The 143,343-nt window shown below is 42.7% G+C and overlaps 6 protein-coding genes, 1 long non-coding RNA gene and 1 pseudogene across 10 annotated transcripts; 5 read left to right on the top strand and 3 right to left on the bottom strand.

Moving 5' to 3' along the window:
• Positions 1-29,043: 29,043 nt before the first annotated feature.
• Positions 29,044-32,079, bottom strand: LOC127770768 (uncharacterized). The gene is made up of 5 exons (XM_052296574.1): positions 31,689-32,079; positions 31,345-31,589; positions 30,421-31,230; positions 30,169-30,222; positions 29,044-30,057 (listed from the first exon to the last, which is right to left on the bottom strand). The coding sequence occupies exons 1-5, from the start codon at positions 32,077-32,079 to the stop codon at positions 29,044-29,046; spliced, it is 2,514 nt and encodes an 837-aa protein (XP_052152534.1).
• A 14,203-nt stretch (positions 32,080-46,282) lies between these two features.
• On the top strand, positions 46,283-47,460 carry LOC127769263 (probable ribose-5-phosphate isomerase 1). Its single transcript, XM_052294797.1, has one exon. It carries the CDS (start codon positions 46,366-46,368, stop codon positions 47,191-47,193), a length of 828 nt encoding a protein of 275 aa, XP_052150757.1. The 5' UTR covers positions 46,283-46,365; the 3' UTR covers positions 47,194-47,460.
• Positions 47,461-56,436: 8,976 nt separating this feature from the next.
• LOC127769695 (preprotein translocase subunit SECE1) lies at positions 56,437-59,307 on the bottom strand. Of its 4 annotated transcripts, none has more exons than XR_008016834.1 (3): positions 58,653-59,307; positions 58,059-58,136; positions 57,625-57,965 (listed from the first exon to the last, which is right to left on the bottom strand). XR_008016834.1 is itself a non-coding variant. In XM_052295312.1 (2 exons), exon 1 carries the CDS (start codon positions 59,246-59,248, stop codon positions 58,655-58,657), a length of 594 nt encoding a protein of 197 aa, XP_052151272.1. In that variant the 5' UTR covers positions 59,249-59,305; the 3' UTR covers positions 56,437-56,694; positions 58,653-58,654. The 4 variants fall into 4 exon arrangements, 2 of the variants coding, with proteins under 2 accessions (XP_052151272.1, XP_052151273.1); XR_008016833.1 differs by having other exon boundaries at positions 58,059-58,160; positions 58,653-59,306; XM_052295312.1 differs by lacking the exons at positions 57,625-57,965; positions 58,059-58,136 and adding an exon at positions 56,437-56,694 and having other exon boundaries at positions 58,653-59,305.
• An 808-nt stretch (positions 59,308-60,115) lies between these two features.
• Positions 60,116-68,842, bottom strand: LOC127771124 (uncharacterized). Its single transcript, XM_052296952.1, has 11 exons — positions 68,566-68,842; positions 66,768-66,868; positions 66,537-66,678; positions 65,997-66,158; positions 65,828-65,912; positions 63,781-64,505; positions 63,576-63,684; positions 61,659-61,714; positions 61,358-61,464; positions 61,183-61,270; positions 60,116-60,787 (listed from the first exon to the last, which is right to left on the bottom strand). The coding sequence occupies exons 1-11, from the start codon at positions 68,746-68,748 to the stop codon at positions 60,596-60,598; spliced, it is 1,950 nt and encodes a 649-aa protein (XP_052152912.1). The 5' UTR covers positions 68,749-68,842; the 3' UTR covers positions 60,116-60,595.
• A 4,875-nt stretch (positions 68,843-73,717) lies between these two features.
• LOC127771015 (dnaJ protein ERDJ2) lies at positions 73,718-79,955 on the top strand. The gene is made up of 11 exons (XM_052296814.1): positions 73,718-73,875; positions 73,973-74,220; positions 74,353-74,448; positions 75,168-75,288; positions 75,383-75,489; positions 75,598-75,815; positions 76,470-76,647; positions 76,738-76,857; positions 77,938-78,024; positions 78,738-78,848; positions 78,959-79,955. The coding sequence occupies exons 2-11, from the start codon at positions 74,035-74,037 to the stop codon at positions 79,778-79,780; spliced, it is 2,046 nt and encodes a 681-aa protein (XP_052152774.1). The 5' UTR covers positions 73,718-73,875; positions 73,973-74,034; the 3' UTR covers positions 79,781-79,955.
• Positions 79,956-84,258: 4,303 nt separating this feature from the next.
• On the top strand, positions 84,259-94,167 carry LOC127772308 (uncharacterized). The gene is made up of 3 exons (XR_008017353.1): positions 84,259-84,387; positions 93,057-93,567; positions 93,665-94,167. It is a non-coding gene; the product is annotated as an uncharacterized LOC127772308 (long non-coding RNA).
• A 9,711-nt stretch (positions 94,168-103,878) lies between these two features.
• Positions 103,879-108,389, top strand: LOC127772237 (wall-associated receptor kinase 1-like; annotated as a pseudogene).
• A 10,633-nt stretch (positions 108,390-119,022) lies between these two features.
• LOC127772238 (wall-associated receptor kinase 1-like) lies at positions 119,023-124,332 on the top strand. Its single transcript, XM_052298249.1, has 6 exons — positions 119,023-119,404; positions 119,868-120,452; positions 121,283-121,753; positions 122,021-122,170; positions 122,255-123,500; positions 123,755-124,332. The coding sequence occupies exons 1-6, from the start codon at positions 119,125-119,127 to the stop codon at positions 123,783-123,785; spliced, it is 2,763 nt and encodes a 920-aa protein (XP_052154209.1). The 5' UTR covers positions 119,023-119,124; the 3' UTR covers positions 123,786-124,332.
• The last annotated feature ends 19,011 nt before the right edge of the window (positions 124,333-143,343 follow it).

Here is a 143,343-nt window from a genome sequence, read left to right on the forward strand (position 1 = left end):
GGACTACGAGTGCATGTTGCATGTATCTAGAACAAAATCCAACTTGAAGGTATGATCCTTGTGCTTGAGCTCGTAAGCCCCTGAGCATATAGCTTATCCTTTTGGAGTAGTTGAAATTGTCCATCGGTGATAGCTGATGCAATCGGCATGGAAGCGAAGAAACCAGTCGGCAGCAGTCAGATCAACTAGCAGTGAAGACGAAGGCACCCAGCAATAGCGATAGAGTTTTGTTGCCATGGTGACGAAATAATCAGTTGGAGACAGACGAGACAGCTGGTGAAGAAGATGAAAATGCCCATTAGCGGCGACATAATAAGCCAGCCGTGAAGGCGACAATATCAGTCGGTGGCGATGAAAACAAGCCAACGATGAAGACGTAGACGCGCATCAACGACGATGGCGAAATCCTCCAATCATGAAAATGCAGGAAATAGTCGACGACGACAAATGCAACCGATGGTAATGACGATTGGCAGTAATAGAGATGATCAAATATGATGACGAAGTTGCCCATCAATATCAGTAGAGTAGGGGGAGGCAAAGACGTAGTCACCCATTAGCAACGGCGGAAACATCAGGGCTGATGAAGTAGATATGCTGATGATGTCAGCAATGATAATCCATCAAACTGTTGAGAAGATACCGAAGCTCGAGTAGTTTTCTTGATGCGAGTGTGTGCATAACGAAGATTGATGCAACGCCCCTTGATTTATAAAGATGGCAGTAGAACTTGGTGTTATAGCTGTTGCAGATGCTTCACTTGGAGGAAAGTAGAAATTGTTGTCCAACTCGTCGAATTTGAGTTGATTGGTTGATAACTCCAAACTCCATAGGCCCAAACTCGGGAAGTCCAAAAGCCAAAATTGCTAGTGAAATAAGTTGAATTGCTGAAGTAGAGCACTTGCTCTGAAGCAAAGAGAAAACTTATGACTCCCGAAGTAGATTCCATAGAACTCGTTGGCAGATTAGTTGATTGCCTCATCTTGACATAAAGCTTGTCGAATTTTGAGCCATGTATTTGTGTAGCCCCCGACTCTTTGGTTAGTTGGAAAACAACTGAACATAGAGTCAAAGACTGTAGCTTGTCATCAGGTAGCTGTCACTTGAGTGAAGATATGCGCTGAGGATGTCTGAGTAGAAATATTGAAGATTGGAACACCACTTGTTGTAATAAAATAACACGGCATCATATTTGATAACGAATGCCGAGATGTCGAGGTTCTTGTAGACGTCGAGATTGCAGAAGTAGCAAATCTTGCGAAGTAGCGGCAATAGAGTTCGCCGGTGCCGAAGATAATAAAGATGAAGTCGCTCCACCATGGTAACAAAGTTGCATAGCCGTGATGAAGTGAACATGAGTCGACAGCAACTGAAGCAAACCGGTAGTGAAGACGCGTAGTTATGAAGATAAAAACACCAGTCGGCGGCGGCATAACCAGTCGGCGACAGAAGAAGTAGAATGATGACAAAAACGAAGACGTCCTTGAACGGCGGCGAAATAGGCCAGCTGTGAAAGTGAAGACACCATGGACGGCGGCGAAGGCAAACCAGCGATGATGATAACGCCAGTCAATGATGACGAAGACACGCAGCCGTGGAGGCGAATAATCCAGTCGGTGTCAGACAAGGTGGCTAGCAATGAAGACGATGACGTCCATCAGTAGTGGTAGCAGCATAAACCAGTTGTAGAGGCGAGGGCACTAGTCAGCAGCAGACGAGACGACCGCCGGTGAAGACGATAAGGCCAATCAACAATGGCAGAAACATGCAGCCATGGAACGTGAAGAAACCAATCGGCAGCAGACGTAGACGCCCAACAACGGCGGCATAATAGGCCATCCGTGTTGGCAGAGGCACCAGTCGGCGGTAGACGAGGCGGCCGGTCGGTGAAGACGTAGACGCCCTACAACGGCGGCATAATAAGCCAGTCGTGCAGGCGAAAACACCATTCGTCGGTGGACGACGCATCCGGTCGGTGAAGACGTAGATGCCCAACAACGGTGGTGCGACCAACCAACTATATAGGCGAGGGCACTAGTCAGCGCTGACGAAGGCAGCCGGTCGGTGTAGACGTAGATGCCCATCAACGGCGGCATAATAGGCCAGCCCTGCAGGCGGAAACATCAGTCGGCGGCGGCGGAAGCAAGCCGGTGGTGTAGATGACGAGGCCCATCAATGGCGGCGGAGTCCGCCAACCGTATAGGCGAGGACACCAGTCGACAGCGACGAACGCGGGCCAGCGATAAAGTCGTAGACGCCCAACAACGGCGGCATAATAGGCCAGCCGTGTAGGAGGAGACACTAGTCAGTGAAGACGTGGACGCCTATGAACGGTGGTGTGACCGACCAACTGTATAGGCGAGGACACCAGTCGACGGCGACGGAGGCAGGCCGGCAATGAAGTCGTAGATGCCCAACAACAGCGGCATAATAGGCCAGCCGTGTAGGTAGAGACACCAGTCGGCGGCAGCGAAGGCAAACCGGTCGGTGAAGATGTGGACGCCCATGAACGGTGGTGTGACCGACCAACCGTATAGGCAAGGACACCAGTCAGCGGCGACGGAGGCAGGACGGCGGTGAAGTCGTAGATGCCCAACAATAACGGCATAATAGGCCAGCCGTGTAGGTAGAGACACCAGTCGGCGGCGACGAAGGCAAGCAGGCCGGTGAAGATGTAGACGCCCAACAACGGCGGCATAATAGGCCAGCCGTGCAGGCGGAGACACTAGTCGGCGGCGACGAAGGCAAGCAGGCTGGTGAAGACGTAGACGCCCAAAAACGGCGGCATAATAGGCCAGCCGTGCAGGCGGAGACACCAGTCGGCGGGGAAGAAGGCAAGCCGGCGGTGAAGATGTAGATGCCCAACAATGGTGGTGTGACCAACCAACCGTATAGGCGATGACAATCGGTGGCGGACGAAGCGGCCGGTCGGTGAAGACAACGACGCCCAAAAACGGCGGTGTGACCACCCAACCGTATAGGCGAGGACACCAGTCGGCGGTGGCGACGGCAAGCCAATAGTGATGTTCTGACTGATCCATTCCTGGAGCGTAGGAGATAAGCTTAAAGCCATGAATCCCTTTTATATATATCTGGATCTGGATCCTGCAGAACAAACATATAGGATGAGTAGTATCTGATGTAAATATAATACTCGAGGAAAATTCAAGTATTTTAAAATGTTTATAAATATGTATTTGTCCTCTTTTCAATTTTGATTTCCCCGAGCATATGACTCCATACGTTTAAACACTCTGTCCGACTAGTCATAGTCCCCTAGCATCGGGAGTCGGCCTAGGCACTTCCCAAACATGCATATGAGTGACATGAGTTTGTCATTAATGGAACAAAGTTTCACGAATCAGAATCGACTACTCGGGTACTATTGCAATTGTAAAGAGCAGAAAATAAATTTATCTTATCTCTATGCTTTTGATTTATTCCGAATAATACTTAGCACCTTGGGTTACTCGGTCCATCCAACGAGCCCCAGGGTGCTAGGAATCGGGCCAAAGGCAACTATCCATCGACAAACCAAACGGAAAGCATAGGAAGATAGAACTCCATAACTCGATAGGCACTTTTGTACTCAGATTATGTCGCAAGCAATCAAGATAAATATTATCAAAATTGTTTAAAAAATATGATATAACATCTGTAGCCCCCTACTCACTAGTCAACGGCGAACCAGTTGACATAGTAAGGCAGAGGAAAAGGAAAATATCATATAAAGAAAAAAAATAATGACTTAGCTTTGTAATATTTCTCTTGATGATGGCAGAGGTGGCTGATGTGCGAACAAAGTCGTCCATCAATGGAAATGAAAACAGCTGTCGGCGGCGGCGGAAGCAAGCCGGTGGTGTAGATGACGAGGCCAATCAACGGTGGCGGAGTCCGCCAACCATATAGGCGAGGACACCAGTTGGTGGCGACGAAGGCAGGCCAGCGGTTAAGTCGTAAACGCCCAACAACGGCGGCATAATAGGCCAGCCGTGTAGGCGGAGACACCAGTCGGCGGCGGCGAAGGCAAGCCGATCGGTGAAGACGCGGACGACCATGAACGGCGGTGTGACCAACCAACCGTATAGGCGAGGACACCAGTCGGCGGCAACGGAGGCAGGCCGACATTGAAGTCGTAGACGCCCAACAACGGCGGCATAATAGGCCAGTCGTGTAGGCAGAGACACCAGTCGGTGGCAGCAAAGGCAAGCCGGTCGGTGAAGACGTGGACGCCCATGAACGGCGGTGTGACCAACCAACTGTATAGGCGAGGACACCCGGCGGTGGCGACGGAGGCAGGCCGACGGTGAAGACGTAGACGCCCAACAAAGACGGCATAATACGCCAGCCGTGTACGCAGAGGCACTAGTCAGCGGCGGCGAGGCAGCCGATTGGTGAAAACGAGAACGCCTAACGATGATGGCATAATAGGCCGACCATTAAGACGAGAACACCAGTCGGTGACATCGAAGATAGCCGGTGGTGAAGACATTGCCATCAGCATTGGCAGTGGCGAAGGCGAGCCGGCCAAGTAGACTCACGGCCGATTGACCACAAAGCGAGACGCCTCGAGTTCATGACCAGCATCGATCGCCATAGTAGTGCCGCGTAATTATATGCGAATAACAACAAAAAATGGCAAGAGATTAATCTGTTATTAGAGATCAATCAAATAAACACAATAAGTTGGAAGGGAAAAAACCCGATGAATTGATTGTCACACCCTAAAAATCTCAAATATATAAATTGTTGTTTAATTGGAATTATTAGAATTGATTTTAAAAGTCTAGAAGAAAAGATCTAATTTTAAATAATAAATTCCAATATAAAAGTGGGCCAGATAAAATTTTATTAAATACTTCACTTGACTCTATAATTCTTAGATTTTTCTGGGACTTATTTGGGCCAAGGAAGTATTTTTAATAAATGAAATTGCATTTCATGAATAATTTAAATTGGAAAAGTTTTAAAAAGTCTTCTTTTGGCGTTGGGCCGAAAGTCGGCCCAAATCTCTCTCTCTCCCTCGGCCCAATCTGGCCCGCAGCCGAGCCGCTCGCGCGCGCGCTCCCGCTCGCTGACAGGTGGGGCCCACCTGTCGGACCCGTCGTCTTCGTCGCGCCGCTGCCGCGTCCGAACCCTAGCCGAGCGCGCCGCCGCCACCTTTCCAAATTCGGCCGCGCCTTTCCTTTTCTGGAGAAATCAATAGAGGGAAAATGATCTCCGGGATCTCCTCTATCTTTTTCCTTTTGGAATCGATCGCTAATTCGGTTTGGAAATCCGTGGATTCGAGTTCGATTCGGATCGATCTCTCTCCTCCGAACCCTAGACCTTCCTTCGCGTCGCCGGTCGCCGTGGGCCTTCGCCGCCTCCTCCTAGCCCTTATAAAAGGACCCCCAAGCCCGCCGCTACCCGTCGCCACCCTCGCCTTCGCCTCTCGTCGCTGGTAGAGCCCTAGCGCCGTGTAGCCTAGCGCCGCCGTCGCCGCCGTAGCTCCAGCCGTGCGCCGCCGTCGCTCCGGTTGTCGTCGTCGCTCGGGAAAGCCACTGTTGGGTTCGCTAAGTCGTCGCCGTCCTCGTCCCGTCCCCCGTTTTAGCCGAAGACCGTCGGAACACCGCCGTCGTCGTCAAGCCGAAGGTCGTCGCCGCTTCTTCCTCGTCGCCGTCGCCGTCCGCTGATCTTCCGCCGTTGTTTTGGTCACCGGTGAGTTCGCCGCGTCGCCCTCTACGTGTCGGTTCCCTCCGTTCGCGCTGTCGTGCCGTCGTTCGTCGGCGAGCATGCACGCCCGAGCCGCCGCCGGTGGTGACGTCACCGCTGACGTCATCGTCGTCGTTCCCCGTGGCCCGGTCATGGACCGATGGATCTTGGCCGTCCGTTTTGGATGAATCGATCTTGGCCGTTCGTTTCCGTGAGCCGCCGCCGTGCACCCGGTTCACCGCGAACCCTAGCCACTGACGTAATAAACCCCTTTTTCCTTTTCAAAAATAATTCATTATTGCGTCATAATTCAATTAAAATCTAAATGAATGATTTAATCCGATTTAACCTTTAAAAATTCATAACTAATTCATCTTAGCTCGGATTTAGTTGGTTCAAGTCTCTAAATTTTTCTAAAATTGAGATCTACATGTTAAAAATATCCACATGTACTGTTCATGCTTGTTTATGTGCTGTTTTGGTGTTTTTGCTCTTTTCTCTTTAGATCCCGACGTTTCCGGAGAGTCTGAGTTTGCAGGAGAAGAATTTGAAGAGTTCCAAGGCCAGCAAGGCAAGTCACACAGATCCCAAACAACCCTTTGAGCATGTTGAACCCGTTTAAAGCTATTGTTTCTATTCAACTATTGCATTTATTTTCGAATGTCATTGGGTGGATTTAACCTATTGTTTGTTATAGCACTTTTGTTCTTGATTACTTTATTCCTTGATACCTTGGGTTATTGTAACTTGACTAATTGAGCTTTATATATTGGTTCAGCTAGATAGTAGATATGATTGCTTAGCCATGCTTAGAAACATTAGCACACTATTGGGATAACTTATGATTCACTATTATTTAATGATGGCTTAATGATAGTTCACGATGGTCAATCGTGATTGGTTAATTAATTAAATTGCCAACTAAAACTTGATAATGGTGGATTGTGAGCACATGGTTTTGATAGTCGTGCTCATGACAATTAAGGAAAGACCGGTTCACGAGTTTCGGTTGTGAAACATTAACCGTGCCAACCACAAGCCAGCGTGGGCAACGGCTTTACCTTTTGTATAGCATGGTTCATTGCGGAGCACCAGACTGAGAAGTGGCAAAGATAAGCCCACGGAGGTCGCTGGGGAGTCCATGCCTTGTTTATAAGGTGGTGATTATGATCCAGGAACGGTGCGCTGTGGTGGATTGTGTTGTGTGAGGGGTACTGTCACAGCTCCTTTTCGAGGTACCATGGTGGTATTGAGGCGCATGGTGACATGTCGTGGGGCTGTGTCTTGTGGGTACAGTGGTACACCTCTGGCCAGAGTAAAACTATTCGAATAGCTGTGCCCGCGGTTATGGGCGAGTCTAACAATGTCTTTCGTGATTAATCTCACACTTCTCATCATAATAAATGATGCTATAACTGGTAATAACTTGTTTAGCTCCTGGTTTGGAATGGTATATTCCTGGTTTGGAGATAGAACTGTGCAGCCGGGATTGGTTGTTCAGAATGGTTGGGCCTATGCAACAGGGTATGTTGTATAGCGTTGGATTAATATTGTTTAATTAAATACTTTACTGTTTTATGAAATTCTGAAATGTTTATTAAATGCTATTTATGCAAATGAAACCATATTATGCCATCCTTTGTTATCCTGTGCACTTGCATATTTGCTGCGTGGCTTGTTGAGTATGTCGTATACTCACCTTGCAATCATTCATCAGAGGAGGAGTTCTACAGTGATGCTGATGGTGTGGAGGATTAGGTATAGCCCTGGTCAAGCTGCCTGTGGAGTGGAGCCGTCTGCGCCGTTTATCTTTTTTTTTCCGCTGCTTAGATCTTTATTGATTGAGAGGAACTATCTACCTCTGTAATGACATTTATTCGCTTATTAATTAGAGTAATAATTGTACTCTATTATCAATTTGTTATTATGTGCCTCGGCTGATTTTTGGACGAGGGTTCACACACATATAAGCATTTGGAATTTTGGATAGAAATTTCGGGCGTGACATTGATGGTGCCAGTTGCGGCCATGACAATTTTTGCCATGTGGTCACCACTCAAAAAGGAATCGTAGGTGGCTGCTCCCATGTGTGGCTGGTGGTGAAGACAACGTCACCCAGCAATAGCGGCAAAATTGCTTGACCGGCTAGCTTGATCAAAACGATCTCGGAGCCATAGCATGCATATGTGGCGATGATACGTTGATGCATGCTATCAACACAGCTAATCCGAAGTCCCCGATACATCGCCGACTCGTATCTGCACATTTAGATCACGCATGTGCGTGTACGGCTCGGACAGAGGTGGATTGATCGGTACCATCGGGTGATTGAATCACCGTACGTACATGCAAAACAAAGTAATCATAGTGCAAACCAATCTGTTAGTAAATAGAGAAAATTAATTAGATGTATATGCATGCATGATTACGTAGATCGTGCATGTATGCTGATCTGTTGAATCAACTCATGCATGCATGAAATATCTCCTGGGAAGTTATAGGCGGCTGCTCCCATGTGCTCATGGTGACCGCAAGGCATCCGACAGCGCTGCTCCTGGCTGGACCGCGCAAGAATAAAACCTCTATGTACGACGGTGCCGCCAACAGCTCCGTTTCAATCTCAGCCGACCAGCACATGAAAAGCAAGAACATACTAGAAGAGCAAATCGCAATTAGAAATTAATCTAATGAAAATTAATTGAGAACGACAAACCAGGATCAGAGATTTGAGCCATTGAACAAATCGAGATTGATCTCAACATTTGTCTTGTAGTTGTTTTCCATCACACTTTTCGACGGGTAATTCGACGCACCCCTACCTGGCGCGCCAACTGTCGAAACATGAATTTGGCAATAATAAAAGGGGTAGCGCATGAGACCTAAAAGTGGATGGATGCGGAGACAATGGATTTAGACAGGTTCAGGCCCTCTCAATGAGAGGTAATACCCTACTCCTGTTTGGGGATTTGAATCCGCTGGGTATATTATAGATCTGATGATCTAGTTGTGTCTCATGCCCTCTAGAGGGCCTCCTGCCCACCTTATATAGAATGGGGGGCAGGATTACAAGATAGAAACCTTAACCAATATGGTATCGATTTCCTAAATCTACTTTACAATATTATCAAATCAGGACTTTAGGCCGTTCCATAATATAAAGGAAACGTAATACCTAAGTCATGATCCATTACATATCCTATAAATATAAGTTATCCCCTATAACCAGTCGGATAACCATGCCGTGTGGGTATGGGGTACCCATAATCTCCACAATCTTGAACTAGAGCTGTCCAATAAAATAATTTTTCATTGCACTCCACAGCAAATTCTTTATTAGCACCAGGATGCACATGATGCAAACCATCAACAGCCGCAGGTTTGTCTGGAAACATCATGGCATTGTCATTCCCAGCTGAGAGCAGTGAACAACCCAAACTCTCCAAAATTCTTTTCACATGAATAGCATGATCAAGAAGTTCACTTGTTCTAGATACTATAATTCTTCCCAAGTTTCGAGCCCATGTATCTATTTTGATAACTTGTTGACCATTGATCAGGAGCAACATACAATAGGAGCTCAATATCCTTTTCCAATTCTCTTGCAAATGCCCCTTGGCTTGCAACATATGACCCCTAAGACTGATATATGCTCTCATTGTGGTGACAAGTGAACTGTGATACTTGATGTATGCACGTTGTATCTCAATCAAATTGTCGTTAAGTTCAGTCCCACAATCTGGCCATGGATTTAATCCATTCAATCCCATAGACAGCCATATATTTTTCATACCCCAAGAAATCATAACGATACCATAACAACCATATGGACTGTTAGCTCCATAATCTTCTCCACCAAATGGGTTATCCATCATTCCCCATATATTGATAGCAAAGTGTAATGGTGGTCCAGAAATTTTTAGCTCCCTACAAGTCTGCACTTCATGCAAATTTTCACCACTACACAAAACCATGTGCTCCTTCACAAAGAATTTGCAATAATTCTACACTAACACAGCAGTATTACCATAGATGAGCAGGCCTTCACAGAACCACATATCCAGTATTGGCCATAGTGTTGATAAATGGAGCGTAGGCATGCAACTGTCACCAAATGACAAGCAAAGGGATGACCAAGGTAAAGCTTGCACACAGTACACTCTGCCTTGATTGCACAAGAAAGATGGCCATAGCTCTAGCTGCTTATGTTGATGGGAATTCCAGAAAGTACTAGAGAGGTGCAGCTTACAACATATACACAATCTCAGAACCAGATTTTGCAACAAGCCCTCAATGGAATTAAATGCCATGAACTGTGAGAAGCAATAGTTTAAAGAGACTTCATGAGACTCACCATGTAAATTCAGTGCTTCCATTTCAGCTTGAACACTTGCTTTAATAGGTGGCGGCCAGGGTTGTAAGAGTTCTACCACCACGCCTCCGCTACCTTGACAAGGCCTTGGATTTGGCCAAGGTTCCAGATACACCTTGTGAATAAAGCTTGACATGTCCTGATCAGCAAACAAGTCAAGAATGGAAACATCAACTTTTGGGCTCATGCAAAAAGTCAAGTGTTCTCCAAAACTTGGTCCCACTGCAGTCTTCTCCACACAATCCTCTTCCCTGGCCAAGTCGTCACCATCACCCTCATCAGCATCAATTTCTTGACTGACCTCCAATGCAATGGGAACTGAATTAGTAACAGAGCATGGCACTACTGCTACTACGGTAGAATCATTGCCCACGATTGGTTCCACTTTACTGTTGCAGTGTGTCTCAAGCATTTGATTGATCATGTCCTTTATCTCTACACACAAATCATGGAAGGTCTTCTCTGATTTGTCCTGAACTTTGTCCATGTCAGCCTCAACCTCCTTGGTCTCATTGAAAGGAACCGGTGTCACCATGGCCGCTGATGAAATTGAGGGTACATATGAAGCTGTAGTAGCAGGGAACACGTGTTCTGGTGCAGCTGGCATGCTATCAGCCCCTGGCTTGGTGGTGGTGCAGCCTGGTCCATACGTCGAGCACATGGTGTGCGTCACCTCTGCGCCATACCTAAGGCAAGGTTGCGATTGTTGGGCATCCAGTAGGCAACCCCCATCGTAGATGTTGCGACCATGGGAGGCGGCCCGAGCCCTCTCCACATCACAGCTAGCTAGGAACCAAACAACCGCCTCCGCATGCCATGTGTCCGTCACTAGTATATGTACTTCCAGCGCACCATAGGGGTCATAGACTTGGTGCAGTACCTCGCCGGTCACCGGGTAGATGAGGTGGCTCAATTGGACATGAAGAGCAGTGGTTGCATCACCTCCCAGCTTGCTCGGCATTTCATCGAACAACTGGTGAGCGCATCCAGCACCAACTCCTCCATGGCACAATCCCTGCCACAAGAAGTCACCACTGCCACCGTGTGTCACCCACCTTGTCTCCTAGCTCGGAATCCCACGAACCGACGGCTTTGATACCATATTGTCACGATCCCGCATCATCCTCAACAAATCAACACCAAAAGGAGAAACACCAATGACCAATTCAGAGAGTAAAGCTCAAGTATTGGATACAATTAAGGGGAACAAGCAAGTAGATTGAGAAGAGAAACAGGGGACTAGGAAATTAGAGAATAGAATTGGATAGAGAAGAAATCAGCATGAGGAAGAGGTTGCAGGAGGAAGAAGGAGGCAGCAGCCTTCTGTTTGTTAAATTCATCGATCCCCTTCTCTGACTACAAATGTTAGTATTTGTACTGCTTGGTTGCTTGCTCCTTTGGCATGTGAACTGGGCCAAGCCCATTCCTCCTGCAACCCATGCAGCCCCACCAGATACATGACAGGCAAGAACGAGCAAACCAAGAGAGAAAACACGTTGATTTGTTTCCCGAAGTTCGGATCCACGGATCCTACGTCTCCATTGAGGGGCCACAAGGCCGGGTCTATTTCAACCTTTTCCTCACGAGGTTGCACAAATGCACTCATCGGTTTCACTCATGATTTCTTCTCTTGCGGAGGCGAAATCGAAGTTCACACCCTTGGGTGCTCACCGGCGATGCCTAGCCGTCTAGGAGACCTTAGTCCCCAAGAGAAACAAACACAATCGAAGATTTGCTTGCTATGAACTCGAGTGCTCAAAGTATGGAGTGAAGCTCACTAGCTCTCAACTTCACAATCTCTCAATCCAACTCTCTCCCCTTCTCAAATCCCTCTCACAAAGAGGCACCACAAAGGATGGAATGAAGCTCACTAGCTCTCAACTCCTCACTCTCTCAATCTAACTCTCTTCCCTTCTCAAATCCCCCTCACAAAGAGGCACCACAAAGGATGGGAAATGGGGATGGCTATTTGGGTTTGGATGTATCTAATATTGCCCAAGAACAGCAGCCCCTCACAGAAGGGGTGGAGGGGTTTATATACCGGAGCCCCTCAAAAACTAGCCGTTGGAGGCCAATACTGCAATTTTCGGTAGTTCCGAAAAGCATTTTCAGATATGTCCGAAAATTTACAAAATCCAATCTCAGATTCACAGCCATTTTCGGAATTTCCGATAATTTTTTGATATTTCCGAAATTTCGGAGTTTCCGGTAACTTTTTGGAATTTCTGAAAAGCATATAGTAAAACGACTACAACTTTTCGCTCGGGAGTCCGTTTTTTATGATCTTGGACTCTATGGAAAGCTCACTCAGAGGACTACCCAACTCAACCAAAAACAAGGCCTAAAGCCACTCAAAGGATAGGTTAAAGCTTGGGTTTCTCTCAAGGTAGCACTATGATAGATCACTTTGAGTACCGAGACATACACAAACACCTCGACGTTGCATCCCTCTTAATAGTACGGCATTCCTAAACTCAAATGTAAATAGGAAGATAATTATACCAATAGGAATGCCTTCTTTCTATCTTTCTTTCATTGTCTTAAGGGACGCCAATGCCGAAACCGTTTCACCATATATTCTTCAAATGATTGATGAGGTTACTTGTAACTTGAAATGGCCTTGCACGGTCCATCATGAAAAAGCCATCACTCGCCCTTCACCACCGAATTTGGTTCTTCGGTGCCAAGCCCCTTGCTTGCCCTTCACCGCCGCATGGTCCATCGCGACCGAGCATCTCTTGCCCTTCACCGTCTTGCCATAGTAGCCATCTCGTATCCCACATCTTCAGTATCTCCACTTTGTTATTCTTTGTATTTTAGGTGTAATCATATCGCTTGTGTGTCAACACCTTTTCAATCCTTGGAACCTATTTTTCTCATTCAACTCAATGAAATTATTAGTCTCAATGATCCGGTTGTCAACCTCCACATGTTGACCAACCGATCGCATGTATAAAAGGATATAAATAAATGATGAATATTGATCAACACCACAAGTGTCATATACTCAAATATATGCTCAAATGTAAAGATCCCAATTAAGTGAAAGTGAATAACTTGGATCGATTACATGCATAACTAAAGTATAGGATTTGCTCCCCCTAAATGTATGCATACAAAATGTTTGTGTGAAGCAAGAGTATGCATAAATAGAGATGAAACGTTGGGAGCTTATCCTATACAAAAATAGAAGGCATTTATCAAATATAGATATTAAAATAAATGCTACCTTCATCATTTCCACGTCCTCAACGTAAATAGACTAAACAAGCGAAAACACTCAAACAAAACATTAGTCTCACATGCATATGTCAATCACATGAAAATATTATATATGAATATATCAATATGTGCATGGAGAGAAAGAGTGACACATATAGCTCGATCTCCATGCATTTCATCCGTGTGATTTGGGTCCACCATCAATGAGCATTTATATCTCAACTCATATGAAGTCCGGGAATCACCTCTCACATATTCCACTTTCATATCCACATGAGACTAGGCAAAAAAATACTTATAAAAACAATAGTCTCATATAACTGAATTTGTCATTAATCGCCAAAACCAAATTGATGGCACTTGAACTTTCAGTCGGCTATTGCGATGTAGAAGTGTTGGTCGGTTCGACGACATAACCACGGCGAGGTGGTATGGTGTCGAGAGAAGATCTTTATGCACACAATCTGGATGATGGGGGGTGGCAACAATGGATGAGGAGCCCATTGAAGATCAGGGTGCAGAATCAGAGAAAGAGGGAGATGAGGATGCATAGTGATCGACTTTGAAGATGCTATGAAACAGATTGAGAAAAAAAATGTGGTATTCGAGGGGAGACAGAAATTCAAATAAAAGGATTATCAAAGATAAGCCCTCTCTTATACAAATCTTGGAGCCAAATCAGACGGTCCAAAAGACAAATGTTGCATATTTTTTAGCACATCGAGAGCAATTTTATCTCTATTTTGGAGAGCAGAGTATTCTTTCTTTTTTCTTATTTGTTTAGTGTCTGAACTCAGGAGTTGTGATCACTTCCCAATATTATGGCAAATATATTTTGGATTATTATGGCACGCTTTTCAAACTACTAAACAATGTGTTCCGTGTGAAAACTTTCTATATGAAAGTTGTTCTAAAGTATCAGATTAGTCCATTTTTGAAGTTTGTAATAATTAAAACTTAATTAATCACATATTATTACCACCTCGTTTTGTGTGAAACACTTAATTTTTATCTTTATCTTTATTTTTAGGAGATTCAAACACCACCATAGACTTGCAGCCTCGCATAGAACAATGTAATACCCCGTACATTAAAAGATATTTAGTTTTTTTAGTTTGGGTTGACTCGTTAAAATAAAGATGTTAACAGAAATAAATAAAAGAAAAATACCTTAGGAGTAGGCCAAGCCAACCTGGGCCAAAGCCCATCAACCCAATATCTCCTACCCCACCTAAAACCCTAGTGGAGGGAGATCGAACCCGTCTCCCTGACCGGCCTCCAACGGCGCCCCCTCCTCCCCTCCTCTTGTGTTCGCATCTCTCTCTCCCCTTTACAGCAAATTGCTCTCCTTAGATCTCCACCTTCATACCTTGGATCAAGAAGCGAAGTAGAAAATTGGAACGAGGAGGAGAGGAGTAAAAGGAGGGGTAGATTGGAGTTTCCCCTACTGTCTCCTCACAAGTTCTCTAAAGAAACCCTAGGTAAGGCTTATCCCCTTGTTGTATCAGTTGTTCTAGCATGACTTTAGTGCTTTAATTCGTGGCTAGGGAAGGTTAGAGAAGGAGCTTGTTTTGTTGCGGTTCGGTTTGTTGCAGTCCTCCATGTGGGCAGATTTGTAGTGCTTCAGTTTTTCGATATTTCGGGGCTCTAAATATTATTTTCTGTAAACGTGTATAACTAGGAAGTTGTAGATAATGTTTTGATCTATCTTCTGACCAAAGGGCGCGATTTTATCTCAAGTGGTTTAGGAGATATAATTTTTTAGTATGACTGTTGTTTTTACGTCATAATCTGGATAGTAGTAGATTAAACTGTTTTTGGAGGGGCTAAACAGCGGAATCAGTTAGGCCGCCTATAGACAAAGTTGTAGAGTTTCTCCAAGCTTTCCATATTGGTAAAATACACTGTGATCAGATGAGTAGAACTCCAGATACAGTTGTTTTTGTTTGTACCCTCTGAAATTCTGGATAGATTCTGAAGCCTGCTTTCAAGCGTAAATTAGACTATCTGAATGGTAGAATAAAAATATGATTTCTACATAAAAGTTGTAAGTATTGTTTTGTAGATTTTCAAAATGTATATATTTTCAGCCATAGCCTTTTCATATTTCAAGATATAAAGGTTTGAAGCAGCAGTCTTGTGTATAGTCTAAGCGGCATTCCTTGTTTTTGCGTTTTGACGGGATGGGGCAGTAGGTTCACCTTTTTCATTGTTTTATATGCATGTTTGAATGTGTTTGCTGACGTTTTGTTTGTGGCTAAGTTGGGGTCCGTCAAATCGTGTATGATACCAACCCTTTATTAGAGGCAAGTGCATAATGAACTAATTGTGCGACCCATAGATTGTTTGCTCTATCTATCTATTTCCGTTATGTTTCTATGTGATATGTGACTGAACAGCTTATGTTCAGACCATTGTTCACGTCATTTAGATTTCAAATGTATCTTATGTTTACGACGTTATTCTTGTTTCAATATTACGAATTCTGGTTCTATGTAAATAATTCAAGTTCCATGCTTGCCATGGATGTGCAATATAGTTTCAATTTGGTTCTTTGTTTCTGGTTTGAATTATTCATGTTCATGCGAGTCATGGATGTGCTATCTAGTTTTTATTTATGTTCCTGTGGGTAAGCGCTGATCACGCTTACTCGGCTTTGCTGGCAAATGCTAGGATGTATTCACTATTGTTCGGGGTGGAAACTACTATTTCAATTCATGCCTGCCTAGGATGAAAACTACTATTTTCTTCAACTTGGTATTTGAAAATGTGTTTCTTATTAAAGAAAGAAAGTTTTCTGTTCATGCTTTATTGCCAATGATGTGTATATGTGTGTTCTAGTTCTATAATTTACTTGCTAAGTATTTTTTATACTCACTCTTGTGTTTGGTTTTAGGTACACATTGAGATCGGCATGCATGGACGGGTATACATCTATCTGCACACTATCAAACTATTTTGCTTAGATTCATAATGACACTTAAACTATATCCTGGTTTGGTCTTGTAATAATCCTTTAGATACCTATTAGTTTCTTTACATGGGTTATATAGATGGATCACACTGGGAATAATATTATTAATAGTTCAATTTATAACTGTTAGTCGTGAATGTTCACATTTACGAGGGAGACTCTGCTGAAATTTTTAATAATTTTAAGAGTTAGTGGTTTTGAATATATTTTACTGTGGTATTTTAGGTACGTGGTTACCTAGAGTGTCATAGGAAGAAACCATTAGACCATTTAGTCACATGCCGTGTGTGGCGGGCGATGGGGTGCTGAGGCATGTATATGCACACGTGTTCTTCTATTTCCTTGATCACTCAAACGAGGTGTGTCTATGGGAGGGAGGGTGTAACGCCACCACTGATGGGGATTGGAAGTAGTGCCATTACAGTCATCGTTGTTGCAAGTGCATGCCCCCAGAGGACAGGTGTCACTGCTACAGACTAACGGAGAGATGCCCCTGCTATTTCTTTTCTGCAGACACCTCATGTGGAGAATAGATGAAGGAGATACACCATCACCAAATGTGAAATGATGGGTCGTCATCACAGCCAATCGAGCCACCAGCAAGGTGATATAGGGCTGTGTTTGGAACCAGTCCTCCCGACCCGCAAAACGAAGCTCATATTATTACATAATAAATTAAGTATTAACTTGTTTTAAAAAAAGAATTAGATTAATATGATTCTTAAAACAACTTTTATATAAAAAGTTTTTGTGTAAATCATGCCATTTAACAGTTTGAAAAGTGTGTGCACGGAAAACGAGAGAGGTGAGTTGAGAAAATGGAAGAAGAACACGGCCCTATTATCTATTGCACAATCCCCAACATGAGAGAATTGAGAAATAAAAAAGCAAAAAGAGGAAGGCATCATGATCTTGGCATTGAGAGATTTTTGGACCGGTGGACAGTTAATCGTTTAGTGGCTATTAGAGCGAGTATAATAAGGTGACATAAGCGGGCTATACAAGCTGCTACATCAGATTCGTGCTTATGTGGAAGAGAGATGAGATGAAAGAGAACAAAAGCGGGCTACAGATTTGTAGCCAGCTGCAACACGAGCTCTAATAAACTACAATAAACTATGTGAGAGAGATAGGTGGATTATGCATTAATCATGCAGTATATTCCTATAGCTAACTATTGTATAAGTGAGCTATTAGATTGACTATAGATGATGTTTTAAATTTTGGAGTAAGTAGCGGGTTATATTATTGAACTTGCTATTATGCATCTTGAAGAAAAGTTCCAAAAACTGTAGACCTTTGAACCAAAATTTCACGGCCAATAGAGTAGCCCGCCATTCTCTAAAATCCTCATATTGATCATAGATTTCTTTTAACACAAGAAATCAATAAAATTTCTCAGTTGATGGTAGAGATGTGCATGGTTACTTTAGGACAATTAGCACTTAGGGCATCAGCATAAATGACATCCTATACTCTTAGTGCTGCCAGTAAAGATGGGAATCTCATCCATTAATGCCCCCTATTTTTGGGGTGGTGAGTTCGGCATCTGATGTTTGTGGTCACCTATTATCTGGTGCTTTGGTGCGGCGAGGAATCATCCACTGTTGCAACAGAGTAATTTTCTAGTAGTGTGACCTGTGGGCCCAGGTGGATGTACGGCACTTTTATTAGACCAGGGCTGATTTGTTGCATGTGTGTACTCGCTCTGTCCGCTCTCATGTTCGATTCGTTAGTTAAAAAGAGGTCACATTTTTTTTTAGGTTGTATTTTTTAATAGATAAAGTACATATCTAAGTGCTGATTAATTGGCACGTTCAGAATATACACACCTAAAAAGAATTGTTGATATATGTGCCAGCCGTATTCTCCCATTTTACTTCAGATAATAAGTGCTTAATTGACCTTGTTCTCTTCATGTGTGCGTGTCTAAACCATTTCATTTCATATAAAAAATGTACAAAATCTCATCTAACAACATTTAGGTTTTTACTTTGCTGCTTAAAAATACCCATTAATCATTAGCAAGATTTTTGGCCATTTTACTTTGGGAAAAAGTATGAATTACCCCTCCACCCCCCCCCCCAACTGAACTATCGTGGTCGACCGAATTACCTCCTGAACCATAAACCAAGACATTGTTCACAATATTAGACGAATTACCCCCCACGACCCAATCTAGAGCGGTTTATCCTACATGGCGTACATGTAGCAGGTCCAATCAACATTTCTTTTTTATAAAATGGTGGGGCCCACCTGTCATCCTCCTCTTTCTCCTCTTCCCCTCTCTCTCTCCCTCTCTCTCTCAAGCGTGGGCACAGGTCACGCGGCGGCAAGCATTCGGCACGTGCGGTCGGCGCCAGTGCGGGAAACGGAGACGGGAGCGGCGAACTCCAGGAGGGAGTCGGAGTTGTGGGCAGAGTACCTGAACCGCGGCATCGAGTCGGCATAGACAACGAGCAGCGCCTCTTCAGCGTGTCGACAGTGAACCCCAGCGCGACCCTCCCAGCGACGTTGGAGCTCGGACACGCCGGACACAACCCGCTCCTCCTCCTTCTCCTTCCCCGCTGTCCCGGCGGCGCGGAGCTTGGACATGCCGACACCGAGGAAATTTGACATGAGCAGCTGCCGGCCCGCAGCGTCCCAATTGGCGCACTGGTGAATCTACCCGTCCCCAACATAGGACACCCCACCGGTGGTGCCCTTCATGACGGTGAACACCGCGGTGGCCACGAGCGCCACGAAGGGGGAAGAGGATGGGATGATGGAGGCAGGGGCCCACCACTTCGGCTCCCTCCCGGAGTTCTCCGATTCCGCTGCCGCGTCCCGTGCCGTCACCCACCACCCGCCCCTGCGCGCTGCTGTGCGCGTCGACCGCCCGCCGCCGCTCAACCTGCGCCCACACCTGACGAGGCTCGAGAGAGAGGGGGGAAGAGGGGAAGAGGACAAAGAGGGCTCCTGCCTCCTCGTCCCGCGCCGGCGCCGACCTCCCGCCCCTGCCCGCCACCGCGCACGCCAAACGCTTGCCGTTGCGCGACCTGTGCCCATGCCCGAGAGAGACTGAGAGAGAAAGAGGGGAAGAGGAGAAAGATGAGGGTGACAGGTGGGCCCCACCATTTAAAAAAAGAAAATAGTTATTGGACCTACCATGCGTATGCCACGTAGGACAAAACCGCTCTGGATTGGGTTGAGGGGGGTAATTCGTCTGGTATTGAAAATTCAGGGTGAGCGATATCTGGTTTTCAGGTTCAGGGGATAATTCGATCGACCGCGATAGTTCGAGGGGGTTATTCGTACTTTTTCCTTTTACTTTGCTAATTATTTTTTGCCACAATTGAACAATCTAGCGACATACTATATGCATCAACTATGCATAGTTATATTTTCTTCTTGTATCTATGTCATACATCCCACTAGCATGATTGCAGGTAACAAAATGCGTCAATGTGAACCAATTAGAAGGAGGGTTAGGTTGTTGATACAAATAAAACATAAAAACATATGTATTAGCAATAATATCCTTTTAGGTTTTGTTAAAAGAGAGACCCTAAACATTCAATTAAAAAAAGGAAAATCATAATTTACACATAATTTGTTATAAATGTTTTCTAAACAAATAATTGAACATAGGGATGAACTAAAGATTATATTGTATAAAGCTAACAAATAGCATGGAAAATTTATCAAAGCAATACCAATGAAAAAAATTTGTTAAGAAATATTATTTTTAATGCGTGGAAGACGCCATACGGTTGATATTCTACTATTAAAAATTTGTCAATGTAGCCTAAGATACATTTCCGCGCGAATGCGCGGGCTACCTTCCTAGTTTATCCACGTAAGTTTATTTCACAACAGGAAAAGGGTAAAGATTTTCAACACTATATTTTAAGAAGAACAAATTCGATGCAGAGTGTTTGGTTTCCTAGGATTTGAATCTTTTTGGCACAATACGGAGTAGGCTTTTGTTTCATCATTGTGACAATTGTAGCATTTTGCAATAATTGTCACCCAACAGGCAATTAAATAGGGAAAAAGTATACTTTGACTCCCTCAACCTATGACCCGAGTATGATTCATGACCTCCAACCACAAAACCAGGTATATCGACTCCTCCAACTATCAAAACCGTGCAAACTATATCCCTGGGTGGTTTTGGAAGCGGTTTTGGCTGACATGGCGCCCACGTGGCGGTGTTGACCCGGTCTTCGTCGCGCGTGTCGTCAACGTGTCGCTTATGTGGCATTAGAGTAAAAAAAATTGTGGGACCGACATATCATTCACACAAAAAAAAATAGTAGAACCCACCCACATGTGGGCCCCACATTTCATCCTCACCTCCCACCCTCTCATTTTTTCCTCTCTCACCTTCCATCAGCCGGCAGATGCAGGAAGCACAAGCTCCTCCCCGGAGCCGCAGTCAGGGGAGGGAGGAGGAAGAAGGCGGCAGCGCGTGGACGGCCGGCGAGCTACTTAGCTTATCTGAAACCATATCCAGAACAGTGAAAGCATATGCATCGATCGATCGATATATACGTTTGCCCAAATTAAAGCACGGCTAGCTCCTCCCCCGGCAGGCGAACGGCCGGCGAGCTCCTCCCCAGGCGCGCGGACGGCCGGCGAGCTCCACCCCTGAGCGCAGACGCCGGCGAGCTCCTCCCCCGGCGCGCGGACGGCAGGCGAGCTCCACACCTGCGCGCCGACGCTGGCGAGCTCCTCCCCCTGCGCGCAGACGGCAGGCGAGCTCCTCCCCCGTGCGCGGACCGCCGGCGAGCTCGCGGGACGGCCAGCGTGCTCCTCACCCGGCAGGCGGACGGCTGGCGAGCTCCTCCCCCGCGCACGGACGCCCGCGAGCTCCTCATCGGGCAGGCGGACGGCCAGCGGGCTCCTCCCCCGCGTGCGAACGCCGGCGAGCTCCTCCCCCTGCGCACGGACGGCCGACGAGCTCGTGGGACGGCCGCGGCGGGATCCTCCCCCGAGCGTGGACGGCTGGCGAGCTCCTCCCCCGTGCGTCGTCGCCGTCGTCGCCGCGCCACTTCTACTGTTGGAAGGTGGGAGGAGTGGAAAAGATGAGAGAGAGGGGGGGAGAGGTGATGATGACATGTGGGCCCACATGTCCGTGGGTCCCATTATTTTCTTTTTTTTTGTGTGAATGACATGTTGGTCCCACAATTTTTTTTATTACATGTGCCAGATAAGCGACACGTCGACGACACGCGGGACGAAGACTGGGTCAACACCGCCACGTGGGTGCCACGTCAGCCAAAACCGCTTTCAAAACCACCCAAGGATATAGTTTGCATCTGTTTTGATAGTTGCAGGAGTCAATATTCCTAGTTTTGTGGTTGGAGGTCATGAATCATACTCGGACTATAGTTGAGGGAGTCAAAGTATACTTTTTCCGGCATCCTGGCTTATGGGCCTGATCTGGCCAGAGGCCATAGGCCCGGCCACATCCATTTCTGCTCCAGCGAGCATGTGACATGCAGGCCTCATTGCTAGGCCATTCAATTTCAGTTTCAGCTTAGGATTTCTGTAAGCCACACCTTACCTAATTTTTCTAGGTCAAACTAACTTTGCCAAATCGCATCTTATAGTTTATAAGAATGCGTTTGCTAAGAAAATTTAAGTAAAAATATTGAACCTGACACATACTCTCTCAGATGTCATACTAGGTTTATTTATTTTATTTGAGAACGAAGAGAACAGTACCTTTGTGTCTGAATCATGTGGCATATAATACGAAGTACGCTCATTATTAACTAATTAAGTAATAGCTATTTTCTTAAAAAAATTAATATGATTTTCTAAAACAACTTTCTAATATAACTTTTTTTAAAAATAAACACACCATTTAACAGTTTGGGAAATGTGCACGTGAAAAATGAGGAAGGTGAAGTTGGGAACCTCGGTATATGAGCCTAAAAGACTACTACTCCTAATTATAGGAAGACATAACTTTTTTGTTAACGGAAGTCGTTACAAAACTAAAAAGGTGACAAATCTGAGAGATATCGAACCAACGACCCTCTAAACGATTTGGATTCTGGTGAAACCCATGGACTTTGCTTCGAGACCAGAGGGATTTTCGTAAATTCCCACTGATGATGAAACCGTTTGTAGTCTCAGTTCGTAACCCTTTTAATCCCGGTTGTCCAACCCAGGAGGCCTGACAAGTCCTGACAGCATTTGAACCGGGACTAAAGATCACCAACCGGGACTAAAGATCAAATATGCCCGTTACCCTTTTTAACCGGGACTGAAGATCATCTTACTCCCGGTTTTAATTGCAACCGAGACTATTGTGGAATTCGGCCGATCGACGAAAGATGGTTTCTCCACCAGTGCCCCGAGGCATATGATTCTGTTTCATGTCAAATTTCTCTGCGCAGGCAAAATTATGTACTAGCCAAGGGAATAAAGCGAACTTGCAGCACAAAAGTTCTCCAAATTCACTCAAATGTGGCCAGGAATACCTTCAAAGTTTGTCTGATCGACTCGAACAGAAAAAAAAAAAAGAAACCCTTTATCCAATTTCTTGTTGCCGTCCCTAAATAAATCCTAGTGCTCTTGAATACTCAGTCGTAGAGAATTCTTACCAAATTAACGTATACAGTACAAAAGAATATGCTCGATCGGTGCTTAAAATTACAAAGTCTAATCGTCAAATCCATGCGGTGTCAACAAATTTCTTGCAAGAAAATGGGAAGTCCAGCAGAAGCGACACTTTTCAAATGATTATTTAGTCAGACAGATCAGGACGGATATTCAAAGTAATATTCTGGTCAAAGCTTTGGTCTTGAGTGTTGACGATTTTCTCAATTCATAAATTAATCCTCAATCTTATAGAGCAATAAAACACACTATCAAGGATTTATTTATTTTTTATTTTTAAGAATAGAGAGTACAATTATAGACGCACTCCTGCACACAGTCAACCATGCCACACCACCACATAAACAGGAGAGAAACACATGCGGTTGGCTGGCCCGCATGCGCGAAATGGTCTGCAAAGATCACCATTTGCGCATGCGGCCGTCGCAGCCGTATGCGAAGATCGATCTTCACATGCGGTCACTTAATACGGCCGCATGCGAAAATAGATCTTCGCATGCGGTCCATCTAAGAAGCCGCATGCGAAGATATATTTTCCCATGCGGTTGACTTAACAAGACCGCATGCGAACATCTATTTTCGCATGCGGGCGTCTTAAGTAGACCGCATGCGAAATTCAATTTCTGAATAGCTAAAATAATATTTATTCTAGCCTTTTGGTGAGATGTGTCTCGTACTTAATATAAAATTATGGAGGGATTTATTATCGTATTTCGGAATAGTAAGCATATAAGATAAGACAAGTGCCGCAGTAACAAACATGTAATACATAACCATTAATTTAATCGTAATTTACATACGAAATATATAATACAAGTGGCACAGTTTTTTCATCATATGTATAAGTAGTGTACATGTTATTGCATATGTTCTTTCTCCCACTCTCTGAGAGGTTTAAATTTGTCGTCCATTGCGAGTTCACTCTGGTTGTCGTAGAAGAGACCTCTTGCGTTGCAGACATCGCGACGGATGAATCGGCAGAGGTCAGCGGCCACGTTCAAGATAGTAGTGTCGTTGAAACGTTGTGCAATATATGGGATTTCGGGGATCTGCGCACAGAAAGAAAAATAAAATGGTACTCAGTGAGAAGTGTGTGCGAGATGGGTTTCTTTGTAGAGAAGAGTTCGATGACTTACTCGGTTACTGGTTGTTTTGTACCTCCCATTTACTTTGAGCATCTCGCACACGTAATAACCGCACAAGTTGGTTCTTGGTGGTTGTTTGTAGCACTGCGCTATAATTATGGGGACCGATCTCAGTAGATATATTTAGTATATATGTACTGTTCGATAATTAGTTGTATTGGTATAAATTTGATAGTACCGGCCAGCCAGTCCTGACGGATAACTTCTTCTGGGATGGAATATGTACTGGTCCACCTCTTTTGCGGTAGTACTTGTGTGCTCTGTTTGAAGGAAACAATTGTTTTATTAGTAGTTAGAAGACTGGTGATCGACCTAAACAATTTATAGTAATGAAATGTTTATCACATACAAATTCAAAATAGTGAGGAATTCCATAAATGTCTCCATGTCATAGTGTGAGGGGTCCAATGATATGATCAATTGGCCTTTCGGATATACAAGGAATAATATGTAGTGGTCTCTACATATAAGATAGGCTTATTGGAGACAGAAAATTCCGAAGAAGATAAGTTAAATAAACAAAAAGAAGAGAGAGCTTACGTGAACTGGTAGGGGACCATTAAGACATCTTTGTTGGCGTGCGCCAACATTGCTATTGCCAAGTATGTTGCTACTTCTAGCTTCTTCCTCTTGTGCAATGTCTTCACATATTCTTCCTTTTCTTCAGAGGTCTTGCCAACCAATTGCTCGCAATCCTCTCTCAGCTCTACGGTGTGTTGTGTTTTGCATATTCTTGTTGGATCGACATATCCAACCTTTGCTCCAGTTCTATCAGCTTCATGGAATTGCATACTGTACAATGAATAAAGAAGAAATGAGATTTGGTTTATTTGTTTGGAATGAAACGTGCAACATGTAATAAAGAGTTCAGACATACAGACAGAAAGCCGCAACGAGATTAACGTCCATTTTATCTAGCTTGTAGAGGGCGTAAAGGTCTCGGAAAGAGATAAAAAATATCCCATTAGGACCACTCATGAAAGTGCCTTCCGGAACGGCAACGCTTATGAAACCGAGACCTTTCCTAGATGCCTTCATATACCATTCGTGCATTACCCTCATTTCCCATGGTAGCTTGTTCATAAGATAAGTTGGCAAGAATGGCTTGCCATACTCATAAGTTTCAGGCACATCAGCAGATAACCAGGATTGCACTTCATCTTGGGCCGCTAGTACTGACTTCTGGGAGTCTGACAAGACGTGAGCAAGTTCTTTTCTCTTCTCAGAATTCCTGAAAGCTGAAAACATGAACTTCTCCTTATCCTTGTCAATCTCCTTTGGGTCGTATGTCGATATCAACTTTGGAATTATACGACGAGGTTCCAAAGGATTAGACTTCGGTTCGGATGTAGTACCATCTGGTATGTGCACTTGTTCTACCAGAGCAGATTGGGGTGTAGGTGGAGAGGTTTGAACTGAGGGCGGAGCCGGGGGAGCATGCTGTTTAGCTGGGGAGGTGGGAGAGGCTTGAACTGGTTGCGGGGCCGGGAGAGGCGGCTGTTGGGAAGGGGAGGGTGGTGGTGTAGGTTGGCGAGGCGGTGACCTAAGCGGTGGTGGTGACGACGGATGTCGAGGTGACGGTGGTTCAGGAGGCGACGGTGGTGTAGGAGCGGCAGCTGTCATTGCCTGCGATGAGGATGGGGTTGAAGATCCTGCTGCAGGAATGGCCGCGGTCAGGATTATGTCTCTACGGTGCCACAAGATAAACTGATTCACTGCATCACCGAGAAGTTCAATCCCCTCAGGTGCAGGTATGTCTAGTTCCAAGGAAACGTGGTCGCTATGGACCTTGGCGACCTGTACCCTTGCGTAATCCTCAGGGATTGCCGTGTTGTGGAATTGACGTCCGGGTATCGCTAAACCCATTGCAACCTCCTTAGTCTTTCCAGCGCGGCCGATTGGTATGACGAGACTACACGGAGTTGGTCCAGTTATACTATCCACAGGGAAGGGAGTTGTCTGCACTGAGCCTACACTGCTGGGTACATTAGCTGTTTGCTGTGCGGATTGTGTGGGTTGCTGGCCATCAGGGAATAACCTTGGAAAGGCTGTTGGGTTTTCAGCTGCCAACGAGTAGAAGTGTTCCTTCACTTGCGCATAGATCTTGTCCGATAGTTGTTCTTTGTATTTGTCTCTCTTCTTATAACTTGGTGCGTCTTGTGGAAACCCGACCTTCCAACTTGTCTTTGAGGACAAACCCCTTACACGTCCAGAGTGTTCAGCCGTCCCCAACGCTGCAGTAAGCTGATCTCGCTCCCTCCGTGGGACGAACTGTCCTGATCTTTCTTTCTCGACTATCTGCTGCAAATTAGTAGTCACTTCTTCTATGTCTGGAGTCTCGAATAATATGTCTCTCTCATCCGAGACTTGACCTATGCTGCGCGCCCAAACCCAGTTCTTGCTACGTTCAACCATGGGGTCTACCAGCAGGGGTTTACCGGCGGCGGCAAATCTTTGCTCGACCTCCCGCCATTGATCGACCTGACCAACGTATCCGCTCGACCCCAATCTATGGGGATATCTGTTCTTCTTCGCGAGCTCGGACATTTTTTTCCTCAAAGCCAATGCTTCAGCTGTTGTATGATCCGCAACAAACGTATCCTAGTCAGCCTACGATATATGTCCATAATCCGTAAACGGTGGGAGATTCTTCTGAACATAATCCCGATTTAGATCGGACTTCCACTGTCGCCATCGATCTCCCATCTTTTTAAGTGCGTAATCTCTCCCCATGACCTCTGATCCAGGAGGGAACAAAAAATACTTCTGCAACTCATTCCAGAGAAGTGTCTTGATGTTGTCGTCCACCGTTTCCCACAACTTGACATTAATGGGACAACGCGTCCTGACTAGAGTGCCACAGGCGTTGCTAAACTTGGACCGCACTATCGGTGGCTCGATGGGCTTCCCATCCTGATCGAGAGCAATCACGTTGTAAGTTTCCTTAGGTAATTTATTCTTGCTTCTCTCACCACGTCTTTTTTTCCCACTCCCGCCAGCACTTGTAGATGTCTCCGTACGTTCAGGTGCAGACGTAGCGGTGTCCATCTCAACTTCTTGCTCTCTCCTGTTCCTCCCGGCTTTACGTTTCGAGCGGCGTCGGACTACCATCTGCACAGAATAGGTAACTCTATACACCATTAGGTTCATGTCACATCATAGTTAGGGAATAATACATGGCTAACGATTTTCAGCACTTACGGCCTGTTCGATAGGTATGTAGTCCGGATCATCATCGCGGGGGGCGACTTGTGTTATTTCCATTGGACGGATCACTTGGTGTGCGCCATGTTTTTTCACTAGAAGCGTCTGGCTGCTTATTGCTACCGGATTTTTGAGGAGCGTTACCTTCTTGAGGCGCTATTGGTGCGTTCGATGGAACCTTTTCGTTCGACATCTTCCAACTTGGCGTAAAAAAATTTGACATAAGTCCCAATTTTACGTAAGTCCCAATTATAACGCAATTTCACATAAGTCTCAATTTGACATAAGTCCCAATTTAACATAAGTCCCAATTATACATAAATCTCAATTTAACATAAGTCCCAATTATACATAAATCTCAATGTAACATAGGTCACAATTTAACTTATTTTCACATAAGTCCCAATAACTTAATTTCACATAAGTCCCAATTTAACATAATTCTCAATTTAACATAAGTCCCAATTTAAACATAAGTCACAATTTAACATAGGTCCCAATTTAACATCAGTCACAATTAAACAGAATTCTCCATTTGACATAGGTGCCAATTTAACAAAAGTCCCAATTATACATAAATCCCAATTTAACATAAGTCTCAATTTAAACATAAGTCACAATTTAACATAGGTGCCAATTTAACAAAAGTCCCAATTATACATAAATCCCAATTTAACATGTCTCAATTTAAACATAAATCTCCATTTAACAATCCACAATTAAACCTTCTCAAAATTAAACAATCCACAATTGCACATATCACAATCCACGATGCACAATTAAACAATCCACAATCCACAATTGCACATTTCACATTTCTTTTTCTAAAAGTAAATGTTACCGGGCGACGGCAAAGGCGAGGTGGTAGAGGTCCTGGCGGCAGCGGCGGCAACGGCGAGGGACGGGGCGACTTCGGGGAGGAGCCGGCGGTGGCGGGGACGACTTGGCAGTGGGGACGACCTGGCGGCGGCGACGGCAACGGCGAGAGGGGACAGGTCCGTGCAGCGGCGACGGCGACGGCGAGGGGGTAGAGATCCTAGCGGCAGCGTCGGCGACGGCGATGGGCAGGGCGACTTCGGGGAGGAGCCGGTGGTAGCGGGGACGACTTGGAGGCGGGGACGACCTGGCAGCAGCGACGGCGACGGCGAGGGGGGAGAGGTCCGTGCGGCGGCAACGGCGACGGCAAGGGGGTAGAGGTCCTGGCGGCGGCGGCGGCGACGGCGTGGGGCGGGGCGACTTCGGGGAGGAGCCGGCGGTGGCGGGGACGACTTGGAGGCGGTGACGACGGCGACGGCGACTTGGAAAATTTTGGTTTCGCGAGCGCCGGGACTTAGAAAATTTTGGCTCCCCGCGCTCCCTATATATAGGCGCAGATCATCGCATGCGGGCGGCTTAAGGGACCGCATGGAAAAATGATCTTTCCATGCGGGCGACATAAGCCGGCCGCATGCGAAAATTATCTTTCTATGCGGGCCGTTAAGCCAGCCGCATGCGAAAAAGATATTTCCGTGCGGGCCGTAAAGCCGGCCGCATGCGAAAAAGATCTTTCCATCCGGCTGGCTTAAGTCGCCCGTATGGAAAGATCTTTTTACCAAAAAAAACTCATATTTTTTATTTCCTCTAAATAAACTGTACATATATATTTTTTCCCAATATTTCGCCACAATTAAACATTCCAAATGTTTTTGCACTAAGAAAACTCATGAAAATTGCTCAAAACTCGTAACCAAATGTTACATGCTAATGATTACAACATAAGGGGGACCTAAATTCATGCACGTACATTTGGAACACAATGAGAACTAAAGGTTACGAAATAACTATGACTTAATAACCTTGGCAACACCATCTGCTCGAACGTACGACATATTCGCTTCATCGATTGTTCTCTCAACCTTCTTAATTCGCATAGGAAGATCAGTAAGCAATGGTACATCGTCGAACTGGTTGTAATCATTGGGGTCTTCGATGTTGTTGATGCCGACGATCTGTTGCTTTCCGGATATGAATAGTTTTTCTGTTTTTCTGTCATCTGAAGGGTCCTTCACATAAAACACTTGAGCCACACGCTCTGCTAAAACCCATGGATCATCCTTGTGGCCTGTTTTACTGTGATCGACTATCGTTAGCCCGTAGTCATCAACGGAAACCCCTGTTGTGTCTTTAACCCATTCACAACGGAGCACAGGGATCTGGATGTTTAGGCCATAGTTCAGTTCCCATATTTCTTGAATGGTCCCATAATACGACCTCTTTTCTCCACTCGTGTCAATCGCTTCGACACGGATCCCACTATTTTGTGCGGTGCTTTTCATGTCCTTCGTAGTCGTACTCAAGTTAAATCCATTGATGTCGTAACCTTGCCATGAATTGACAATACTTGAAGGCCCACATGCCAGTCTTTGTAAAGTAAGTTCCTCCACAGAATCACCAACTAGCAGGTTTAGATCTTTGAACCACAGAGGAAAGCGACGCTTGTGCTCTCTTGATACCCAATCATTGGACCGCCCTGGGAAGCAGGCTTTGATTTCTTCTAGGTGTCGCTCAATGAATGGCTCAATGATAGCGAGCTGTTGAAGAACGCTGTTGTGTGCTGTGGACACCTTTTTGTAATCATTATCGAAGAACTGCTTCCTACCAACAGTACCCCTTCGAGACAATCTACCTTCATCTCGATGAACAGGAATGCCAATGGCATTAGCATCCTTTATGTAGTCCATACAACACTCGACTGCCTCTTCAGTTGTGTATCCCTCTATCATTGATCCTTCCGGGTGAGCGCAATTGCGTACATAGCCTTTGAGGATCGACATGTAACGCTCATAGGCCCACATCTGATGTAAGTATAATGAACCAAGTTCAATAATCTGAGGGATGATGTGAACGATCAAATGCTCCATCATATCTAAAAATGATGGTGGGAAATACATCTCAAGCTGGCATACAGTCTCGACGGCAAATGTCTGAAGCGGACCTAATTCTAGAGGATCAAATACCTTCTGCGAAATTCGATTGAAAAAGTAGCACAACTTTGTTATAACCACCTTTGTATGGACTGGTTTGACTGCCCTTATAGCAATTGGTAGGAATACCGTTAGCAACCTATGACAGTCATGCGCATTGTATCCCTAAATGGTCAAATCCTTCATTGATACTAGCTTCCTGATGTTCGATGCGAAACCAGTAGGCACTCTAACCCCTTGTAAATATTTACAGAAGGCTTTTTTCTCTTCAAGTGTCAATGAGTAACAAGCAGGAGGAATCTCGGTCTTCCCATTTGGCAGCACTACTGGGTGAAGGTCATGCCGTATGGACAAATCTACAAGGTCGTTATGTGACTTCAATCCATCCTTCGTTTTACTCGGGATGTCCAGCAATGTGCCAATGGTGCTATCAAACACGTTCTTCTCGAGGTGCATAACATCAATTGCATGTCGAATCTCTAGGTCCTTCCAGTAATCTAAGTATTTGAAGAAAATTGAGTGCTTCTTGAAAGGCGACGCAGTACCGTTATCACCATCAGCTTTCTTCCTCTTTACTGTCTTCTTCTTTCCCTTTCCATATACAACATTAATCTTCTTTGTTATCCCATACACGTATGTACCACCTCTTGCTACTGGGGCAGTGTCATTCTCCACTGTATTATCGAACAATCTAGCCATCTTACGGTACCTATGTCTTTGTGGTAGGAACCGTCGATGTCGCATGTACACTGTCTTCAAAGACAACGCCAGGTATTTGTACGAAGTTTTCTCCAAATATATCAGACATCCAGTCTTCCCTTTAATCTGCGCAGATAATGAAAAGTTTGCAGGTAGGTCATTGATGGTAACGAATATGATCGCACGTAGATTGAAGTGCTCCCGCTTAAACTCATCCCATAGTCGTAACCCCTCTTTCCAAAGCTCCTCCATGTCCTCCATCAAAGGCTCAAGGAAAACATCTATGTCGATTCCAGGTTGGTTTGGACCTTGTATGAGGATAGTGAGAAGAATGTACTTTCGTTTCTGACATATCCATGTTGGAAGATTATACATTGTGAGAAGGACTGGCCATGTGCTGTGCGAGCTGCTTAAGTCACCAAACGGGTTCATTCCATCAATGCTCAACGCAAACCTTACATTCCTAGGATCCTTAGCAAATTCTGGGTGTTTTGCATCAAATGTCTTCCACTGGCGAGCGTCGGCGGGATGTCGAATCATACCATCTATTTTCCAGCTCTCTTGATGCCATCTCATCAACTCAGCATCAGTCGGGTTTGAGTACAGACGCTTCAGGCGGTCCTTAATTGGTAGGTACCACATCACCATTGAAGGAATCTTTCCACGCTTACCCTTATCAGAATCTGGATTGGTACACTCTGAATCTACGGGCCCATTCCCCATTTTATACCGACTTGTGCCACACGTTGGGCAACATTCCAAGTCCGCTTATTCTTTACGGTATAATATGCAGTGATTCTTACAAGCATGAATCTTTTCTACACCAAGAGATAAAGGACATATGAGTTTCTTCGCTTGATACGTGTTTGATGGTACAAAGTTAGGCTTAGGAAGCAACACACGCAACAAACTCATCAGATCATTAAAACTTGTGTCCGACCATCCATGTTTAGCATTCAATCTCAGAAGTTCAAGCACTGAACGCAAGACTGTAAAATCCTTATCACATCCCTTCGCTTCATCGTAAATAAGATCCTTCGATGCCTTCTCTAATGCCTGCCAATTCTCCAATCCTCGTGACCTGCCCGCTAGCACCTCTGGTTCAATATGGCGCAGCATATCCTCTAAATCAAAACCACCATCGAAATCATCACTATCGGTGGAAACATCGACATCCATTCTTTCACGCGACATGTCTTCGATTATAAAATTCTCTGCCTCATTCATCTCGAAACTTAACTCTTCATCGTCATCTTACGGATTGGCGAATTCCCCGTGATAGGTCCAAACCTTATAGTTGGCGGTGAATCCATACTCCATTATGTGACCCAATATTTCACCAGGATCTACCAACAATTTCTAATTCTTGCAATGACAGCACGGACAAAAGATCTTTGTCATATTCTCCCTCAAAGCATGCGCCTTAGCCTGATCAATAAATTTAGATGCTTCCTTAATAAATATCGGCTGCGTTCTCCGCATCTCACACATCCATGACGACCGATCCATCTAATTATATAAAGGCAAAAAAGTTACAAATAAAAAAATAGACCACAGGTATTTCATACAAAAGTTTAAATGCATTTGTCTCCCAAAAAAAATTACAACAATACATGTAACTAGTATGTACAAGTGATTACATGCAAAATTTGCCCATCAAAACATATATTTTGAAGCTAGATTTTGCAAAAAATAGTTAGAACAAACCTTGTCAAAATATTAAAAAAAACTCCACTTTCCACCAACGAAATATAACAAAAATGGAGCCAAATGAAGGAGGATAGAGAGTTCTTCACCTTTCGTATAGAGTTCAAGCAAAAATTTTGAGTTGAAAACCTCCCCCCTAATTGGTGCTTGCTTTTGGAGAGAGAAAGCTTCGTTTTCAAATGGTCAAGCTCGGGCCTGGAGGAGCATATATGGCCGATCATCGCATGCGGTCCCTTAAGCCAGCCGCATGCGAAGATCCATTATCGCATGCGGCTGCTTAGGATAGCCGCATGCGATAATAGGCCTATTTTCGCATGCGGCCGTCTTAAGGAGCCGCATGTATTAGGCACACTACAACAAAACAACCCAAAGGAGACATCTTATTTGTAAGATAGAGACGTTTTATTTCGTCTCGCACAGATAACTAAGACGCTTTTATAAAGCGTCGTAGGATCGTCTCTGTTTGCACCGTCTCAGAATTATGGAGACGCTTTTTAAAGCGTACCTATATTATTTAAGACGTTGCTAGGGACGTGTAAATTGCATCTCTACAAAATATAGAGACACTTTTATATAGGCACGCACATCTTAATATATTTGATATTAATGCTTTCATCTGGGCTCGAACACAGCACCTGCAGGTTGCAAAGTTCATGCACTAACCAAGTCAATAACGTGACAATCTTGAAGGTAAATAGATAGTTTTTTTATATTGCAACTCTGCAAACATGCGTCCTGTAGCGGTACTCTTCTTTTTTAATCTAAGACTAAATATTAAATATTTATTTTTTTTCCAAATAATTATAATATTATTATAATGGTATTTGATGATGACGATTAGGAGCAGTGTGTTTATTTTCTTCTTTTTCTATATAAATAATTATATATTATCTAATAACGATGACACAGATATAATAAAAACGTCTCAAAACTCATTTCTACACATGAGACGTTCCAAAAACGTCTCAATATTCGTCTCTAAACGATTTAATTTTGTGCTAACATGTAAAGCGTCTTAAACTATGTCCTCAACTAATAAAGCGTCTCAAACATCGTCCCTATTTCAATTTCACTTATAAAAAAGAGACGACTTATAGAATGACTTAAGTGAAACGTCTTAAAACAATGGTTTTGTTGTAGTGGCATGCGGCTCCTTAAGACGGCCGCATGCGAAAATAGACCTATTATCGCATGCGGCTGCTTTAAGCAGCCGCATGCAATAATGGATCTTCGCATGCGGCTAATCGACCCGCCCCCGGGGGGGCGGTTTTTGCAGGCGCAGCCACAAGCGGCCCGCATGGAACCTACCGACCCCCTCATACAGACAAACGATTTTTGTAGTAGTGAGATCCTCTGGCGTTAAGTCGGAGAGACTTGCTGACATATGGGCCCATAGATGATGGGTCCCACATGTCAGTGTCCATGTCACGCTGTGCAGTAACGTTAGAGGAACTGTTCCGCATAAACATACACACTTACACATGCACCCCTAGAACATGGCACAAACATATAACACTGGGTATGTTCTCCTAGAATTGATAGACGCCCATTCCAAGTATAACACTGGAGCTTTGTGGTTAAACGACAGAACTTTTTATCATTCACCATTAATAACTAATTCCATATGCTAATAACAAAAAAATTTATTTATTTCTATAGTATTTTGGGGTTTGATGAGTTTCACTTGATCGTTGGGTTCGTATAAATTCAGATATGCAACAAAAATAAACAAATCCAAATTTAACTAAGCCTATAAAATTCTTATGTTTTTAATGTATTTTGGATATACTAACATTTAGCACCAGTGAATGATTGATGCACAATATATAACATATATACGAGAAATGTACTTGCATATTTATATCAGAGGACAAAAATGGTTGCTTTCTCTCACTACATTGTAACCGACCACAGATGTGCATAACGACGATAATATGGAGGGCACTAACTTCGTAAAGTGACGACGAGGAATAACAATAATTCATTTAAAAATAGAGAAATCTAAAAGCTACTTAGTGTGGTGGCCTATAATGTTTCACTAGTACAGATCCTTCCATCTGTGATGGCCCATAACAAGACTGGAATTTGCGGGCCGTCACAAGTAATCTCAATCGGGCCGAAGTTTCGCCTGATTGAGATATGGTCGCACAGCCATGGTATATCGGCATAAAAATAAAGCCCGTCACGGATGACACTTATCTGTGACGGGCTATAGTTGAGGCCCGATTGAGATGAGGGTTCCATATCTCTATCGGGCCCTAAAAGAAGCCCGTCACAGATGAGGGTCATCTGTGACGGGCTCCAACTAGAGGCCCGATTGAGATAAGTTTAGTGCCCGTCACAGATGACACTCATTTTTTACGGCCTTTTATTAAGGCCCGATAGAGATTACTTGTATGCCCGTCACGGTTGATTGTTTTAGGGCCGTTACAGATATTTGTTGCACAGTATAAATACCCCCCACCACCTAGTGTAACTGTATCCCACTGTTCACTATTTTGGTGGGAGGCTGTAGGGGGCGATTTTTTGTCCTTTTTCGAAGGAAAACAGAAATTAAATTCCTGTAGGTGATCAAAATGGATCAATCAAGTGAGTAATATTAATCATTAATTGAGAAATTTCATCAGTAAATACTTTTGCAATAATGATCTTATAATATGTGCCTCTAATTTGTTTTTTTATTTTGTAGCAATTGATCGAAGTTGGATGTATGCGAAAAATTTGAAACGTCATTCTACGGAGTACAGAAAGGGCGTAATAAATTTTATGAATGCCGCGGAGGAGGATCGGAGAAGAAGAAACAGTGATTACATGTGTTGTCCATGTGCAGATTGCAAGAATGAGAATATGTTTGATATCGGAGAGGACGTACACAGTCATCTGATACAACGAGGATTCATGGAGGGCTATACATGTTGGGTGAAGCATGGAGAGCAAGAATCAGGAAGTGGAGCAGCAGCAGACAGAAGTGGTGCGCATAATCAGGAAGATGAAGATGAGCATGACATGTTTATACCTTCTCCATTGGGCGGTGAAATGGTTGATGTGGATCACGATCTGCTGCAAGACATGTTACGTGACATTGAGGACCCAGCCCAGAATGAGAGAGATGGAATGAAGTTCAGCAGGTTGGTAAGTGATTCCGAGACGCCTCTGTACGCTGGATGCAAAGCAAAACACACTAAGTTGTCAGTTACCTTGGACCTAATTAAGCTGAAGGCAAGTAGTGGATGGACAGACAAGAGTTTCACAGATCTTTTAGGAATTTTGAAGGCTATGCTTCCTGTTGAGAACACATTGCCCGAGACGACATACGAAGCAGCAGGTTCTGTGCCCACTAGGGTTAGAGGTCCGTAGAATTCACGCTTGTCCCAACAACTGCATATTGTACCACAAGCAATATGCGGACTTGGATGCTTGTCCTGTCTGCAAGGCTTCTCGATACAAGCGAAAGAAAAGTGCTGATGAAGGAAATAAGTCAAAGAGAGGTGGTCCGGCAAAGGTTGTGTGATATCTACCTATCATTGATCGTTTCAAGAGAATCTTTGCCAACCCGAACGAAGCGAAGTTAGTACGTTGGCACGCCACGGAGAGAAGGAATGACGGTATGCTTAGACACCCAGCGGATTCGATTGAATGGAGGAATATCGATCGAAAACACAAAGACTTTGCTGCCGACCCTAGAAACATGAGGATATGTCTGTGTACGGATAGCATGAATCCTTTCGGTGACATGAGTAGTACTCACAGCACTTGGCCAGTTCTTATTGTGAACTATAACCTCCCACCATGGTTATGCTTTAAACGGAAATATATTTTGTTGTGCTTGTTAATCCAAGGTCTAAAGCAACCCGACAAATGATATCGATGTATTCCTGGAGCCTATTATCGACGATCTGGAGATTCTTTGAAAAGAAGGTGTGGAAACTTGGGATGCATATGGTCAGGAGAACTTCAAGCTAAGAGTTCTATTGTTCTACACCATTAATGACTACCCTGTACTCGGTAATCTTTCCGGACAAACTATAAAAGGAAAGAAGGCATGCTCCGATTTCAAGGAACATACATGAAGCCGGTGGCTGAAGAAATCACGAAAGATGGTATACATGGGTCACCGGAGGTGGCTCCCGCTACGTCACGCATTTAGAAGAAAGAAGAAAATTTTTAACGGTAAGAGAGAACTTCAGCCTGCTCCCAAAGATTTGTCCGGAGATGAGGTCCACAATATGGTCAAGGACATAAGCAATGAGTTTGGGAAGAAAAGAAAACGTAGCAAGATAAAGGAGAAGGGTATGTGGAAGAAAAAATCCATATTTTAGCGGGTACCTTACTGGAAAGATCTTGATGTCCGTCATTGCATTGATCTCATGCATGTAGAAAAGAATGTATGTGAGAGTTTGGTTGGCCTGATGCTGGATATTCCCGGGAAGACAAAGGACGGGTTGAACGCGCGCCTTGATCTACAGGACATGAATATTCACAGTGAACTCCAGCCCATACGAGATGCAGAGACAGGTAAAGTGTACCTCCCTCCAGCCTGCCACACACTGTCGAAGGATGAGAAGATCGCAATGTTATCATGCTTGAAGGATATTAAAGTTCCATCGGGCTATTCAGCGAGGATAAGTAAGTATGTTAAATTGGACGATCTAAAACTTGTTGGAATGAAGTCTCACGATTGCCACGTGCTAATCACACAAATCTTGCCAGTTGCTATCAGAGGCATTCTACCACTGAAAGTGCGTCACACGATCCAACGTCTGTGCGCCTTCTTCAATGCAATTGGACAGAAGGTTATAGATCCAGAAGATCTAGATGGGCTGCAGACCGATATTGTGAATACCCTCTGTCACCTAGAGATGTTTTTCCCACTGTCTTTCTTTGATATAATGGTTCATCTCCCTGTTCATCTGGTGAAGCAAACAAAACTATGTGGCCCGGCTTTTTTAAGGGAAATGTGGCCATTTGAAAGGTACATGGGAGTTTTGAAGTCGTATGTTCGTAACAGAGCTAAACCCGAGGGGAGCATCATTCAAGGTTACACGACCGAGGAGACTATTGAGTTCTGTGTCAATTACATGTCCGATGCTGATCCTATCGGAGTTCCCGCGTCTCGTCACGAGGGAAGGTTGTCAGGTGTTGGCACAATCGAAAGGAAAAGAATTAGGCCCGATCAAGCGTCGTACGCGCAGGCTCATTACGCTGTGCTCCAACATATGGCAGAAGTTGGCCCATACTTTGAGGAGCACTTAGCGAAAATCCGAGATGAGAACTTGGGGTGATCTGATGCATGGATTAATAAAGAACATAATTCTCGGTTCAACGAATGGTTCAAGAATCGTGTGACAATGTCCTCGGATGTCCCAAATGAGACAGTACAGTTGTTGGGGATGGGACCGTCTTGGACCGTAGACACATGGCAAGGATACGATATAAATGGATACACATTTTACACCATCAAACAAGATGACAAAAGCACAGTGCAAAACAGCGGCGTCCGTATAGATGCATTCCAGGATCAAGTTGGGTCAAACACATACTACGGCCGCATTGAGGAGATATGGGAGCTAAACTACGTCAAGTTCAAGGTTCCTTTGTTCCGCTGCCGTTGGGTGAATCTACGCACTGATGTCAAAGCCGACAAGCAAGGTTTCACTTTAGTAGATCTATCTAAGGTGGGATACGCCGATGAACCATTTGTACTTGCGAAACAGGTTGAGCAGATATTCTACATAAAAGACCCTTCAAACAAGAAGATGCACATCGTGAGGGATGGAAAGCGCCGAATTGTAGGAGTTGACAACGTCGTCGATGAAGAAGAATACAACCATAATCTTCATGTAAGACCTCACATTGACATTGACGATGATCCCCAAGAGCCTGTGGCATATGCTCGTTCAGGTCATACGGAAGGCATAACCTTGTGACTGATGCATTTGTACTTATCTATTGTAATGAATGAAGTATTTTGTTTTTTTTTGCAAAGACTTGATATGTGTAGTCATTAATATGGCTAATTTTGTTTTATTACAAATGACCAAAATAAAACCAGTAGATCTTCAAAGGCTCTACAACTTTGTTTTTGACCATATTTCTATTTGAAATCATGTACTATCCGAAAATGTATTACGACTAATAAAATGAAATATTACACAGTAGCTATATATTTTGCACTCACAACAAATGGAAAATGAGTCATCGTTGACGGGCCAACGTTTACGGCCGATAGAGATTAATCTATCTCAATCGGGCTTTGCCGTAGGGCCCGTCACAGATGACTCATCGGTGATGGGCTCCATACTAATGCCCGATTGAGATGACATTCAGGCCCGTCACGGATGACTCATCTGTGACGGGCCCAAAGACAATGCCCGATAGAGATAGATTAATCTCTATCAGGCTTGAACTAAGGCCCGTCACCGATGACTATTTTTCCATTATTCCAGATAAGTCTTTAAATTTGTGAGTACAAAATATATAGCTGCTGTATAATAATTCATTTTATTAGTCATAATACATTTTCAAATAGTAAATGATTTCAGATAGGAATATGGTCAACAATAAAATTATAGAGGTTATCAAGATCAACAACTTTTGTTTGGTCATTTGTCTATATAACTTTGTTTCCAACTACTTGAAATTGATTTTGATAATATGACAAATCTAAACAGCATTTGTAAATACTAAATGATTTCAAATGGAAATATGGTCAAAAGCAAAGTTGATCCTCTCATCAGTATGTGCAACTTTTGTTTTGGTCATTTGTCTATATAACTTTGTTTCCAACTGCTTGAAATTGATTTTGACAATATGACAAATCTAAACAGCATTTGTGAATACTAAATGATTTCAAATGGAAATATGGTCAAAAACAAAGTTGATCCTCCCATCAGGATCTACAACTTTTATTTTGGTCACTACTTCATCCGACAAATTGATATTTATACTATTCACAATAATCACATTTCTCTCATCTGGTTTATAAATATCAACAAAGATATGTCAATTTTGTAAACATTGGTAGTATCACTTTGTCGGATGAAGAAGTGACCAAAATAAAAGTTGTAGATCCTGATGGGAGGATCAACTTTGTTTTTGACCATATTTCCATTTAAAATCATTTAGTATTCACAAATGTTGTTTAGAATTGTCATATTGTCAAAATCAATTTCAAGCAGTTGGAAACAAAGTTATATAGACAAATGACCAAAACAAAAGTTGTAGATCTTGATAACCTCTACAATTTTGTTGTTGACCATATTCCCATTTGAAATCATTTACTATCTGAAAATGTATTATGACTAATAAAATGAATTATTATACAACAGCTATATATTTTGTACTCACAAATTTAAAGACTTATCTGGAATAATGGAAAAATAGTCATCGGTGACGGGCCTTAGTTTAAGCCCGATAGAGATTAATCTATCTCTATCGGGCATTGTCTTTGGGCCCGTCACAGATGAGTCATCCGTGACGGGCCTGAATGTCATCTCAATCGGGCATTAGTATGGAGCCCGTCACCGATGAGTCATCTGTGACGGGCCCTACGGCAAAGCCCGATTGAGATGACTCATCACTCTACTATATCTAGGGTTTCTCAGATCGGATCGAAAATTTTTCTAAGTCCCGCTACAGTTTCCCGCCTCCTTAGAACCCTAGCGCCGCCACCAACTCCTACTTCGCCGCCGTCGTCCTCCCTCGCCGCCACCGCCACCGAGCCCGGCGCCGCCTCCACCCACCGGCGACGCCCTCCACCGAGCCAGGCACCGCCGCCACCGAGCCCGGCGACGTCCTTCCTCATCATCGTCGCCTACTCCTCACCGACGCCCGACGCCGCCCGCCCGCCGCCGTGAACTTCTCCTTCGCCGAGCCCGCCGCCTCCACCGAGCCCGCCGCTGCCTCCACGACCGGCGACGCCCTCCACCGAGCCCGCCCGCCGCCGTGAACTCCTCCTTCGCCGAGCCTGCCGCCGCCTCCACGACCGGCGACACCCTCCACCGAGCCCGGCGCCGCCACCACCGAGCCCCCACCCCCCGGCCGACCTCATGTGAGTCCTCCATCGCGCCTACCTCTGCTACCTGCATGTGGTTAATGATGAAAATGTGGATGTTGCGATGAAATGTGGATGTTGGGATGAATTTAGTGATTGATGATTTTAGTGATTGATGACTTGATAATGAATAGATGGAATGTGGTGCATTAATCAATTTAGTGATAGATGATTTTAGTGATAGATGATTTTAGGGATTGATGATATGTGGTGAACGAATGATTTTTTTGATTGATGACATGATGATGAATAGATGGAATGTGGTGCATTAATCAATTTAGTGATAGATGCATGATATGTGGATGAATAGATGGTATGAGGTGAATTTATGATTTTAGGATTTGATGATATGTGTAATTTATTTATATGTGCCATTCAATTCATTCTATCACTGTGATATGCGCAATTTAGTTTATTTATATGTTTCATTTATTTTTCTAAGTGACATTAAATTCATTGTAATAGATTGTAGCACTCAATTGTGTATTTTTGTTATTTAGAAAAAAAAGTATACGATGTCTCAGCAACACGAACCAATGTCGACGACAACTAGTGGGTCCTCAAGGGCACATACTCCTAGGACAGGGAACAAAATCCCTAAAGAACGGTTCCGCATAACAGCGGTGGACGCAGTAGGGTTGCCGACATCTCCAAGGAAAACATTGAGCCGATTTAGGTCTATCTGCGGGGTCATAGGGAGGCAGAAATTCCGTATTCTGCAAGATGACATCAAGCTCGTGCCGGACGCTGAGAAGGACATTGCTTGGCTAACGTTCAAGGAGAGTTTTGATTATCCTGCGGAGCTTGAGGACCGTCTCAGGCGGGCTGCTTTCAAGGTTATGGGCAATGCTTGGAAGAACATCAAGACTAAGCTAGTCGGCGAGTTCGTCTACAACCCAGCGAATCCAGATCCAAGAGAGAAATTTCCTTGGATCACGGAACAGGTCTGGGAGGAATTCCATGCGAAGAAGTCGACCCCCGAGTCCAGAGCTAGAAGCGAGGCATATCGCTTGCTCCAGACCAGGAACCAGCATCCGCACCGGCTTGGCACCGCCGGATATGCCGGTAAGGAAGAGGAATGGCAGCGTGAGGATGAAGAAGCATCTCAATCGTGCACACCGCTCGTGTTTGGCGATATCCCACACCCTCGGGCTAGGAACTGGGCCAGGGCCAGGTACCAGAAGAATGATGATGGCACAATCTTCATGCCAAATGCAGAAGATCAATGAGTATACGAAGCTATTGTAAGTGTCTAGTCAAACTAGATGTTCGCATTGTTTCCCATCGTGCAGTTTATTTAACCCCACTAAATTGTAATGCAGAAGGAGTTGGTTGCCGAGCAACAAGCCTCGCAAGAGGCCTACACTCAAAGACGCGAGGACGACCTCCTCACGAAAGCGTTGGGCAACAAGGAACACCGTGGACGAACACGGGGCGTTGGGTCTTCTGTTCCCTGGAAGTATGGATTTCCAGACTACGTGTGGCAGTACAAGAAGCAGACTTCCAACAAGGCGGAGAAAGATGCACGCCTTGAAGCCAAGATCCGGGAGTCGATAAGAGCTGAGCTAACATCTGAATTCGACGAAAAGCTCGAGTCGATGAGGGCCAAGATTAGGCAAGAGATCTGAGAAGAGCAACAGAACCCCCAGGCCGCCGCTGCTGCTGCGCACGAAGAGTTAGAAAGCCCCACCCAAAAACGCAGCAGTTGCGCATCAACTGAGTTGGCGGAAAATCCAACATCGGTCGACAGCGCTGTCGACCACATAACGGTAACCGTGAACTTACTCAATACATGAAAGACTTAACGAATCCATATGATATATAATATTCTAAAAAAATTGATTAATCTATCGCAGGAACCAACGAGCTGCACCCTCACAGTTAGGGTGATGCCGACGTTCACGGTTCCAGCAGCCGAGGGACTTGCGTACAAGCCGACCCCAGAGACAAGAGTGCATGGAGCGCAACTCAGAGCCGACTGTGCAAAAGTTCAAGTCGATTCGGTGAAGCCCGAATACGAGCTGTTCCCTCTGAAGTATCCACCGTACGACGAGGTCCTCTCACTAGGAAATGCCCGTGGTACCTTCATCCAATGGCCCAAGGACCTCATTGAGATCAGGGTTACAGCGAGGCCAACCACTGCACCAGGCGGTCGTCCACCAAAGAGACCCGCCTCTGCTCCTTCAGCCCCTCCTGCTCAAGATCGTCATGCACAATCTTACAATGTGCAGTTGCAGTACGACACGGATTTTGGGGAGGACCGAACGGAGGCCGACAATAAGGCGATTCATGAACCCCCACCGATGAAGAAGAGCAGGAAGGCACACTCTTCCCCTCAGAGAATTACTATCAATAAACTCGAAGCAAAGGGGAGAGGAAGGGGAGGAAAGGTGCAGGCCTCGCTTCTAGCTCCAAGGAAGCTAGATCTGGGCAAGGGCCAGGAAGAGAGTAAGGGCAAAGAGGTCAAGAAGAAACACGTCGCTCCATAGGAGTTCCAACTAGGCATTGTGATAGACTAACTATATTTTAGTACTTATATATGATCGATCAACTAATCTGGAATTATGACAATGTAGGGCACAATAACCAAGTCTCTGCCTACCAGCTTTGAGGAGGTTCGTGAGGAGATAGCCAACTTCATCCTCCGCGAAATAATTAACCCCAAAGGAATGTTTAGGCTTAAACTAAAATGATGAACAATGTTGAACTTTTATGTTTAGGAAATGATGAACACTTATTATGCAACTGTGATGATGTAACTGGATGTTTATATTTATGTATATATTTCATATGTTTATGTTAAGACTTGCTAAATAAATATTTGTTCCAATTAACTCGGTTTTGCAGGTGAAACATGATAAATATTTGAATGGATGTGAAATATGTGAATGGATGTGAAATATGTGAATGGATATGAAATATGAGATGGCTGTGAATGTATGGTTGTGTGAAATATGTTGATGTCTGTGTATGTGAATGCATATGTATATGAATGGGTGATGCTGGGGAGCTGGGGATATTGGATATTTGTGTTTGTTTCTGTCATTTTTGCAGCGGGCATGGCTAGCAAAGGCCTGAGGCTAGCCAAAAAAACAAAATTTATTTTTTTTGTGTATTATAGTCATCTGTGACGGGCCATAACTAAATGCCCGATTGAGATGAGATCATCTGTGACGGGCTCTAGTTTATACCCGATTGAGGTCAGTAGTCATCTGTGACGGGCTATAGTTTAGGCCTGATTGAGGTCAGTAGTCACCTGTGACGGGTTATAGTTTAGGCCCGATTGAGATGAGTATCATCTGTGACGGGCTCTAGTTTAGGCCCGATAAAGGTTAGTAGTCATCTGTGACGGGCTCTAGTTGTGGCCCGATAGAGATAGGTCATCTGTGACGGGCTATAGTTTGACTGGTCGTCTGGGTCAAAGCTATTTTTGACGGGCTTTACTTAGGGCCCGATTGAGATATATTCATTCGTGACGGCCGTTTGCCCGATTGCGATAATTCTTCACATCAGTGACTTCTAGCCTGTGACGGACGCTGTGCCCGATTGAGATGGGGCTTACCGCCCGATTGAGATGAGGTTATCCATTCTAGTGTTTATTTATACTATTATAAAGTTTATCCTCGTTGGATTTAATTTTGTCTCCTGCGACCTTTGACTTGTGATTGTGAAAGCAATCTAGTTGCCCAATTAATTAATGAAAAATTCGTCGCCTCAATCTTAAAAGCAAAAGGTAGCTAAAAAAGTGAGATATTGCATCATCTGTTCATCTTAAAGGCATGAACGTAGGTTATGTGTGTACTCGAGATGTCTTAGCAAGCGTGAATCACGCTGTTATAAGGTCTACATCTGTGTTCAAGCAACATGGATCATTCTGTCGAGCTTTCTTTGTTTGGCCTCAGGCATCATGAATCATGCACCTGAGCGAAGAGAAATGACGGTCCTTCTTTATCTTCTCTGTGATTTTTACTAGAGCTTATTTTTCGATTCGAAATTATGTTTGCAATAATGGCAAGCATTCCATATATACAGAATTGCAAATGTAAAGTTCAATAGATATAATGTTTACCATGTCATAGTTGTTTTAAGAGATAAGTCCATTTTGAACCCCTGAATTCTTTGTTTTGCCTAAAACACACCCTTCAACTCTAAACCAGACATCCAACCTCGTCCAACATTCAATATCATGCAAATTACCCCAAACTTGGTTTCTACCCAGTTCCGGTTTTCATCCACCATGAGACGCCTTGTTGGGCACCAACTGTTCAAAGTAGGGGGTTCCGACGGATTTGAAAATTAAATTATACAGTTTTCATCTCTTTTTTTTGTTGAAAAATGTATAGTTATTGAGCTAAATATTTCAGTAAGATTAATATTATAATTTATTTTCTCAAATATGTTAAAAATAAAAATGAATTTAAAAAATATGACCTTCCTAAACAAACTTAAAATAAGTTCTCAAATTTATTTATTCCAAGATAAAAAGGAATGAATTTAAAAAAGATTTGACCTACCAAATGAGTACTTAGGATAAACAGATATTGAGCTGGCATTTGACTCCAGGACCTTTGGATAGGAGCAAGAGTGTCTACCACTGCGCTAACGCCACCACTGCTTTGTATATTGAACAAAGGTCAGCGCCAATACGGAGATTTGATGATGTGGCAAATATCAGACAAGATTTCAGCACTAACCCGCTGATGCTGAGGTCACAATCCATTTCTAAATTTAGTTTTTGGCATAGTCTATTCTTAAAATAGCTTATGTAAAATGGTCAATTTACCAATATTTCGGCAAATATTATTCCATCCATCTCAAAATATAGCAATCTATAATGGGATTAGATATATCCTAGAATTACGAATCTAGACATACACTTTATCCAGATTCGTAGTTTTAGGATGAGTCAAGTTGTTAAATTTTGAAACGAAGGTAGTATAGAGATGTGCGCTTGTCGTTATACGTGTGCATATTAGCATGTGGACATAATATTTACTCTCTCTGTCTTAGAATATAGAAACCTAGATTATACTATTTAGATTCATAGAACTAGAAAATATGAGGAATGCTACATGACAGTTTTCCATTCAGGCAGGATAATATCTCTGAGATATCATCCGATACCAGTATCATCCCGTCCGAATGGATATTAGCTGATACATAAGAGATATCATCATGTCTTGTAGCATTTTTCGAAAAAGAATTTGGGCATGCTTTCTGGTCAGATTTATAGTATTAGAAAATGTCTTCTTATTTACTTATATTTTGAGACGAGATATTAGGTGAAACATGAAAAGAGATTAACGTGTGGCTCCATCAATTTACCGTCAGCCAGAGCGTTATACGCGTGAAAAGGGTACTACAGTATACTAGACCAGTCAACACTCGCCAGCGCAAATCCTTTTCGAATCCCCGGTGCTCGTTCTCTAGCGCCAAAAAAAAAAAAAAAAAAAAAAAAAGGCGACGGTCGACAAACGCTTTTTCCCCACGATTTGTGAAATCCCCAAAAAGAGCTCCCCCCATATAATTGGTCCACTCCACTACGGTCTGCACCGCACGCATCCCGATGCCTATAAATCCCCACGATTCCCCCCTATCCTCCTCCTCCTCCGCTCCTTTTCCCGCCGCCGCCTCCTATAGCCACCCTTCCCCCTACCCCCAAAAATCCCCCACCTCCCAATCCCCCAAACCCCTCCTCCACCTCCACCTCCACCTCCGCCATGGGCAGCTTCGCCTCCCCCCTCGACGCCGCCCCCGCCCCTCCCACCGCCAAGCCCTCCCCTCCGCCGGCGCCGGCGGCGGCCAACGGGCTGGTGACCCAGGAGGAGCTGAAGCGGGTGGCGGCGCACCGGGCCGTGGAGATGGTGGAGCCCGGGATGACGCTGGGCCTCGGCACGGGCTCCACCGCGGCCCACGCGCTGGACCGCCTCGGCGACCTCCTCCGGTCCGGGGAGCTCGCCGCGGTGGCCGGCGTCCCGACCTCGCTCAAGACGGAGGCGCACGCCGCCAGGGTGGGTATCCCGATGCTGCCGCTCGGGGAGGCGGGCGGGATCGATCTGTCCATCGACGGCGCCGACGAGGTCGACCCGGAGCTCAACCTCGTGAAGGGGCGGGGTGGGTCGCTGCTCAGGGAGAAGATGATCGAGGGGTCGGGGGGAAGGTTCGTCGTCATCGTTGATGAGTCCAAGCTCGTCCCGCGGCTCGGCTGTACCGGCGCCGTCCCCGTCGAGGTCGTCCCCTTCGGGTGCGACCACACTCTGGGCCTCGTCCGCAAGGTGTTCGACGGATTGCCTGGCTTCAGCGCGAGGCTCAGGACGGTCGCCTCTAAGGACGGCGAGGGGAAGGAGGAGATGTTCGTCACCGACAACGGCAACTACATCGTCGAGATGTTCTTCGAGGATGGCATACGCGGCGACCTCAACGAGATCAGCGACCGCCTCCTACGGATCACCGGCGTCGTCGAGCACGGCATGTTCCTCGGCATGGCCACCTCGGTGGTCGTCGCCAAGAAGGACGGCACCGTCGCCCTGCTCCACAAGAAGAAGTAGCCGCCCCGGCAGCGGCGGCGGCGCCACCACCGACGCCAAAATAAACCAAGATTTTGCAGCGAAGCGAGGGCAGCACCAGCAGCTGGTGCCCCTCCCCAACCCAAGTATCTATTGCTCTCTAGTATGTTGAACTTGATGTACGTCTCTACTATTACCATGATTTCTCTCTTTTTTTCATGGTAATGTTCTTGAGTGATGCTATCAATGGACGAAGCTAATAACTTGTGGACTTTGATCCATGGTAATATCAAGTCAATTTCTTCGTCATTATCTGCTTTCTTGAATTTGCATTGGTTGGTCAGTAAGTTACTGAAGGTGGATTGGACCTATGCATTGGATTGGATTGGATGTTGTCCTCATGGTGGCGACATTTTGAGTCCCATTGGATCTTTCTTGGATTTATTTTACAGAGAAATAGTTCATTCACCGCATGGATGGGGGGAAATTCACTCGTAAGGCTCGTTGTTCTTGAAGAAAATGTATGTGTGGTAGATGTTTCTTGGTTTCATGGATAATCCGATCTGGAGCTGATATGAATTGTGAAATTCTATAAATTCTATAGATAAGTATTACTCCTATGTATAAGATGAATATCCAATGAAAGCGAATGCTGATTTTCTCCTGAAATTTCCCTCTATATGTGTATTTTGTACTATTTAAGAAGAAAACTGAAAACTGGCGGTATGTATGAACACCACCAGGCCACTATGTGGCGATCAGGCGATGTTCCAAGCCTGTGACAACGGATTTGTACTGAAATATATATTTTTTATGTGAATTCACATACATTTTCCAGCATTTGCTCTTATACTACGAACTGCGGAGCAAAACAATCTACTGCACTCTGTTTTCGGAGAACATTCCTGCAAAAACAGAAAAGAAAGAGAAAAAAAGGCATTTGCATTCCACTCGTTTTCAGCGTGCGCACTATGCGCCCAAGCAACAAGGAAACGAGGCAAGTTTCAGAAAGCAGCACGCCAGTGAATTCTTAATAAACAAATTAATAATCTAACAAAAAAAAAACCCTCGTGGTGTAGCCGTGCAAGCCTTGCGATCGCTGCTGATGCGGGTTTTCTTCTTGTCCTTGTTGGACGCTACAATAGTTAGACGATTGGGAGCCCAACTTAGACCTACCTGTCTAAGCCCCATCTGCTGGACTAATAAATCAAAGAAAAGCAAAAATTTAAATTTTTAAATTTGCTTTTTAAGTTGATTTTAAAATATTTTCAATGTAATTTCTTTTTAATATTGACTTTTAAGTCACTACGAACAAATATATAAAGGTTTTACCTGCAAACTAATTACTATTCCCTAATAAATCGTTTTGGTTTATTAGAGAATATAGGTAACCGATGAAGCTCCTAGACTTATTTGTTCCTTGTTTTATCAACGGTATACTGAACAGATAAAATTATCATTATTCTATATTATTTATCCTTGGAGATGTCATGTATGGCCTGCTTCATGCCATCGGCTTTGGCCTCGTGTACCAGGTCAAATGCTAATAAAACCAAGTTAACATGCGCATTCCTCATCACAGATTCGGATACAGTAAAAGGTGATGTCGACGTAGAGGATGAAAAGTCCATTGCACTAAGACCATTTTTTCACCGTCACATTGAAATCCAATGGTTCTGGGTATATTCGGTTTGAAGGAATTTTACATGAAGTTTAGAGGAATTGAACTACTTTCTGCAAAAATCCTATAGAACTTCTGCATTTCGAAGAGGCCCTCAGATCGAGAGTGTTGTGCCGGAAGGCCGGAACTACAGTAGTTTGGCTACCGTCATGTACATGCGCACAGTAGGAGCTGATCATTTACGATAATGACACATGATTTTTTTTTCTTACACAAACGACGCATGCTTTTAGGGCACTAACATGTGGACTAGAGGGCCTTGTTCCATGGTTTAACTTACCTTTTTGAAGGTAAAAACTGGTCTTGGTCGTTTGCTGAAAACCAAGAAAGAACAGTGAAAACTGATAACTTTTGTCCGTGAACCCAAAAGTTGGTTTTCACAAACCGGTAACCAATAGATTCACGAAAACCAGTCGACAAAATGTAAAACCCGCTATAATAAATTACTAATTATTTAATTTGAGGATTACAAATTATTATAAACATAAAATTCGGCACTTCCTATATATCCTTATTAGTAACCGTTGGTTATCAGTTTTTGTTTTACAAAAAGCTTAAATAAAAAGTTACCAATAGCCAGATTGTTAAATAAATATGCTTATTCAAACTTTTGATGTGGCTAATAGCCTAATATGTACTCTTTTGTATAGATCTAGCTTATAAACCACATCAATACACATTACTACCTCTGTTTAATATTATAAGATATTTTGATTTTTTTCTAGTCAAATTACATTTAAGTTCGATTAAGTTTATAGAAAAACATAGTAATATTTTCAACCCAAAACAAACAACTATTAAAATGTACTCCCTCCATCCTAAAATATAAGAAGTTTTAAAGTTAGACACAGTTATTAAGAAAGTAGGTAGAAGTGAGTAGTGGATGGTTATAATTGGATGAGTGGTGGAGGTAGCTGAGAAAAGTGAATAGTGGAGGATTGTGATTGGTTGGGAAGAGGATGTTAGTGGAGAATTTGTTATATCTCGGAACAAATCCTGAGGGCTAAAAGTTGTTATGCCTGAGTTTATTTCCAAACTTTTTCTTCAAACTTCCAACTTTTCCATTACATCCAAACTTTCCTACATACACAAACTTCCAACTTTTCCATCACATCGTTCCAATTTCAACCAAACTTTCAATTTTCGCCTAAACTAAACACACCCTATATTTTAGGACGGAGGGAGTATTTCATTTGTTAGATTTAATAAAACTAGTTTGGTGTTATGAAAGCTGCTATTTTTTTCTATAAACTTTGTCAGACTTAAAAAGTTTTATAATATGAAACGGCAGGGATTAATATTAAAAGAAAAAAATCAAGTTCATCTAACTTCAAATCTGAATTTGAATATAATCTTGGACAGTACACCGGATAACATTCGGCAGCCGAGAAACGGCTGCCGTCCAGTATGGAGCATCCAGCATCCTTATCTTCGGTCTCAATCACAGACTCGGTCTGAAACACCACGATGTCGAGTTGTCGACGGCATCCTCGCCGCTGTGACCCACCTTGTGCGCTTATGGCCAATTAACGGGACCAGGCGTCCAGTATGGCAGCACTCACAGGCACGGGCATATGCAGGGTTCAACTTCAACCAGGATGCAAGGACTCCATCGGTTGCCCATATACTCCCTCCGGTTTCCAAAATAAATAAATACATGTTTATTTTTATTATAATATTTTTAAAGTTAAATAAATACATGTTTACTTTTATTATAGAATTTCAAAGATAAATCTATATATATTATTCTAGTTCATTTAAACTAAATATTTTAAAAAGTTACAGTAATAAAATTATAAAAGTTTAATCTTAACCATGTTCAAAACATTAAGAATTATGGAATCGGGGGTTGCTTAAAAAAGAGAAAATTTCACAGGTATTATGGTCTAAGTTACACGAAACCACATGAATTTTGTCACATGGCACATAAACCCACATATTATGGTCACAAGGTTTCATTAAACCACAATATTGATCATTTTGATTTTAATCTACAACACTTTTGAGTTCTTTAATCATATCTCAAATTTATGACTTTATCCATCGTATAAATGTTACATTATGTAAGTATAGCCTTTTAAATTTTTATATAGGAGTATATCAAATTGGTTAACCGCGTGGTTTTGCGAAACTTTAAAACTATAATATCTAAGGTAATGTGTCACGTGCTAAAATTTCTATAGATTTGTAAAACTTGGACTATGATAAGTGAGGTAAGTTCAAATTTTAACAAAACTATAATATCTGAGGTAACGTGTCACGTGCTAAAATTCCTATAGATTTGTAAAACTTTGGACTATGATAAGTGAGGTAAGTTCAAATTTTAACAACGGCTTATAAGCTAATAGTATAAGCTTTTGCACTTGCAATTACAGAGTGCATTATTTTGCGGTACTCCCTCCATTTGATTTCTTTTCAAACTATTTTTAGGTTTGGACTAAATTTATAGAAAAAATTATCAATATCTACAACACCAAATTAATTTCATTAAATATAACATTGAATATATTTATGATAATATGTTTATTTTGTGGTGAAAATGTTGCTATATTTTTTTATGGATCTAATCAAACTTTAAAAAGTTTAACTAGAAAATCAAAGCAACTTGTAATACGGATGGAGCATCTTTCATTTAATTGACAAAACATAGTTTGCAAGGAAGATATTTCTAAATAGGGTACAATATAGAAGTGCATAACTAACACAGCATATTTTGAGGACAGAGAAATACTGAAAAAGAAAAAAAAAAGAAAAGTGTCCATGAGAACCTTGAATTTCCTCCAAAATTTGTGAGAGTTAAAGTATTCCATAAGAATTTCATTTTATTATAAGTACCATTCCTCTTTTTCCGGATCGGAGAATCACGGTATACGGGAAAGTTCTATAGGCTTGGAACCCTAAAAAAAAAACTTTCTCTGCGGATCCTTCGTTCAAAAAGGCCGAAACCCGAAAGGGTGAAAAAAGTAGTTGTAAAAATGCTAGGAGTGTCATCTAACCTACCTCAAAAATTTTAAAGGTGTGTCTGAAATAAATGATCCGACGGATTATGAACGATTGCTTATATGAATAAATTAAATATTACAAATCTAAAAAGTTATCTTAGTACTGATAACTTATCCAAGCAATATAATAATATGGAATTTTCTTCCAAAACAATATTTTAAAAAGGTTATGAAGCGAAGTTGCTTTAGTGCAGCTTAACTGATTGGGTTTCTTGTGGTGAAATATGAAATATGTTCATATGTGTAGAAGTTTTAGATTTACAGAAGTGCTCATATTTACGGTGAATTATTCTTCTAGTGGTAGGCAATAGGTACCTATCGACAGCGAAACGTCTATGGTGACCCCATCAATCTCAAAAATATGGTAAATTTTTCAAATTTACTCATAGGGATAGGTTGTCTGTGTTATCTTTGTCAATCTCAAGATGTGCCAGACTTTTTTTCAAAAGTGCGGAGCTTACAGGTATAGAGCATGTGTTCACAGAGATTGAGTATGTATCTGTTGTGAGCAAATGAGTTTGCCATGTACTACCTCCATTTTTTAATATATTACGATGTTGATGTTTAACAACATTAACCATTTATCTTATTCAAAATTATTTTATAAATATAAAAATTTAATTCATGTTTAAAAAACATTTAACAATAAATCAAGTCATAATAAAATAAATGATAATTACATATATTTTTTTAAATAAGATGAATGGTCAAACGTATTTAAAAAGTCAACAACATTATATATTAAAAAACGAATGGATTATTTCTAAAAGAAAGGAAAAGGTGCAACGAATATCGCACATGGTCTGCTGCCTAAAATTGCAAAAGAGTAAATTGAAGGATAGAGCTGAGCTGACGGTCGCTTTCTATAGTTGGCTTGGCGTGGACGCGTGGTGTGTGTCCGTCCTGGGCGGCTCACGTCGCGCGGTCCCCCGCCTTTCGCGGATATGCCGCCGCGGCGCGTCGCGGCCTCGCTCACGTGGACGGTGGACGTGGGGGCGTTGCGTTGGTTCCCCGAACCAAGCAGGCAGGCGCAGGTATAGAGCCAGAGGCTAGGGTTACCAAATTACTACATCCGTCCTCAAAATAAGTGCAGTTGTGAGGATCTGTGTCCAACATTTGATCATTCGTCTTATTTAAAAAATTTATAAAAAACCTAAAAAAAATAGTCACCCATAAAATACTATTCATGTTTTATCATCTAATAACAACAAAAATACTAATCACGAATAAATTTTAAATAAGACAAACGGTCAAATATTAGACATAAATAATGCAAAACTGCACTTATTTTGGGACGGAGGGAGTACCACGCTGCTGATGGTCTCTCTGTTTGGTTCTGTTAGCTGACTGCTGCTGGACTCATTCTACGTAGGAAGAAGTTCATCCGAGATCCCTTAACTTATCAACAAACCCAATTTTCGTTTTTCAACCAAAAAACCACATACAACAGGCCCTCAACTGTTAAAACCAGTTCAAAATAAGTCCCAAGGCGGTTTGGACAGCGATTTTACCTGACGTGGCACCTATGTGGCTAATTTGACTCGGTTTCATATGACGTGACATTGACATGGCACATCAAGCAAAATTTAACAATTTTAAAAAATAAAACAAAATGGCCCACCTGTCAGTCAAATATATAAGATTAAAAATAGTGGGACCCGCATATCAGTGGGCCCCACTTCCTCTACCTCTCCCCTTTCTTCTTTGTATCCTATTCCTCCCCTTCTCCTTCTCCACCGAGCTTGACCAGTCCTGCAGCTTCACCACGCTCGCCGACCTAACCCTAATGGCGGAAGACCTCGAGACCACCAGCTCCTTCGCGCGAAGATCTGTGAGGTCGATTTGCCACCGCCACCGCCACCAGTAGCAACAGTGGAAGAGAACGGTGCAACGAAGGGGATGGAGGTGGAATGCACGGGGCTGCTAGCGCCGCCGGGGTTGTGGTGTTGAGGCGGTCCTTGGAGGTGAAGGTGGCGGTAGTGGATGAGGAGAACCACGACGCCGGGAGCACCCACATGGCCACTCGCCCCGTGGTTGAGCTCATCAGCGGGACGAAGGTGAATGCGTGGATCGAGTACTCTCCCAAGACCGACATGGATGTGTTTGTCTCCTACAGTTCTACTCGCCCAAGTGGCCTGCCGAGCCAGTAATCTCTACACTGTTGTCGGCTTTTGTGCCTCCACGCAAGGGAGCATGGAGATGCACGCCGTCGAGTCGACGTGGAGACCGGCGAGGGGGCTGGGAGGCTGACGAGCGGGGCGGAGAGGCCAGCAGCGCGCCCGGAGAGGGAGCAGTGGGTTCGTCCAACTAGAGGGCATGAAGGCCGGCGAGCAAGCGCGGAGAGGGAGAAGGCGGGGGAGGCCGGCGAGCTCCTTCAAGTTCAAATCTGCCATCGCCAACACCACCTTCACCGTGCTCGTCGCCGCCTCCAAGCGTGGGAGAGGAGCAAGACGGCGGCTTTGAGGTCGGGGGCAACCTCATTCAGATGTTGACGTCGACTCTGCGGAGGACGACAGTGGGAATGAAGGAGGCTGCGGAGATCCCTAGACCTTCCCGCAGCGGTCAAGCTGCTAGCATATCTCCCCACCAGGACTCCCCCCAAAAGCAAAGCTAAACCCGTTCTTTAATTCAATACCTAGAGACCCGAAAGCTCCAGTCCAAGTTGAGGCGCAGTAGGAGGGATTTCTGTCACTATTATTTATGGACCATGTAAACATACTTTTTTAGTTTAGATTCTTATGCTGGACCTGCAGCCCTAGCCTGGGACACCACTGTGCGACATAAAGATCAGATCAAGTTATGATTTTCTCATTAAGAAAGAGTACCCGAGAAGAATAGATATGATCCAGAAACACTCTTATTCGACGAGGCGTAGAGCGTTTTCGATAAGATTGAATTGAAACGGTGACGTCGCGGCGCCGCCTAGCTCCTCTCCAACGGCCGTTGCCCTTCTCCTCGCGACCACCAGCCGTCGCCCCGCTGGAGATCTAGACAGAGATGAGAAAGATGGGGAGAGGGTGAGAAGACGAAGATGACATTGTATCACTAACATGTGGGCCGTTATTTAATTAAGACATGTGGGCACCACATGTTTTATTTTTTTTTCCAGATCAATCTGCCACGTAAGCGTTACATTTCCAGCACGTAGGACGAAGACCTAGTCAAACTAGCCGCGTAAATGTCACGTTAGCCAAAACCGTCATCCAAACCATCGAGGGACCTCATATATATTGGTTTTGACAATTAAGGGACTCGTTGTATCTGGTATCACAGTTCGAGGACAAAAATCGAGCTCGATGTGAAGTTAAGGGATCTGAAATGAACTTATTCCTTCTACGTACTAAAATTTTTGGTCTGGTCTTGGTTGGTTGTCTTTAAGATGTTCAAGTTGGTTGGTGTAGGAAAAAGTTCACTCGAACTCCCTTACGAGTAGGCTGAAATCTAATTCGTATCCTTAAAAAAAAATCGATAAGATGGCTCCCACAAATATCAAAACAAGTACAGATCGACTCCTATGATTGTATTGAAGGTGGTATTATATGACATAGCACCTTGACCTTGGTCAACACCGTTGACCCAATCAATCTTGTCCAAAATTGGTAACTGACAATGAGCCATTCTTAGTTGAGTCAGATCCAGGCCGGTAAATGCTTGCACGTATCCAGCCCGCTCTCACACACCCCCATTTTTGGTTGACCCAAAATAGATCCAGTTCTCAAGATTCGCCAACAAGAGGAGGGCGATGGCTTGGTGGCGCTGGAGTGCGGCGCGACGGTCGTTTGGTGCGCTGGTGAACTTGTCCCAATTAGTAATAAGGCATGTTTGGTAGATCTCGAACTCCTAAATTTAGCTTCAGGGGTTGGGTTTGGAGTGGAGTTGCCTAAACCCAGCTCCACCTATCTAGTTCATTTTATGGTAGTGCTCCACCTAGCTCCTCTCTTATTTTAGGTGGAGCTGAAATTGTATTGTTTGTCTGGACTCCAACTCCAGGAGAGATGAAAGTGTGCCAAACATGCCAGTAATATTATACAGTCATATTGTAGTACTGAACCTAGTGCTTGAGTAATAAAAGATACTGCCTCATTTTCATATTACAAGTTCTTTGACTTTTTTCCTAATGAAATTTATTTAGGTTTGATAAGTCTATAGAAATTTAGCAACATTTATAATACCAAATTAGTTCCATTAAAAATAACATTTGATAATATATTTGTTTTGTATTGAAAATATTGCTATATTTTTCTATAACCTTTATCAAAAGCGACTTATATCGGAGGGAGTAGTAATGAAATTGCTTGATTCAGGGATAGTAATAAGAGCATATCAATATATGACTCCGGATGGTTGTTAATTGTAAAACAAGCATACTGGCTTTTAGTCACTGTAATAGGATGCAAAAAATATTTATTTAAGCTTCGGTTAATCAACATGACACACTGTTATTGCACCAACTGTTAACCCAGCTGATTTTTTTTAAAAAAAAAAAACGCTGTTCCATATAGGTCTGTGAATAAGTTACCTACTGCAGCTGAAGCTTTTGGTTGATTGCTTCCTGGTGTAATTGATAAATATAAACGTACTAGAAAATAGGCAGTAACACAATTTCAACCAAATAGCTCGTTTACTGGGTTTGTTGATTTTGGCCTGCATAACCTTGAATTCTTTGGTGTTTAACCTTATATTCTTATTAACACGGACAGCACAAGTGCACAACAACATCGCATCAGCATAGCACCTCGATAGATTGGCAAACAGAACTACTGGATGCTTGCCGGCTTCATCCAATTATTATTGGAACTGATCCATTTATTGTCTTCACCATTAGCTTCAGCATTGAATCTCTTCTCCCTCAAAGTAGGCCTACACCAGGATTCATGAAAGGTAGGCATTTATTAAAATATATCTACATTGTTCATGGAACTTTCTTCTCAATCTCCAGCATTTCTTGATAAGAGCAAGTTTAATAGTATAGCCAACTACTAGCTCCAAGTCATCTATAACCAATGTAATAGCCAATTCATACAATAGTTGCTTATTATACTATCAATATATGGTCCTACCTGTCATACATATATTACGTCTTGTAGTCCGTGCAGCAGCTGGCTACAGATATATAGCCTGCTTCTCTTCTCTCTCTTTTTTTATCTCTTTAAAATATGTTTATTGCTAGCTTATAGCCTACTATTGTACCTGCTCTAATGCCATCAAAACCAAGGCTGTGTTTAGTTCAGCGCAAAATTTGAATTTTGGTTGAAATTGGAGATGTGACTGAAAAGTTGTGTGTGTATGACAGATTGATGTGATGGAAAAGGACTGAAGTTTGGATCCAAACTTTGGATCTAAACACAGCCCAAGATGGTGCTACAGCACCAAAAAGAATCACTGGTTTCTGTATAACTGTACAAGCATTGACTGTTTCATGTGGTTCAATACTTTGGGTCATGGCTGTAGAATCTGCAGAGTGTAGAAAAAACAATAAATTGTTTATGTTTGCGTGGTGCAGAGAATTATATTGTGCACTGTACACCGATGGCTGGTTCATGTTTTCTTTTGTTGTTTTTTTCTGTTAAAAAAATTGATAGCTTCCTCAGCACAGCTGCTTTCTTTACCCCTTATGCCCTCATCTGTAACAACCCCAATCTCCCACACAACTAGTTGGAGAAACACCAGCACCTCGATAATCAAATTAAAAAGAAAACAAACAAAGCCAAAGGTCCAAAAAGGCGAAACAGAGTTTTTCCCATTTAAAAAAGAAGAGATGACAAAAGAAGATCCATTGGTGCATAAATCTAGTATAAGGCCCCCATTGGGCAATTGGATTTCATGAAATTCACATAAAACCGTCCAATTCCTATTGAGATCATGTAGTTAGGCCTGGTTTAGTTCCCAACTTTTTCTTCAAACTTCCAATTTTTCTATCACATCAAAACTTTCCTACACTCACAAACTTCCAACTTTTCCGTCACATCGTTCCAATTTCAATCAAACTTCTAATTTTAGCGTAAACTAAACACACCCTTATTCTACACCAAATAGGACCTGTCAGCTACCAGAGTACCCCCATGATGACAGCAGATGGAATGGAACTGAGTGCCACCAGAACTAGGTGGTGATGAGAGGTGGTGCAGAGCCTGGAGAATGGAGATAATGGAGATGGAATAAAGCAAGACCAACAACAGGAATAGCTAGGAGGAACAAGAAATACTAGGTGTAGAGAATCAAACCCTAGGGGGGCATTTGCAAGCAGCAACGCCGCTAGTCGCTAGACAACTGACCATGCTCCGTTCATGTAGTGTAGGTAACTACAATGAAGATCATGCTGTTATCTACAGATAAAAATGTAAGAAATATTTAATTCAGCCACATTATAGAGCACTTGAATAGGTGTCATCATGATAATCATTTACGCGAGATCAAAATGGCAATGTGTGATTGTGCGACTCACAGATCCCAAACTGCACTACAAAGGAAATTTCAGACATGAGAGCAACATTGTAAAGAACTCAGGATAATCTGGTTGGTTAATACCACTACATAGAGGCATTCAGCCATGAATTCATGCATTGTGGTTGTAGCTATGCAATTTGAGCTAATTTAGAGAACAAAACAAATCATAATTCCTGTGAAATATTAGTAGTATGACAAGTCTGTAAAGTTTATAAGGTGGCCAGGTAAGTTTCAGAATAGTTGACAAAAATTTCAGCCAAATTTCTTGTTTGGAGAAAATCTCCAACCACAGGTTAGCACAATGCAATGATCTCAGGAACCTAATCATATTTATCTTGCAAAAACACAAGCAGTGTTTGTGTTTGCTCAACCTTCAGAAGAAATCCTGGAGTCCCCGGCCGGCGAAGACGCGGTCGGAGAGCTCGGCGAGGAGCGCGTTGACGGAGAGCAGCGCGGCGGTGGAGCCCGCGATGACGCCGAGCACCACGCCGGTGGTGCCCACCACCTTCCCGGGCGCCGGCCACTCGATCTCCGACATCTCCTGCGCGACGCCGGCCCACCACTCGCCGCCGCCCCCGGCCGCGGCCTCCGCCTCCTTCCGCGCCCGCAGCACCTCCTTCAGCTCCGCCGCCACCGCCTCGGGGCTCTTCTCCCCTCCTCCTCCTCCTCCTCCCGCCTCCACCTCCCCGGCCTCCTCCGCGCCGTCCACCGCGGTCGCGGACGCCTCCTGCTGCTCCTGCTCCTGCCCCTTCTTGTTCTCCGCCGCGCCTGCGCCTGCGCCCTTGGACTTGGAGGCCGCGCGGGCGAGGCGGCCGCGGCAGCCGCCGGCGGCGGCGGCGGAGAGGGAGAGGGATAGGGAGATCGCGGGAGGGCGGTGGGTGGAGAAGGAAGCGCGCGTGGCGGCGGCGGCGGGGGCGAGGAGGCGAGCGGCGGATGGGGCGGTGGTGGTGGTCGGCGTGGTCGCCATGGCTTCCCGGTTTGGTTGGTCCAGCGGCTGTTCGGCGTCGGAGATAAGAGTCGAGGAGATGGGAGGTCGTCTCCTCTCCTCCTGGAGCCGTCCGATCGCTGATCAACGGTCAGATCAGATGATCAGAGGCTTCGGTTTTTTTTTTTTTAAGAAACAGAGTACGGTTGAGTTCTTTCTAACTTTCCCAAGTCGCATCTCTCGTTTTTCACGCGCACACGTTTTTCAAACTGCTAAACCGTATATTTTTTATAAAAATTTTCTATACGAAAGTTGTTTTAAAAAATTATATTGATCCATTTTTCAAAATAAATTTAATAAATACTTAATTAATCACGCGCTAATGGACCACTTTATTTTGCATGCAGAACATATTTGTTCCCAACACTACCAAACAAAAGCCCTAAACACATGTGCACACTCGCACACCCATATCCATATGAGTAACTTCGAAAAACTAAGCTGACATATCTTAATATTAAAAAAGCTATTAAGGGCACCTTGCTATCAACGAATATGTCGTATATCACTAAAAGAATAATTAGTCATAAATACAATCAACCGTATAAATTTAGAATTTGAACTTAAGAAGCTAATTTCACCATAAGGAACCAAATCAATTGAACTATGCTTGCTTACTTCGCAGGAAGCTTCGGGTTTTCTCTGTGAGACGTTGCGAAAATGGGAAATTTCTCGGGTTATTTTTTAGTTTGCAAACAATAGAACCTGTGTCACAAAGTGGAATTGTCAAGTTGTGGGATTCATGAATGACCATAATTCATACTGCATGTTTTATGTAAAATTCATGCAATACTGCCAGCATTACGCACTAGCACACCCTTAACACACTCAAATAGACCGAGACCGAGGTGGAAGCATTAATTTTTCATATACCTTAACACAATGTACTTTTACCTATATGTTACTCCATACTACATATACTGCTTTTAGAAATGTTTGTAAATGTTTCAGAACTGTGATATCATTTCATGTTATCATCAGAATACCCGCCCTGCTTACATTCGACAAGGGTGACAGTAGAGATATGAAGAGACTCAGGTGAAGTTCAGAAAACAGTTTTCAGGCATACGCTACAACGTGTCCAATCGGAAACTGATCTACAGATTCATTTGGCGTTGCCAGCAATCTCTCCCCATGTCACGTATCTCGCCGCAATTGAAGCCCTCAATACCTTGTATGGAAGAAACCTGTATTTTGTGGGCATAGTAACAGATGCCAAACATGGCCATTTTTCTCCAGCAAAAACTTTGTACATTTGCAAGTACAGTCCACTGCCAGGCCAATGTAGAGTAAGCGTATTTTCTTCTAGACCATTTGTAGTGGTTTTCTTCAGTTAGTAGGGCAACTGGCAGGGGATTTCTCCAGCACAGATTGCTCACGTTTCCATTGGAGGTGATAACCAGGGATCTGCCTTGGACTCACCCCTTTCAGGATGGGTGGTGAGTTCCATGACTGTAGAGGCCTCCCGATTGGTTGAACAGATGCCAGAAAACCTGGAGGTGCTTCGGCTTTGTGCATCACCTGGAAATAGAATGTGTTGGCATGAGAATGTTGACCACAAGAAGTAGTTAATGAGAATGTAGTTGACCTAGGCAGATCCAAGGTTACAATGTACTACTCCCTCCGTCCCACAATATAAGGGATTTTGAGTTTTTGCTTGCAATGTTTGACCACTCGTCTTATTTAATTTTTTTTTGCAAATATGAAAAACGAAAAGTTGTGCTTAAAGTACTGTAGATAATAAAGTAAGTCACAAATAAAATAAATAATAATTTCAAAAATTTTGAATAAGACGAGTGGTCAAACGTTGCAAGCAAAAAACTCAAAATCCCTTATATTATGGGACGGAGGGAATAGTAGTTAACTAGTATAGTAATAGTATATAGTGAGGTTCATAATGAAAACAAAGGTCATACTGTTAGAACTCTTGAGAAAAATGATGACCCACTCAATGATACTGCCTTCTCAACAGATTCCTTGTCAGTGAAAGTAACAAATGCAGCCCTGCAAGGATATGCAACGAGAAGCCAACAATTAACAACAGGGCAGCTTATAGATGCCACGGGTAAAATAGTTTGAAAGTATATATACCCTTTAGGGTGCCCGGAAATTGCATCTGTCAATATATTTATCTTAAGCACAGTGCCGCACTTCATAAAATGCCCTGACAATGCTTCCTTTGTTGCTGCAAAATGTACCTGAAACAATTATCCAGATGGAATGAGTATGTGCTGATGAGGTTTCTTTCTTTACTGTTTAGTTGTGTTTGTTTCTGAGGTTTCTTACTTTACACTTAATAACTAATTGAATTATGTTCTACAAAAATATTTACCACGAAGAAAAACAAGAAATTATGGAATTGCCTGAAAGGAACAATCAGAAAGGTTCTTACATTTGTCACGAGAACAGTTCTGGAGTCAGCATCCTCATCAAGATTAGCATGGGGACCTAAAGGTAACACAAAAATATGATTAGAACTTATGTACATCCATTATAACGACAGGATATCAGAATCACACGCCTGAGCTATTGTATAAAAAGATTATACGGAACACAAATGATGGTGATGGCATTGTTCTGGGCAGGGCATCAATGTCGATGTAATGTTGGTTGGAGAGGGGAATATGCCTCCTGTGGAACTAACAATCGTTTTTATTGCTTAACCCAATTACAATGATAGAGTTCACTTTATCCTAACTTGACTCTTGTAATCAAGATTCCTAATATAATTCAACTGACACCTTACTAACTTAAAAGAGTCCTAGATTGAATCAAACTTAACATATTCCTAACAACTCTACCTTCTTCAACTCTGTTAATCTGTGGTGTTGCTGATCTACACAATGGCATTCTTGCGCTGATAAGTTCGGCCAATAAATGAGTCCATAACAGGCATATTGTTAACAAGATTCAAAACCTTCTATCATGAAACAGAATCAACAAATACATAGCTATTTGGTGCAAGTTGCAGAACTGGGACTCGTTCTATGGTTAATAATGGACCTTTTCTTGAAATACATGGGACAACTTTGCAAAATCTTTTCTGCCTTGTCATTATTGGTTCCTCACCTTTACTTTGGTACTCTATAATAATCATCAACTATGCACTTGACATCACTCAGCGTTGCACCGGTGTAACACCTTAGTCCTCACAACTGAATTTGACCACCTCTAATGAACCTTTTGTTAGTTTCCTCGTGGTGTTACAGTATGAGTTTAGGTGAATCGTGTCTACATGGGGACTTTTCCAGAAGAGTCCTGCTATACGCACGACCCTGCCATACAACGGGCATCCAACCACGCCTCATCCATAAACCCCTGTTCTCAGCTTATTTCCATTTGGGCCTGGGAAAACATCAGCTGTGCCTATGTACTGTACTAGTTGAGTCAGACATGGGTTGTATGCATTGGTCGTATGCATAGAAATTTAAGTCATGGGCCAATTGCAGACTGTTATCACCCACCCACCGCCTATCAGTTTCCCTTGAAAAAAGAACAAAGGAACTCCCTTGGTAGCAGTTTTACTTCTTCAGAGGTAATGTTCGAGTAAGGAAACTATTATATTCGCTTTTTATGTCTTGATAAACGGTTTGTGTAGTTTTATCAGATATTCACACTTTAAATGTAACATTTTGATTGACAAAACATCGTGCTTATACAAATATAATGAAGAATGTTTTGCCAATTGAACTGCAGACATGCAAAATGCATAAAACACTTCACCAATAAGCTACTGCCTTCCTCTATGTGCTTTTGAAAAAGCATTGCATACAATGTAGTGATGTACTAGTACCTTGTTGTGGCATGATCAAGAAAATGAGATGCTACTTTGAGATAAAGATTGAAAGTATAGTTTAGAGAACATTGGAATTCAGGCAAGGCAAAAAATTTATTATTGTTTCCTATGATTATATCCAATGAGATATCGTTCTCATGGATATGCCTCTCATAGATAGTAAATGGCATAATGTATAAGGGAGTTCCCTCATGTTTCAACTATAAACGACTCCTCATATTACAGAATTAACCAAAAAGTTATTGGAGGAAGATGACCCATGTATATTTTGACCTAGGTTATTTCACTATCAACGATTATTGATCTTCAGAATTGCATGTAGATGGTAGAAACAGGAAACAGCAACCCTGCGTTTCACAGCTTAACCTGAACATCAGATAGATCATAGATGTGCCAGAATAGATTGGCAGACCGATTTTTCTTAACATGATTAATTAGGAAGGATATAAGCATGATATCCCGAAGTGATCTACTCTAGGTTCCTTGACCATAAGCAAAACAATATAGACAAACCTGATGATAGGAAACCTTGCTTCACATTGTTTATCTGTGCCTGCTTGGAACGAAGCTTGAGCACATCCAGTTCCACTTGTTTGAGCTTTAGTTTCACATCCAGCATTTCCTGTATAATCAATAAAGAAGAAAACCAGTTTTAGGTCACTAGAAGTGCCCAAGTAGTAAGGAGGTTACTTAAGCAGATAAAATCATAAAAGCTAACATTTTTCATAGGCTTGTTACAGCAATTTCCACCATCTTCATGTACAGAAGATCCTGTCTTAGATTGCGTTGGGCTGCTAACTTGCTGACTTTGCAAAACTTCAGTCTCTAAATTTCTCCGTGTAGCTAGTTGACCCAATTTGCTAGATCCTGATACTTGTCCTTTTGTTGATTTACTCACATGGCATGCTGGCTCAGAGACTGCTGTTACTGAGCTCTTCACTTCAGATATGAATTCATTCTGACTTTGTAGTGGAACACTTCTTGCTGGCAAATTTGGACTGGACTTTTGGCGAATAACATCTCTAACTTGAAGCTGATTACGCTCAATATCACCAAAATTTATCCGACCAATCAACCTGCTTCTATTGGACTTCTCTGTGTGCTCATGTGCTTGTACTGTGTTGACATCTGGATAGCTTCTGGGATATCTTCCGGAATTTGCTATATCAAATAAATCTCCTTCTGTACTTGAGTTCATACGGCATCTTAGCTCATGCTCAGTGACCATTAACTTCGCCTTCTTATGTAGTCCATTTTGAACATGCATGTCATCATCTTCTGTAGCACAAATACGATCCTTTATGGCAGGCTTTCCTAGCCTATCCCAAACATTGCCACGTTTTTTCATAGATTCTGGATCTAGCACATCATCACTTCTTACAGCCAACGGAAACCGTCTTGCAGAAGCATTTCTTCCAATGCACACTTCATGGCGGAGTTCATCTGCAATACATTTTCCAACAATAGTAAATTAAGAGAAAATAGATACAAAGCCAACCCCAAAACTCTGCAAGGTCTGCTGTATACCTTTGAACTGAATTCATTAAGTACTTTCTCAATAAAAATTCATTGTATAAAAGGAGGTAGGTCAGCTCAAGGCAGCATTACTGCATTAGTTTGAGATTTAAATATAGAAATGACAGAATATTTAACACTGGAATCATGCACTAAATAATACTCTCTCTAGTCAAAAATATTTGACGCTTGACCCTTTTTCACGGTTTCTGAGGTTCAACTTTGATCGCAATTTTGTATTAAAAATTTAGAATAAGTTTATAAAACATAAAGGGAAAAGTCCAAATTACACCCCTGAACTATTGGGTGACGAATTACCCCCCTAAACCCAAAAACCAGACATCTTTCACCCTCAACTATCAATACCGGATGAATTACCCCCTGACACAAACCGGAGTGGTTTTGATCCTACGTGGCAGTCCAGTCAGCAATTCTTTTTTTTAATTGGGGGCCCCACCTGTCAGCCTCTCACCTTCTCTCTCTCTCTCCCTCCCCCCCCCCCCCCCGAGAGGGGGTGTGTTGGAGGAGTCGGGGGCGGGGACGGAGGCTGTCGGGGCGGTCGAGAGGGAGCCAAGGACGGCGACGAGCAGATACCGGGGCGAAGGAGCTAGGGAGCGCTGGACGGCGGCGAGATGGGGGCAGGTGGGGGCGGAGGTAGCTCCGAGGGCAGCGGGACGACGGCGAGTGGGCGCGAAGGCAGCTCAGGGCGACGGGACGGCGGCAGGCAGTGGCGAGGCAGCTCGGCGCGCCGAGGATAGCGGCTAGCGGGGATGGGGGCGGAGGTAGCTCGGGGCGGTGGCAAGATAGGGGGGGCAAGGGCGGCAGGATGGCGGTGAGTGGGGGCGGAGGCAGCTCAGGGCAGTGAGACAGCGGCGGGCGGTGGCGGAGGCAGCTCGGGGCATCGAGGACAGCGATGGGTGGGGATGTGGGCGGAGGTAGCTCGGGGCGGCGGCGAGTGGGAGCGGACAGCAGCTGGGGCGGAGACAACTCGGGGCGGTGGGACGGCGACGGGCGGTGGCGGAGGGCCGAGGACAGCGGCGGGCGGGGCTAGGGGCGCCGAGGACAACGGCAGGCGGGGGTGGGACAGCGGCAGGGGTTGAGGCAGCTCAGGGCAGCGGGTGAGCGCCGTCGGGACAAACTAAGTATTCTATAGTCAATGACAGTCAAAGTTAAAGCTTGACTAGGAATAGTTTTGAAGAATAAAATTGTCTCGGCATTCAATGACACAAATGAGTAAGAAAAATTCTTACCTTGTGGCAATGCGTGTGCTGTCCTTACAGCTACACCAGACTTCAGTGTGGAGAAATTTCTGCCACTTGATGATCTCTGATCTTTCTGCTCTAAGACAGAGAATCATAAAATTAGATGCCTCATGTCATAATAAAGTAGGAGTTTAGGATAAAGGTATAGCATATTGACCTTCTGATGTTGGCCCTCCCAATAACATTGATCGTCAACCAACCTTTCAGGAGTAACAGTAACCGTCGAGCTAATGTGGCGTCGGGCCACATTTTGTCCTTCAGTTGAGTCATGCTTCTGAAGAGTATGATGCTCTTGAGGTGATAAGATATCTGAATTGACCTGATCAATATTGGATGAGTTCGTTGAGTCCAAAAATATGAGCAATTTTTACTTGAAGTCCTTCAGTGTTCATGTTAGTTTAGAACTTCAGATATTTGATGAAAAAGTTGAACGCTGTATGGACACAAACATTCAAAAAGTTGATATTAATTGGTCGGTTACGGGTACCAGACCAAAACTGGACAGAATACTTCAAATACAATCTAAATTCAGTTTGTTAATTTCTTAGAGCTATTCTTTTCAGTCCTTACCAGCCGGTAACCATTATTTGTATTTGAAATGATTTCCGGTAAATTCTGGTAACTGGCAGCAATCGATCCGGCCCAGGAAACCTTGATGGACACTGATGATCATAAGACAATGTGATAAGATTCTTACAATGAAAGTATCCTCGGATAGCGCCTTTGCAAACTGAAGATTTTTCTTGGTACTACGGTTCCGGATCTCATTTGTCAGACCATGCTGGATGCTAGAATTGTCAGCCGATGTTAAAGCCTTTTTACTGAGGTAACCCCAAAGCCTGTTTAGCCATATTAAAGCAACATAACTTCATAGAGGTAGACAAAATAAACAAAAACAGTTAACTGATCAAAAGAACAGATAAATTACCATGAAACAAATTTTGCACTATCATCACCAAGAAAGGCCTCCAAGTCATCACGTGCTTGGTACTGGTGTTTCCCATTACAGACTAGAATGACAATGTATTCCTTCAGCCAAGGAGAAAAACAAGGAAACTAATTGGTCATAATGTAATAAACACAATTAACGAAGCATCTTTTAACATGAAAGTAAAAATAACATGCGCAACTCAAACAGCAGATATTGTACTGATTCCATCATTCAAAGCTCCCAGTTGACAAACCACCAACATCAAAGAGAGCAACATAATTTGTAAGCATCATGAAAACTTAGCAACTATGCTGAAGAATCAATTTGAAGACGATAGCTAATGTCGTCAATCTTATGCTGAATCATTTATTGTCTACCAAAGGTTAAGACTGAAATAGATTTCCTTTTTTAAGTCCATTTTAGAACAGCTTCCAAGTCTCAAGCAAGGTATATTTGTAGGATAACATGCCTAGAATCTAGTACAATTGTACAAATATGAGTTGAATTCTTTAGGGTTGCAAAATTCAAAGCATACTCATGGAAGCAGGAACGGAACGCATAATTTCCTCTTGGAGCAGGGAACTGGGACTGCTAGCAAAACAGGTGGGGCAGGGGCAGCACCGCAGCAGTTTCCTATGTATACTAGTCGTTTCATATCTAATGTGGTTATAATACTATGTGTACTTCCATGTGTCACATAAAACCTGTATCAGTGCATTGCAATTTGATTTTGGAACTATGAGCAAATAAAGAACTGAAATACTTTGCGTAAGCACAAGGGTAGGGATGGCCAGCACCAGTCGTCCCCCACCTGTTTCCATCCATAGATGAAGACAATGGATTTTACTCAAAAAGGACAGTAATGAGAGTTTCAGATACTTCAATTCCCATTTTGTCATAACACTACTACAGTACTCCAAAGATATCTTCAAGCAATTACTGTTGTATTTGAGGCTGAAATTAATACTAAGCAGGTTCACTTCTTTTTCATGGGAATAGCTCAAAGGAGAACAAGTTGAATGATCAGAATAGTATTTATAAATGTTCACAACCCATCTGCTGATTATGATATGCAAGAAGTGATTGTCTTAACCTATACAAGTAGAGTAAATCTAAATATTGTATTGGTGTGGCAAAAACCCTTTAAATCTTGAAGCCAGTAAGACGCATAAGTGGCTCAAAATCCTCACACCAAAAGTACATATTCACTTATTTCCTCCATCCTTACAAGAAAGCCGGGGCACATATTGTCTTTACCATATTCGAACATAATACTCTTTAAGTCACTGGAATTCCATGTGGCTAGTTCTCTCACTCTGTTTCTTGTATTACATTTTGTAATCAGTTTTAGTGCCTTTTTTTAGAAGATCAGATTCTAGTACTTACTGGTTTACTTAGAGAACTCTAAATCTTAGCTCCAAAACAACACATCAACAATTCCATTTCTTTAAAGTTGGGAGCTATACTCTCGATATAGCACCAATTGACAAGTCCCTCTATCCATTTATGTAAAATCGGGGTATCTCCTTTTCCAATCAATCCCATCTCCAACTCCACCAGTACTCCATTTTGCTTCCTATCATCTCTCCATCCAACAGAGCACTGAACAAAACCAACCACATCTCCGTCATCCACCGGTGGCACCCGAATCCCCTTGTCACAAACCCGCGCCTAGGCTCTAGCCTCTAGGGTTTTCCACGCACGCGAGAGGAGGAGGAGAGCGAGAGGGCGAGGGGGGGAAGGTGAGGTCGGCCGTGCGAGCGGGCACGCGACGCGACGCGGCACACGTACGTACCGCGAGGATGTCGTCGGTGTAGCTGCCGAGGAAGCGGGGGAGCACGTCGGCGACGGCGGCGCGGAGGGCGTCGGCGTCCGGCGAGAGGCGGTCCATGCGGAAGGAGCGCTCCCCGGCGGCGAAGAGGCGCAGGCTCCGGCGCAGCAGCTGCTCCTCCGCCTCCGCCGCCGCCTCCCGCCCCATCGCCTCCGAATCTCCTGGTCGCGGGCGGCGGCGGCGGCGATAGGCGGGCGCCTCTGCTGCTCAACGAGGGAGAGAGAGACGTGGCAGGTGTGCTTAATTTCGGGGGCGGTTTGGATTTGGATTAGTTTTGCTGTGACATTGACAGCGCGCCATCTATCCGGGCCAGCGACGAGACCGATGATGAGGCATCTATTAAAGTTTTTTCTCTTTTTTGAAGGAATTGAAGGAAAGGCATAAGTTCAAAAAAAAAAAGTTCATTTCCTATCCTAACCACCACTAGGAATAGGGTTGCTGAATTTGTATGGAGAGAAAATGGCTTCAAAAACATGTGGTCTTGGATCATCCGATGTGCTTCGAGATTTGTGCTGGCAACAGAGGAAAAAAGTTCTCACGCATGATGTGGGCAGGTGATCAAACACATAATCGTTGTTGGAAATATGGTCATAATTTAGTATATTTTAATCCAAAAAATTAAGATAATAAACATGACATGTGCAACAGGAATTGATCTAGTGAAGTGCTAAACATGAACATGTTGAAACATGTTTAACACTATATTTAGAAATGTGACATACTCGGAGAATGCTTGGGAACTGGATGAGGCATTGTTGGTGTTTGTTGCCTCCGGTGATGTTGACGTTATCGCCACCTCCAGTGCGTCGTTGCCGCTAGTGCCTCCACTGTTTCCTCCTCCAGTAGACATGCCGATGTAGAGGAAGTAGTCGAAGTGGACGATGTAGAGGAAATAGTCGAAGCCGTACAGAATCGACACAGCGAAGCAGTCATGCTAGGAAGCACTTCCCGAAAACTTGATAGCCCGCCTACACATGTTGGTACTCAAGCGAGTGGAGTTCCGGAGGCCTGCTCATCCCAAACAATTGTGCACGCAAGTGCTTGGAATCAGAGGTGCATCACAGGAATAGAAGAAGGAGATATACTATCGAGGAGAAAACAATGCGTGAGAGGGAAGAACGGATCTGTGTATCCTTTGTCTATTGGTGATGGGCTTATATATGCGTGAGAGGGAGAGGAATCAATTCGGATCCGATACTGGAGTAAAAACCGAACCAAATCGGGATTGAATCGTTTAACCATTGGTCGAGTAATAGTTGAATCTTCTGATTCAATTACCGATCCATTGCAAAATATTATGGGAGAGAGAGAGCAGCAGTAGCCACGCCTCGCCACACCCACTATTGTGTTGTTTGTGCCAAAAAAAAAACTCTTTAAAGCTAGTGAAATCGGCTCATAAGCACCCGGTGAAGTGCCCAAGAAAGGCATGCATGGCTCTTTCTATTCTTCGCAGGTGGTGGGATATCTCATAACCCAGCTACTTGGCAACTAAAGACAAGAAGGCACTGGTTGTGGACCACTCTTCCTGTCGCTAGCGGGAAGAGCGCACTAGATGGATTCCAAGGGGATCCTATCCTGCGATAGTGACCGAAGCGACACTATACTGGAGGTGTTTTCATTGCATTAAATATCTTTTAAAAGGAAATTTGATTTAGATTGGCATGTACTTAAAAAAGCACTTGCTTTACTTTAGGATTCTACAGTGAAATCTTATATTTTCTAGCAATTCTACTACTACGAAACAAAATGAACTCAATTTTCTAGGGAAGGACAACTTTCTTTTTTGGCACGAGAGAGAGTGATAAGGGTTTTCTTATTCCCATAGGGCAAGCTAGGCTTGGCAAAGAAGAAGGATAGAAAAGTTCTCAAGTCAAGTAGAATGGGCTAGGGCCTATTACTATAGTATGAAAGCAAGCTTAGAATTGTTACAATAGCAGACTATAAGCTAGCTTAAATACATTTCGAGAAGAATAAAAGATGAGAGAGAAGAGCAGCAGGGTACAGATTTATAGCCAGCTGTAGCACGGACTCCAAGATGTAATGTGTGCATGACATGTGGGACCATGTATTAATAGAGTAGTATATGTTTATAGATAACAATTGTATGAATTGGCTATTAAATTGACTATAGATGATTTCGAGCTAGTATTTGGCTATACTATTAAACTTGCTCTTATAGTCGTACCACTTTAACCTGGTAAGCAGCTGTACCCTCCTCGTTCCACTAGCAACGCCTTGCGGGGGTAGCACGGGGAACTTGCTGAATTAACTTATTGGAATCGGATGCCTGACTGGGTTAGGTAAGTTATTGGCTTCTCCGGCTCACACTTGCTTATGCTAGCTGCCGAGGCAAACGTTTGTCTCATCGAATGCCGAGGCAGACGTTTGTAGATCCTGCCTCATCAAATCCTAGGGCTCAACCCATCATCCCAGGCCTCAACCCCAGGCAGACGGTGGAAACTACCAAGCTAGAGTACCCAAGGCTCAACCCTAGGCAGGTGGTGGAAACTACCAAGCTAGAGTAAAATCAACCCATCAAATCCCATGCCTCAACCCCAGGCAGACGGTGGAAACTACCAAGCTAGAGTACCCAGGGCTCAACCCTAGGCAGGTGGTGGAAACTACCAAGCTGGAGTAAGATCAACCCTAGGCAGGTGGTGAGTAAGATCAACCCCAGGCGGGTGGTGGAAACTACCAAGCTGGAGTATGGTAGGGGCAGAGGGAATTTCCGGTGGAGCGGTCAAGTGCATTGAGATTGGAAAGAACACCAACGACGAAAGCACCAATTTTTGATACAGGATAAGAAATGCGAGGCCCTAGCCCTGGCCCGGCACGTGCGCACGTATGGCTGTCCCACCATCATCTCAATCAGTCAACAAGTGCTCTCCAGTAGCAACCTATTTAAGTTAAGATCTCTCCACATAAATTTTTAAGGTGGTATTAATCTCTTAACATTAATTGTAGGCCAATGGAATTTATTAGGAATAAAATTAGGCCTAGCCCATTTATTCTAAGGCCCTATTTGTTTAAGCTTATAAGTCAACTTATAAGTCGAAAAGTCTAAGCCAAAACAAACAAGCAGTTTTTTCATTTGGCTTTTTTGAAGCCATAAGCCACTCTAACACTATTAAGCCAAAAGCTAGGTTGGAGAAGCTTTTTTGGCTTATATGAGATAGATGTATGACTCCACCACTAAACTTAGGACATTAAATTCACTGGCTTATAAATCATATAAGCCAATAAGCTGACTTAAAAGTCTAGACCAATAAGCCCAAGCCTAAACAAAGAGGGCCTAATAATCGTCCCTCGTACGAGCAGCACGTCGTCGACTGCGCTAGCATGACTTTTCAACGTCTCTAAGTAAGTTATATATAAGTGAAAGCCTGAAAAGGTCACTTACGCCTATAGGCAGTGAATAGGTGAATTAAAAAAAACCCTTAAGTAATGCATAAACAATACTTTTCGAAAGTTTTGAAAATGCTTTTCAGACAATTCCGAAAATGCTTTTCGCAAGCGAAATACACAAAGTAAACTAGATTTAGCAAGCCACAAGAATGAAGAGCAAGCACAAACAACAACTAGACTATTAACGGCACAAGCAAACAAAACTAGAGGAGGAGAGGGAAATATCACCAAGGTTCTTGCAAGATGAGGTGCTCCAAAAGTTTGAATCCTTGAGGGGATTCTAGTCTCCATTGAGGAGCTCACAACGAGTCGGATCTTCACTAACCCTTTCCTCTAGAAGTTGCACAAATGCACTCAGGGATGGGCTCGGAATTTGGGTAGGCCCTGGGTCAGCCCATTGTAATTTGGCCCATCTATCAAATACATGGTGAATTTACATGTGGTAACATGTGCTTTAACCACAAGGCCCCAGGCGATGGTTCAGGTGACCTAGGGTTTGGGTCTGCCATTGAATGCACTCCTACTTTTACTAGTGTATCTCTTCTCTTCAGAGGTAAGATCTGACCTTCACAAACTTCTCCTGACTACCACAAGTAGATCAGTGGCACAAGAGCTATGCCATGTCTAAGCCTCAACCTCCGAGTAAAAGATGAAACAAGAATATCTTAGGATGAATCAAGTGCTTAACAAATCTTTGCGAAGTCAACACCAAGCACTCATACAAACTCAAACCCAACACTCTCACATACACAAAATCCAAGCTTGGAGATCCGTGGAGAATAAGAAGTGAGAAAGCAATGCGAGCTAAGGGTACGAGTTGTTCAATAAGAGCAGCAACCATCATCCCGAGGAGGAGAGAGCTATTTATAGCCACAACCTCAAATATGCCCGTCGGAGGCTAAGATTCTATTTTTAGAAATTACGAAAATCATTTTCGAGAAAAATTCGAACAGTACAAATCTCTCGAAAACAAGGCAAAATTCAATTTCAGAAATTCTGAAAATTCTTTTCGGAAAAGTCCTAAAAGCACCGGTACTGATTTTTCAAGTTTTGCAATTTCGAAAATTTTGAGAACTACTTTTGGAAAAAAATCCAAAAATCAATAGGGAGCAAAACCCACTTTCAGAAGTTCGAAAAGTTATTTTTGGACAAGTCCGAAAATGACCAAAGAGCAAGTTTGTTGGCCAAACTTTTTTGGAATTTCAGAAAAGCACTTTCAAAATATCCGAAAATCACTATTACTGTTTTCCATGTGTACAACATTTTTTAAAATTCTGTAAACATCTTTCTGATATATTTGAAAAATTACCAGTACTGAGAATGAGCGCACAACGGAATAGCTATGTATGATGATGTCAGCATGATGCATACGAGGTATCATATCTGGTACCATGAATACATTGGCATGGTATATGATGACGTCAGTACAGTACTTAGGTACCGGATATGATATCTTCAGTACTTAGGTACTGAAGATGCGACACCTCGGTATCATGTTGACGTCAGCTAGAACGGTAATAGCGTTGTGTAGTCTCCCGGAAAAAGAAAATATCAACAGCGGCCCGATTCCTCCACCTATAGCGGGCCAGGCCTCCACTTCCTGGGCCGTGGCCGCTCGTGTCTCCAGAGAGTCAAAACCACCTCTCCTCTCTCACTGACATCACCTCCCCCCCATGTCGTGGTCCGACCCAACCCAACCTATCCCCTCCCCACCACCGCCTCCCTCCCTCCCTCCCTCCCCGATCTCGCCTCGCCTCGCCTCCCCGCGCCGCGCCGCGCCGCCGTGCCGCCCCAGATCCGCCCCGCCTCCGGCCATCCCCGCCGCCAGATCCGGTGGGGGAAGCCCCCCCCTCTCCGCTCTCGCCCAAGGTGAGCCAAGTCCCTCCCCCCGCCGGCGGCCGCAAAACCCCCCCTCCCCCTCGGCGCGGGATTCCGGTGGGTTTGACTGTTTGTTGGTGGTGCGCAGGGGGGGTTGGTTTATCCGGTAGGAGGAGGAGTAGTGAGGTGGTGGTAGTGGTTTAAGCGGCCATGGCGGCAGCGGAGGAGAACAGCTCGCTGTTCCTCATATTCATCCTCACCATGATCGCGCTCCCCCTCGTGCCCTACACCATCATGCGCCTCTGCCGCGCCGCCAACGTCAAGGCCAAGACCATCCACTGCCGCTGCTCCGGCTGCCTCCGCTCCGGCAAGTACCGCAAGTCGATCTACAAGAGGGTGGGTGGTGGATACTCGGATGGCGCTCTCTCCTTCCATGCTTGTTTGTTAGGTTTCATTCTGTTTTGGTTTGGGCAGTGTTGTGTGACTCGGTTTTCGTGGATGTGTTCTGGTTCGTTCGCTTTGTTGCAGATATCCAACTTCTCGACGTGCAGTAACCTCACCATCCTGCTTCTCTGGATAGTTATGATCTTCCTTGTATACTACATCAAGCATGTTAGCCGCGAGGTATGTAAAATTCTCATTTCGGGCTGGTGCAAGTTGTCAGCTCTGTCGTTCTGTGTGTGTTCAGTTAGTTGATTCCGTCCTTTGCTTGTGCAAAATTGATACGGAGTGATTTCTTGTTTAATTAACTCTATTCCTTTCAGTCAGAATTGTTCAGCCAGTAGGCTTTTATGTAAAATGTACTTAAACAAACCTGCTATCTTACATATAACTTTAAATGCGTGTTGATGCCATTTATCTACTTGGAGAAAATCCCATATTAATTAGATTTGCATTATTGGAGCCAGCGCCACAATGCTCATATTTGATCACTTCCAACATACAAGGAATGACGCTTTACCAATTTAATGAACACAATTAGGTCCAGCCACTTTGGGGAGTGGGATGCACTACAAAGAGTAGCATGTCATATCGCTGATTTAATTTCTGTTGTTACTCTTGTAAAAATTGTCAAAATAACCATCCATGCTGTTCAAACTATGATTTGAACCTTGCCATTGAAGATTTTAGGCACCATTTAATCATGAATATTTAGTTTTTTTTTTTATAAAAAAGGGTGAGTTGGAGGTATTGCTGTGTTCTAAAACCATCCCTACTGTAGTTCTTTTATGGCTGCAAATAAATGCGCATATGTGTTCTTTTTTGTTGTTTCTTAACTTGCATATTTGCAGATGACTGTATAGAAATGCTCAACTGGTCTTCCATGTTTTTGGATTTCTTAGGTACAAGTGTTTGAGCCATATAGCATTCTTGGACTGGAACCAGGTGCATCAGAATCTGATATCAAGAAATCATACCGTAGACTTTCTATCCAATACCATCCTGATAAAAATCCTGATCCTGGTAAAGTTTGTCTCACAATTTTGATAACCAATGGTGCTAAATAAGAAATGTAGCTGGCTTATATTTTTATTCTATTTTGCTTCTACTTTCTCAGAGGCCCACAAGTACTTTGTTGAATTTATATCCAAGGCATATCAGGCTTTAACTGATCCTGTATCTCGTGAAAACTATGAGAAGTATGGTCATCCAGATGGACGCCAGGTAATATGGACATCGGTTATTCTTGATACTCTACTTAAAACTAAACATATACATGTGATATTTCATGGTGTTCGAGACAAACATTAACACGGTGTATTTGTGGTCCAGGGGATGCAAATGGGCATTGCTTTGCCCAAGTTCTTGTTGAATATGGATGGTGCATCTGGTGGAATAATGCTTCTCGGAATAGTAGGGCTTTGCATACTCTTGCCCTTGATGATAGCAGTTATTTATTTGTCAAGGTCATCAAAGTACACCGGAAATTATGTCATGCATCAAACTCTGTCCACTTATTACTACTTCATGAAGCCTTCACTGGCTCCAAGGTATCAGCGCTAATAAGACCTCATTCTAACATAAGGTCATTTCTTGTGAGGTTAACATGTTAGCATGCTGGTACATCATGTAGGATGTAGCATTACTGAGTTTTAATTTTGAATGAATATACTTATGTCATCATCTGCTACCTGAATGCCAGGCATTGTGAGCAAGAGCAATAGTTTAATTGGACTGGAGAATGCGTACAGTCTCTGAATGTATTGTTTTTATTAGTTATCGGACTTGACATTTTGAGTATTACCATATGATCCAGTGAACATTAGTTTTTTAAACTTATTATTGAACTCATATATATATATACATATATATATATATATATATATATATATATATATATATATATATATATATATACACTATATCTGACCTCTGTTGGAGATTAGGCAGTTCAAAAAATAAAAAGTGACATTATCACATGTAAACCAATGTATACTGACACATCTTATTGCCAGTTTAGAGTTAGAAAGCTTTGGATTACGTATGAAACCTATCAGTGTTCTAATACTTGTTTGTTGGTATTTGAATGTCTGAACCGTAGACCAAATTGTCCTGAGCATCCTTTTTCTGTTATCAGTTCTAGATATGAAAATGCCTCGTTTTTGACATATCTGATCCGTGGAACTATTGGCTGTATGTTGCAGCAAAGTTATGGATGTCTTCATTAAGGCTGCAGAGTATATGGAGATGCCAGTCCGGCGCAGCGACGATGAACCCTTGCAGAAATTATTTGTAGCTGTTAGGAGTGAATTAAATCTAGACTTGAAGAATATTAGAACAGAACAAGCTAAATTCTGGAAGCAGCATCCATCTCTAGTGAAGGTTCTTTTTCTGCTAAGTGTTATGACACAACCTTATCTCTGTGATATGACAAATCTTGCAAGCTCAAATATCTGTAATCTACTCTTGCAGATGGAGCTTTTGATTCAGGCTCACCTCACTGGAGAGTCATTTGCTTTGACACCAGCGCTACTGAAGGATTACAGGCACATGCTTGAACTTGCACCTCGTCTTCTGGATGAACTTGTCAAGGTACTTGCTTGTTGCTTAAACTTATGTCTTTGATTTTTTTCTTTAACAATTTATATGTCCTGGACATTCTTGTCCTTGTATGGTGTTTCCTATATGCCTACGAATGAGGCTATTGCAATTTATAGAAAACCCAAAAACCACATGTACTCTATTCATGTGTTCTAGCTCTCTAGACATAATTTATGTGCACTTTTGTTTTCTATAGTTTTCTTGGATAATTGGGTGATTTTTATGTTGCTTACTGTAGCTGTTTGATGCCACATGATATGGTTAGTACAGCAAATTCAGATGGGATGACTGTGATAGGATGTATCCAATGTTCCGAACTAACTGGCTCAATCGTCACATTTAACATATTGGTTGGCCCATATGGGTTTGTTATCAGTTTGACATTCTGTTCAAATTGGAGAGTGGCACCACATGAACTGTTTTCACAAATTTGCATGTCTGGAGCTGAGATTGCTTTCTAGTTTTGAATGACAAAATAGAGAAAACCATTTTTTTTTTGACAAAACATACTACTATACACAAATATTTATGCACATTATAATATATGTGTTATAGAATGCTTGTGCTGTAGCAGTTTTTGATTTTATGAGTGGGCCTGCTATAGACTGTAGCCGCTCAAGTACTAAACCTCTTCTAGTATCCATTGATTGAAGGTGAATAATGAGTGGCTGTACTGACCATGCTTCCATGCCTAATGGATATGCATTGCTCAGACTCTTACTTCTAACTTCAGCATATGCATTTGTGGTTTCTAAGAAGCACTCACATGCAAGATCCGAATCTTGTGTTACCGAGATGTTTATGAACCATGCAATTGTTAGACTTGCAGTCTTGATGGAGCACATATCTAATTGTCAGTTGTTGTTTAGTGCATATCATTTACTCCAATTTCTATAACACATATAGGGGAAAAAGATTTTTCTATTACACCATTGTGCCTTTTTCATCAAAATAAATAGCCTATCCACAAACTTATGTTGGAATTCATTTTTGTTTACATGTGAATCGACATGCTGTTGTCTGGATTTGTTTCTTGTTCTACATTCTAATATGTTTGTTGTTGGCTTGCAGATTGCACTACTGCCAAGGAGCCCCCATGGTTTTGGATGGCTCAGGCCTGCAATAGGTGTAATTGAGCTTTCCCAAAATATCATCCAGGTATAGTTTGGAGCTCCATATGATTTTGCTGTAGCCAATATGTAGTGAACCAATGTCTCTTCAAATGTGCATATATGCTGCTTAAACTTTCCAGACCTAAATTAATTGTTAATGTTAATTGAGAAATTAGAATTACGTAGCTTAATAGGTATATATTCATTGACATTTTGCTTTAGACTTGTTGAGAAGGCTATTTTAATTAATGAAATTGTAATAACATATGGTAAGACTAGATTGTATGGTTCATTGGTTTGTTACCAAATTATATCCACTTTGGTTTGGTTTACTTGCTCAGTGTATCACTATAGAAAAGGCAAATATTGCAGTGAGTCTCCTGGACAGCAATTTATATAGTTATGGATCCAAGCAAATATTAACTTAAGCGGTTACTTGCCCTACATGGCCAACATCACCAATGTTGTGAACCTGGACCCTAGATATGACTGCTAATTGAAACTCAGGATTATAATGTTTAGGAAAGCAATTATGCATGTTATGTAAGATTAGGTATTTTTCACTTTGCTGTACTATGGTATTGTGGGTACTTTCAAGTAATCTCTGATTGTTGTGTGGTATTTCTCTTGTGTTCTTTGGCTCACTATGCTCAAGGTTCCGTTGTTGCCTTGTTTTTTTATTTCTTTACCACGGACAACTATATTTATAAGCTCATTTTGGTACCAGTATAAAGATTTGTTTGCCTGCATATTATATAGGCTGTCCCTCTCAGTGCACGGAAAGCTAGCGGAGGCAACTCTGAAGGAATAGCACCTTTCTTGCAGCTACCGCTTTTTACTGAAACGGTTGTGAAAAAAATTGCTCGCAAGGTAATTTCTGTTTTGCCTTCTCAGTGAGTAAAGTTATTAGCCTGTCTTTTGTAGCAATGTTTTTAAATTTTAGAAATAGAATAATAAATTGGTTTCATGTTTGACTGCAGAAAATCCGTTCATTCCAAGAATTCTGTGACATGCCTGTGGAGGAACGTGCCACATTGCTGACACAGGTTGCTGGGCTTTCTGATGAAGGTGCTCAAGATGTAGAGCTTGTGCTGGAGATGATTCCTTCTATTGAAGTGGATATTAAATGTGAGACTGAAGGTGAAGAGGGGATTCAAGAGGGTGATGTTGTGACCATGTATGCTTGGGTCTCACTTCACCGCCGCAATGGCCTAACTGCTGCTCTTCCCCATGCTCCTTCCTTCCCGTTCCACAAGGAAGAGAACTTCTGGTTGCTTCTAGCAGATGCTGCATCGAATGAAGTTTGGTTATCCCAGAAGGTCAGCTTCATGGATGAGACTACCGCTATAACTGCAGCATCAAAAGCTATACAAGAGACCCAAGAAGCACTAGGTGCAAGTGCAAAGGAAATAGGGATTGCGGTTAGAGAGGCAGTCGACAGGGTGAAGAAAGGCAGTAGGTTGGTAATGGGCAAGTTCCAAGCCCCGGTCGAGGGCACTCACAACCTGACTTCCTTCTGTTTGTGCGACGCATGGATAGGATGTGACACCAAGACCAGCTTGAAGTTGAAGGTCCTGAAGCGCAGCCGGGCAGGAACAAGAGGTCATGTGGCTGAAGAAGGCCCAGTGGCAGAGGATGGTATTGAGGAAGAAGAAGAGGAGGAAGAAGAGGAGTACGACGACTACGAGAGCGAGTACAGCGATGACGAGGAGGATGAGAAGAGCAAAGGAAAGGGTAAGGTCGCGAACGGTGTAGCCCACCATAAGGCAAACTCCGATATAGATTCTGGCAGTGATGATTGATATAGTACCTTGAGTTGTCCAACCATAGACTTAACATCGTTGTTTTTGCCCTTTGTGCACCCTGTTGAAACTTGAACATATCAGTTGTCAACTTATAGAGCAATCGGCGATAGCTACCAAAGTTACCATTTTTGTTTAATATTGTTGTGTTGGATGAATGAAAAATAATTGAGAATAGGCTGGTGGCAACATAAGAGGGACCGAATAAAATCCAAATCCACTTCAGCGCGATCTTATCTTCGGTATTGCGAATTGGCGTCAGCTGCTGCGCTGTCCAGCGTTGAAGGCGAGTCAAGGATAAATTTGGGAATTTTTTGCTTAATTCTCTTGTCAACGGGTCGGAGTACCCGGGTAGTTATGAAATTGGCAGAAAGGTAATTAAGTCCCTGATTGCATATCGAAACTGCCCAATTGGTCAGCTAAATAGACAAAAAATGCAGCCCTCTCGTTTCGGCTAGTTTTGCAACCATTGGATGTTATCCTCGAACTGGATTTCTGACTCGATCCTAAGAATTGTTAACGTCATAATTTGTGTGAGATTATTATTCTCCAACCTTGCCAGAGTTGAAAGAGAAGAAAAGGGAAACAGTGTATTCCTTGCAATTTATGAAGAACAATCGAGTTTAAATGGATTATCTGTGAGAGTAGTACGAGTTGGTTTGTGAAGATCGAGGAGTGCAAACAGTCGAGATTAAATGAATATTTTTATATAGTAGTGTGCATTAAGCACGCGTTTGGTTCCAAGAATAGAGTGGGTTGGGTTGGATCGAACCCATTTTTGTTTGGTTTGAAAATAGGTAGAATAAAATAATCCCTAAAAATGACTTTTCTCCTAAGATCTGAGTTGGTTGGTCGCTAAAAAACGGGTAGACCTATCCATCTCACTTTTCTATCTCACTAATATATGGAGATCCCTCATGCCAAACGAATAGATGTAACGATCCTGTTCTAAAAACAAGGATGAGTGTAACCCATCCCACCCCATCTCCAAAGTGACAAGCGTGAAGTTCCCCTTCTTATATCGTCGGTGGCAAGAAGTGGCGAAGCTATATTGTTCTTGGGAGGTGCACATGAATCCTCCAAATTTCTAATTTCTCACTAAAAATACTAGAATGTATAGTGTTGTACTAAAATTTTCTATATCTATACCCCTTCGCCCCTGCTAGCAAGTGACGTAAAGAAAGGAAGAGATGGGTTGGAGGCCGGGGACAGCGAGGAGACGCCAAGTAGCGGCGTGGCCGCTGCTGGTCATCAGGACAAAGCAGAGGAAGTCTACAGCGATTGGAGGCCCAAATTGGACTTTTGGCAAGCCCAATAATAGTCCAAGAATTTGCTGGGCTCGTTGAGGCCTCATAATTTTTTGAATTTGCAAACTGGCCGATCCCTCCTACGGCGCAATTCTTGTCCGACTAGGTAGCAGCGTTCCCGACTCCGATGCCGTTTCGGATTTTCATCCTCTTTAAAATCAATCCGGCGCGAGAGAAGGAGAGGAGATCATCCATGGCGTGGACGAGCTTGGAGGGCAAGCATTTCCTGGACTCTTCCTTGGTTCTCCCACCCCACGGCCACCACCATGCCCCCTCCGACGACGACGCTCACCGGAGCTCCGCGCTGGTCGACCTGATGGCCTTCATCGCCGACCGCCGCAACGCCACCACCGCGCGCTGCGCCATGCGCAACGGCCCGGAGCTCCAGGTCACCCTCTGCGTCGACGCGCCGCTGCCGCGCGTCTCCTACTTCTGCGTCTGGTGCCCCGGCGAGCGCCCCACGGAGCTCGCCACCGAGCCCTGCATCGTCGCCGCCGAGGCCGACCTCGTCGTCTTCGCCGCCGTGCGCGGCAACGCCAGACACATCCTCAACCTCGACAAAACCGACGTCTTCATCTACCAGGCCGCCGGCGGCGGCGGCGGCGCGTCGTCTATCCGGCGACTTGGGGACCTCGAGCCCCATTTCAGTGCGGTATACAACATCGGACTGCTCCGCCACAGCGTCGCCCACCCCGGCGGCGGCGACGGCGAGCACGGCCACTACTACATCGTCACTCTCCACCCGGGATACACATCGTCCTGGGAGTATGTCCTCTACGTGTTCGACTCCAAGACCGGAAGCTGGAGCGACAGGACGGTGTCGCTGGGCCCGGAGCACCGGCACAGCCAGTTCAACTGCTCCCCATCCAAGGTGATCGTGCTCGGCAATGGCGGCCTGATGGCGTTCGTCGACCTCTGGCGCGGCATCATCGTCGTCGACGTTCTTGACCGCGGCGTTCCTCCACGTTTCATCCTGCTCCCGCGGGCGCTCAGGTCCAGGAGGATCCTCCGCATGGACGCCGGCATTGTCCGTGACGTCGTCGTCGTCGACGGCCGCGTCAAGGTCGCCGATTGTTCTGGTTCAAGAACCAGCAGCAGCAGCAGCAGCAACAACAACAACCAGACGTCATCAATGGCGGCGCCACGTCAAACGTCGCCTCTCGTCTCCGTAAGGTCTCCATGTGGAGTAGGATGGCTACTTGGGAGGAGGACGACGATTGGCGAAGAGACCACATATTCAGTGTACCTGACATCATAGTTGATGAGGATTATGCGTTACATCTCGAGTTGCTACGACCTGAGCTGCAGGTAGACGACGCGACGGGCCGGCCAACGTTGCGAGGGCTTCACATCACTCGGCCCGCGATAAGCCTGAACGATGATGATAAGGTCTATTTCATGGCGAAGGTCGATCCATGGGACAAAAGGGGATGGGTGATCGCCGTCGACATGAGGAGCAAGAGGCTGGAAGATGTAGGCATTTTTCGTGCCGAAAGGGTCATTGGTGTTGATTTATCCTATACCCTCTGTAGGATCTCCAAGTATTTCAGTACCTCTACAGGTGATTTTTTTTATTTAGCTGCACAACTTTGTGATTACATCTACAGATTCATTTTATGGTCTACTTTATAAATTGATAGTAAATACACATGCATATAGGATTGTTAAAATTCAATGTATCTTGGAAGGGGAATAAAACAACCATGTTAATAGTGGGTACTCGTTTGATCAACTGTTTTAAGCACAATAAAGGTTGATGTGGAATATCTTGGTGCTGCTGTTATTATCTTGCTAGATTACTAGAAGCAAATATAAATAATCTGATTAATTCTAGCTGAGAATTTCATTAGTCTGAGGTTAAGCAGATATAAATAATCTGATTAATTCTAGCTGAGAATTTCATTAGTCTGAGGTTAAGCAGATATAAATAATCTGATTAATTAGGACATTTCTACCTCGGTAAACTTATTATTTGCATAGGGTATGGATGCAGCAGGTTAACATATTGCGAAACAAATGGGATGTGCAACAGATACCAAGTTAGATGCTAGAACATGCGGGATTTTGTGAAACCATGTGTGGTTATAGTTCTTTTGTGATGGGGAATTGACAAGTACCGGAAGTGCAAGAAGTGTGTGCGTAGACTAACATTGGTCAGGTTGCGACATCTGTGCCAAAGACAACGGTTGTTTGGTTCATGTGTGTGCAGGTGATCGGGGTCGATCTTGGTCAACGACGGACCGGGACTAGACTCAGGGAGGAGTTGAGGTCCAAAGCGATCAAGGACGCCGGGTGACAAGATTGGACACAAGGTTGCACACGGTGGATGAACACCGTGTGAGGAGGCCTTCGCAACGGGCTTCGCAAGGTCAAGTGTGCAAGCGCCGGGATTCGCGAAGAAATCGGAGGGAGAAAGAACTGTGCAAGTGCATTGCTGCTACAGTAATTCGGCTTACTGTAGCTAGCATGTTTCATGTGCACGTGTGCTGCCATGACCGGTTGGCAGGAAGGCCAAGCCGGCCTATCTAGCTCGGGAGCTCGGTCGGCAGGAGGCCACATGGCCGGTTCTTACTAGCCCAAGATGGAGACAGCCCACGGCGATGGTGGCCCAAGATGGCACGGGCGCGTGCATGCGCGCGTGAAGGCGAAAGCCGTACGGATGCGGGTCCCTCGGGAGGGCGTGGAGCACGACTCAGGTGGGTCCACGCGACGCGCGGCGAGACGCGGCTCCAAGGGGCGACGTGGCGACCTCCTGCTCGGCAAGCGCGCGGGACACGGCTTCGTGCGGGTCCCACCGCAAAAATCGAAGCACGGCGCGCGGGAGATCGATGCGGTCTTCCGGGGACGCGTGGAGGCTACGGACGGGATGCGCACGAGCGACCGCGGAACCCATGTAGTGGAGCGCGCGCTCTCGCGTACTGAGGCGCGACGTGGCGGCGTCTTACTGGTTTGGAGAGGGAGCACGCGGATCAGTGTGGTGTGGAGAGTTTGGACCAACGACGTGGCAAGCATCTAAGAGGTTTCCTTCGGATGTAAGGAAAAATGAACAGCTAGGATTGCATCTGAGATAGGGTTTCGCCCTAAGGGCATTTGTGACAATGTTTTAGGGGGTCTTAGGCTATAAATAGAGAGATGGATGCAAGGGTGGAAGTTGCTCCTTTTGTAATCCTTTTGAGATGCTCGGTGAGAGAGTTTCGGTGTGAGTTTGGAGTGTGTTTGCCCGAGAGGCTTTTGTATTAGGATTAGTTTGGAGTGTGTTTGTCCGAGAGATTTTAAGTTTGTGTTAATGTTCCTCTGAAGGTGTATGTTTGCTCCTAGTTGAGCGGTTATTTTGCATCACCAATGAATGAAATGATTTGAAGGATTTCGTTTTTGCCTTGTTCATTTAAATTCCGCAATTTAAATTCTGCTTGCAATTTGAACTTTGCGATGATGAGTTTTGTTATCTCCTCCTCACCTCTCTTCTAGTTTGGGAAATTCCTTTTCTCTTTCTCTTCTAGTTTCGGGAATTTCTTTCTCTCTTCTTTTCTAGATCCGGCTTCTCTAATAGCCGCGGTTCTAGTAAGGATTCTGAGAAATCCGGCTTGATGAGTATTTTCGGGGCAAGATTTGAATTGCTATATTCACCCCCTCTATAGCTGTTCTTGGTCTTTCAATTGGTATCAGAGCTCGGTTAAGTTCGTTGTAACCTAACCGTGGCAACGAACGCCGCTATGGAGGAAAAATACTCTGCGAAACCATTTGTTTTCGATGGACACAATTTTGTCATTTGGAAGGCATGAATGGAGGCCTACCTCCAGTCGCAAGGGCATAATGTGTGGAATAAGGTTAAATCACCTTACACTGTGCCCGATGATGCTGACATCACGCCTGCAAATGTGGCTCAGGTTGATTTTAATTATCGTGCAAGAAATGCAATCATTGGTGGAATTTCTTCTGGTGAATTTAATCGTGTTCAACACCACAAGTCCGCTCATGACATGTGGACAGCTCTGTGCAATTTCCATGAGGGAAACAATGATATTCAATTGGTTCGTCAGAATCAATTTCATAAAGAATATCAAAGATTTGAGATGCACCCAGGAGAGTCCATTGATTCTTATTTCAAGCGTTTTGGAGAAATTGTTTCGAAGTTGAGATCTGTTGGAAAAGAATTTTCTGATAATGATAATGCTCGCCATCTTTTGAATTATCTTGATTATGGTGTTTGGGAAATAAAAGTTACTTCCATCACAGAGAGTGCACCTCTGAGTGACTTTACCATGGACAAGCTTTACTCAAAGCTAAAAACCCATGAGATGGATGTTTTCAATCGGAAAGGCCTCAAACACTCGATGGCTTTGGTAGCTGATCCCTCTGGTAGTACTTCTTCTAATGACTCAGCTTTTGTGTGTGGTGGCTTCTCTCTTGCCGCTTTACACTCAGTCACTGAGGAGCAATTAGAGAAGATTCCTGAAGATGATCTTGCTCTTTTTGCTAGAAAATTCTCAAGAGCTTACAAAAATGTGAGAGATGGAAAAAGAGGAAAAACCAATGAACCATTTGTGTGTTTTGAGTGTGGAGAGCCTAACCACATAAGAGTGAATTGTCCCAAGTTGAAGAAGAAGAGTGACAAGACGACCAAGAAGCCCGAGGGACAAGGGCGAAAGGGGAAGAAGGATTTGATGAAGAAGGCGATCCATAAGGTCTTGGCGGCTCTTGAGGAGGTGCAGCTTAGCGACATCAACTCCGACGACGATGATCAAGAAAAGGGGGACAAGGACTTCTCCGGGATGTGCTGTCTCGCCAACAACGAGGACTTAATCAACCTGTGTCTCATGGCACTTGAGGATAAGGATGACTCATCGGAGCATCCTGAGGTATGTCTTGATGATATCCCTTCCTTGGATGGTTCTCTTTGTGATGATTCTTGCTCAGATAATGACTCTGTTGATGATGAAGTAAGCAAAGAAAGAATGGCACACTTGATAATTGAAATTAGTGACAAGTATAGGTCTTCTAAGTATAAAATTGAGAAACTAAAATCTGAAAATGATGGAATGGCGCTAGAAATTGCTAGGCTTCGATCCATGATTCCTGAGGAGGATACCTGTTCTACTTGTGCTTCATATCTTTCTGAAATTAATCTCCTCAAGGATAAGTTGAAATCATGTGCTTTAGGAGCTGGGAATCCTTCTAGTGCTAGTGCTGCTTGCTCTACTTGCTATGAAATGAAAGTTGATATGGGTTTGCTTGAGATGGAATTGAAAGAACTAAAAGAAAAATTTGTTCATGATAGGATTGGTAGGTGTGAAAATTGTCCCATTCTCACTAGTGACAATGATGAATTAAGACAACAAGTTGCCATGCTTAGGACCAAGAATGATTTGTTAGAATCTTTTGCTACTAAGGAACCTATTCATTCTTCATGTGCTAATTGTGCTATCCTGGAAACTGAACTAAAAGATGCTAAAACTTTCATTGATTCTATCAAATCTATTGATTCTTGTTATTCATGCATTTCTCTGAAAGTTGATCTTGAGTCTGCTAAGAGAGAGAACTCTTACCTACAACAATCTTTAGAGAGGTTTGCTCAAGGAAAGAAAAAGTTGAACATGATCCTAGACCAATCCAAAGTGTCCATAAACAATCAAGGTATAGGCTATGATTTTGCTGAGTCTTTGAGGATAGGTACCCATGAGATTTTAGGTGTCACAGATGGGATGATAGAACTAGCTCAAAAACCTATAACCTTCAAGTCTGCAGGTTTCATTGGAAACACTAGTTCTAGTTCACCCAAAACCTCAGAACCAAAGGTGGTACCTATGACTAGCAAGTCTAAGCCTGTAGAGTTACCTAGACCCAAAAATCCAAAACAAGTTGAGCACAAGCAAAACCAGAAACAAACCAAGCCTGTAGAGAAAACCAAGTATGAGCGCACCTATTGTGGGAAAGCTGGTCATTTGGTAGGTTTCTGCTTTAGAAAGGCTAGAAAAGAGCGACAAGAACGTTTTAGGACTAGAAGAGCTACTAGAGTCCTTGAGAGGTTCAAGTGTGCGTGTCGTTCAAGTGGTGTATCTCGCTTTCCTCGCCGAGATGTGCACCCTCGACGTGACCTAGCAAGGTTGGGGCAAAACAGACATGGTCATCTTGCATATAATTCTGCTCATAACACTAAAGATGCTTGTACTCCTCGCATGGTTCAGTACTGGAGTCCTAAGTCATTTCTCACTAACCCCAGTACTGAATCATCGAGATCTGCTTTGTCTTTCTTGTAGGATTTTGGAGTGGGGAGAAGTAATACTTGGCTTGTGGACTCCGGTTGCTCACGCCACATGACCGGTGAAGCCAAGTGGTTTACTTCTCTCACTCGTGCATCCGGTGATGAGACCATCACTTTTGGGGATGCGAGCAGTGGACGCGTGATGGCTAAAGGACAATCAAGGTCAATGACAAATTCATGCTGAAGGATGTCGCGCTTGTAAGTAAGCTTAAGTACAATTTGCTCTCTGTTTCACAACTCTGTGATGAAAATCTGGAAGTTCGTTTCAAAAAGGATAGGTCTCGAGTTCTTGATGCTTCTGAATCTCCTGTTTTTGAAATTTCTCGAGTTGGTCGAGTTTTCCTTGCTAACTTTGACTCTTCTGCTCCTGGTCCTTCTCGTTGTCTCATTGCCTCAGAGAATAGGGATTTGTTTTTCTGGCATCGTCGTCTTAGTCATATTGGCTTTGACCACTTGTCTCGCATTAGTGGTATGGATTTGATTCGGGGTTTGCCTAAGTTGAAAGCTCCGAAAGATCTTGTGTGTGCACCATGTCGTCATGGGAAAATGACATCTTCCTCCCACAAGCCTGTTACAATGGTTATGACAGATGGACCGGGACAACTGCTTCACATGGATACGGTTGGTCCTGCTCGGGTCCAGTCAGTTGGGGGGAAGTGGTATGTCTTGGTTGTTGTGGATGATTTCTCTCGCTACTCTTGGGTCTATTTTCTTGAATCAAAAGAGGAAACGTTTGGCTTCTTTCAGTCTCTTGCTCGTAGTTTGGCTTTGGAGTTTCCTGGTGCTCTTCGAGCCATTCGCAGTGATAATGGCTCTGAATTCAAAAATTCTGCATTTGAATCTTTCTGTGATTCTTCTGGAGTCGAACATCAGTTTTCTTCGCCATATGTCTCACAACAGAATGGGGTGGTTGAGAGGAAGAACCGCACCCTTGTGGAGATGGCACGAACTATGCTTGATGAGTTTACTACTCCAAGAAAGTTCTGGACTGAAGCTATTTCTGCTGCTTGTTTTATCTCCAATCGTGTGTTTTTGAGAACTATCTTGCACAAGACGCCATATGAGATCAGATTTGGTCGTCGACCAAAAGTTTCACATCTCAGGGTCTTCGGTTGCAAGTGCTTTGTTCTTAAACCTAGAAATTTGGACAAGTTTGAATCTCGATCTTTGGATGGCATTTTTCTTGGCTATGCTACTCATTCTCGGGCTTATCGAGTTTATGTTCTTTCAACTAACAAAATTGTGGAGACTTGTGAAGTCACTTTTGATGAGGCTAGCCCAGGAGCTAGACCAGAAATTTCAGGTGTTCCAGATGAAAGCATCTTTGTGGATGAGGATTCAGATGATGATGACGATGATTCCATTTCTCCACCTCTAGACAGTACACCACCAGTGCAAGAAACCGGTTCTCCTTCGACTACATCGCCTTCAGGAGATGCACCAACTACATCATCTTCAGCAGCTGAGGAGATTGATGGTGGCACATCAGGACCGACAGCTCCCCGACACATCCAGAACCGACATCCGCCTGACTCGATGATCGGAGGCCTGGGTGAAAGGGTAACTAGAAATCGGTCTTATGAACTTGTCAATTCAGCATTTGTTGCCTCTTTTGAGCCCAAAAATGTTTGTCATGCTTTATCTGATGAGAATTGGGTTAATGCCATGCATGAAGAGTTAGAAAATTTTGAAAGAAACAAAGTTTGGTCTTTGGTAGAACCTCCCTTGGGTTTTAATGTGATTGGAACAAAATGGGTTTTCAAAAACAAACTAAGTGAAGATGGTTCAATTGTTCGAAACAAAGCCAGACTGGTTGCACAGGGTTTCACCCAAGTTGAGGGCTTGGATTTTGAAGAAACTTTTGCACCAGTTGCTAGATTAGAAGCTATTCGAATTCTTTTGGCTTTTGCTGCTTCAAAAGGTTTCAAGCTTTTTCAAATGGATGTGAAAAGTGCTTTTCTGAATGGTGTTATTGAGGAAGAGGTCTATGTCAAACAACCTCCTAGTTTTGAAAATCCAAAATTTCCAAATCATGTGTTCAAACTTGATAAAGCTCTTTATGGTTTAAAACAAGCTCCCAGAGCCTGGTATGAAAGATTGAAAACCTTTTTGCTTCAAAATGGTTTTGAAATGGGGGCAGTTGATAAAACTCTCTTTACTCTTCATAGTGGCATTGATTTTCTTCTTGTCCAGATATATGTTGATGATATCATATTTGGTGGCTCCTCTCATGCACTTGTTGCCCAGTTTTCTGATGTGATGAGCAGGGAATTCGAAATGAGCATGATGGGAGAGCTGACTTTCTTCCTTGGACTTCAAATCAAGCAAACCAAGGAAGGAATCTTTGTACATCAGACCAAGTACTCCAAAGTGCTCCTGAAGAAGTTCGACATGGCCGACTGCAAGCCAATCGCCACCCCCATGGCAACTACTTCATCGCTTGGTCCTGATGAGGACGGTGAAGAAGTTGACCAGCGCGAGTACAGAAGCATTATCGGCTCCCTCCTCTACCTGACTGCGTCAAGGCCGGACATCCACTTCTCCGTGTGCCTGTGCGCGAGGTTTCAGGCTTCTCCAAGAACATCACATCGCCAAGCAGTCAAGCGCATCTTCCGCTACATCAAGTCTACACTTGAGTACGGTATTTGGTACTCCTGCTCTTCTGCCCTTTCAGTTCGAGCTTTTTCAGATGCTGATTTTGCTGGGTGTAAGATTGATCACAAAAGTACTTCTAGCACTTGTCATTTTCTTGGCACTTCTTTGGTCTCTTGGTCCTCTCGTAAGCAGTCTTCTGTTGCTCAATCAACAACTGAGGCTGAGTACGTAGCTGCTGCTAGTGCATGTAGTCAAGTTCTTTGGATGATTTCAACTCTGAAAGATTATGGTCTATCTTTCTCTGGTGTTCCTCTGCTTTGTGATAATACAAGTGCAATCAATATTGCAAAAAATCCAGTTCAACACTCCAGAACCAAGCACATTGAGATACGGTACCACTTTCTCCGAGACAATGTTGAGAAAGGTACCATTGTGCTAGAGTTTGTTGAATCTGAAAATCAATTGGCAGACATTTTTACAAAACCACTTGATTGCTCTCGTTTTGAGTTCTTGCGGAGTGAGTTAGGGGTGATCCACCCCTATGGCTTGATTTGAGGGGGAGTTGTTTTTCTTTTGCATGCATTTGTAACATATTGCATCTTGTTTACTTTATGCATTGTATTATACACTCTTCAATTGAGCTTTGCTTGTTATCTCTTGGTCATCACTATGCTATGCATGTATTACTCTTATGCTAGTTTGATCTCTTGTCTAGCTTTCATTTGCTTAAGTAGCTTGTGTGATCTTGTTATGCTGTTCAAGCTTGTTGAAACATGCTTAAATTGACTATTCATTTGAACTTAATCAATGTGCAATGCTTGCTCTAGAAGTTTGTTTAAGTTGAAGTATCCATCTCATACTCATGCTATGTTTACATTCTTTTTGCAATAACTGTCAGTACATGCTCATGAATGCTCATGCTTATGCGTCCATACTTTGTATCAATCATGCTTTACAAGCTTTATCTCTGTTTTTGTCCGAGCTACTGAGTGCGTTTACGCATGAGTAGTGCCGAAGATAGCACTGAGACAGCCTGTAATGGGAACTCTAGCTGGAAAACTTGATTGAGGTCAGACGGCAGTGTTTGGCACAACCATCACTTGCTGACTGATAAGATCAGGTGGACCGTCGTGATTGTGCTATTGTCTTTAAAGAATTTAAAAAAAATCATAAAAATAAAAGTCATGGGATAAGATTAAAAGCTCATGTTCTATGCTTTGTTATCATGTTGATACTCTTTATGAACTGGGCATTAGCACATTAGCATGGGTTCATTGCTTTGATTATGTAAATCTTGCATGATTATGAGCTGGTTTGCTTCCTTTTAAGCTTCTTCTAGAAATAGCTATGCACACTAAATCACTAATTCACTTGAAAGCTTTTTGCTTGCTGGCGATACTATCTTGATATTCATAACTTGTTTCATACTTCTTTTGCACATGCTTAGCTAGGTTTGAGCACATGCTTGTATCTGTGTGATCCATGTCTACTTTTTGATGCCTTTAGATAACTCTCAAAGCTCTCAGAACTCTAGAATTTGCAAGTTTCAATCATTTTCATTTTGCATTTTTGTCTCTTTTTGGTCTTGATGGCATCATTGACAAAGGGGGAGAGAAATTTGCACTTATTGAAAAGAAATTTGCACTTATTGAAAATTAAAACTTGCTTTAGATCTTGGTGAAAGGGGGAGTTTGGCACATAGAGGGAGCATTCTTGCATTTGCATTTGCATCCCTTTTCTTCTTGTCACTTGGTCTTGATTTTTCGCGATTTCAAAATGACCAAAGATCGACTTTTGCAAAATGGTTTGCTTTGTGTCAAAAATCAAATTTTCAAAATTTTGCTTGAGATTGTCAATGTTCCCATCAAGGGGGAGATTGTGAAACCATGTGTGGTTATAGTTCTTTTGTGATGGGAAATTGACAAGTACCGGAAGTGCAAGAAGTGTGTGCATAGACTAACATTGGTCAGGTTGCGACATCTGTGCCAAAGACAACGGTTGTTTGGTTCATGTGTGTGCAGGTGATTGGGGTCGATCTTGGTCAACGACGGACCGGGACTAGACTCATGGAGGAGTTGAGGTCCAAAGCGATCAAGGACGCCGGGTGACAAGATTGGACACAAGGTTGCACACGGTGGACGAACACCGTGTGAGGAGGCCTTCGCAACGGGCTTCGCAAGGTCAAGTGTGCAAGCGCTGGGATTCGCGAAGAAATCGGAGGGAGAAAGAACTGTGCAAGTGCATTGCTGCTACAGTAATTCGGCTTACTGTAGCTAGCATGTTTCATGTGCACGTGTGCTGCCATGATCGGTTGGCAGGAAGGCCAAGCCGGCCTATCTGGCTTGGGAGCTCGGTCGGCAGGAGGCCACATGGCCAGTTCTTACTAGCCCAAGATGGAGACAGCCCACGGCGATGGTGACCCAAGATGGCACGGGCGCGTGCATGCGCGCGTGAAGGCGAAAGCCGTACGGATGCGGGTCCCTCGGGAGGGCGTGGAGCACGGCTCAGGTGGGTCCACGCGGCGCGCGGCGAGACGCGGCTCCGAGGGACAACGTGGTGACCTCCTGCTCGGCAAGCGCGCGGGACACGGCTTCGTGCGGGTCCCACCGCAAAAATCGAAGCACGGCGCGCGGGAGATCGACGCGGTCTTCCGGGGACGCGTGGAGGCTACGGACGGGTTGCGCACGAGCGAGCGCGGGACCCATGTAGTGGAGCGCGCGCTCTCGCGTACTGAGGCGCGACGTGGCGGCGTCTTACTGGTTTGGAGAGGGAGCACGCGGATCAGTGTGGTGTGGAGAGTTTGGACCAACGACGTGGCAAGCATCTAAGAGGTTTCCTTCGGATGTAAGGAAAAATGAACAGCCAGGATTGCATCTGAGATAGGGTTTCGCCCTAAGGGCATTTGTGACAATGTCTTAGGGGGTCTTAGGCTATAAATAGAGAGATGGATGCAAGGGTGGAAGTTGCTCCTTTTGTAATCCTTTTGAGATGCTCGGTGAGAGAGTTTCGGTGTGAGTTTGGAGTGTGTTTGCTCGAGAGGCTTTTGTATTAGGATTAGTTTGGAGTGTGTTTATCCGAGAGATTTTAAGTTTGTGTTAATGTTCCTCTGAAGGTGTATGTTTGCTCCTAGTTGAGCGGTTATTTTGCATCACCTATGAATGAAATGATTTGAAGGATTTCGTTTTTGCCTTGTTCATTTAAATTCCGCAATTTAAATTCTGCTTGCAATTTGAACTTTGCGATGATGAGTTTTGTTATCTCCTCCTCACCTCTCTTCTAGTTTGGGAAATTCCTTTTCTCTTTCTCTTCTAGTTTCGGGAATTTCTTTCTCTCTTCTTTTCTAGATCCGGCTTCTCTAATAGCCGCGGTTCTAGTAAGGATTCTGAGAAATCCGGCTTGATGAGTATTTTCGGGGCAAGATTTAAATTGCTATATTCACCCCCCCTCTATAGCTGTTCTTGGTCTTTTAGATTTCAAACTGTGTTTAGTGACAGAATATGTTTCCCTATGCCACAACGAAATAGCTACCATATTAGATTAGCGTTTCTTAAAAAATAAACTGGTGGAAAGGAGAACAGCAACAAGGTCTGATTGCGTTCTAGGACATGATATTGATTGATAAAGTAGGTACCTGAATTATTATGTCTATTAATTATCCACTTATTATTTTTTGCACCGGATCTTGTTCAGTGTTCATGAAACATTTTGTTGGGGGCACAGGTAAAAGTACGACTGGACACCTGAAACGACAAGGGCAATTCTGTACAGAGTATCCTAACAAGAGACAAGCTGGAAGAACAGACGATGGAACAAGTATGGACGTCGAAGATATAGATGATAATATGGACGAGGACTAGTACGCTAATTTGGTGTCAATCCATGACAAACCAGTGTTACTGACCATGCAAGAAGGAGAGAATGAGAAATGACGACCGAGGTTGGGGAGCTGATCGAGCATCTGTGGCAGCACTCGGGAATCCATCTCGAATAGAATCAAGAAGCAGACGATCGATTGAGCTTAGCAGCGCCATTTCGTTATTGGGGAACCAAGCTTGCACTGCTTGCTTAACTCGTTTAAAAGGAGGACCGAACAAAATCCAATTCAGTAGGATATATTATCTTCAGTTCTCAACCTTTTAAACGCCAGTGTAGTGACGTAAATCGGGATGGCGAGGGTGGGGAATATATCCTATGGATATAAGCTTTCCGTCTACACTCCATGCACACTGACTAGTAAATATCATGAAAATTCTAGAAAAAAAATCTCACATGTACTCTTAATAGTATTACACATGTGTACAAAGTCTTATATTCAAATTCATTATAGTATTACACATGTTTACAAAGCCTTATATTTAAATTCATTATATTTTAGATGTAACGAAAAAAAGAAAAAACCGGATAGTTTTAACAGTAAAATCTGTTATAATATTGTCTTTCTTTTTGTTAGGACTAAAATATAATGAATTTGAGCATGGGATTTCAAAGTTATGTGTAATACTATTTAAAGTATGTGTCTAAATTTTTTTAGAATTTTTTATTATTTATTAGTTGGTTGCACGGAAAATTTGTGTGTATATGATATTCCGCAATGGTGGGCATGTTTGGTTGTAAGATTCGTGAAGGAAGCGTGTGGTCTTGTACTATTACGACAGGTCGGATGGACTGGTGACACGGTGAGTCAATGATGACTTAGAAATTTGGCTGAATTTCCTCTTGTCAATGTAAAAAGTTTGGGTACTTGGGTTGGTACGAAATTGCCAGAAGCAATTGGGTCCCTGATCGCAAATCATAACTGGTTAGCTCCACAGAATTGCAGTCGGTTGAGCTAGTTTTGTAGGCATGTAGCCGTTGTATCGTATTTTTTTAAGATAATAATGGATTAAACCCGACCTTTACATCCAAAGTGCTACTCCCTCTATCCCATCAATCCAAGACCCAAACATCAATCGTTTTGAAATTAATTCTCATCAATCAAGATGCTTTGTCATTTCATATCTAATAAAAATTAATTCACACTTTAAGTGTTGTATAGGTTCAACCAATAGAAATTAATCTTGATTGGTGGCATATATACATTTATGCATGTAGCTCTTTGCATAACTAAACAAAGATATATTTTGTTATATGATGATTATTTTAAAAAAATCTCAAAAATTTTATGTGATGATCAAACTGGAATAGAGGGAATACCATATTTATAGTCTCTGTGGAGTCAAGTTTGTTAAGAAGAATTTTTTTTACTCGGATTTGTTAAGAGGATTTTAACTTATATGTAAGAGATGTACGGGGATCCTTCGCACAAAAAAATATTTTATGAAAGAAAGGTTTGATCTCATACACTAAAGGAGGATTTCGTGCACGTTTCAGCAGGTTCTATAACCAGCAAGTATACTACGTGCATTGAAAAAAAAAAGAGAGGTGCATAAATTAAGACCTTGTTTAGTTCCAAAAAATAAACTTTTTATCCGTCACATCAAATGTTTGACACATACATAGAGTATTAAATGTAGAAAAAAAACTAATTACATAGTTTGCGTGTAAATTGCGAGGCAAATCTTTTAAGCCTAATTGCGCCATGATTTGATAATGTGGTGCTACAGTAAACATTCGCAATGACGGATTAATTAGGCTTAATAAATTCGTCTCACAATTTTCTGGCGGAATATGTAATTTGGTTTGTTATTAGACTACATTTAATGAGGACATATCCAGTGAAAATAAGCTAAGTGTTGAAAACTCGTGAAAATCATACCTAAAAGTTTCGTAAATTTATGAAAAAAATACTAGAGATAGGTGTAGATATAAAATATATTCTCACCAAATCTCAACTCCAAACTCAAGTTAGTTTATGAGAAACAAAAAAGACAAATTTTAGGTGAATAGTGTCCTGTTACTATTCACCTGAAGTTTGTCTTTTTTGTTACTCCTAAACGAAGTTGAGTTTGAACTTGAGATTTGGTGAGAATGTATTTCATATCTACACCTATCTCTAGTATTGTTTTCATGAATTTACAAAACTTTTAGGTATAATTTTCACGAATTTTCAACACTTAGCTCATTTTCACCGGATATGTCCCCACATTTAATACTTCAAATGTGTGTCCCTTTATCTGATGTGAAAACTAAACCTAATTTTTTCCCCAACTAAACTAGGCCTAATAAGTTTCTAGGAATGGGCAGCATTGCACCACCAATTCTGACATCATCACCCACGTAATCATGTATTACTAACTGGAGTTACAGTTGAAGTAGCATCATTATTTCGTTTTTCGCTGTAATGTTAGCCTAAGTGGATTGACACCTCCCTCACCTCTTCTATCTAGACTAACATAAAAAGCACGAGTTGTTTAGTGCAATTAACACCACGATTGCAATTAGCACCGGATTAACCCTGCGATTAGCGTAAAACCAAATCCTTCTCTTCGCCAAATCGCCAAAAACCAAAAAAAAAAAAACGTCGCCCAAACCGCCCGTGCCTCCTCCTCCGCCTTCTGCCGCTGCGCCTCCTCCTTCGCCTTCCGCCGCCGCGCCTCCACACCATCTCCTCCCCTCTTCCTCAACCGTGGTGCCCTATCGCCAGGGAAATCGCCGCCCCCTACACCTAAAACGAGCTCGGTCGTCGTTGCTAGCACACCAACTGTGCTACCCCTCTAAAGGTACAGATCCCTCCTCCCCCACCCCTTTCCCCTTTAATCTCTCCCCCATCCCTAATATCTCCTCTCTGCTCATCAGCCACCCCGCCACACACAGCCGATCATCGGGGAAGACCTTGCTGCTTGGCCCCTCCCCTCTGCCGCGCCTTGATCTCTTCCGCGTCGGCAACAATGATCGAATTTGTGAAGCATCAGACATACAGGATTAATTATTTTCCCCTTATTTTCTTGGTTTTGCTGCAATTATAAGTAAGCATTCTTGATATGATCCCATGGCGTGTAATAGCAATTCTGAACTTCTGATAGATACCTGCATCCTCAAGAAAATGTTTTTCTACCGTCAGAGTAACAGGTCAGGGTCATGTTGACCTGATATTACTCCAACTCATAACATCAGAAAAGCATCATCAATTAATAATTCTCAATTGAAATTTTATCTCAAATAGTCTCAATTCAAAGAGGTTTTAATTATCAATTAAAAACTGCTGCTCACAACAATCAACTTGAAATCCCCAACTCCTAAAAACCAAAATCTACAGAATTCAATATTAGTTCAGTTGCCAGGTTTCTGAAATTGTAATCTGTACTCCTATCAGTCAGTCCCAATCAACAGAGCATCATGTATATAGAAGTGAGCATGAGCAATGAACAAATATAATTGATCTTTTCATGACTCAGATATTAAGCAAGATAGGCATATTATGGAAGAGTTCAGCACCTTCTTTTTCTATTATGACCCAAATCAGCCAAAAAAAAAAGCAGTACCATGCTTGAAGATCAGCCACATTATCATTCTCTCACAATATTTTTCTGAAGGACATTTTCTGAAAATTTAGAAACATACAAGGCTTCATGACATTTTCTGTTAATCTAGAAACATTTGCTGATAATATAATTCGGATTCAAGAAGTTAGACAGTGCTTATCTATTTTATTCCCTTCAATTTTCTGAAGTCATGCACTGCATGCCATTGCCATTGATTGTTCTTTTCACTGCCTCTTCTGCATTGCTGTGCTCTGTGTGTGTTGTCTTGGGGCAACACTGCACTGACATTGGCCTCTTACCCCTGAACAGTCTGCATTTTCCTGAGCCATGGAGATCTCTGATGATGTGTGGGGGATGTATGTGTGTTCTTCAGTGATTCAGTGTGTGGATGCATCTTGTCACACCCCTGAACTAAGAGTACTGTAGCCATCCATGGAAAGAAAAGTGCTGCAGAAAGAAACTGGCAAGTGTCAATTCAGAGATGTGGCCACTTTGGAATTCAAGACCATATGGATAGCTGCTGCATATTGTGATTATTTTGGTTCAATTATTGCAGTAGGGAAATACACAATCAGTTTGATGTAGAAAGTATTTGGTTTCTTGTACTGATTAGTACTAATTTAACTAACTCTGAACATTAATTGCTTCAAGAAAGAAAAGTCTGAACATGCATGCATGGTGCACACTTTCATGTGGTGTACTGGTCTTAGAGCAGGTATAGTAGCACTTCTTCAGTCGGCGATAACAACATCCACATCATCGTTGCATTACGTGGAGGAGGGAGAAAGCATGAAAACGAAGAGAGCGAGCGTTTGCTGAAGCGCCGGGTGGTAGCACGATAATTTAGGCCGTATTAAATATTTTATATGGTTTGTGGGCCTTCGGTTCAGTTTATTTGATCTTTTGTGGCCATGCATAGCGTGCAGCTCCCAATATACGTTAGTTTTATGCTCAAGCACGGTGGACCATAGATATAGAGCTTGGTTTTGATCATCCGTGCATATAATAATTAAGTCCATTCATGCTTATGTAAAGCCAACTTATAGCTTGTCCTTTGTATAAGCAATCTACAATCATCAACTCTAGATGACATGGACATATGTTACCGCCGTCTATAAGCTTTGCTATTAGCCTTGCTCTTAGGTGTTTAGGAATTAGGACCCATGTAGTAAACCATGTGTTAATACTGCAGTAACAACTTGGGGTGTATATTTGCCTAATCATTCTATTAATTGAAGTAACAGTACATGGAAGTACACCAAAAGCGAAAATAAATTAAGGTATACTACTGAACATGATTGCATATCTAAGCATAGTATATACACTAGTCTTGATTTGTTATCAGGAATGTTAATTTGTATCTATGCTTACATTTCCTCCTGAGACAAACTCAAATAGTATCTGATTTCCCTTGTAGGCCTGAACTGTAAAGATGGATCCACATGCCACATTTTATCAGATTTTTTTAAGCAAAACATTTTATCAGATCTTAGAGAGTGGTGGGCTGAAATTAATTTGTTTGTGCTCGAAACAAATTGGAAACCATGTGCTTTTCGATTGTATTTATTATTGAAACCTAATGATATTATGTATTGTTTCGGATTCAAGCAGTTAGACAGTGCTTATCTATTTTATTCCCTTTAATTTTCTGAAGATCTTAGAGAGTTGTGGGCTGAAATTAATTTGCTTGTGCTCGAAACGAATTGGAAACCATGTGCTTTTTTATTGTACTTATTATTGAAACCTAATGATATTATGTATTGTTTCGGATTCAAGCAGTTAGAAGTGCTTATCTATTTTATTCCCTTCAATTTTCTGAACATCTTAGAGAGTTGTGGGCTGAAATTAATTTGCTTATGCTCGAAACGAATTGGAAACCATGTGCTTTTCGATATTGGTTTATTATTGAAACCTAATGATATTATGTATTGTACAACAAGCTGCATCTGAGATCTACTGTTTGGATTAATTTTTGGTCATTGTGAATATAGGAGTACATCTTCTGAATTCCAAGAGGAATCTTTGTTTTCTTTCCATACTATAGAGCAATCTAATTATCCTAAACTCCTAAATATAATTTTATATTGACCATAGGGCAAGATTTTCATTTCTGCATTGATGAAGAGACCCAAGGTTGCATAGCCCGGTTCCAAGCAGGTACAATATACATCCTCACAAGAAATGACCATCTTCCATTTTTAGCAATACTTATGATCTTAATATGGATATGTGCACCATTGACAGAAAAGCTGCTAGATAACAGGAATTTTACTGTCTGGATAACTCTAAAATCAGCTAAATCATCTGCGAAAATTGTACATAGTACAGGCCTGCTATAGTTGTTTTATTTGAAGCAGCTGAAAGAGATAACGTTGGGGGATTTACCTATAGATAGAGATCCATATGTTCTACACCTAACCTTGCAATACTATTGGGATGCAAACAAGGTATATCAGGAGGCCACCCTATGATGATCCTGGTGGGCCTTTTATGCCATATATCACTTCAATGCCAACTACCTTTTAGTGAAATTAGATGATTAGGGAGTTTGCAATACTAAGACAGGCATGTACAACTTGTTCTTCATTTCTTGTGATTGAAAATTGAGAGGCCTTGCTATGAAAATTAGTTTTAGTATTAGTTTTTTCACTGCTTATTTTGTCATTTGGCTTGATTGGTACTGTTCTATGGGTACTTTGGAAATATACAATACATGTTTGGATACACTATAGCACACCGAATTGATTTGCAAAGCATGTGGGTGTGAGGTTCATAAGTTAACTTTAGCTAAGTTTGCCCTTGATGAAAATTTGGTTAGATCAGCTGATGATCATGCCTTATTTGACATGCATGGCTTATAATTCTGCGGATCACAACTGCATTGTGCTCTACATCTCATTGACGCCATCTGGTCATAGACTTAGCCCAATGGTCCATAAATAAACAAAACTGAAAATAGCAATCGTTCACAGCGAAAAAGAAAAAAAATCCCTCACGCGTCAGCCCGCGGCCGCCGCCACCCCTCAAGCAGTCAAAATTATTTTGTCTGACAATAAAGTCTGAAAAGCCAAACCTGTGGTTCACTTGGTCCTTGACATCATGCATATTGCAAGACAAGCCTAATTTGACTTCCATAAGTGCATCCAATTGCGTGATTAAGTTGGAAGCAATACGCACATGCTATGACTTTCATGCTCACTGTATCCATTGATTGTATTCTACATACTGATACAAGTTGATCACACTGGTGTGCTTTGTTTCCAATTGAATCACGCAATTGGATGTGGTTGCTCATCTGTTGATTTCTTTTGTTTTTCGTGCCCTATATGGATATATGGTGATGACTTCTTGGATTACTCAAGAAAACTAGGGATCCAAAAGTATAAATTGAACAGTTCAATTGCAGACTTTAAGTACCAAGATATACTGCTGAACTGTATCAATTTATGTACACAAAGTTAGCAGCAAAGTTGACCTTTCTGTTGATGCACCATTGCTATCAAGTTTGAGTTTGACATGTGGGTAATTAATTAGTCCTGCTCATCAAGTGATATCATCACTGTTGGTAAATTACATTTGTGTAATACAGATTACATGTGGAAAACGGAGAACCGTGTTTTACATAAAACATGTCAATTCATGGCATTGCTTCTTTGTTCAACACATAACATGATCATAATCATCTATTGTGTTTTTGTTACAGACTGTTGGGAGCAAGTGCTTTGCCAAGTGTACAAAGCCAGGCTCAAGCTTGAGTGGTAGCGAGAGCAGTTGCATATCACGCTGTGTTGATCATTACATTGAGGCAACTGGTATTGTCAGCCGAGCTCTGTTTAGTACCACATGCTGAGTGAAGATGTAGCCTTCACTTGCTGCTTAAATCATAATGGGTGAAATGCTTTCCTAGATTTGTTATTTTTGTCTTCTAATCTGTGAGAAAAAGAACAACCTTTATTAATTAAGTGCCAACTATTAGCTATGCTGGTTTTCAGCTGATAAAAGCCGCAAATTCTGCTTTGCACTCTCTCTTACTGTATGTTACTTTTGTTCCCCAAGGGGCAATATCCTGAATGGTCCTAAAAATGCTTGTTGACCTGAAACCTGGCACTTCCACTAAAGTTCCTCCCAAAGTGTGCATTTTATTCCTGGAACATACAATTTTTCGAATTTATCATCTACAATGGAAAGTGTGTTCATCCCATGTAGGACACATTGAGACAACCTTTTCATGAAGGAACTCAATCATTCCTTGCTGGGTAAAAATGTACAATCTAACCAACCCAAACCAGTGGTAGTGGTGACGGGTGAAGATGTGTACCTGCAAGTTCCCGGTTTAATATAGAATAAATATAGAATATGAATATATAACAATTAAGGTTTATTTTATGAATTACCAATGTATTGCTTACAATAATGATTCTTTAATAATGTATAAGTAAAGGATCAACAATAACCGTATTTTCTTTAATTCCTATGTATCAACGTGCCTTGCACGTGCACACTCACTAGTCTATGTAAAATGTAAGCTAAAAAGATCAATTGCAGAATGGAATGGAGATTGATGCATAGTTGGTGGTGAAAAAATGTTTAATTATTCCTCAAGAGGATACAAACTTGCAATTGCAAACCAACATCCCATTTTGAATTACTGTGGAAAATTCCCCTTATATTACTATAATGTGGCTGTTCGACATCTTGTTGCTATGGCTGCGCAGCTAACAACAACAGTGCCAAAGAATCAAGCTGGCTGCAACATCTACAGCCGCAGCCGCATATCAATCAGCCTTACGAACGGCCTTATTTCTGAGAACATCCATGTTTTCTTTTGCATCTCTTACGTCTAGAGTTTCACGTAACAGCCAGAGTAGGTAACTCCACAAATATCATCTCTTAATCTCTTTAATTTTGTGTTCTTTCAGAGTCAGGATGGGATAGGCAGTGCCAGCAGTCAGAGGCCAAACCATTCTAACACCTAGTTAGTCCCTTTCATGGGTTAGAAAGTTGTGGCAGCAGGTGATGCCAACATGAACTTTGTGACATGGACAGTGCACCTGCCCGGTGACACCGTTGACGGACCACAAGTCTCCACTAACAAATGTTCTACCGAAAAACCAGATTAAAAGTAAAAATGATAGTGATTGAAGTAAATAGGCAGCTACCGTTTCTAAAAAAAAAAAACATTTCTAGGTTTGTAGTAGAGATTAAGATTAAAGAGAAAAGACTTTCATGGCCCAGTTGGGTTGGAGGTAAGATGAAATACAAATTGAAGGGAATAATCGATGGAAAAAAAATAATACTCCAAATAGTGTTAGAAATGCTTATATTTTGAAACGGAGAAAGTAGTATGAAAAAAAAAGTTAGATTTCAGTAATCTTTTGCTGGATGATCAGACATAATCAATACACCTAATCAGGTAGCACACATGAGTCATTTGGCGGTTTCAAATGTCACCGTTTTCCAGGGACTAATATGTGGCCGAGGAAGCTTATAAAAATAGCAACGAAAATGACTGGTGAGACCTTGATGCAAATTTAGGGCAGTCTCGCTAACTCAAATGGATGAACGAAATGCTGATATTCTTTTCTGGCAATTCTTGATGGGTAAAACTTTTGGAGGAATGTTATCAGAATGATGAGAAAAATAGGGAAAAATCCATAAGCCCCTCTGCCCTTTCTATACTTTAAACCTTTCTTATTTCTGTTTATTGCATAATAATAAGGTGAATGTTCCATCCAACTACAATGACATCTGCTCTTCAGTTACCTTGGCTTCAAGCCTCCATATCACGGTAAAAGTGAAGAAATAGAGTTAAGGAATTAACAGTATATTACATCCATTTGAAAAATATTGACTAAATTCTATATCTATTCATCATGAAACAATCGATTAAACAGGATGCAATAACAAATGAAAATGGTAGTATCTCTTTGGTACACAGCAATAAACATTACCTGTCCACTGCTATTATAATAGCTCCATAAGCCTTCTACTAACTTGAACAGGGTATACACATCTGGCTACCAAGTTCACATTTTGTGGTACATGTACAAGAAAATATACTTTAAATAATAGAGCAACTTGTGCATACACCAGAGTCCTGTCCTTATTTTTCATCATAACAACGTACACAGTTTCAAAGAATTAAGGAAATACAAGTTTAAAAGTTACCTTCAAAAGTCAAAGGATCTTCATATGCCCTGACTTCAGCTTCGGCATTTACCCAAACATCAGACTACGCATTTGAAGTATCGTTCTCAACTTCTCATAGGACATTCTATTCATCGAAATTATGACATATGTACAAAACTGAGTACATTGGATCAGACCATCTAAAAAGGATATCCAAGGCCTTAAACCATCCAAGTGAGATGTATTTGTTGGCATGTGCAATTTGCACAATTGCACTAGCAGTCCTGCACCAGTGCTGTTAATCATGACAACAACTCCTGGGATTTTTCCAATGACAAGAGTATAAAACATCGCCATTGTCTTGGCCACCAAAGCAAAACCTTCATGCTCATTGCTATTACTCTTATCGCCAAACAGTCCCACAAATCAAGCATCACAATAAATGTTGCACCACTGAAGAGTGGAAACTTCTAGAGTGTGGAGATGAGCCTCTTCGATGGATTACTTCCTCTGCTGCTAACTGTGCTAACTATGATCCCTGTGATACAAGCTTCAAACAGAACTACGAGCCTTCCATCTGCTGCCACGCTTGCAGATTGCCAAAGAAGCTGTGGTAATCTGACCATTGACTATCCCTTTGGAATTGGATCGTCCCATTGCTTTAGGCAGCCCGACTTCGAGCTCATCTGCAACAATACCACGCAACCGCCAAGATTGTTATTCAAGAATAGCACCACTGAGATCACAGACTCCTCCAGTACTGGTAAGAAATACAACCAATTCGGCTATGGGGATTCCAGGTTGTACTTTTAATATTCAACCAAAATAATAAGTTCAATCGATCATATTGTAACTTCTACTCCATTATATATATATATATTTCGATCATATTGTAACTTCTACTCCATTATATATATATATATATTTTTGTCTTCCAGCATATTTCAGTGTTGCCTTTTCCCGTTCCATCTCCGTAAAAGCCGATGTCAGTGTGTACAACATGTCATGGGATGCTCCTGGGAAATCTCTCACCCTTGAATATGCTGGACTAAACATCACCGGCTGCGATTTCGATATATACAAGGTGCTCGATCAAAGTGGAAATGTTCCTGCCAAGCTTTGCAACGTTACATGCCCGAATAGGGGAATCACAGAGGACATTGCTAGGCAGGACTGCAATGGCACTGGATGCTGCTCCATCGATGTTCCAATTAGTGCTCAGACCTTCCAGCTTATGTTTGTCCGCCATGGCAAATGGGAGATCAAACCTGATGCACAATCCAACCAAAGCTCCCTGTGGAGCACAATCAATGTAACAACAGTCTACGGCATCATTTCATGGAGAATCCAGGACCAACCGACGTGTGCCAGCACCTTAGATAACAGGACCAACTATGCCTGTATTAGCGAGCACAGCAAATGCATGGATGGCTATTTCACACCGTTTCTTGGTTACAATTGCTTATGTGATGGTGGGTACCAAGGAAATCCATATATACTAGATGGCTGCTCACGTGATAGAGGTAATTAATTTAATCTGCTCAAATAATTATACACCATGAACCTCGATATGGCCTTTTCTGTTTATACATAAGATGAAATTACGATGGTAGGTCAGGAAGTTTCTCAGTCACATGCAGGTTCATGGGCTTAAATAATTATACTCTGCAAAATTGCAAGCAGGTTGACTTCATTATACTTTTTGATAGAATGACAGGGGGAACATATGTGATATTGTAGAATGGTGAAGCAGAGATAGCCTCAACACACTAATTCTATTGAAAGATAGAGTAACATATAGGCCCGGACCTTCCTTATCCTTTAACCGACTTATAGAAACATAATCGAGAGATTAAGTAGAAAACCCAACCGGGTACATATGGAAGGAAATAACGATTCTAACAGATATCCCTAGAACAAAAAAATATGCCGTCAATTTCGTTTTATAAAAAGAACAATTTTGCTTTATCCTAAGCTATTTTATCTTTGAGTCAAATTTTCCAATATTTTCTCATTCAACTCATTTCATTTGATTGCACTATTATGCATATGAACAACACTTAGCTTGTATCAAGAATAGCTAGAGTTAGTTCAGCCATATTAGCGCAACCAAAATAGTACTTATCCAACAGATAAAATCATTAAGGGAAGAAACAATATTTGTTATTAGATGATAGTACTATGAGTCTATGAGGCCAAGCTTGTCCACTCATGGGTACCCGTACCCATTGACACACTCCTTCCAAATCCAACTATAAGTGTATTTTTCTCTAACTTACCAGCTTATACTATGTATAAAGCTGTTAGCCAAATAAACTAGTGTGGGTCGGCCAACATGCATCTCTGGCTAAACATACTTAACTGACCCCCCTGGTTCAATTAGCTGCAGAACAAGTTACCTCATGAACGAGATCCAAATTTACAGTAGGATTAGTTCCACATATATTAATTGTCTGTACATCATATAAACCAAGAGAGTTTTAGGCTAATCCTTTTGGGAGAAGCAAATTAATAGAAAATCCTACAAAAGCATGGATTACTCCCCCACCCCCACCCCGTGGCACAAAATTTGGAGAATGGCAGCCAGTTTTTCAGCATATCTCCTTCAGACAGTTGAATGCTATACAAAATTCTCTAAACAACCATTACTTGTGAAACTGTTAATTTCATTTCGCAAAACAGGATATAATCCGTTCCAACAGAAGGAAGTCTGCGACAGAAAGTGCGGGAGCATTGATGTCCCATATCCATTTGGCCTAGAAGAAGGGTGCGCTGCAAGGAAATCATTTCAGTTAAACTGCACAAACATGTTATCGTCCAGCCTCCAACTGAACGATGAATACCATGTAACGTATATAAATGTCAGCAATGGGCTCATGGGCATAGAAGACACCACAGATTACAAACAGTACATGTATGGGATGCGTGTGATGCAGGAACCTCAACTCTATATCGGATCTGGGAAATCAGCCTCAGTGCAATGGGCTGTTGCTAATCTAACCTGCCTAGAGGCACAGCAAAATATATCTGGATATGCTTGTGTTAGCATCAATAGCACATGCTTGGGTGTCAACTCAACAGATGGTTACATTGGGTATCGGTGTAGTTGCACACTTGGCTTCCAAGGAAATCCATATATCCAAGATGGTTGCCAAGGTTATAATCTCTGCCCTTCTCCCTCTCCCTTCCGATCTCCCTCTCTCTCTGATCTTACTAAGTGATGTTGCAGATATTAATGAATGTTTGGTGCCAAACAAATGTAAAGGAGTATGCTACAATACTCCTGGAAGTTACCGTTGCACTGCTTGCCCTGATAAAACACAGTATGATATGACAACAATGCGGTGCACCCGGACAAGAAGACAAAGTCTTATGTTAGGTGAGGTCCAGAGTCCTATACACTCTTGATCTTATAATGAACATGACACCATACTAACGAGCATATAAACTATTACAGGTGTTGTCATTGGACTTAGCTGTGGCTTCAGCATCCTACTTCTCAGCTTAGGAATAATGCTTCTCATTCATAGATGGAAAAAAGACATACAAAAGCAACTACGTAGGAAGTATTTTCGAAAGAACCAAGGACTTCTCCTGGAACAACTAATATCTTCAGATGAAAATGCAAGTGATAACACAAAGATATTCTCTTTAGATGAGCTAGAGAAGGCAACAAACAACTTTGATCCTACACGTATCCTTGGTCATGGAGGGCATGGCATGGTGTACAAAGGCATTCTATCTGACCAACGTGTGGTTGCAATAAAAAGGTCTAAGCACATTGAGGAAGGAGAGATCAGTCAATTCATTAATGAGGTAGCAATTTTGTCTCAAATAAATCATCGAAATATAGTGAAATTATTTGGATGTTGTCTAGAAACCGAGGTCCCATTATTGGTATATGACTTTATTCCCAATGGTTCATTATTTGGTATTCTCCATTCTGGTTCAAACAATGGTTTCTCCTTGTCATGGGATGACTGCCTAAGAATTGCAGTGGAAGCTGCAGGAGCTCTCTATTATCTCCATTTGGCAGCTTCAGTATCAGTGTTCCATCGTGATGTGAAATCCTCTAATATACTTCTAGATGCAAACTACACCGCTAAAGTATCAGACTTTGGTGCTTCGAGATTGGTTCCCATTGACCAAACTCATGTTGTCACAAATGTACAAGGCACATTTGGTTACTTAGATCCAGAGTATTATCATACCGGGCAGCTGAATGAGAAGAGTGATGTATATAGTTTTGGTGTGGTACTTGTCGAACTACTACTCAGAAGAGAGCCTATTTTTACAAGGGTGTCAGGATCAAAGCAGAATTTGTCCAATTACTTTCTCTGGGAACTGAAGGTGAAGCCAATCATGGAGATTGTTGCTGCTCAAGTTCGTGAGGAAGCTACTGACGAAGAGATAGAGAGTGTTGCTTCTCTTGCACAGATGTGCTTGAGGCTCCGAAGTGAAGATAGACCTACTATGAAGCAAGTTGAAATGAATTTACAGTACTTGAGAACAAAAAGGTTGAACTCATGCCCTGATGCTCCAGACAAAGCTGAAGAGATGCAGCCTTTGCTATGTACAAGATCTGAAGCTAGTTGTGCATCGTTGGCGATTAACTTGGGTGACAGTTATAACCCTGAGTCTCAAAGTAGCCACAAATGCTATAGCTTGGAGCAAGAGTTTAGTTCATCAGTTGGGTTGCCACGGTAAGTTGCTCAGAGCCATGCTATAATATAAAATTCAATTGAGTTGTGGAGGAAAATGATTGGATGTTTTCAGTTCTAGACAGGTCTGAAATGTATCAACTCCTCAATGTGGTCTACCATTTTATTAATTATTATCCCAAATAATGTACAATTCCTTTTATATCTCTTCGCTACCAAGTATCATTTATGCTAGAGCACTTGTTTATAAACAATGGGATTAGTCTGATGCGCCATTATGCTGATACTGTGGTTGCTCATATCATGCGTACACTTATTTGTTATGAGAAGCACATACTTCCAATGTGCGTGTTTCAAAAGTTTAGTCCCATGTATAAAATATGTGATGTATATATCTAGGTGAGAAATGGTTGGAAAATACTACAAAGAAATGGTATATATTTTCAACATTGCTCAACCAGTTCTACAAACTGCTATGTATGGGTTCCATCAAGTCATGAAACTTTGTATATATATGTTTCAAATTGACAAAAAATCGCAGACAATTAGTGGAAAGAAAGAGCTATGCATTGTATCTAAAGTTATAGGACCACGGCTACAATGCTAGTTGTATAACGAGGCAACGAGCACTCTCCGTGTGATTATTGGGTGCCGTGTGAGTTGAACAACTTAATATATGCCACACAAATAGTTAAATATATTCCCTCCGTTTCATATTATATGTTGTTTGACTTTTTTTCTAGTTAAGTTTGACCAGATTTATAAAAAAATTTAGTAACATCTAAAATATCAAACTAGTTTCATAAAATCTAACATTGAATATATTTAATAATATGCTTGTTTTTTTTTGAAAATACTAATATATTTTTCTACTTGGTTAAACTTGACTAAGAAAAAAGTTAAACGACTTATAATATGATTATAACATGAAAGGGAGGGAGTAGTAACTAAAACAATCAAGGAAGATCTCCATACCTGGAGTTGAACATGCAAGTAGTGGCAGCAACCATTCGTCCTCAATTACCCAAACGCTGCATGTGCGACCACACAAGAGCAAATTAATCAGGAAAATCGCAGGGCATTAATGGAGGAGGACAGCCAAAAAAAAAAAACATTTCCCCACCAAGAACGGATCGGGGAATCGAAGATGGAACAGTTACACAATACCTATTCACTCCCATCACGAGGGAGATGGAGAAGGGTGAGCGAGCAGCTGAGAGAGCATATTGGATCAAGGCAGGGGCGTCCGCCTACCGGATTCGGAGAGGGAAGAACTGCGAAGGAAGAGGCGGGGCCGGCGAGGAATGCAGTCCGGTCCGGCGGTCTCGTGGCGCGGACGGCGGCGGTGGGTGGTCTCGTGGCGGGCAGAGCTCGGTGAGGTGGGGCGGCGCCGCCGGCCACGGGAAGGAGGGAGAAGGGCATGGGTGGGCCGGAAGGAGAGAGAGAGAGAGAGATGGGCCGGGCGGGACCAGATGGGCAAGGATGGTGGCCCAGATAAATATAACAACTTTGATACGTTGGTTTGGAATTTCTTGTTTGAGACCTCGTACTAGAGGAAGGCTAGCGCACTGGACTCTGTTGGATATAGGTGCCATGGGATAGATTAAATGAGCTAGAAATTAATCTGTCTCTCACGACAGCGCGCCATACCTCACCGGCGGCGACTCGCTCCAACGCCGTCCACGAAGTTCCTCCTCGGTATCGCGTGCATCCTCGTCGGCGCCGGCAAGATCTAGCTCGATATCGCAGCTGGCGGCGACTCGCTCCGACGCCGTCCACGAAGTTCCTTCTCGGTATCGCGTGCATCCCTCGTCGGCGCCGGCAAGATCTAGCTCACTATCACGCGCTCCGCGTGCAATTCCTCGCGGCGGCGACTCGCTCCGACGCCGTCCACGAAGTTCCTTCTCGGTATCGTGCGCATCTGCACATGATACCTCGTCGACGGCGCCTTCGTGCCACCGCAACTAGCCAAGATCTTCCTCCTCGGTATCGCGCGATACCTCGACGGCGCTGCAAGCAAACGTGATACCATTGAGACAACGATTCTAGCAGGTACCAAAAACACACTGCAAAAAAAAAATTAGTGTAAAAAATTTTGGACTGAATCTTTATGGATTTCCCTGTTTGCATCTTCAGTTCGACTTATGCGGTATCATGTTTGTAGTTTCAGTTTGACTTATATGGTATCATGCTTGCAGTTTCAGTTTGACCTGTGTGGTCTGATGGACTCGGTTGGTTCTGGTTCTCTTGAAAGAATGATGGAACATGGACAAGATGAGCAAGGTGATGTTAGTGCCGAAAGAAGTTTGAAAGATGTTCAAAATGAAAAAACTGTTGTTTCAGTTGAAGGAAGTATGAAAGAGATTTTATATTAGAAAAATGATTGTTCCGTTGAAAGAGAGATGGAAGAAGTAGCAATTGAAGAAGATGATACACTGCGGAGAGCACTGCTTGATGCTGGCCTGTTTCGAGGTGCCGTGAGCATTTCTCAGATTGATGCAGTTGATGATTTTCAAATAGAAGCTGGTTTTGGGAGAGAGGATGATGAAGAAACAGAAGAGGAGGGGGTTCAATCACAACCGGCGGTACCGCAGGTTGGTATGGAGTTCTTTTCGGAGAAAGAGGCTAAAGATTACTAAAACCGCTATGCAAAAAATTGGGGTTTCGGAACAAAGATTTCAAGTACCAAGGAAAGCAATGTTACGAAAGATTACAATAGATACGAGTTTGCTTGCTACTCTGAGCGCACTAGCCAAACCAAAAATACAAAGTCAAATGCAGGTAGTGGATCTAGAAAATCCAACAGTTTGCGAAAAACTAATTGCAAAGCAAGAATGGTCATTGTTAAGAGGAAGGACAAATGGATAGTGACTATAGTGGAATTAGAGCACAACCATCCCCCATTGAGCCCAGCTACACTCAGGTTTCTAAGGTCCCATCGTGCTATGTCGAAAGAAGACTCTGAGCTGATTGAGTTATTACACAACAACAACATCCCCACTAGGAGAATCATGTCTGTCCTAGCTGACTTGTATGAAAATATTCGCAACATCCTGTTCACAAAGAAAGATGTTAGCAACCTAAGGACGACCATGAGGAAGAAGACTACTGTCAACGGAGACATGGCTGAAACAATCAAGTATTTCCAAGAATTGCAAGTAGAGGACCCATCGTTTTTCTATAGCATGGAGATAGGCTCTGATGGTACAGTTGGTAGCTTATTTTGGGTGGACGGAGAGTCAAAAGAGGCCTACAAGAAATTTGGTGATTGTATCGTCTTCGACACAACATATTGCACCAATAAGTACAACCTTCCATTTGCTCCAATCGTCGGTGTGAGCAACCATGGGCAAAGTATACTGTTTGGGTGTGCATTCCTAAAGGATGAAAATGTTCAAACTTTTGAATGGGTGTTCGAAACATTCTTGAAAGCCATGGATGGGAAAGCCCCACAGTGTATCATGACTGATCAGGACAAGGCCATGGAGACTACGATCGCAAAAGTGATGCCAAATACAATTCATAGGCGTTGTATGTGGCACCTGCACAGGAATGCTAGCGCCAATCTTGGTGCTTTTAAATCGGAAAGAAGGATTTGAATCTGAATTTAAGTCATGTATTGATACATCATTGACTGAAGAAGAATTTGATTCAAGTTGGCAGGCTATGATTGATACGCATGAGTTGCAAGAGAACAAGTACATGCATCACCTATATGAACAGGAAGAAGTGGGCCCCCTGCTTTTTCATGGATTACTTCTTCCCCTTCATGACTACCTCCCAGAGGAGTGAGAGCATGAATAATTTATTCGAGGACTTTGTTCACCCGGCAGAATCAATCAGGAACTTCATATTGCAATATGAGATGCTTGCTCAATCTTGTCTTGACAGGGATGACAATCAGCGCTTCATAACAGTTCAGACAGACCCAGCGATGTGGTCCGGCTATCCAATGGAAGAACAGGCTTCAAAGTTCTATACGCGTGCGATATTTGAGAAGTTTTAAGAGATGCTATATAGGGCTACAAAATACAAAACAATGAGTGGGCCAGACCCTGAATCGTATTTTGTGCAGCTAATTTTGGTTGATGACAACAAGAAATTTTTGGTTCATTATGACCTGAGCTCTGAATCCTACAATTGTTCCTGTATGAAATTTAAGAGGGATAAGATACTATGTGTGCATGTTCGAAAAGTGATGATACAATTGAATGTCTACGTGATACCAGAAAAATATCTCTGATCGATGGACACTCAGAGGGTCTGAACACGCTTCGAGTGCTCTTGTGCCAACATAAATTGGTGAGGTATCAAGCAGGAAGTTGAGGTACATCCGGATCTGTAAGAAATCAGCAACACTTGCGGCTGAAGCTTGTAAAACACAACAGGGATATGACCTTGCAATAAAGACAATTGACGATTTGGCAGAAACTCTAGCAGTGATAAACTCGATGCCGCAAACTGATCAGCCTCAGCCAAGGCTCAACAATACAGGAAAGCTAGGTGGTAGCAATGGCTCTAATGCAGAGAGTAGTGTTGCAACTCTCAAGGATCCTATGAAGAAAGTTTCGAGGGGTAGGCCTAAAAACTCAACTAGACGGAAATCAGTGCTTGATGATAAAAGTGGTTCGATGAGTAAAAAGAAGGCTGATAATACCAGCGGTTCAGCAAGCTGTAAAAACAAAAAACCTAATGATACCAGCAGTTCAGGAAGCCATAAAAGGAAGAGACTGTCGACTATCAATCAAGCATCTACATGCTGATATGAGGTGAAACACTAACAAAAAATAATTCTGCATTAACAAAAAAAAATTCCCCTATTGCTAATTTGGTACTGTGTTTTTTTTTTGTGTGCTTGCAGGTAGTCTGAAGTCTGAAAGATTTGTGTGCTTGGAGCAGTCCGAAAACAGATCTTGTGATGTCATAGCCATTCAAGAAAAACATTCATGTCATCTACTGAAATTTGGCACTGCTGTAATTTTTTTACCATTGTGATGTGATGAACTTAATTTTTTTTATGTCAACAAATGTGATGTTGGGTGGCACTATCTGTGATATTGGTGATACGCTGAAATGACTGAACTGGGATATTTTTACCAAATGTGATGGCTGCTGATTACTAATTGTAAATTGGCAAGTATATGCTATCATCTCTGATTGCCTCACAGTAAGAATGTATGTACATTTTTGCCACGATAAGTCATAAAAAAATTATAGTAATCAAGAATATCCCTAGGTCATGGCACCCATTTGGCCACAGGGGTGTCTGTGAAAAAAGCTTGGTACTTGATATCAGGTCAGTACTAGGTATCATGTAACATGGTATTTGACAGTCATGGTACCAAAAATTAAAAGGTGGGAATGCCCCCTGGTACTTGATACCAGAATATTGCCGGCTCTTTGGAGCTCCTCAACGGAAACGTAGGATTCTCGGTGGAGAATCCGAACTTCGGGAAACAAATCGTTTGTCTCTTCTCACTCTCTTTACCTTTGTGATTGTGACGCTTATCCCCTTATTTGTCTAGTTGTGCTATCATGTCTCCCCTTGTATGATCGTTGTTGCTATCTTGTGTAGTTTCATGTGTATTACTCTTGTTTAATACATGTTGCATCTTTCTATGGTTTAGGCTTCCTTGTGAATCAATTTACTTGTTGTGAGGTGCTCAAAAGAGCAACTCACAACTCCCCGGAAGTTCCTAGGAAGAACCCTGGAAGTTCTGGGCAGCTTTCTTTGCTCGGCATAAAAAGCTGCCAGGAAGTTTCGGGCCTTTTGCCAGGAAGTTCCGGGCCCTGATTTTAACCGCTGCAATTTGAAGTAAATTTCAGGAACGTATATTCACCCCCCTGTTGACGAAAAAATCGAACACACAGGCCTAGGAGATCTGCTTAACTCCTGTGCAGGTCCAAAGATTTATGAGATGCGGGCGTGCCAGTCAATTTGATCCTGCAACTGACAAGATATGTAAACAGCCGATCGGCTGACAAGCCGATGTAGTGATTCCAGCCGATGCCGATACCAGCCGATAGCGATAGGGTTTAAGCAATCGGCTATATGTCCAATGTAGATAATGATATAAAGGCAATCGGCTGTTGATGATGTAACAAAATAGCAATATAATCCAGTGTAAACCAATTGGCAGATAATGATATGATAAATAAGCATCGATCCGAAGGTTAAAGCATACATCGGCTGGTGGTCCAATGTCATAAAATCCACAAGATTAGATCAAACAGTGAAACCTTTGTTGTCATCGGCTAGATCCAACTTATATGTATATGCAATCCTTATAAGCCGATGCAACGTCCAGATAACTTATCGGCTAGCACCCCGATAAAACATTAGCATGAACCTATCGGCTTAACAAGACTTATATTATCAACAACAATCTAGTAGGTTGAACCTAACCGATGCAGCACGAGATTGTATATGATAATCTAATACTCGATGAGCTGATAGACCTGTCTAATGTGATGGATATAACAAATCTATTTAGAACAGTATTATGATTGTAGAGATATATCGGCTAAGACAGGAGATCAGACCTAACCGAGACAGTCCCAACTAAACCGATGCGTCTCTAAACACAATGCAATTAGATATAGAATTGAGATATCAGGTAGGCAAATATATCAACCAAACTAGAGCGATCCAAGAGATCGAATCGATGCAGCCTTGAACAACACCAATGTAGCCGATAGATTCACCAGGGCCGGCGGAACGTAGGACTTACCCCTTCGTCGGAGATCGAAAGCCGATGCAGCCCCGCGTCAGGTACCAAATTCCGCCGGTTGATAAGTAAAAACTTCAGAAGTGAGGGTGGCGATGTGCCGAGAGTATTATTGATCGAGATTGATAGATTACATAGACCCCGGGTGTACATATTTATACCCATGGGTTGATACAAGTCCTTGTCAGACAAGAAAGAAACTTTCCTAAAGATAAAAGGAAAACATAAAGTCCTTATCGGACACTAAACACACTTTCCTAAAGATAAAAGGAAACTAATAAACTATTCCTAATTAATAGATAAACTGCCATGTCACATCCTTCTTGAACTCGGACTCTTCCAGATAAGATTCCTTTGATTGATCCGACTCCACCAAGTACATGACAGCGTGGCGACTTGACTCTTATCGGCTGATTCTAGAACTTTGAAGCCGATACTGACTCTAAGCCGATGGTGACTTTGGGCTTACCAAATTTCACTGTTAACACCCCCCCTCTATGCGACATAAAGGTCCTTTTAGGTTTTACATCCAGCAAGTATACTACGTACATTAAAGAAAAAAGAAGAACTGAAGTTTCTAAGAATGGGCTGCATTGCATCATCAATTCTGACATCATCACCTGTTAGCGATATGCCCTAGAGGCAATCATAGAGATGATTGTATCACATACTATGTTTACATATTTATCCGACTTTGTTTCTTAAAATAAATAACTCATTATTGGTTAATGAATATGTGATTCTTTCATGAGACTCTTTATGTTGTGTGTTGCTATTTCTAAAGGATCCCTGATCAAATATCATATGTGGAACAAATATGTTTATATGATCAGCACATGTATTAATTGATGATCATGTCTCATGGATCATAGTATAGAGATACCAGATTAATAATGTGGACACATGTTAGTGAACATGTTGTTGGATGGACCCAACATGAGACACTGCAAGAGCCATATGTGTTGTATCATCAGTGATCTCATTTAGTGTTGGTGTTGAATCCTTAGACATGAGATTATCATGGTTCCCAACATGTGTAGTAGCTTACTTAGGGACTGCTAAACGCTACTCTGTAATTGGGTAGTTATAAAAGTAGTTTTCGGGTATGCTATGAAACATGTAGTGGGATATGAATAATCAAGATGGGATTTGCTCCTTCTATGGAGAGATATCTCTGGGCCCCTTGATGTTGTAGATTATGGAAGTGCATGGCCATGGCAAAGGTGATTGAGGAGTCAATCACAAGTTATATAATCTATCAACAGGTTCGAGTGAATGATTGAGCTATTAGAGGATGGCACATATCTAGCCTTGAGCTTAATCGATATCGTGAGGCAAAGGGGTTCATACAAGTATACACTAGAGGTTCAGCCGATATGATCTTTATGTATGCCCGGTGGGTCAATACGTTCTGCTAGGGGCCGCTGTTGACGCGTAGACCGAAAAGGAGTTTTCGGGTTACAGCCGAGTATATATGAACCTACAGGGTCGCACGCTTAATGGGCCGGAATAAGGGGATTGGATAGAGATCCAATATGAGCTTAATTCGGATAGGGATTCGAATAGGAGTCCTACGGGCCTTGGAGGCCCGAGTGATGGATCCTATATATTCGTGAGGGGTGTGACTGGCGGAGGCATTGCATCACGTGAGAAACCCTAGCCGTCACTTCCCTCCCCGAACAAAACCCTAGCCGCGCGCGGGTGCTAGCACATCTGCGCGTGGCGTTCCGTCCCTGTACATGTGGATATCGGTAGAGGCGCCGCTGGTTTGCGGTGCTGATCGGCGTGGGAGTACGGCGAGGAGAACGCACGAGGAGGAGAAGGTCGAGCCAGTGCGATCGACTACTTCCTCTACATCGACGCGCGCTACTTCGTGAGAGTTCCTTCGACTTCTCAGCGTCTTCTTCCGCTGCACAGCGCGTCGAGTGGTAACGATCTATGATCTAATACTTGCATGGTTCCTTGTTTACGCGATAGAAAATTTTGATTTATGCTATCGTAACCTATGCGTATCCCAACATCACCCACGTAATCATGTATTACTAACTGGAGTTACAGTTAAAGTAGCATCATTATTTCGTAAATTTGTCCCTGTAATGTTAGCCTAAGTGGATTGACACCTCCCTCCCCTCTCCTAGCTATGTAAAATGTAAGCTAAAAAGATTAATTGCAGAATGGAATGTAGATTGATGCATAGTCGTTGGAAAAAAAATTATTCCCCAAGAGGATACAAACTTGCAATTGCAATTTGCAAACCAACATCCCATTTTGAATTACTGTAAAAAAAAATCCCTTATATTACTATAATGTGGCTGTAAGATCTGCAGCCGCAGCCGCATATCAGCCTTCCGAACGGCCTTATTTCTGAGAACATCCATGTTTTCTTTTGCATTTGTTACGTCTAGAGTTTCGTGTAACAGCTAGAGTAGGTAACTTCACAAATATCATCTCTTAATCTCTTTAATTTTGTGTTCTTTCAGAATCAGGATAGGCTGTGTCAGGAACCAAACGAAAGGCAGTGCCAGCAGTCAGAGGCCAAACCATTCTAACACCCAGTTAGCCCCTTTCATGGGTTAGAAAGTTGTGGCAGCAGGTGATGCCAACATGAACCTGTGACATGGACAGTGCACCTGCCTAGTGACACCGTTGACGGACCACAAGTTTCCACTAACAAATGTTCTACCGAAAAACCAGATTAAAAGTAAAAATGATAGTGATTGAAGTAAATAGGCAGCTACCGTTTCTAGAAAAATATAAACGTTTATAGGTTTGTAGTAGAGATTAAGATTAAAGAGAAAAGACTTTCATGTCCCAGATGGGTTGGAGGTAAGATGAAATACAGATTGAAGGGGAGTAATTGATGGAACAAAAATAATACTCTGAATGGTGTTATAAGTCCTTATATTTTGAAACAGAGAAAGTAGTATGAAAATAAAAATGTTGGATTTCAGTAATCTTTTGCCGGATGATCAGACATCATCAATACACCTATCGGATAGCACATGCCTTGACTAACAATTTGACCAGCCTGTCATTTGGAAGTTTCAAATGTCACCATTTTCCAGTGACTAATATGTGGTTGAGGAAGCTTATAAAAGTAGCAACGAAAATGGCTGGTGAGACCTTGACACAAATTTAGGGCAGTCTCGCTAGCTGCAATGGATGAACGAAATGACGATATTATTTTCTGGCAATTCTTGATGGGTAGAACTTTTGGAGGAATATTATCAGAATGATGAGAAAAATAGGGAAAAAAATCCATAAGCCCCTCTACTCTTTCCATACTCTAAATCTTAAGGTGAATGTTCCATCCAACTACAATGACATCTGCACTTCAGTTACCTTGGCTTCAAGCCTCCATATCGCGGTAAAAGTGAAGAAATAGAGTTAAGGAATTAACAGTATTACATCCATTTTAAAAGTATTAACTAAATTCTATATCTATTCATCATGAAACAATCGATTAAACATGATTCAATAACAAATAAATAGGATGCAATAACAAATGAAAATGGTAGTATCTCTTCGGTACACTGCAATAAACATTACCTGTCCACTGCTATTATTATAGCTCCATAAGCCTTCTACTCGCCTGAACAGGGTTTTATACACATCTGGCTACCAAATTCACATTTTCTGTGGTACATGTACAAGAAAATAAACTTTAAATAATACAGTAACTTGTGCATACACCAGAGTCATGTCCTTATTTTTCATCATAACAACGTACACAGTTTCAAAGAATTAAGGAAATACAAATTTAAAAGTTACCTTCAGAAGTCAAAGGATCTTCATATGCCCTGACTTTACCCAAACATCAGACTATGCATCTGAAGTATCGTTCTCATAGGACATTCTATTCATCCAAATTATGACACATGTACGCTCCATATTTTGAAAAATACGTAGCCTGGAAGGAAAAGCTTTCTTATGTCCAAAACTGAGTACATTGGACCATCTAAAAAGGATATCCAAGGCCTTAAACCATCCAAGTGACATGTATTTGTTGGCATGTGCAATTTGTACAATTGCACTAGCAGTCCTGTACCAGTGTTGTTAATCATGACAACAACTCCTGGGATTTTTCCAATGACAAGAGTATAAAGCATCGCCATTGTCTTGGCCACCAAAGCAAAACCTTCATGTTCATCGCTATTACTCTTATCGCCAAACAGTCCCACGAATCAAGCATCACAATAAATTTCATAGCACTGAAGAGTGGAAACTTCTAGAGTGTGGAGATGAGCCTCTGCGATGGATTACTTCCTCCGCTGCTAATTGTGCTAACTATGATCCCTGTGATACAAGCTTCAAACAGAACTACAAGCCTTCCATCTGCTGCCACACTTGCAGGTTGCCAAAGAAGCTGCGGTAATCTGACCATCGACTATCCCTTTGGAATTGGATCATCCCATTGCTTTAGGCAGCCCGACTTCGAGCTCATCTGCAACAATACCACACAACCACCAAGGCTGTTATTCAAGAATGGCACCACTGAGATCATTGATTCTCCCAGCACTGGTAAGATATACAACCAACTATAAATCGGATTTCAATTTGAATTCATGCTACCAGTTGAGCTGTGGGGATTTTAGGTTGAAATTTTAATATTCAACTAAAAATATTAAGTTGAATGGTGATATTTTGGACCAAATAGGGGGGGCAGGGCGCTGCCTTTGTTGGCAGAGAGCCAGCGAGGGCAAGAAATAACAAATCCCATACTTTTCTAGGTATAAAAAGCAGTTAAGATATAAACTCCTTCATGTAAGAGTTTAGATTATTTGCTGGGGAATTACCTTCTAGTTATGGAGGCCGTTATTAGAGGTTTTGTTTTAGACTAGTGAAAATGAAATCGAACAACCACTCTAAACTAAAAGCTGTCCTTTTGGTTTACCTATTGTCCCCTTTTAGTTATGTCTAACAGCACTCATCAATTATTAATATATGTAACTTCCTCTCCGTTGTTTTTATTTTTGTCTCCCAGCATATTTGGACGTTGTGTTTTCCAATTCCATCTCCATGAAATCCAATGTCAGTGTGTACAACATGTCATGGGATGCTCCTGGGAAATCTTTCACCCTGCTATATGCTGAACTAAACATCACCGGCTGCGATTTCGATATATACCAGGTGCTCGATCAAAGTGGAAATGTTCCTGCCAAGCTTTGCAATGTTTCATGCCCGAACAGGGGAATCACAGAGGACATTGCTAGGCAGGATTGCAATGGCACTGGATGCTGCTCCATCGATGTTTTGATTCGTGCTCAGACCTTCCAGCTTATGTTTATCCGCCATGGCAAAGGGGCGGTCGAACTTGATGCACAATCCAACCAAAGCTCCCTGTGGAACACAATCAATGTAACAACAGTCTATGCCGACATTTCATGGAGAATCCTGGACCAACCGACGTGTGCCAGCACCTTCGATAACAGGACCAACTATGCCTGTATTAGCGAGCACAGCAAATGCACGGATGGCTATTTCCCGCAGGCTCATGGTTACATTTGCTCATGTGACGGTGGGTATCAAGGCAATCCATATATACTGGATGGCTGCTTGCGTGACAGAGGTAATTCAATATGCTTCAAAAACTACACAACAGTTCTGGACATGATTTTGTTTATTTTAATAAAAAAGAGGTGACGGGGAGATTTTTCTGTAATTTAGAAAACGTTTTTTTATCAGACTCAAGTATGCAACCATAAAATTACTCAAATTAAAAGCAAATACAAACCATCACCTATTCCGAGAACAATAAGCTAGGGCTATTCCCTAAGCTAAATATCTTCCTATGCCAAGAGCTAGAATTACATATTGAATTGAACGTCTAATATTTTAGGCATCTTACCACGCATGACAGATTCTAACTAGTGTCTCGGCCCTATGAAATTATTGCTATAAGTCCGTAACACACAAGATATAAGCAGCACCATCTTGGGAATTAGGGTAATAATAGAACCAGAGAGCATACACCGTGGATAGTTTCCATTAGAAAAAGTAAACCCATGAAACTATTCCAGCAATTTACAGAGCAGCATCAGAGCCATCCATACCCTGATGCTCAAGAGAGATATGCACTAGTGATCGTATCAGTTGGGAGAATTGGGATTAGTCTTATATAGGAATTTCTGATACATCAACTAAGAAAATGAAAACAATGGATTAAACTGTAGAGACCTCATGGATGATCCAAGATTTTTACCAATCGAAACAAGATGTAGGGTGCGGATTAAACCCTTTCTTAAAGCAAGGATGAAAAACCCAAGAACATTTATATGCACGTATACAACCTAGCATGCATACGGTGGTAGGTTTTCAGAAAGAATAACTTTTCCCGTGGGATGTTATAAACTATCTATACAATAGTTACTCTTGAATCACTTAAATCTTTTAAAATAGGATATAATCCGATCCAACAAAAGGAGAACTGCACCAGAAAATGTGGGACCATCAATATCCCATATCCATTTGGCCTAGAAGAAGGCTGTTCTGCAAGGAAACTATTTCAGCTGAACTGCACAGACATGTTATCATTCAGCCTCCAACTGAATGATAATTACCATGTGAAGTATATAAAAGTCAATGAAGGGCTTGTGGGCATCGAAGACACCTCATATTTTAAGGACATGTATCGGATGCATGTAACGAAGGAGCCTGAACTTTATATTGGGTCTGGGCAATCGGCCTCAGTGCAATGGGCCGTTGCCAATCTTACTTGCCAAGAGGCATGGCAAAACAAATCTGGGTATGCTTGTGTCAGCATCAATAGCACATGCTTGCCTGTGGACTCAACAGACAGTTATATTGGTTATCGGTGCCAGTGTATGCCTGGATTTGAAGGAAATCCATATGTCCAAGATGGCTGTCAAGGTTATCATCTCTGTCTCTGTCTTTCTCTCTCACAAACAGAGGAATTTTAGGCTTTTCCAATTTGTACAGGATTGCAACGTAATGAAAGAAAACATACACTCTCTATTCCCACATACATTATTGATAGCCAAACGAAAAACTGTAGTATCGCCTGAAAGTGTTGATACTAGCTAGCCACTAGCACAGACATAGACAAAAGTAACACTGATTTATTTATGTTTTTTGTTGTAAATTTCTCTCATATGATCATTCTAAATGATGATGCAGACATTGATGAATGCAAGATAGCAGCGAACTGTACAGAAGTATGCCATAATACTATAGGAAGTTATCACTGCTTACCCTGCCCAGATCAAACACAATATGATACTACAACAAAGCAGTGCAACCCGGCAAAAAGACAAAATCTTATATTAGGTTCGTCCTCACATTTTTTATCTTGAAATGAACATAAACAGCATAGAACATGCTAATCTGAGCTAACAAGCATACTTACTACAGGTATTGTCATTGGGCTTAGCTGTGGCTTTGGCATTCTACTTGCCAGCGTAATTACATTTGCTTTCATTCATAGATGGAAAAACAACATACAAAAGCAACTAAGAAGGAAGCATTTCCGAAAAAACCAAGGACTTCTCCTTGAACAGCTAATATCTTCAGATGAAAATGCAAGTGATAACACAAAGATATTCTCTTTAGATGAGCTAGAGAAGGCAACAAACAACTTCGATCCTACACGTATCCTTGGTCATGGAGGGCATGGCATGGTGTACAAAGGCATTCTATCTGACCAACGTGTGGTTGCAATAAAAAGGTCTAAGCACATTGAGGAAGGTGAGATCAGTCAATTCATTAATGAGGTAGCAATTCTGTCTCAAATAAATCATCGAAATATAGTGAAATTATTTGGATGTTGTCTTGAAACTGAGGTCCCATTATTGGTATATGACTTTATTCCCAATGGTTCATTATTTGGTATTCTCCATTCTGGTTCAAACAATGGTTTCTCCTTGTCATGGGATGACTGTCTAAGAATTGCAGTGGAAGCTGTAGGAGCTCTCTATTATCTCCATTCGGCAGCTTCAGTATCAGTGTTCCATCGTGATGTGAAATCCTCTAATATACTTCTAGACGCAAACTACACTGCTAAAGTATCAGACTTTGGTGCTTCGAGATTGGTTCCCATTGACCAAACTCATGTCGTCACAAATGTACAAGGTACATTTGGTTACTTAGATCCAGAGTATTACCATACTGGGCAGCTGAATGAGAAGAGTGATGTATACAGTTTTGGTGTGGTACTTGTGGAACTGCTACTTAGAAGAGAGCCTATTTTTACAAGGGTGTCAGGATCAAAGCAGAATTTGTCCAATTACTTTCTCTGGGAGCTGAAGGTGAAGCCGATCACGGAGATTGTTGCTGCTCAAGTTCGTGAGAAAGCTACCGACGAAGAGATAGAGAGTGTCGCTTCTCTTGCACAGATGTGCTTGAGGCTCCGAAGTGAAGATAGACCTACTATGAAGCAAGTTGAAATGAATTTACAGTTCTTGCGAACAAAAAGGTGGAACTCGTCCCTTGATGCTCCAGACAAAGCTGAAGAGATGCAGCCTTTGCTATGTACAAGATCTGAAGCTAGTTGTGCATCATTGGCGATTAACTTGGGTGACAATTATAACCCTGAGTCTCAAAGTAGCCACAAATGCTATAGCTTGGAGCAAGAGTTTAGTTCATCAGTTGGGTTGCCACGGTAAGTTGCTCAGAGCCATGCTATAATATGAAATTCAATTGAGTTGTGGTGGAAAATGAGTTCATCAATTGAGTTTTCAGTTCTAGACAGGTCTGAAATGTATCAACTCCTCAATGTGGTCTACCATTTTATTAATTATTATCCAAAATAATGTACAATTCCTTTTATATCTCTTAGCTATCAAGTATCATGTATGCTAGAGCACTTGTTTATAAACAACGGGATTAGTCTGATGTGCCATTTTGAGAGTTTAGGGACCTAGATGACATACCCCTACAAGTTTAAGGACCGCTCATACACAGTACACTTTACTCAAAAAAGAACATTTCCCCACCAAGAACGGATTGGGGAATCGAAGATGGAACAGTTACACAATACCTATTCACTCCCATCACGATGGAGATGGAAGGGTGAGCGAGCAGCCGAGAGAGCATATTGGATCAAGGCAGGGGCATCCGCCTACCGGATTCGGAGAGGAAAGAACTGCGAAGGAAGAGGCCAGCGAGGAATTATCAGAAGTGGAGGATTAAATGGAGGAATGTTCAGAAGGGAGGGTAATGTTCAGAAGATTCGGAGTTTTAGAGAACTGAAGTTAACCAAGGAAGAAGAAAATGATACAGCGATGAGTAAAGGAGATCTGAAGGAGGAGATGAAGCCACATGTTCAAGTTAAGTGAAGGATCCGTTGACTATAACAGAATGGGGACCGCTAGGCGTTGTCATTTTGTTCTGTTCTTGTCGTTGATGTTACTTTTTACCGTTGTAATTGCCAGCTCATGGCAAGGGATGTAAGATATTTAAGATGGCTTATGCCGATTGAATGAGATAAGAGAAACCTCAATTATTATCTTCTTAGGCGTATTAACTTAGAACCCTAGGAAATTGTCTTGCGGTGACCACAAAATTCCCAAAACTAAAATCAGGTTCTCTGAATTCCATTTTAGGTTTTCAGGGATCTGACAGAGGTATCAGAGCGTGAACGATTCGTTGGCTCTTGGATCTTTCCAGTGAGGGTTGGTGGAAGAAGGCAGTGAAATCCTCTGTAAAATCCCCAAGCTTGGAGAGATTCAATGCGGAGGTGAGAGGGTTCTTCAGATCGTAAGAGCAAGGGTTGGGCGCCACCTCAAATGAACAATGACCTTTCACTTTTTTCTCTGGGATTTAGAGTTTGAAATTTTTGGGAGTTTTTGGAGGTAACTTGAATTTGAATTTGGTCTAGGGTTTGACAAAACTTTGAAGGGATCTTTCTAAGAGAGGTTTTGAGATCTATTTGGCACAAAAACAATAAGATCCAAATTTAAACTCCAAACTTTTGAATGACAAGATTTTTAAATAAACGAAAAAGAAATTTAAGGGTGCTACACGCCACTTCTTTCTTCAGCGTCGCCATGTCTTACTGGAACTTGTTCATCTCCTCCAGTTCAACACCCTCTCGCCACTTTCTTCACTAAATAGGCTGGCCCAGCCTTCTTTCCCTTCCACTCGGCCCACGGCCTTCTCCCACGCTGGCCCACCCAATTACTGGTCATCTTCTTCCTTAGGCTGGTTACACGCGCATGTGACCTGTTCGACGAAACGCCGACCTGGGGGCGCCGAGTCGTGGCAGCATTGCGTCGCACCGAACCACCTTCCCGTGCACCGCGCGTCGTGCCAGGACCGCGTCGCACCAAGCCCGCACCAAGCCACGGCCGAGCCACGCTAAGGCCGCGTCGCGCCAAGTCGCGAATCCCGTCACTCGCTCCGGTTTCTCTCCGGGGAACACGGTGCCCCGTCGTCCTGGGTCATCCCTTCGTTCCATCGCCGGATCTCGTCGCCACCTCCTCGTGACGCCACGCCGTCCTATCCAGTGCTCCCGCGGACGCGCGTCCCCTCACTGTCGCACCGCAACCTTGTCACCTGTCTACTCCCAGGAAACCGCCAAGCCGCATCCCTCTCTCTCTCTCGCATCGCCTCGCCACCGCCGCACGATGTCACACGCATCACTTCGCTCTGAGAACCCTACTGTCCCGATTCCCGATCGTAGCCGCCGTCGGCCGTGCGTCATCCATGTCGCATCGCCGCGCCATTGTGTTGTCGCTTTTCCCGCTCTCCGCGCGTCGCCTCACGTCGCGTCGCGCCGTCACCGTCGTCGTCGCGTCGCCGCGCGCGTCACCTCGTCGTGACCCGCTGACGCTGCGCCACCGCATCGCCGTCCCCTCTGTTAGCACTAATCCAGACTTGCATAGTGTTTCTAGTCTTGCATGAGTTGCATGTAGATAGGCACGTGATATGATTATGTTGATCCACTAGATAAATGCATATGTGTGTCATGTAAACAATGGTTAGTCCAAGCTTTGCATGTAGAGTTAGTCAGTCCTAGTGATCAGAAGATGCATGTGTTGCAGCACAACTAGCAACTGAACAAGTCTAGGGAATAGGAGGATTAGTTAGCTGCATGCAAGATTAGTGGAGCATTGTGGCATGGTTTAGTCAGCTCGGAGGAGCGATTCTTGTGCGTGAGACGCGCAGATCGTGTGAGCGAGTGGCTCATGGTCGTGCGGGCGACCCGGCCGGGGTGTTAGCTGTGTGTGCATGTACGCGAGGCTACATAAGCCGTGTAATCATTAGTTTGTAGTGGTGTGAGTCACAGATAAAGAAAAGTAGAGGCATTCGTCGCCAAGAAAAACTTGTGTGCGCGCGCTTCTGTGTGTTCATCTCCAGAGAGCTATTGTGTATGTTTGTTGCTCCGTGAGTGTGCTGCTCACGTGAATTTGATCCTTAGCCAGCTACCCGCGGAATCCCGCGCCTAGACGCCAGCTCGTCGCCCGCCGGACCCTCGCCGCCTATAGAAGGGGGAAACCGAGCTCCATTCTCCCCACACCAACACTATCTCTCTCTCCTCTCTCTTTCTCTCTTTTCCCCTCTGTGCCGCCGCCTCGAGCCGCCGCACCAGCCCTCCCAGCGCCGCTGTCGCCCGCGGAGCTTCGCCAGAGGTCGCTGCCACCTTTTCCTAGCCACAAGACGCCAGGCCGCGCCCCACCGCCGCAGCACATTGCCGCCCTGAGCCGAGCAGAGCAAGAGAGGAAGACAACCTCCTCAAGCCACTTGTTAACGACGAAATTTGGTAAGCTCAAAGTCATCATCGGCTTAGATTCAGTATTGGCTTCAGAGTTATGGAATCAGCCGATGGGACTCGTCAAATCGCCAGCAACCATGTTCTCGATGGAGTTGGATCAACTAAAGGGAATTTATCCAGAAGAGTCCAAATTCAAGAAGGATGCGACATGGCAGTTTATCTTTTATCTTTAGGAAAGTGTGTTTAGTGTCCGATAAGGACTTTATGTTTTCCTTTTATCTTTAGGATAGTTTTTTTCTTGTCCGACAAGGACTTGTATCAACCCATGGGTATAAATATGTACACCCGGGGTTTATGTAATCTATCAATCTATCGATCAATACAACTACTCTCGGCGCATCGCCACCCTCTTCCCTGAGGTTTTTTACTTATCAACCGGCGGAATTTGGGCACCTGACGTGGGGCTGCATTGGCTTTCGATCTTCGGCGAAGGGGTAAGTCCTACGTTCCGTCGGGCCCTGGTGAAGCTGTCATCTACATCGGCGTCGTTCAAGGCTGCATCGCTTCGATCTCTTGGATCGCTCTGGTTTGGTTGATATATTTGCCTACCTGATATCTCAAATCAATCTCTAATTCCATTGTGTTTAGAGACGCATCGGTTTAGCCGAAACTGTCTAGGTTAGGTCTGATCTTCTGTCTTAGCCGATATATCTCTACAATCACAATGCTGTTATAAATAGATTTGTTATATCCATCACATTAGATAGATCTATCGGCTCATCGAGTATTAGATTATCATATAGAATCTCGTGCTGCATCGGTTAGGTTCGACCTACTAGATTGTTGTTGATAATATAAGTCTTGCTAAGCCGATAGGTTCATGCTAGTGTTTTATCGGGGTGCTAGCCGATTAGTTATTTGGACGTTGCATCGGCTTATAAGGATTGCATATACATATAAGTTGGATTTAGCCAATGACAACAAAGGTTTCACTGTTTAACCTAATCTTTTGGATTTTATGACATCGGACCTCCAGCCGATGTATGCTTTAACCTTCGGATCAATGCATATTCTATCATATTGTATTGCTAGCCGATTGGTTTATACTGGACTATATTGTTATTTTATTACATCATCATCAGCCGATTGCCTTTATATCGTTATCTATATTGGACATATAGCCAATTGCCTAAACCCTATCGCTATCGGCTGGTATCAGCATCGGCTATTATCGGCATCGGCTGGAACTACTCCATCGGCTTGTCAGCCGATCGGCTGTTTGATATACTGTTTTCATATCTTGTCAGTTGCAGGGTCAAACTGACTGGCACGCCCGCATCTCACCAACCTTTGGACCTGCACGGGAGCTAAGCAGATCTCGTAGGCCAGTGTGTATTTTCCGCATCAACACCACTGACAGCCCCGACCTGCTCCTCTTTTCATCCTACCAGGTCACCGATAGGTGGGCCTCCCTATTGCTGTCAAAGCTAGCGGAATATTCCCTCTACGTTAATAATCGATTTTCAATATTCCAGAAAAATATTTTAACCTTTGAAAATTTGTAGAAATTCAACCGTAACTCCGTTTGACCCCGTTCAAGTTCCCAAATTTGTCTAAAATTGAGATCTACACAGTGGCATCATTGTTTCTCTGATTTGAGCTTGTTCTATTGTCTTTTATTGATTATTTTTGCTTTTCGCATATAGACCCGCATCCTGTGCAAGGCAAACCCCTTCGACCACATTGCCCCTATATTTGTAAGTTGTGTTTTTTTAAAAAAAATGCATTGCTTAGTATACATGATAATCTTGTTTAGGCCTCGGATTGTTTATGCAACCGACGGACCGACCTAGTAGTTTCACTTACTTTACATAAGTTGTTATTTCCTTACCTTTGATAACTCCTCAAATGTTTGCGCTGGTATCATTATCCATTGGATACGACTACTGATGTAGTTTTGCTTAGCCATTGCTTGCGGTTGTATTACCGTGTGGGAAACTTGGGTTATTCCAATTACATGCTTAAAAATCCGGTACATTGTATCGATGTGTAGTGAAATAAAATGTGTTGTGAAAATAGTGATGATGTGAAGTCATGCCTTTGTGATTTGGCCACGTATTGTCATTACGGACCGTTTCCTTGGGGAAATCCATCCAAACACGTTACAGTGCGACCACATGGGTGTTTATGGGATGCCTCTGGCTAGGTAAATAGTTATCACATGGGAGTTTGGTGTGCCAATGGTTGTGGAATGCCGAGGATGAGGAGACGAAGTTTGGATCTTTATAGCCCTTTTTGGCAACTTTATTGCCTCTATTTTGGCACACGATACCAATAGAAGTAGGAGACATCCTTGGTATTTCCTGAGTGTATGAAGGCTGACCTTGCCTGATACTTGGCTAAGAGACTTAGCCCAACTAGGTGGAATGCGATTTTCATGGGTTAGCTTTGGAAAGGCCTTATCACAAACTTCCGTTGCCGACGGGTAAAGGGTGTCAGTTTCGTGTCGTGTGGGTAAAGCGTGCAACCTCTGCAGAGTTTAATGAACTATTCAAACAGTCATGCCCACAGTCAAGGGCGAGTGTAAGGTGTTTCTCATAGCGTAGTTTTGGTTGACAAATGTTTGTGGAAAAATTGGTTAATGGAAAGGGAAACGTTTCCAGATTCCGCCTATGTGGCAGACGGCGAACCTTTGTGGTTAGAAAAAGGTCTGTGTGACATGGGGTGTCGTCCGACACTATTGGTATTTCTTACGATCACAGATAGAATCTGCAAGCGCACGGATATACCGCTGTAGCACTTCCCCTACGGAGTATTTCAAGGGTATCAAATCCAAGGGAACGTGTGTGGTCAGATCCTCCTCCGATTCACCCAAGGACACCAAGCAGATAATAGGCCAGGATAGAGAGGATTTACTGGTGAGAAACAATGTCTAGGGAAAGCTTAATTTTAATCCTAATGCAATACTTCAGGCACTGGCAACCCGCTGTTCCCAGATGTCGCTCTACTACGTACCCAGACAGGGAGGACTTAAGTGATCTCGTGGGATGTCACCACCTCTATACCTACCTCAAACGTACTATGGAATACGTAGCAATTACTGGATAACAATTATCTAAACACCATGTTTAAGAAATTAATATCTACTTTAGTGTTTATAACTCACAAAAGTAATCACTATATTTTAGTTGATTATAGTGAACAATAATCCCATATGCTATTTAGGAACTAATCAAGAGATAATTCTCACAAGATACATCTAAATTACTCAGGAAGAATATTATATTGAATTTAGAGTAATAAACAGAATAAAAGAAATGAGAGAAGATTACCAACAACTCCGGAATTCTTCCGACTTCTTCTACTCTACTCTCTTCCTATTCTAGTATACAATATAGTACAATAGAGCCTCTTATAATTCAGCTCAAGCTTGGAAGTATGTGTGAGAGTGAAGGAGTGAAGCTCCTTTTATAGGGCAGTTATGACGGTTGTGAGAAGGGAAATATCCGAACTGCCCCGCAACCGCCATCAGAAGATCATCTGGATCTTCCACGCCAAACCCCAGGATCAACGGTGATCAGGGGGGTTCGGCCGAACCTGGGCTGGGCCCTCCTGGCCTGGCCTTCGGCCTGTGGAATCCCTGGACTATCCTCTATCCAATTCTCGGAATTTTAGGCTGATTTTCTGATATTTTGATGAAGTTCACAACCTCACTTTAGTCTAGATTTCCTCCCAACCTCAGGGTTTATTACCTGCATGAAAATATACACCAACACTTGTGGAATATGTGAAATTAAGCACGTATCACTATGTAGAATGTTCTATTATCTGAACTTTATGCAGATGTTGGCAGTATAGAATTTGCATTTAACAACCGCCAACAAAACCCCCCTACACTTAGCTCTTTGCTCGTCCCTGAGTAAAGGTTAGTGTAGAATGCATTTCTTCAAGATATGAATCAGGCATATATAATCATTCACAACCATATCTGCACCTGTGAACTTTATCAGTGGCTATCTTACCATCTTGAGCAATTGATAAATGGAACGATCTCGATTCCAGTCCTTCTTGCTTCTCCTGTCAGACTCATGGGATTTTTATGAATTTTCGCAAACTAGCTCTTTTCGTCATATTGACTTTCTCTCTTATCTCTCAAGGATGTATATTTTTTTTGGATCCTCACCAAGGCAAAGTGTGCTAGAGTTTACCCCTATTCTAAGGCTGATATGTGGAGCTCGGTAGGGACAAATTGTGACATACCTGCAACATATATATTGCAAAGCCAAAGATACGGACTCAAGAAGATCATTAGTCATACTCCTAGATCAAGGGTCTTTATTTGTGGTAAAAAATGGAAAAGTAAAATATTTTGTGGAATGGTGGAATAAAGAAATGATTCTCCGTTTTTCCTATACTTTCTCTCCATTTTGTTTTCTTGGCATGAATATGGAAGGGGCATGGCTATATTTTCTTTTCATCATGCTCAAAGTTTCGAGAGCAAGTTTTATTCCCTTTTTTCTCTTTTTTTTCATAGCCATGCCTTTCCCTCCTTTTCTCTTTTTTTTTCTTTTTTCCAAGGATTTTTTCTAGGAGAAGAAAGCATAGTCTAAAGTAGGAGTTTATTTGAATGGAATTTTTTTTGGGAAGCCAACTTCCAGTGTAGAAGCTTAGCTTAATTATGTATGTGGAAATGAAAGTGGAATTGACCCCTTGATCATGAGAGTATGAAAGATATATAACACGAGTCACATAAATTTGACAATGCTCAATATAATGTTAAGCAGTCATATGCATGATAAGGTCTATGAAGGATACACTTGCATATGGCCTTGGTAGGTATCAAATGAAGTCAATTGGAGGAATGAGCTTCTGAAACAATTTTATTTTGAAAACAAATTCCCAAGAGTCCGAACAAAAGTTGCAAGAATTCCTTTCATCTTTAATCATCTCTCATAAAGCAATTACTTAGATGTATAAGGTTCCCTAAACATGGATGAGTGTTCACAAGCACAAGTTCAGCTGAGAATAATGAATATACAAGATCAATCATCTGAAGAATTTCATTAGTTGGAAATTTTGTCTTTTACTTATGTTTGAACCAATCGTTTTCTGAATTTTCAGCTCTAGTACTATACCATGGTGGAGATATACAGATAAAAGACGTGCTCACCTGCTCACCTGTGAAAATTGAGAGGGATTGGAGCCAGCTTTGGTTCGGCCGAACCTGCTGGTTCGGCCGAATCACTCTGGTGCCCAATCCCTCTGCAATTTTATGCAGAGTTCAGTGCCTTCCAGGTGTTCAGAGATTCAGCAATTTTTCAGAGTATGTGCACGTCAGAAGCTGGGATATCTCCCCCACACTTATTTAAAACCTGAACTTTATTAAACAAAAACAAACTTTGGCAAACATTAGGGTTAACACCAATGAGCCACATTATTTATAGCAAGTGCTTACACGATTCAAAAAAGAAAACCAAGCACCTACTACTACTTTATTTATGGGAGAGGAGATATCTAATTAGCATAATATTTATTCTCCTTCCCCATCTCTACGAATGCACGCTTGATTTTAGCGCACAAACCGCGATTAAGGGTATCAATATTATTTCTATGCTCAGCGAGTTCTACCCCTAGTTCCGCGTTGCGATCCCTAAGCTCTATGTTCTCCTTGCAGAGTTTCTTTACTTACGCAGCGAGCTTATGGACCGAAGGGCTCCGGCGACTTCACTTCATCTTCTTGGTATTAGCCGGCCGCCCTTACAATTGGAGGGGGCGTCAAATGACGCTTCACCTTCATAGGTGGAGGTGTCGTAGGCTCTCCGGACCTCTCATTATATTTGAGAGATGAAGTGAATAATTCAAGTCATCAAACAAACATAATGAAACATCCGACGCCTCGAGAGAAGAATATTGGAGACATTGCTGGGCCTTTAGCATGCCAGTCAACTTCAGCCTGAGATGTGCCTGTCAAACCACTCGAAGGCGACGACCAGATGTGTTACACATTCAGGAGAGTTAACAAAAATGGCTAAAGATCTACAACATCTTAAATATTCTTAACTCATACTCATGTGAATCTAGTTCCCAGGATGTGCACTAGATTCACACTTTCATCTTAAGCATGGTTATATATAGCAAACACAAATAAGATGAAAGCGATTAAAGATTACAACTACTTTAGAGATACATAGGCCGACCGGCCAAATAAATATATAGAACAACGAAAGTTTGACTACCAAATCCTCAAGCACACCGACTAGGGGCTTACCCCATTAAGTTCAAGTCCTAGAAGAAGCAGACGATTACCGGCATCACTCAAAAGACTAAGTCTAAGACCTGCAAACAAATAGTTAATTCAACAGCAAGAGTCAGTACATTACTCCCTCCGTCCCATATTATAAGGGATTTTGAGTTTTTGCTTGCAACGTTTGACCACTCATCTTATTCAATTTTTTTTGCAACTATAAAAAACAAAAAGTTGTACTTAAAGTACTGTTGATAATAAAGTAAGTCACAAATAAAATAAATAATAATTTCAAAAAAAATGAATAAGACGAGTGGTCAAACGTTGCAAGCAAAAACTCAAAATCCCTTATATTCTAGGACGGAGGGATATTAAAAATAATGTACTGGCAAGCACCAAGGCAAGCCTAACACTCTACTTGCAAGGCATTTAATCAAGGAAGGCACAATATGGTTCTTTTTAGCATAAAGCAAGTTTTATTTGCATAAAACACTTTCAAATCAGATTTACTTTCAAATAAATTTCAGCAAGCTAGTACTTAGCATATGGGCATCAAAGTAGGCATTAATCATGTATAAATATTCACCTCATTGCCATCCATGGCAGCAAGGAGATCATTCTCAAATCTCATCACAATTTGAAGGTAAATTTCGGTATTTAGAAGAATAAACACCAGTCTATACTCAATACATATCCACACACCGCTCATGACCGCAAGCACGGCTAATCGATTAGTTTTTACTCTACAGAGTTTGTACACTTCACCCACATGATGCAAAATAATAAACATGCAATAGCATGGCACACGATACATAAGTACCCGATTTATTACTCACAACAAAGCTTTTCCACAATTCATGATTTTGCCTTACACCAACACGATACGTTACTCCATCCTAAGCCATACACGTTATATGACCTAGAACCGTTAAGTGGCGGGCCCACGCCTTAAACTTAACGCTTAGTGGCGGACACAATGGGAACCCACCGACGTGGCACAATACCGTTGTATTGGACAGACTTAGTCACCTAACTACCACGTCGGGGTAAATAGAAAGTTCTTCTGAGTTATCCGAACTCATACACACCAGCCTACCAGAATGTAAGGCTAAACCATAAATAATTTACTAAGCTTGGGCTATCCCATACTAGCACATGTGGTTGTACTGTATACAAAATGAACTGACATTGAGTAAAGTCCTTAGGTCAGTTTGGGCGCACTCTCCCTCTATCGGTACACAACTAATCACCATATGTGCACCACTTGAGGCCCAGACCTAAAATAAATGTTTTCCATCATTTTATTCATCTCTGTCCAGAATCTTAATAAAATCATTTTTCATGTTAATATGAGCCCAAGTGATAAGTAAGACCATTCTAAGCATGGCTAAGCAATATACTCCCTCCGTTCACAATGTAAGTCATTCTAGCATTTCCCACATTCATATTGATGCTAATGAATCTAGACATATATATCTATCTAGATTCATTAGAATCAATATGAATGTGGGAAATGATAGAATGACTTACATTGTGAAACGGAGGGAGTAGTAAACTAGTGACAATGTAACTCATATTCCAAGTAGTATTAGGATATGATTCCTAAGGTTAGTAATGAGGGATATGGATATATGTGGGGTTAAGGTGATAATGCAAATAATAGGAGTTTGTCTAACAAGTTTAACAAAATTTTAATTTATTAGCGTACAATCGACATGCAAGATTTGCAAACATTTTCAATAACCTCGAAACATAGGTTCAAAGTGATCAAAGAAAGGGAGGTGGGACTTGCCTTGAAACAGGAAAATGTCAGCACCTAAGTCACTTCTTCACCGTTTAAGCAATCATCTGTACAAAGTACACGTTATGCATTTAAACACCGAAATATGCGAAAAATCCAAAATGCTCTAAAATGCTTGATTGTGCACAATGGATAGGTACTGGTCTAAGATGAATTTAGGTGAAATAATTTCTATTTTATCTCTTTTTATTTGAGAGTTATGAATTTTAGATGTTTGCTCGATATATGGTAGAATTTACCTAGGTAGTGTGATACAATATTTTTAAATGTGATTCTTATTAACTTTGACTCCACAGAGATGTAGGGATGTGTTTTCTAAGACTAACACAGTTGGTTTCACAATTTTTGGAGTTATAATGTTTTTCTTATGAATTTTACAAGTTATAACGTGTTGTAGGCGCATATAGTGTTTTACATGTATATGTCTTGAGAGTATTATGTCCAGAACATATTACTTCTTGATTGAGTTGAGTAAAAGGAAAATTTTGGTTGACTAATACATTTTTAGTTCATAAGCTTGTGGTCTTTATTATTATGGTTCATATTTTATAAACTAGGGGAGCTCTAGTCTATGCTAGCAATTTATTATGTCAACTTAGAAATTATTATATGAGCTAAGTGCCTTAATTTTTGGTGGATGGGGATGGAACTATGGCTTCACTAGTCCTAACAAGTTTTATTTTGGTCTATTCATAGCTAGAGTGTATTTTAAATACCTCTACACATATATTTTGCTTAACCGATACTAGGTGAATAACTCCTAGGTTATCTATTTAAAGATTAGAGCTATAATCTGTACAAAAGGTGCCATGTTTTATTTTACTATGTTGAAGCTTACTATTTACAAAAGATTAGAGCTATATTTTGCTTACTATTTGCTTACTACAAAAGCTTACTATGTTATCTATTTATCTATATAACCCCGCTGCGCGACCGTTCGGCTTCTGACCAATCAAATCCTGACACGTGTCCAAGGTCAGACGAAACGGTAAATTCCCATCGAACCGGAGCCGAACAGTAAAAGGCCGGGTGCGAGAAAGGAAAGGCCCACGGGGCCCATTACTATTCATAGTAATATAAAGAGCAAGCCAACCTCTTCGACACTCTTTGCAAATGCCCCTATATGTTTTGGTGGTTCTACAGAACTTGGGTTTACTCAAAGAGGATTTAAGATGAATTTTATATAAACTTCTAAAGTTCAGCTTATGTAAAACTAGTCATTTTAAAGGTAATAGTTTTAGAGGCATTTGATGTAAAGTATGTATACTATTTCATTTTACTTTATAGGAGAACATAAGTTGGTGGATATGTAGAAACTGAGTTTTCTCTAAAATGAGTTGAAATGATTTTTTTATGCATTTTATAAGTTTGTGTATGCTTTATGTGCGATTTAACTTAGATGAATTTTAGAGGTGAAATCTGTACTGTGAGTGCAATTTTTTATTTCATAAATTTAAACTTCATAATCTAGTGAGTTCATAGAAATTTTAATCATCTCAAAAAGAGTTATATTAGATTTTATATGGATTTTACAAGTTTTAGGTACTTTTCTTATATAAATCTCAGATTTTGTTTCTAGGGGTACACTGTCAGTCATACGGCTAATATGCAAAAAGGCCCTTGAGATTTCTATAAACCAATCCGCAGTCCTAGACCCATATGTCAGTGTGTTTCTACATTTATATACAGACCCCTGTACTTAATCTAATTCATGGGAGACGTCCTTGTGCTCTAGACAGAGCAGAGCTAGCCATGGCTGAGCTCGATCTCGGGTTCGCCGGCGGCTAACGGTGGCAGATCTCGGCGTGCAACCTAAAGAGAAAATGTAAAGGGGTTCAAGTAGAGGCTATAGGTGGTATTCTTGCAAGCAATGGTCACAGGAATTGATGGCGACGGTGGCGCGAGCGGCGGTGGTTCTCGGGTGACGGTGCATGTGGAGCTAGAGCATTGATCTAGATGTTTAGCTACATGCATGTGCCCCTATGGGATCCTAGGATGCTTACCGAGCGTCCAATGAAACTTGGTGAGGTCCAGATAGCGGTGACCATGAGCAGAGCGACTCGGCGACGGCGGGGAGCTTCGGGATGACGACGCCGGCTTGATATGGCTGATGATCTACCATGAATGCATAAAAAAGGTGTTAAATATGTCTTTGGAAAGCTTCATGCCCGAGGAACTGAAGTGTGACTCACCGGAGAGGGAGAAATCGAAGGTGGAGCATGAAGGCCGGAGTTGGGGAAGACGATGCCGATCTCCAAGCTCGCTGCGCCACTGGCTTGGTTCATGAGGATTTAAGAGAGGACACCGAGGAGATGTTGATGGTGCGGTGGCTCGGCTCGGCTTGCTCGTCCAGTGGCGAGGTTTGCGTTCCCACCAAACCACTGCATGAAATGGGATGAAACTTAGAGGGATGGAATCGGCGTGGAGCGGTGATAATGGAACGCAAGATAAAAGGAAACGACCGCGGCTTAATGGCGCTGGAGGCGGTCGTCGTCTTCACGGCCGGCGGCGAGGTTGAGATGGAAAAGGGAGATGGAGCTCTCCTTCTCGGTTTCTTCGGTTTAGGAGTGGATGATGGGGTGTGGCGATGCAGCTAGGAGGAGGAGAAGGCTAGACTAGGAGTTTGATGGTGTCGACACGTTGTGGCCACGCGTCGTTCACAGCCAGCGCCGATCTCTCTCTCTGTCTCGGCTGTCTCTAGTCGGTTGGAGGAGATGCACAGGGTGTCGAGCAAGCCAAAGAGGCTGCCAAGTGGGCCCAGGACGAAGGGGACAAGGCTGGAGTGAGAGGGGTGGGTAGAAACTTGGGTAGACACCAATTTTGGTCGATTTTTCAGAATTAATTCTCTCACTCAGTTTGTGGCTCAATAATTTAATTTGTGTACATGATGCATCTAGTTTTCATTTTCTTTGGTTGCACTTAAAAATTATGGATAGATTACTCACAGAAATTAGGAGAAGATGGGCTCTTTGGAAACTAGTTTGGATTTTTAGGAGACCTAAACAGAGAAGATAAATTCTGGAGAAATTATATTTATTCATGATAATTAACCTAGTATTTGAATAAATTATTTTCCCTATACTCTTCCATGCAGTTAAATGCACATTTTAGTTATGTATGGTTTTAGCTGATTAAGAATCTATTATTTGACTAGTTTGTCTTATTTATCTAAGGTATCAAATTTAGTTATTAAATTGTACCAAAATTACAATGAGTTTTATATGTTAAGTATATCCTACATAAATTTTCCCATGATTTTATCTTGCACGAATTATTTTAGATAATTAGTAAGACTTATCTCTTATACGTGTTTCCCTTTCCTAAATGCATGTAAATGTTTATAAAAGTTATATATGGACTCTTCTTATCTGAGGTGATGTTGATATGTTAGAATTACACTTTACCTTACACATGTCATAAGCTTCTTACCTATTTATGTATAAGTTTACTTTGGTATTAAATTAAGAGAATGCTTATAGAGATGATTAAGATAGAATATACCCTATATGAGTTAACTTATTTGTTCACTTCTATGTTCATGACTTGTCTTCATATGGATGACCAAATTAGTTTTGTGGCGCTTGACATTAGCCTTGTTGATATATTTTAAGGTGTATTATGTTTCCTATGTATTATTTTCCAATAGTTAGCACTAGGCCCTAATGGTTTAGTTGTTTGCCTAGATTTTAGTTATTATTCATGAGACCTATTATGAAATGCAAATCAAAAATCCAAATGCATAAGGACTCAAGTTAAAACATGTTTTATGCGAGTATGCATGCTTACACATAAGTTTACATCTTTGTCCTAGGTTATAAATGAAAATGTTTTAATTTGCCCTCAAATTTTATTCATGCAAGAGTTAGATCAACTTCACCTAGGTTTTAAAATGGAAATTTTTGGTTCACGAAATTGAAGAACTTTCCTTTCAACTAGTTTTGATGGAAATTCCTCAATCCTAGAATTCGGGTATGTTACAGGAGGGCTATGGGATTCCGCTGCCCCCTCCTTCTCCGATGACGTCAAAGGCCGGTGTAAACCCTTGCCATACCCACTGCTAGGAGTTCGCACTCCCATAATGCGGAACCGCTCCTCCTTTGGAGTGGATGGAGTACCGGTGGGCGTGGTATACTTGTGGAGCACCTCATCCCCTGCCTTGGTGAACAGGGTGCCTACATATCGCTCGGCGGGAGGCGGAGCGGCCTTCTCATCATCTTGAAAAAGGCGTCGCGCCTTCAAGAGACCGAGCTCGCCCGTTGTCGGCCGTCGCGTAGGCGAATCCCCCTGAATTTTTGTCTTCATAACATGGCGAGGGGAGAGGGATCGCGCTGCCGAACGGGGGGCCGAACGGGGCCGAGGAGGGTGAACCAGGGTGTTCGCCGACGGGCTCCAAAATCATAGGGGAACCCGGCACTGTCGCAAGGTTGTAATGTTCCACCGGAATCAATTGATTTGGCAGCGTCGGCTCTCCGTCAAGGTTGTATGTGGAGTTGGAGGAAGAGCCAATGAATGGGATCAATGATTTGCCGGCCATTGGTGATTTGGAGGTGATGGAGCAACGGAATTGAGATGAGAATGAGAGGAGGCTTGCAAAAGTGGGAGAGGAGGAAGAACATGGCTCTGGGTCTGATACGACTGATCTACCTCCAAATGCACATCACAACGGATTATAGACGAGCGGGGGAGACTGAGGTTCAAAATTGGGGCTGATCGGGCGCCGCCCTGGTTCGGCCAAACCCTGGTGGGTCCGGTTAGCCGCCATTTTTTTCCTAGGACCACAAATTCCTAAGCTAACCACGAAAATGACAACTATAAAGGATTTTTAAGCATGCGATAGATGAGATCATTATGGTTCATAATCCACTAATTCAATAACATCCACTTCTTCATCTAAAGTTTCATTTGGCTCAAGGAAAATTTTTAAACGTTGACCGTTTACCTTGAATATATTACCTGAATCATCGCGGAGTGTGATTGCCTCGTGCGAAGAGGTGTCGATTACGTCGAACGGTCCTTCCCATTTACTGCGCAATTTTCCGTGACCAAAAAGCTTAACCCTGGAGTTGAACATCAGTACTTTGTCTCCTGGCTTGAATTTCTTGATTTTTATCCTTTTATCATGCCAGCAATTTGTCCTTTCTTTATATATCTTTGCGTTGTGGTAAGATTTCTCTCTCCATTCTTCAAGTTCAGCAATTTGCATTTTTCTCCATTCTCCTGCTCCTTCAAAATCCATATTCCTGTTCCTGATGGCCCAGTATGCTCTATGCTCAAGTTCTACGGGGAGTCGGCATGACTTCCCGTAGACTATCTGATAGGGGGACATTCCAATGGGTGTCTTGTATGCTATCCGGTATGCCCACAATGCGTCCGGCAATCTATTCTTCCATCCTGTTTCCATTTTGTTGACCGTCTTTTGTAGAATATTCTTGATATGTTTGTTCGATGTTTCTACTTGACAGCTGGTCTGTGGATGGTAAGGAGTGGCCACATTGTATTTGGCTCCCATGTCTCGTAAGAGGTCTCGAAAGGTTTTGTCGATGAAGTGAGAACCTCCGTCACTTATGACCATCCTAGGGATGCCAAATCTTGGGAAGATGATTTCTGTGAACATCTTCTTGGCATGCTTCGCATCCGCCGCGCTGCACGGCATAGCCTCAACCCACTTGGAGACATAGTCAACTGTCACCAGAATTTACTCGCAGTTGCGGGACTTAGGGAAAGGTCCCATGAAGTCTATACCCCAAACATCGAATATTTCGACTTGAAAATTGTATGTGAGGGGCATTGCATCACGAGCAGTGATTCCTCCTTGCCTCTGGCAGCTTGTGCATCTTCTGACGAATTCTTTTGAGTCTTCATACATTGTCGGCCAGAAGAAGCCACTTTGCCAAATCTTGGCCTAGGTGCGGAATGCACCATAATGGCCACCATAAGGTGAGGCATGGCATCGTTCTATAATCTTAAGTCCCTCTTCAGTCGGCACACATCTTCTTAGTAAGCCATCGGAGCAGACCCGATATAAGTATGCCTCATCCCATATATGACGGAGACTTTCGTACTTAAGTTTTCGTTGATTTTCCCCTGGTGGTATGTACTTGGATACCATATAATTCACTATGTTGGCATACCACGGGTTGGAGTCGCGAACCGTCATCAACATGTCATCTCTCAAGAAGTCATTTATCGGTTGTTCTAGTGTGTCAGTGATTTGCAGCCTAGACAAATGATCTGCTACGGAATTTTCTACTCCATTCTTATCCTTAATCTCTAAGTCAAATTCTTGGAGCAACAAAATTCATCTTAAGAGACGAGGTTTAGCATCTTTGAGACGAGGTTTAGCATCTTTCTTAGTGAGCAGGTACTTAAGAGCAGCATGATCAGTATAAGCTATCACCTTAGCTCCCACCAAGTAAGCTCTAAAATTATCGATAGCAAAAACAACCGCGAGCAGCTCTTTTTCAGTAGTTGCATAATTCAACTGATCTCCGGTTAGAGTTTTGCTAGCATAGCAGATTGCGTGATGCTTTTTATCCTTGGTTTGGCCCAAGACCGCACCAATAGCGAAATCGCTTGCATCACACATGATCTCGAAGGGCAGAGTCCAATAAGGAGGTTGAATGATTGGAGCAGAGAAGAGTGCCTTTTTAAGAATTTCAAAAGATTTCAGGCACGCGTCATCGAACTCAAAGGGTGCATCCTTGGCTAAAAGATTGGTCAGAGGCCGAGCAATTGTAGAAAAGTCCTTGATGAACCTTCTATAAAAGCCGGCTTGTCCCAAGAAACTACGAATCCCCTTGATGTTCATAGGAGGAGGAAGCTGATCTATAACATCGATTTTAGCACGATCAACTTGAATTCCTCGTTCAGACACTCGATGGCTAAGAACTATCCCTTCACGGACCATGAAATGGCACTTTTCCCAATTAAGTACCAGGTCCTTCTCTTGGCATCGCTGTAAGACTTTATCTAAATTCTGTAGACAATGACCGAAGGTCTTTCCATAGACAGAGAAGTCATCCATGAATACTTCCATAATATCCTCGATCATGTCCGAGAAAATAGACATCATACACCTTTGAAAAGATGCAGGAGCGTTGCACAGTCCGAAAGACATCCTATGATATGCATAGGTGCCGTATGGACATGTGAACGTAGTCTTACTCTGGTCCTCCGGATGGATAGGAATTTGATGATACCCGGAATACCCATCAAGGAAACAGAAAAAGGAATGATTTGCTAGCCGTTCCAACATTTCGTCAATGAAGGGTAACGGGAAATGATCCTTTTTCGTAGCCTTGTTAAGCTTCCTGTAGTCAATGCATATCCTCCATCCGGTTACGGTTCATTGTGGGATAAGCTCATTTTGAGCATTTGCAACGACCGTCATTCCTCCCTTCTTTGGCACAACCTGGACTGGGCTAACCCACTCACTGTATGGTACGGGATAAATAATCCCGGCATGCAGGAGTTTCAAGACCTCTTTCTTTACAACCTCTCACATCGCATTATTGAGCCGTCGTTGAGGTTCCCTAGAGGGAGTACTCTCGGGTCAATAGGGATACGATGAGTGCAAAGTGCGGGATTAATCCCCCTGAGATCTTGAAGCGAATAGCCAAGAACAGAACGATGCTTTTCTAACACTATTTGAAGACGTTGAGTCTCGTCTTCGAAGAGCTTGTTACTGATTATGACAGGAGCTTCTCTATCATTGTGTAGGAAAGCATAGCGTAGGCCCTGAGGTAGAGGTTTAAGCTCAAGCGGAGGTCGAGGTGGCGGTTCCATGATTGGCAGATCGAAAGTCTCACCGGGTTCCGCTATTTCCTTGATGAAATCAGGGACTTCATCTTCCAGAAGGGCCTCGAAAGACTCGTGAGGGGGAACTGCTATAACCTCCTCCGCTGACTCAATTTCTGGGAGAGGGTCGGTCAAGGCGATCCTTGCCCGTGAGAATGGAACTGAGAATTCATTCCCTCCCAGTGTTATTTTGAGGCTATCTAATCAGGGTGTGTTAATGAGAAGTTGCTCAATGTGAAGCTTGATTAGGATGTCGAAATCTTGAATTTCAAAGACGTGGAAATGCAAGATCGCCTCCCTGTCTTCAAAGCAGACAGGCACATCTTACACAATCCCAAATCCTTCGATGATATTTCCGTTCGGATGCTTGAAGAATTTGTTCATCGGGGTCGCTGCCTATCGCTTAAATAAGCGAATGCAAAGGACTTGGAGATGAGATTGGCCCTAACGGTTGGACTGTAGAGAATACCTACGTCATTCCCTTCTAGATGGCAAGGAATGATTCGAGGAGCGGTATTTATCCGAATTACTTCGGATGAAAGCTCTGCCTCCCTTAGCCATTCGTCGCTCATTATGGATGTTAACTCCCGAACGGTTTCCCTTAGGAAGCCAAGTTCCATAGGATCGGGAGGTGGCAAAGGAACGAGTGGTTTCTTCTTGCCAAAATAGTTCAGGGTGTTGCCATAGTCTTCGTCAAAACCGTCCCTGAATGGAATCACGGCACGGTCCGGAATTTGAATTTCTTCATTCTCGACGGATGGCTGCTCAGGAACCTTCTCATCAATCGAGCTAGCTGAACAGGATGGTCCAGAGTGTGGCTCGATCGTTAGAGGTTCCTCCATCTTGGACACAGATGCCTCCGGCTAGGGTTCATCAGACTGCGTCATGAAGAAAGTATTTTCTAGAATGCGATCCAGAATTGTACTTCCTTCCGACGGTGTTTTGTT

This window comes from Oryza glaberrima, chromosome 4 (genome assembly GCF_000147395.1).
Source record: "Oryza glaberrima chromosome 4, OglaRS2, whole genome shotgun sequence".
NCBI classification, from domain to species: Eukaryota; Viridiplantae; Streptophyta; class Magnoliopsida; order Poales; family Poaceae; genus Oryza; species Oryza glaberrima.

What these genes read in the sequence shown, in the direction of transcription:
- LOC127770768 (XM_052296574.1), bottom strand. Translation starts at nt 32,079, where the DNA reads ATGTCGCGTGAAAGAATGGATGTCGATGTTTCCACCGATAGTGATGAT. An exon ending in TGTAGAAAAGATTCATGCTT is followed by an intron (nt 31,590 to 31,688) that starts GTAAGAATCACT and finishes ATGGGCCCGTAG; the next exon opens with ATTCAGAGTGTACCAATCCA. An exon ending in AGACATTTGCCGTCGAGACT is followed by an intron (nt 30,058 to 30,168) that starts GTATGCCAGCTT and finishes TACTTACATCAG; the next exon opens with ATGTGGGCCTATGAGCGTTA.
- LOC127769263 (XM_052294797.1), top strand. Translation starts at nt 46,366, where the DNA reads ATGGGCAGCTTCGCCTCCCCCCTCGACGCCGCCCCCGCCCCTCCCACC.
- LOC127772238 (XM_052298249.1), top strand. Translation starts at nt 119,125, where the DNA reads ATGAGCCTCTGCGATGGATTACTTCCTCCGCTGCTAATTGTGCTAACT. An exon ending in CATTGATTCTCCCAGCACTG is followed by an intron (nt 119,405 to 119,867) that starts GTAAGATATACA and finishes TTTGTCTCCCAG; the next exon opens with CATATTTGGACGTTGTGTTT. An exon ending in TGTCCAAGATGGCTGTCAAG is followed by an intron (nt 121,754 to 122,020) that starts GTTATCATCTCT and finishes ATGATGATGCAG; the next exon opens with ACATTGATGAATGCAAGATA.
- LOC127771124 (XM_052296952.1), bottom strand. Translation starts at nt 68,748, where the DNA reads ATGGGGCGGGAGGCGGCGGCGGAGGCGGAGGAGCAGCTGCTGCGCCGG. An exon ending in TATCCGAGGATACTTTCATT is followed by an intron (nt 66,159 to 66,536) that starts GTAAGAATCTTA and finishes AATATTGATCAG; the next exon opens with GTCAATTCAGATATCTTATC. An exon ending in GAACTGTTCTCGTGACAAAT is followed by an intron (nt 61,465 to 61,658) that starts GTAAGAACCTTT and finishes TAATTGTTTCAG; the next exon opens with GTACATTTTGCAGCAACAAA.
- LOC127769695 (XM_052295312.1), bottom strand. Translation starts at nt 59,248, where the DNA reads ATGGCGACCACGCCGACCACCACCACCGCCCCATCCGCCGCTCGCCTC.
- LOC127771015 (XM_052296814.1), top strand. Translation starts at nt 74,035, where the DNA reads ATGGCGGCAGCGGAGGAGAACAGCTCGCTGTTCCTCATATTCATCCTC. An exon ending in TGATAAAAATCCTGATCCTG is followed by an intron (nt 75,289 to 75,382) that starts GTAAAGTTTGTC and finishes CTACTTTCTCAG; the next exon opens with AGGCCCACAAGTACTTTGTT. An exon ending in TGAAAAAAATTGCTCGCAAG is followed by an intron (nt 78,849 to 78,958) that starts GTAATTTCTGTT and finishes GTTTGACTGCAG; the next exon opens with AAAATCCGTTCATTCCAAGA.